Source organism: Patagioenas fasciata, chromosome 3, assembly GCF_037038585.1.
Source record: "Patagioenas fasciata isolate bPatFas1 chromosome 3, bPatFas1.hap1, whole genome shotgun sequence".
NCBI classification, from domain to species: domain Eukaryota; kingdom Metazoa; phylum Chordata; class Aves; order Columbiformes; family Columbidae; genus Patagioenas; species Patagioenas fasciata.
The window spans coordinates 84490608-84634786 of NC_092522.1; the positions used below are offsets into that span (position 1 = coordinate 84490608).

The 144179-nt window shown below is 37.8% G+C and overlaps 1 protein-coding gene across 5 annotated transcripts; it reads right to left on the reverse strand.

Annotated features, from left to right (window-relative positions):
• Nucleotides 1-9344: 9344 nt before the first annotated feature.
• Nucleotides 9345-118122, reverse strand: FUT9 (fucosyltransferase 9). 5 transcript variants are annotated; one of them, XM_071806744.1, is made up of 3 exons: nucleotides 117965-118122; nucleotides 91749-91875; nucleotides 9345-13642 (listed from the first exon to the last, which is right to left on the reverse strand). In XM_071806744.1, the coding sequence occupies exons 2-3, from the start codon at nucleotides 91753-91755 to the stop codon at nucleotides 12555-12557; spliced, it is 1095 nt and encodes a 364-aa protein (XP_071662845.1). In that variant the 5' UTR covers nucleotides 91756-91875; nucleotides 117965-118122; the 3' UTR covers nucleotides 9345-12554. The 5 variants fall into 5 exon arrangements, with proteins under 5 accessions (XP_071662845.1, XP_071662844.1, XP_071662846.1 ...); XM_071806743.1 differs by lacking the exon at nucleotides 117965-118122 and adding an exon at nucleotides 116749-116862; XM_071806745.1 differs by lacking the exon at nucleotides 91749-91875.
• Between the last annotated feature and the right edge of the window lie 26057 nt (nucleotides 118123-144179).

Below are 144179 nucleotides of genomic sequence, written 5' to 3' on the forward strand. Positions count from 1 at the left end.
GCCAGGCAGTGCTATCCAGCTCTGAGGAATGCCTGGAGATGCATCTGCACTTATTATTGCTGAGCAGCTTGTCTGAGGCACTGAAGAGCTCTGTGGGTCCGTATGGTGCTCTGTACCAGCCAGAAGCCAGGATACTGGGTACAGACCCAGGGGCTGTGCTGAGACAGAGCTGATGAAGCCTGCTGGACATGAGCTGAGTCTGTGCAAGCAGATATTGCTGTAGTAAAGTATACAGTATGTCTAGCCGCATATTTTTCTTTTTCTATTTATTTGTTTGTTTGTTTGTTTATAGTTTTTCACAACCACATGGCAGCCCAGAGCTATATTGGAATAAAAGGTTTCAAGGGTAAAGCCGCCACTCTGGAGGTAATTGACACATCCGGTTGATTGCATTATAATATATTTGGTTGACAAGCAGAGCTAATTAAAAAGCACCCGATTGCCCATGTACCTTATTACTTTTCATTTCAGTACACTTAGCCGTAAATTGAATCTAATTTGGTGACAATGAAGGGGCAGTGGTGTAAAGGTGTAGGGCTTGCTAGTTCAAGGTTAGAAAGGTTTGAATCATTCTAGCTGGAACTAGATTTTTTTTTTTTAATGTCAAAATGGTGACAGAGAATGTAAAAGTACAGAATCCATGTAGAAGGAGAGGGCATGATATGGCTGAGGAGACAAAGTGGACATAAGGTGAGGCAATGTCAATAAATGTCAGAAACTGTAATGGTGCTAATAACAAGACTGAGCAGCTTAAAAACCAAAGTGAACTTCATAACTTGAGAGTATGTCTCTGAAAGACAGCAATCAGCTATTAGATGATAACTCTTCTTGCAAGATAACATGATTATGGCATAGGAGCAAGTCTGTGACTATATAGAAATTATTTTGAAACCTTTTGCAACAACACTTCCATTTTGATTAACCACATCCCACTGAGTATGTGTTCTTCACACATGACAGAATTCAGATGACAGAAGCCAAGAGGAGACTGAAAATGTGGTTGATGACATTTTCCTCATTCAAGAATCCTGTCATTGAAAAATAGCTTTCTTTGAGAAAAAGAAACATCTCATAAAAATTGTTTAAATTAGTATGAAATTTCTCAAATTAATCTTAATGTTATTTTAGCTTTACTGAAATATTATTTTTTATTAAAGATTTAATAAAATTTAATAAAATTTAATAAAAATTTAAGAGCGATTTTGATCTTTCGTACAAGTATCAATTAGAACATCACAAACAAGCAATTATGACTGAAAAAAATGAAACCTGATAATTCTTCACCTTTAAAGACCAGAAGCTTTGTTTTCTTTCATTTTTTCTGATTCGTTGTACATCAAAATCAGTTGTAATAAGAATTGTCACTGAATTGCTAGGTAATACGTTATTTTTTAATGCGATCTTATACAGGATTAAAGAGAAGACATCCTGAGTAGGTGAACTGCGTTCCTCACAGAGTCCATTTGCTTTTCAAAACCTGTGACTCCTTTACATGTAGTGGGGACTTAGAAATTCATTGCAGCTCTGTACAACTACATGTAGACATCCGTGCTGAGATTTTAAGCTACAGACAGGTCTTCTGCCTAAAGGTTTGTTATCCTATCCAAAGACTTTATTGGAATTAAAATATATGTCGAGGCAATATGTTTCTTGGAAGAAAGCTCCTGCTTTAGTGTGAGAATTGACACAGGGCATTTAGTGGTGTGATGAGCCAGGCTGCAACCAGCTAATGGACCCAGAAGTAGCAAGACTGTTTGTCTGTCTTACATTCTCTATTAGCCTTGCTGAGAGGTGCTAGCCTGCTCTTGGACTCACACCGGCTGCATGTTTGCTTTGATGAACTGTTTTGTGCTGAAGGACCAGCCTGTGTAAAGCTCATGTGGGGCTTATTGCTTGTTTTGCTGTGTGAGGAAGTTATGCCCACAACAGCCTTATAATTCACAGATGTGATTTCAACCTCTGTAAGGGCCTCCTGTTGCTGGCGGTGTTAGGAACATGCACACCTTTTATGTGTGACCCTTTTATTTTTAGGCTTCACGTTAGTGCTGTGCTTTCAGAAGCAGATCATTAGGTCGGCTGGTTCTGACATTCAGGGGCAGAGACCTGGCTTTCCAAACACACAGGGCTTTGTGTCCAGTAGGCTGGCAAATCCAGGAAGAGTTTGTAAGTGAAAGGAACAATGAATGGATCATTTCAGAATAAAAAGAAAAGTTCTGTTTCAAACACAGAAAGTTTTATGTTCTGTCCTAGATTGGCTTTTTGATGTTGTATTTTAATGCAAGAAGGAGAAATGAGAGGGGAAGAATGAGTGAAATGTGGCAGGATCTTCTTTCCCATGTACTATTAAAAAATTGGTCTGTCTCTGTACTTGTCAAGGATGAGTTCAAGATGATGATAAGTTTGGCCTGAGTAAATGGCATGAATTAAATACACTTTTAAAGAATGTATCCAAATTAGAAAAGCAGTATTAGTTCAGGAGGAAACCAAATTTACCTGTCTGATAGAAAGGAAAAGGATTAGTGGCTGGAGCATCTTTCTTACGAGGAGAAACTGAGAGAGCTGGGTCTGTTCAACTTGGAGAAGAGAAGGCTGAGAGGGGATCTCATAAACACTTATAAATATCTGAAGGGTGGGTGTCAAGAAGATGGGGCCAGACTCCTTTCAGTGGTGCCTGATGATGGGATGAAGGGCAACAGGCAGAGACTGAAGCACAGGAGGTTCCATCTAAACATGAGGAAAAACTTCTTTACTTTGAGGGTGCCAGAGCGCTGGAACAGGCTGCTCAGAGAGGTTGTGGAGTCTCCTTCTCTGGAGACATTCAAGACCCACCTGGACATGTTCCTGTGTGATCTGCTTTGGGTCAACCTGCTCTAGCAGGTGAGTTGGACTAGATGATCTCCAGAGGTCCCTTCCAACCCCAACCATTATGTGATTCTGTGATTTTTGAAGACCCCAACTTTGTGATCACTGGGACCAAATGCTCTGTACTACTGGGAGTACTGCATTATTTATTACATTTATTTCAGTGGCAGCTATTTAATTTTATTGAATTTGTATTTAAAAATAAAACTGACGCCATTGTGTTAAACATTTGCTATTTTTGATACAGTTAGGCTCTGCAAATATAGGTTATTTGTACAGTAGATAAAGCAATGAAATATGAACATATAAATTACTATTCTACTCCTCTAAGAACTTTTAAAGATTTTTTTGGTAAGATTACATACATCTAAATAAAGCCCATTTTCCAATATAAAATATCTTGTAATTCAAAAAAATCAGATCATTGCTTAAAGCGTGCTTCATAATTGCATTGTTGAAAGCACAGCAAAGTAACCTCAGTTGTGGAATCATACTGATTCAGCTGTGTTGCTTGCTGTATGCACCAAAAGCACGCAACAATCTGTATTAATTGAGTTTGACCCTGAACACTTACAAGAATTTAATGCGTAACAGCTTGAAAATAAGTACAAATCTGTTTGTGAGATCTCAGCCAGAAGTCATGGGAGTGACTAGCAACAATCTGTAGATCAGAGTCTTGATGAGAACTACTGCAAGAAGAAAAAGAATGACATTTGACCTATGAAATAATGATAAAAGACTACAGTACACTTAGAATGTTCTCTTTTTATTTTAAATATACCTATTACAATAATTTGTTAGGCTTATATAGAGCACTATTATTTACATAATTCAGTGTTTATCCTTTGGGGAGAATTCCAGTGCTCGATAAATAAGAGTCAGTGAGCTGCTTGTTAACCGTCTTATAATCAGAGTTCTGAAATATTAATTTTCCCATAAATGATGAAAGTCCTTGAAATAGTTAAGTTACCTGTAGTTTCACACAGTAGGTATCTTCTGACTGCAGTCAAATTGTGTTGAAAACTCTGAATATAGCTATAGGTAATCAGAAAAAAGTTTAACCACATCAAATTAAAAAAATACTGAAAAACATAAGTGATTGAACCTCTACATTTTTCAGATGCATCTCTGGGTGATGATATTGTTCAAAGGGAACAAAGAAACAGCTTAGTAGAATCCCTGTTATAAAATGTCTAGTTCATGGGGAAAAATATACAATCACTAATAAATAAAAACCAGCTTTTTACAAGATCTCCTTTTAACATGGCATCTTAAAATGTGCCTGCAGGTAAGAGTGATTTTCATTATTTTTATGAAAATTCACATTTGCATGGTTACTATTTCTTACACACGAATTTATGCATTATATATATACTATATAAAACATAAAAGATAAGGACTATCATTAGCTCTCTGAGAGCATGAAACAAGGGTTCGTATCAGATCCCACTCAATGCTATGTCTGTAAGCTCAAGTACACAAGAAAGGGACTTTGGTCCTGATCTTGCTCTAAGAGTCTTTTCACGTGACCCACCAAAGAAAGTGAGTTTGAATCAGGACAGGCAGTTTAGGGTTTTTTTTTCCTAGTTTTCATCACTGTATTTCAGAGGTCAAGTCCATGGCACATTACGTGAGTGGCTGAATATTGATGTCACTCAGCTATGCCACCCACTTTCCTTTCCCCAACATACAGAAAGACAGAAGGGAAATTCAGCTCATAACTACAGGCATTTATCCTTGCAAATGTAAGATTAACATCATTATCATGGAACAGAAACTATCATTTATTGACTGTCTGCTTGTTCAACAAAATGTCTTTGATTCAGTAGCATTACAGTTTGGCAAAGAATAATTTCTGAATTATCTTTGTTACAGTTTTGAATCTCTGGCACATTTAAGATACCCACCCACCTACTCAAATAATATTTTAAATCAAAATTAATGTTTGATATAAAATAACAGTTGTGTTGTAAATGTGGAAAAATAGTCTACAAAAAATAAGTATAAAAGTGATCTCAGATTATGAATATGTTTCATATAAACAAGTCCAGGTGACTAATCTGTGTGTTAGAAATGGCCCTTGGAAGGCTGTGTCACAAGAGTACATCACATTTTTTCACAGTTTACAATAACACAGATTCACAATGTGATGACACCTTATGTAAGAAAAATAGTATTTTACAAAATATACATTTGGCATCTATTTTTAGATTTCTTTTTCTGTTTCTTTTTCAGTTCCTTTTTTCTTTTTCCTTTTTTCTTTTCTTACAAAATAGTGCAAAATTACAGTGCGTTAATAGAAGATTTTGCAAATCCTAATAAAAAGTCAGCATATTTAACTGTTTTTTTCATTCACTGGAAACAGTTTGGCACATTAGGATTTTGTGCAGGTGGAAAAGCTTTTCACTGCCTTCTCTTCAGTATATCCACTGAATCTTTAGAACACTACATTGCACCAAGGGAGTTTACTTTCCAAACTTTCAAATCTCATCTCTTAGAACATGTGTGCTACAAAATAAAGTGCAGTTTTTATGGTTAATTTGTTTGCCAAACAGTGTTGGTTTACCTTATCTCTTTCAAATTTTGCTGTTATGCATATCCCTGTATCTGGATCCAAACAGGCTGTACCAAGTCAGGGGTATAAGGTTTCATCAAAGCCTGTTTTCCACTGGACTAATTCATATAAGAATAACAAACAATTGCTTTTGCTGCCAACTTGCAATTATTAAATAATTTTCCTACTAATTATTTACTTAAAAATATTAATGAAGAGTTCCCCCATGCATGAATACTTCATTTGTACAGACTGGCATCATACTTCAAAAAAATGCAACGTCTTCTGCGTAATCATAAACAGGCATGGTACAGGTTGCCAAAAATGCACAGAAGGTGTCAGGTGAGTCTCAGTTCAGTTCTTGCCTCCTTGGCTGAAAGCAGGAGTGAGAACCCTGACTGTGGTCACCAAGTCATCTACTAGAAGTTGCCAAACAGCGATCTGGACCAGCCTACTCATAATTCAGGCTATTAACCTGGAGGTGAAAGGCTTTCTGCCACGAGTAAATCTCTTAACTGTTCACTACACAGAGACTGTTGGTTTCAGTTAATTGCGTAGAGAATATGGTGACATAAAAGATTCCCAAGTAATTACCTTTCCAGTAGAGTAATGAAGTGACTTTTTCCCATATGAAGACTGCAGGGTGATGTCTCTAGGCCTAATTATTTCTCATAAGTTTATGATTTTATCATCTGTATCGCTCTGTGGCATTTGTGCCATGAATTAAAATTACTACTGCATGGTTTATTTAATAAATTTCTTGGCATTTCTTTACCTTTTATGAATATATCTAATGAGTACAAATTTTACACTGATCCTCTGAAGGTAGAATTGCCTATAGCACTAGAACTAGTTCTTCAAATATTAGAAGGTAAACATCCATGAATAAGAAGGTTGGTTTTTACCCCAGCCATTCCACTCTAGGTTCATTCCTGTACTACTTGTCTGGGAATTTCCCAAATCACCTGCTCACTCTGATGGAAGATTTGGCTGAGTAAGGAGTGAAAGATGAACCTGAAATAACTATTTGTATGAATCATATTGATTGATTTCTAACATTTAAAAATCACTTGTATTAAAACCAAACAAAACAGAACTCTCTGCCAATATTAATGAAAAAAAACCACCAACTAGTAGATAAACAAATATTTCCTCTGGACTCTCTTTGGAATAATGTACTAGTTTTGACCAAGGAAACACAAGTATTTGATTAGCTTTCACCATCAGGTTTAACTAGGTCAGAAGCCTCCTTGTCGGCCTGCACAGACTCATCTCTTGTTCCCACTTTGCACACACAGTTGTTTGCTCACAGACTCTCATCTAGATTAAACCAAATATTTTCATTCAAGAGGAAAACCAGGGACAGCTGAGACTGACCCTCCCTAGGATGCACTCAGTCCAGATTAAAAGGATGCACACACGGACCAGGTTTTATGCTTTATTTCTAAGACAGCCCTCAAAATCTCAACAAGCCTCAGCTCCTCTCCCCTCCTTACACCACATACAAGTTCACTCCCCTTGCACAGCACAGGCAGGCTGTGTGGTGGGTGCCAAGCTGAATGGGGGCATGAGGCAATGGTGGCACATACAGTACACTGGAGCAGAAGAGCAGAGCCGAGGTGTGATGGATGGACACTATGCCAGAATTAGTGCAAACAGTTTTCAGTGTGGAGCAGCCAGTCCACTCACAGGATGGACACGTGGTGCAAAAGAGGCCACACAAATTGACCTCTGTTTGATTATAGACTGTGCTCACTAGTATGATTCCCAAAGGCAGTAAAAACGTACTGTTTGAAGCTCCAATGCATTAAAGCATTTAAGATGCTCTTAAATTTAAGCACGTGCTTGAATCTCGTGGTCATATGCATGTGCTTAAGGTCTTTCTTGAATCAAGTCCAGGAAGTATTGTTGCCAGAGGACGTGAAGATTTGTTTCAAAATCAATGAAGAAAAAATAAGAATAAAGATTTTTGAAGTCAGATAAGAAATATGATTATCTTACTGACAGACTTCACTCCTCCCCCTGAATGTTATTTTTTTATCTAATAAAAGAGATTATAGAAGGTCAGTGAGAGTCCCATACTTGAATAATCAGCAACAGTTATTGGTTATTTAACTAAAGCTTGCTTGATTACAGATGTTAGAAAATTACTTGTTATGTTTATTTTTTCTTTTTTCTAAAGCCCAGTTTGAGAAACAAACTGGAAACAGTAAGAATCTGTTTACTGTGTTTGGTAGTGCCAGTTTCCTGTATCTTGCTCAGCCTGCATGAACTCTACAAATCCCCACATTCATCCTCTCTCAGTCCAACTTTCATTTGATTTGATCTGTTTCTTAAAAGACACATACGTTGCTGGCTGTGTCTCACACATTCTGTGGGCCTTACTCAAGCTACTTGTTCATTGAGAGTACAGACACCTCAGATGGCAAGAGGTATTCAAAGAAAGAGGCAACCAGGATTTGCTAAGGAATGGAGGTCTCACACTGAGCAAGAGCTGCTGTGGTCATTGAGTGTCTGTGAAATAAAAGGACAACTCTGCTTTAAAAGGATCTACTGCCAGTGTTATCTGATGTCTCTTTGCATTCAGTGGGGTAGCAGTACATCTGCAGTTAGTATTTTATCTGTTTGGGGTCTTTTTTCCACACTGAGAAAAGCAGCAATGTTGGTAGCTCAGTGCATGACAGAGAGGCTAAAAGCATCAAAAAGAAGCCATTGTAAAATTAAGAATAATGATTACTCTTTGTCTTCAGTGACTGACAATTTAACTTGTGACAATTGCATGTGCAAGGTTATTGTGGAGTGGCAAATAAAATAAACTGAACGCCTGAAATAAAATTGTTGAGAAAATAGTAAGATGTGGTGTGAAAGATGTGAAGATTTGGAAGTGTGGACTGGATGATTGGGTAGTGAGGTGGACTGTGAACTGGCTGAAGGAAAGAAGCCGGAGAGTTGTAGTCAATGAGGCAGAGTCTAGTTGGAGGCCTGTGTCTAGTGGAGTCCCTCAAGGGTCAAAACTGGGGCCAGTATTATTCAATATATTCATCAATGACTTGGATGAGGGAATAGAGTGCACTGTCAGCAAGTTTGCTGATGACACCAAGCTGAGAGGAGTGGCTGACACGCCAGAAGGCTGTGCTGCCATCCAGTGAGACGTGGACAGGCTGGAGAGTTGGGCAGGGAAAAATTTAATGAAATATAACAAGGGAAAGCGTAGAGTCTTGCATCTGGGTAGGAACAACCCCAGGTTCAAGTATAAGTTGGGGAATGACCTGTTAGAGAGCAGTGTAGGGGAAAGGGACCTGGGGGTCCTGGTGGACAGCAGGATGACCATGAGCCAGCACTGTGCCCTTGTGGCCAGGAAGGCCAATGGCATCCTGGGCTGTATTAGAAGGGGGGTGGTCAGTAGGTCGAGAGAGGTTCTCCTTCCCCTCTACTCTGCCCTGGTGAGTCCACACCTGGAATATTGTGTCCAGTTCTGGGCCCCTCAGTTCAAGGACAGGGAACTGCTGGAGAGAGTCCAGTGCAGGGCAACAAAGATGATTAAGGGAGTGGAGCATCTCTCTTATGAGGAAAGGCTGAGGGAGCTGGGTCTCTTTAGCTTGGAGAAGACTGAGGGGTGACCTCTTTAATGTTTATAAATATGTAACGGGTGAGTGTTATGAGAATGGAGCCAGACTCTTCTTGGTGACAACCAGTGGTAGGACAAGGGGTAATGGGTACAAACTGGAACACAGGAGGTTCCACTTAAATATGAGAAGAAACTTCTTCTCAGTGAGGGTGACAGAGCACTGAACAGGCTGCCCAGGGGGGTTGTGGAGTCTCCTTCTCTGAAGACATTCAAAACCCACCTGGATACCTTCCTGTGTAACCTCATCTAAGTGTTCCTGCTCTGACAGGGGGATTGGACTAGGTGATCTTTCGAGGTCCCTTCTAATCCCTAAGATTCTGTGATTTCTCATCTTTCTAGTACAACTATATTCTTTTGCATGAGGTACCAAGACACTAATCATACCTTGTTCTCTATTTTAACTAATTCTGTGTAATTTGTACTTCCATAATTAAGACAAAGACGAGGAGTTATCCATTCTCCTTCACAGTGATTTGCTATTTGAGTCCATTTATGCATCCTGTTCATGTAGGGTAACTCACTGACATCACAATGCTTTATGTTATACGTAGACTGGAATCAATCTTCTGTGAGTTAGATGTGTAGGTCTGGGTACACTGCCTTTATGCATGCCTGGAGTCCAGATGTTTTACATCCATTGCTTTACATCATTTACCACATTAGCTGAACATGCCTGAAGATGCTTCATCTTCTGTCTGCAAAGCTCTTTACATCCAGAACTGCTTAAGGCTTGATACCTACAGACAACCTTGAAATTTTCACGAAATGGTTGGCTCACTTATGTTCCAGCCCATACTCTTCAAGAAGTGAGGCATTAGGGGGTCATGTCTTTTGTATAGGATTTGGTCATGATTCTTGGTCATTTCAATTTGGATTAGATTTATCTTCTTTTTTTTTTTTTTTTGAATATTTGAAACACTTTTAGCAACATATCCTGAATGCAAAGTGTATAAGCCTTGTGTGGAGTTTCTGTGAAGAGAACAATTCTCTTTCCAGTTCCATCAGAAGACCTTCACATTTCTTAAAATTCAGCACAAGATTAGCCATGCTGGCTGGATTCAGTGTTCACAGAGGTATTACATTACTCACAGCCTTAAAATTTAGCATATATCTGAAAACATTCCTGTGTATACACAGACTGATATTTGTAGTAACAGGTCATATATCTTATTATTGTGCTTACTTGTTATTAATATAAGAATTTACAGGCTGTCTTTATGCCAAGAAACCAGTCTGATTTGACATAAGACCTTGTAAAACACAGCACAATTCTCACTATCTGAAATGAGGAATGACAACTGTGCACATTCACCAAAGGGTGAATGTACTTCTACTGAGATCAATGCAAAGAACTTCCAAATTCCAGCATCAAGGGAATCAGATTATCCAGCCAAAGTAGTGACATATTCAGTGACTGAGAATTTCACAGCCTTCCTGAAAACAAAAGGCATGATGTCCTATAGGACAGACTGTAGGCAATAGCCACTTGCCTTCAAAATGATAGAAATACTGCTCACATTATATCAATGTCAGTGCTTTGCTTTTAGAAGACTGCATTTCATTATATTGCATGAATTTGCAAGGTAAGCTCATCTTGTTTCATACTGTAATGCTGGTGAATTTAGGAGGTTCACAGTATATTGCAAACTAGCCTTTAAATACAGCAATAAATAATATAAATAAATATCTGGATAAGAAAACAGCTTTTGAAGTCATAAGGAGAGCATGAACTTTCTGTTTTAGAAATATAACTTCATTACTTTTACAGTCTTCTGTATTTCTGTTCCAGCCTGGGGTAAAAAAAAATAAATCTGACAAATCACCGTATCTTTTGCTAAATGTTTAACCCTTATTCTCTTACTTCAGCAACATTGTTGTCTGAAATTTTAATCTTAAGTACTTGATCAACACTTTTGCTTGATCAGAGTCTTATATATCACATAAGCTGAAGTATTTCCAGTTAAGATTTTTTTTTTTTTTCAGTAGAGGGTGTGATTTGTAAGGTTTGACCTGAAAAAACAGGCTAATTGACTTTCATTGGATACCAAAATATCCATACATTTATGTCATTAAACCAACTTTGTACATACAAATATACATAGCAATCAGGTATTTAAGTTTTAGCTGAAAGAAAAAAGTAATAAAATCAAATGACACATGTTAAAAGCAGGCTTTTTAAACAATCATGACAATCATCACATTTATGTATTTGTTATCAGAGCAAATTTAATACTTAGGAACCTATTTATATACTCAAATTTTGATAGCAACTGGTACTCTTCAGAGTGCATTTGTTTATGCCTGTCACATAAAATATTTTAAAAAAACCCAACTCATCAGCTAATTGAGTTGAATGGTTGAATATGTCAGCCTGATAACTTGTTTACTGAATTTCAGCATATTTCTTTCACAAAATAAACTTTTTTTTTTTTTCCCCAAAATTCATGAGCCATAACAGCAAGTTGTTCTGCTACAATCCAAGTTCAACAGATCTCTACAGAATTGGTGATAAATTCACAATTATTGAAGAAATTATATGAGAGAAATTGCTAAAATTTTGCAACAAGCTATTTCTAAAAATTCATTATTCCCAGCTGAATTCAGTGCATGAGGCTGATGTAATCAAATGCCTATGTTAAAAGCTGTTTATCTCTGTATAACACCACTTACAACCCTGGTTCAAGTAAACCATACTTGGGACACAACGAGTCTTAAGGATATGCTGCTTTTAAATACTCTCAAAGATCGGACAAGCCTGGGCTTTGGTCTGTGAGGTTGTTCATCTTCTCTCTGTCTGATTGTTTACTCTTCAGTGGGTAAGAACAGAAATATTCCTAAAGTAACTTGACGGAGCTGTTTGTTAGGAAACATCCTTTTAGAAACAAAGACTCTACTATTGTAATACCTTTTAAAAATTATATTTCTAGATTCATCACCCTTAAAAAGGGGTGCAATTGGTCACATTGGAATAATGGTGAGTACTGAACTTTACTGTGTTCTTAAAATGTAAGATGAACCACAGAAAACTTTGATGCTTTTTGAAATATTCCACACATTTCAGTCTGGAACAGCAAATTATGTTCTTAAAATTCTCTCTGGCATTTAAAAGTTGTGTCCTCATTTTCCAAATAGGTTAAAAGTAAATGTAATGTTAAAAATAAAAAAAAAAAGAACTGTTAAAATGGCTACCTTAAGTGTAAGACTGGGACATATTTCACAGAAAAAGTGGAAAATCTTGTTTAAAAATTATAGTAAACAATCAAATATTCTTCAGTGCACGTAATTAGTATGTACAGTATAATTTAAAACTGAGTATTGATGACTGCTGATGATCTCTTAAAATCTCTTATAAAATATAAATAGGATAGCCAAGAGAGGATAACTGATAAAACCATGACAAAAGGTTCTCTTTTCCTTTTTTTTTTTCCCCCTCTTTTCCTTTCCTCTCCACTTGGACTGAAGTTTCTTCTGGCTTCTTCAAAAAAGTGCACACACGTGCACACATATATATTAATTCCAAAACCATTTTTCTAAATTTCCAATAGACTTGTATTCCTGGTGTCTTTTCACATGATCACAAGCAAGACATGCGTGTGATTCCCAGAACCTAGGAAGATGCACTGAGAAATCCTTCTTCCAGTTGAAATAACTAAGGTACATCTTGTTGTTTTTGTCAAGCATCAGAAGATATTCTGCCAGCTCTCTTGGGGAAAGAAAATCTTCCACATGTATGAAAGAGTCTGCTGGAATGTAATTCTCATAGTTTTCTCTGGAAGGGCCCAATACAACTGGTACTGATCCGGCCAGAAGAGCATTGTAAAGTTTCTCAGTAATGTAATCTTTGTGGATTGAATTTTCAAAAGAAAGGTAGAATTTGCAAGTGGAGATAGTTGGAATCAAATTTTTATCATTGACGTAGTCTCCAAAGGCTTGTCCATAGGTATGGATTTCAATGTATTTGCTAAGCTCATTGTAATACTTGACTCGAGCGTGCTCAGGGTTCCAGTTACTTACAACCCAACAGACCAAGTTTTCCTTACTTGGCACTTCAAATGTAAAGGAACCTGTACCGACCATCATGAAGCCATAAGGCACCTGAATGTCTGAATCACGCCGATAAGTCAGGGTCAGGTTAAAGAGGTGTTCAATGCCACTCTTTTGTGGAGTATGGGTTGGAGACTCCAAATTCATCCAAATCCACTTCTGGAATGGTGGCCTGGCTTGCTGAGGTAAATTGGTCAGATCCCAGCTAATGTCCCTGTGATGGATGAGAACAGCATGGGATCTGTTATATAGTGAGCGGTCAATAGTCAGATGGCACCCGTGGATATTGAACATCGTTTGGCAGGATGTTAGATCGAATGTCTGACCAAATGGCCAAACCCAGATCAAAATAGTAGTCTCATTAAGATTATCAGTTTTAGAAGAGAAGAAGCTCTTCATTTTCAAAACTGAGCTGGCTGATTCTATAGGACCAGAGATCCAGCTATTTGTTGGTTTGATATAAATTAATATAAATGCCATGAAACAACCAAGGACAATGAAGATAATAAAAAATGGCCGGAAAATTCCTTTAGATGTCGATGTCATAATTTGTTCTGAGAAAAAAGAGAGGAAGAGAAAGAGAGAAAATAACATCAGGTATTAAATTACATATATATGTCCTATTAAAAAAATCAGACATCAGGCATCAAAATTGATAGAACTTCAATATCACTGAGCTGTAACCTCAGAAATTTCCTTTGAGTGGAGAGGGTGTGAGTTCTTGCGTACTATTCATTACAAAGTGACAATATTTCTCCTCTACACATTAAAAGCTAATTGACATAAATTAAAAGGAGGATTTTAATGCATCTCATATTAGATATAAGTCAGTATATATCTTGGGAAGTCTTTTTGCTTAGAACCTATGCCAAGAGTTTAAGAGAGACACAAGACATACAAAATTACCCTTTGATTCTGTCTTTGTGCCTGTGTGAGGGATAACATGCTGCAGATTGAGTGCATTCACATTTGTGTGTATAGAGGTATGGAGGATATAGGATTAGAAGAATGAAAAATGAAGGGACCGGAACTTTAATTACGTAATCAATGGGACTGTTAGAAAAATAATTCATGCCTGATGGCTACATGGGGATGAACATTCATACCTTCTCCAGAGGACTCCTAAAATAGTTAGGGAAGGAAAACAGTAATTGAGGTTCTCAGCTCCTTTGTTTCCATATGCAACCTCACACAGTTCCCACATGAAGAAAAATGAGTAAAAATATGTCTTTAAATATTTCATTATGCTTTTATGCCACAGCATTGTGTTAGAAATTAGGAAAGGTAGAGATATGTTTCATCTTTGTGAGATGCCATTTTTTTCCATGGGGAAAAAAGGTTGAGGAACTTGTATAGCTTCCTTTGTCCTCTGGTTATCTCTTCCTGAAAGAAGTGATAACTCTCTTTCCAGAGCTTCTCTTCCACATGGTTCTTGTGAAACTTAGCAAAGTTAGGGATTGCTTATCACTAACCTTTGCTCCTGAATGTAGTCCTAGAACTCAGAGGTGTTCTAAACATAAAAACTGTTAACCATGTTAACTGTTGACATATGACATACTCTGAACTATGACATACAAGGGAACAGGAGTGGAAGTTAGTCACCAAACCCAAATGTTATTAATATACTAGCCTACTGTAGAAAGGCAATTCTGTAGTGCATTTCAATGACTACAAAATTTGTCTGGCTTTCTTTTTCTGCATATTTTTAAATTATTTGAGTTTTTGTTACCTTTACTAGCTAGCTCCACAAACATGTTTTATAAAAATCACGCCCCTAAATACGTACTTCAAAATATAATAAATAAATAGAATCAGAATCATAGAAAGCAGAAAGCATTTCGGGCCTTTTAAGCGAGTTTCATATCTCATCTCCTCTAACCTGTGAAATAAGTAGTCAAATTCAGAATCCTAGAATCTGATTTAGGGGTCCATTAATGCAACATAACATTGCTGCTTTGTGAGTGTAAAAACTGATGCATGAGTGTAGCACTACAGTTACAACAAAAACGTTTTCACATTCATTTCTGAAGAAAGGAAAAAGGAGAGAACATCATGCTTAGATTTACTCCAACATTATCTATCTTGAGGAAAAATGAATTTGCCATAATGTCTCCCCTGTTTTGGGAAGGCAGATGGTCTTAATTCTGGTTTTAGTTATTGCAGTTGGTTCACCTTATCTGGGTGTCAGACACCCACCCAGCTGTTCTCTCACTCCCCATCCTCAGCAGGACAGGGAGAGAAAATAAGATGAAAATCTCATGGGTTGAGGTAAGGATAGGGAGATCACTCACCAATTACTATCACAGGCAAGCCAGATTCACCTTGGGGAAAATTAATGCAATTTAATGCCAATTAAATATATGAGGGTAGTGAGGAACAAATACGAAAGTTAAAATAGTACCTCCTTCCCCTAACTACTTCCCAGGCTCAACTTTCTCCTTCATTCTCAACTCTCCCTGCTCCTGAGTGGTGCAGAGGAATGGGGAATGTAGGTTTGCAGTCAGTCCACAACAATTCCTCTCAGATGCTCCTTCCTTCTTACACTTTTCCCCTGCTTCAGCATGAGTCCTTTCCATGGGATACACATCCTTCAGGAAAAAACCTCTGCTCTCCATGGGCTGCAGTTCCTTCAGGGCATAGCCTTCTGCTCTGGCATGGGGTCCTCCCCGAGCTGCATTGGGGGTGTCTGCTCCACTGTGGTCCTCCATGAGCTGCAGGGTTCTCTGTCCCAGTGCCTAGAGCACCTCCTCCCATCCTCCATTTCTGACCTTGGTGCTCACAAGGTTGTTTTTCACACTCTTTTCTTTTCTTTGTTTTTTTCCTCATTCCTCACTACCTGTGTGTTTCTTAAATACACTTTCCCAGAGGAGCCACCATCTTGGCTGCTGGGCTCAGCCAATGCCTTTGGTGGATCATTTGGGGCCAGCTGGCCTTTGCAGCCCTGGCCTTTCTTCACAGAGATCACCTTGCAGAGCCCCTCTGCCAACACCTGGGCAAGGAGACCAAACATAGTTATGTAAAATATAGCAGTATGTTGAGTCTGACTCTTTTGTTTCAGCCCCTTTCATTTGAACATAGTTTAGCAGGTCCTCTCTGCTTTCAGCAAAATGAACCTGAACAGAGAAAAGGGGAGGAACTGCTGTGTTAATGGCTTTTCCACTCATCCTCATCAGTTTAAATTCCTCTGAAAGAAATGTGTAGTTTTACAGCGACATCATATTGGCCTTTTTTAGCCTATGTTGATTTTTGCTAGAAAATATATCTAGAGGGGAGGTTATAACCCATGAGAGCAGAAGGCTGCTTCCCTGCCTTACCACAGTGAAAGTCTGAGGAAGAAGGGAGTTAGGTTGAGCAGCTCTAGGAGATGAAGCTCAAGGAAAATCAAGAGGCTGAGCCGATCTTCGTGTAACACTGTTCTTCATTTCTGTACTATTGAAACCAACGCACAGAACAGGTATAGCTTTTCACTGAATGGATAGAGTGAGCTGAGTTTGAACAATAGGCTGGAAAAGGTATCTATGCACAGAGACTGTTCATTTTCTAGGGGTTGAAATGGATGAGAAATCAGAAAAGGACCTTAACATTGTGCCTTGTAACTTAGTCACCCTCCATTTAAAGGCCAAGTGATGCAAGCTTCTCTGATAAGGATTATTTACACTAAGCTCTTCTGCTAACTAATAAAAAAGCTGCATCATCACATGGCAATTCTTGCTACATAGGAAATGACCAGATATTGCGTATTCTGTTCTCTGTTTGAAATTCCAGTGTGTCTATAATGTTGCATTTGTGTAGGAAGCTTTTGAATTGTAGTGCCAATGTGAGGATAAACGCTTGTGGTTTGTGCTGCTCAGAGTACCAATATTAACATCTGACATCACTAAACAGATGAATTTACTTATTTGATCCCTTCATGAACTGTTTCTTTGCATTGTTTTGCTGCGCTGTGAACTCATGTGCTCTCTTCTGATCTGAGATCATGTTTCTTAGATTTTGCCTTCCCCAAAACACTAGCCTGCAGTCAAGACAGTGTTTTTTAGTTTTCCATCCTTTGGATTCAGAGAACTGTCTATTTGCGATGCAAACTCATACATCCATTAGATATACAGGCATCACTGACATGCATCACTTTGAAGCCACTGCTAATGGGATGGTGGAAAAGGGTTGTGAAAGTAAGACCCATTAAAACCTGAAATGAGAGGCTTGCAAGGAAACAGGAGATTTGAGCAGACTCCTAAAAATACCACTTACATATACCCTAAGGAGCGGGACAGGATTTTGTCAGAGAATTCTATTTCTCTGTTCCATTTTGTGTTAACTCCAGTAATAATTATTAAGACATGCACTGGGAATAGCAGTACTTTTTCAGGATGTAGTGCTAGCCTCAGATGCAATAGCTTCTGTGCTTCATAAAGCAAATTGAGGAACCTGGGGAATAGACCAGCAAACTCTGCCTTCATGGCTTTTGGGACCAAGCACTGTTAGTCAGACAACAGAGGAGTGAAGACGTGTGGTGAACACCTGTTGACAAATACTATTTTCTTGAAAAGTAGCTTGTCCATAATGCTAGGAAATATAGGCTGCAGTTTCTTGTTTGTCCACTAGAATTCATAGAATATTTTTTTCATAACATTCTCCAAAATGTCTTTTCCATATTTATTTATTTCCTTCTTCCCTTTTGTACCTGAGATAATCATTGATCTCCTGCTGTGATTCTCACTACAAAGGTGAGCTAAGGAGACATTTGCTACAAGACATCTTGCCAAGTAACCTTAGTTCACTCTTCCTCTTTCATGGTTTTCCTTCTACCGCAGAATAACAAATTTTCTTTTTGCAGATCTCCTCCCCCATCAGTCTCTGGCATGCCAGACTCTGAAAAGAAAACTTTGTCAAAGAAATGTGTTTACTGAGACTTTAGCCAACTGCAAGAATTCAGTACTTTTGATAGTTTTATTATAAAGTACGTTTCAGAGTGTTGTAGCATAACAAGTGTTTTCTAGGTGCTTTTTTTTTTTCCAAGTTGAAAGTATAGTATTTCACCAGTACAAGACTATTTTTCTCAGTACAAAATTTAGCAAGGCTCCTTTTAAAGTGCAAAATTTGGCATCCCATCAGCAAGCAACTCCATTTAGTACCAATGCAAACAGGGAGGTAGTAACAGGGTACCAGCAATGTTAACCCAAAGAACACTAGGCAAGGCTTGCAAAAATATACCTATTTTGTGAATGCAACGTGTTCCTTATGAAATAAAATGGAATTTTATGAAAACTGTTTTGTCATGGCTTCATTGCATCAATCTTTTCAGAAGGGATAGACTTTTTTTTCCTTTTTCTGGTTATGCAACACTGCAGGAGGGAGAAAATGTAACCTTTTTGGTCAATAATATCAATGCTTGTTTCCCTGGTATATTTTTATACTAGTTTCTCTGGTCTATCATCAAGGCTTTGCCAGTAGCCCAAAATATATCACTGCTTGCAGAGGTAAAACTTTCATTACTTTTTCTAAAGGAAAAAGACAGTATTTTAAAATTAAGATGGAGCAAAGATTTTTTTAAGACATAGACACTGAATAATGAATGAAAAAAATCACCTTTTCTGATCTTGTAATTCTTTAGTGTTTGGGGCTAACTCTTATCATCAGTTGGTCTCAGGATAACTCAAGAAGAAATACTTAGGACCTCAAAATAGTCTCTGAAGTTCACTTCTGGGGTCAGAGTGGGAATTTCTGGCACAGAGGATTTATCAAGATTGAGGAGCAGAAGGATGGGGAGGCAATCAGAGGTTTGCCCATTTAAAAGCAGACAGCTAGCTAGGTGGATACTCTGGGACTGTTAAAAGGACAGTGGAATGCAGTAGGAACTGATGGAGATCACAGGCAAACAATTGTTATTGTTAGAAAGAAGGCTCATTTGAAATTGCTCTCCCTGTCCTCTGGCATGTTTCACCAGCCTCAGCCGAGAAATATCTGCATTTATGCTAAGAGCTGTGTTTTTTCAGACCACACTTGTAATTAGCTGGAGCTTTTTCACCTGCAGTATTCAAAGAAAACTGACTGCCTCAGGGTAGTGTGAGTGTGACTTCTTATCTCCAAGTCACTGCTGTGTGGACTTGTCTCAAACTGCTTTTGCTTTAGCTCCCTGAGACTGAAGAATGCTTCTTTTTATTGGAATTAACTCTCACCTCTCCCAATTATTCCTCCTCTGGCCGCAATCGGAATGGTGGATTTTTTCCCCATGCTATCTAAATGTGGGCTTGCTTCCATGCCTTTTCTCGCCTGTCCCACAGATTCCTGAAAGCAGCCCAGTATGAAAAGGCTCAACAGAGCTGCACACAGTTAAAGACTGGAAGTTGAATGAGCTGCTAATCTCAGACTGCATATTTTTACTCTATTGTTTGCAACATTCTTTTTCTTCCCCTCTCCACCTTCTTTGTTTTCAGGTTATTTGCTCAGTTCCGCAGATTTCAGTCTTGTGTTTTGCACTTTGAGAACAGTGTAGAATAATTTTATTCGACAGTGGTGATTTTTATGTTGAACAGTTTTAGAAAAATGATCGAAGAGCACTCCGGGGATGGGTAGCCATTAAGATACATTGCTTAGGGATGCTGCCGAACCTATCACCAGAGACTGTTAAGAACAGGTTAGACAAGCATCCGTCAGCAATGAGGGATTAGATTCTGCTGCCAGGTCCTGGGGCTGGGCTAGATGGCCTCACTTGATTCTTTCCAGTCTTGTGCTCAGTGATAATATTTAGCACAAGTTCTTGTAAAATGTACCTAATAAAAGCACAAGCTGCAGTGTAAAACTGGAAAGAATTGCTGAAAAAAATGAGTAAAAAAGTAAAAAAGTCTGTCTGGAAAATTATCTTGCAAACTATGAAACAGTCATACTATACACAGTGAAAATATGAAGGAAACTGAAAAATCACGTGGACAACAACAACAACAGAAGTCCCTATTTTCCAAGGCAAAACATAAATCTTCCTGTCAATTGCTAGCTGGGGTACTGCTGCTTTTTTGAGACTCTCTGAATCTTGTTCCCTCAGGCCTTGCTGAGGAAAACCCTATTCTCAGCTCCCTTCTCCCAATTGCTGTGCAACACACAGCATGCTGCTATGGCTCAGCAACCCCCAGCCTTCCCCTGTGATTGTCATCTATCCTCTCCTTCTCCCCAGGGCAGTCACATACTGTCACTCTCCAGCTGCTTAGGCAACAGCTCAGTGGTTCCTTTCTGCAATCCAAAGGCATTAGCCAGAGACGTGGAGACTCTCAGAATAAAAGAGGGAAATGGCTACAGCATCATTTCGTACTGAAGAGACCCTATCTCCACCCCCACTGACACACATGCAAAAAAATTAAGTTAAATTACCCAAAAATCCTGTCCACATGGAGCTTTTGCAGACAATCTGGCATTAGTGTCAGGACACCCCACTTCACACTGCAGCTGTATCACTTTCTAATTATGAGTTTTTAGGTTTGTCTCAGAAGGAACATGAATACACACAATTCCTTCCCTGGCACAACTGGAAAATGCACGCATGCAAAGCTATCAGAAACCTCAGTGACACTGCCAGCCTTGGTAACATGCAGAGACAGGACCTTTTTTACCTTAACTTCCACGAAGACTTGTCCACATCACAGCTAGTTTATGAGTGATAGCATTCTGTGAAAGGGCTGGTGGCTTTCCACACTGTGCTGGCTACGGAAAAAGGGGCTCTTCAGTACCATAACTTAGTGGCAAACTATCTACCTTGTCAGGAAAGTGCTTTTTATCTTCCTGAAGATAAAGCTCATTCTAGCCATGCAGCACTAGCCAATCAACACTTCTTTCAAAAGCCCTGAATAGGCTCTGCAGCAAATGAAGCTGATCAAAGAAAAGCTGCTCCAGAAGCAATTAGTTTATTTCTCCCTTTTTTGCCATGTGGTTTTGGGACAGCAAACTGCTGTTCTCTCTGATTCTGCCAGGACTGCAGAAAGGGCTTTTCAGTAGCTTTGCGGCTGGCTTGTGAAACTGCAGCCGACCAGCTGAAATATGAAGAATATACCTGTGCAAGCTCTATGTTTGTGATGGCCGCCAGCCCACCTGAAAGCCCTAATTAACTCACAGTAGCTGTGAAAAAGGTGTGAGCTAAGCCAAGCAGAGATGGAGCATGAAGTGGCAGAAGAAGAATCATGGGCTTACTGTCCATGTGTGTTCGACTCCACGTTCCAGAATCACAGTTACTTTTGGTTTTTTTGCCTATGATATAGCTCCCTAGTACAGTGGTAAAAGACCTCTCCTTGGAAAGCAGACAAATCAGAATCAGGAAAGAGCAGACGACACCTACCTATAATAGTGAATAGCTGCTATATGGGACAATACTTCTGTGTCAAAGCAAGACTTTCGGAGCTCTAAGCACCAGCTGTTTGTGTAGATATGGTTAGAGATTGTGTGCAGCAGTTACTCTGCTGAATCTTGCTGCATAGGCAAGCTCCAAAATTTTAACTGGGATTTGATGCTGCTTTTTTTGCAGATACAACTGCATAGATCTAGGGGATTCTGCCAGTGGCAGCATAACTCCTGATACAGCTCTGTAGCCAAGAAAGAAAGCCTGAGAGGCCTCTAAAAATACCATAAAATCCTCATAATCTGATCTCTACTTAACATTTCAATTCTCTGCCTGCCTAGCACCTTTTCCTTAAGAAACGTAATGCCTCTGGGTTTGAGATCTCTACTGATGTAGCTGTTTTTTTAGGATACAGGTCTATGTTCTTTCTTCAATTTGCAAAGTCGTAACTGCTATGGATAGTAGTTGCCAGAGAGACAAAAACTGCCCTAGAGAGAAAAGGGAGCAACTGAAGTGCTTAAATCTGGTGCAATCTGCTCTGTTGCTGAAAGGGAGAATGCTATTTAGGAATGCAGAAGAAAGGTGATGATTTATAGGACTATTTTTTTTTTTAGTATGTACATATTCTTTGCAAATAAGACCATTGGTTTTTTCCCGAACAGGGTAGAAGGATGGACTTTTGTTTTAAAAATTCAGCCAACTAAATTGGATTTCTTGACTATTCTGAATAAAGAAGTGACTAAGTATTGGTCAACAGGACCCATGATGGCCAGGAGTCCTCATCTAGGTTCTGCGGGTTGTTGTTTAGATGACTGAGCAGAGCTCCTCACTGCTCTAGCTTTCATAAAAGAGCACCAGTGACTCATGACTCAAAGCTTCAGGTTAGAGTCTGTATATAGAGAATAAAAATCCTTCGTATGATAAGATACTGAGTTCCAAAAATGATGTTTGCTTATTTTCCATCTGGGAAAAGTACAATTGAAGTAAATGATGTAATGTAGAATACTTGTGAGTGTAAGGATATGAGCACTAAATTAATGGACAATTGGAAAAATGGAAGCATTGCACACCCATTGCACACCAAGACTAATATTTTTCAAGGTGGCTTGTCTTGGTAGTGCTAAGCATTTTAAAGGAAGAGGCTGGTAGGTGTAAAGTAGATGGTGATTATGAAACAGGACTCTTACATGAAATGCTTTGTATTGCTGGAACAAACAAATTAGCTGAGTTTGGACACTGAAAAAAGGAATAGGAGACTTTTAAGAGTCAAATCCAAGTGGCTTCTTATTCATGTACAGAAAGAGCAAAACTGCTACAAAGTAAATTCAGAATCATTTGTAACAATACTATAAGAAGGTTAAACATATGCACACACACAGAGACAAAATTCTAATCCCCTAAAAGCTGAAACACTAAACAACAAAAATTGAAAGCAAATTTTAAATAGAATATATATTTTAGATAGTATATATTGTAAAACCAGCAAAAATAACAATCCCTAAACCTCTCAAACTTCACACTCCTCCTAGAAAACAAAATCACAGTTGAGAGAAACCAGTGCTTAATTTCTTGGAGTGTCTCTTTGTGTGCATAACAAAAGGAAGAGCAGAGAGCTGGAACTACTAGGATAACAAGCCTAGAAATACAAAGCTTAATAAAAAGTCACTGAAAAGACTTTCTGTAGAAAAGAAAAAAGAAATCCTTCAGTCAAGAAATAGCAGATACATAGGAGGAATGGGTTGAAGGAACAATAGCCTGAAAAAAATCCTCCGGTAGTTACAAACACCTACATGTTCTAAGACGATGTTTTCTTGTTACTACTTACTGTCTGAGTTAACATATGCACCAATGCCTCTGAGAGCAACTCTCAAGGTTAGATTACAGGAGTGAAGAATATTCTGCACAAACTGTTGACAGTATATTGTACAAAACAGATCAGTAGTTAGTGCAGAGATCATACCTCATTTGAAAAGACTCAAGCTACTCGCTATTTCTTAGCTTATTGTTTTCCTTTTATGCTTGTTAAAAGAGAAGTTAAATATTTGGAGTGTAAGTTAAAGCAGTTGATTCTATTGTTCAATTACTGGATTTTACTGTCATACATTATTCTACTCTTAATAGAGCAAAAATTTCATAACGAATTAATAAAATTTTTACCACTAGAGTAACAAGTTAATGTAAAATTATTTACTATATCTTGGAAATACAATTTGCCAAACAGTCTTTTTCCCATCTTAAGGTTTGCAGCCCATAGTCTTTCTCTGCTACAACCCTACTGTGTTAAAAATAAGTATTTAAACAGGGGAAAGAGTTTTAATTTGTTCCCACTACACAAAGAAGACTTTTTATAGCCATCTTACTCAGAAAGTAGCTTTCTAAAGAAAGTCAGCAGAGATAGCTAGGAGGAAATACAAGGAGAAAGAGGGAGAGCAAGGGAGATAAATCGGAAAAGAGTGAAAAAAAGAGCTAGATATGAGGTCAGCAGCACTCTGTTCAATTCTGTATTTCTGTTTTAAGGACATCAGTGTGAAGAAAAAGGATGGCAGACAACTGCCTTTGCAAACAGTCTATAAATCCCTGCAGTTAACACAGCTTAGCAAAGGTGGGTAGGACTAATTTGATCACTAGGATCACAAGAGGGACTAAAATCCCTGGGTGAGTAGGCTACCCCAAGTCCTAAAGAGCCCCAAACCAGAAACAGGTGCTGCTAGTAGGGCTCAGAGAAAATGCTGGTGTCTGACTCCAAAACTGCAGCCCTGAAAAACCTCTGCTCTTTTGTCTCTTAATGCTGGTCATGCTGAAACTCTCTCTGTCCCTCGGCCTTTCAGGCTCCTGCAGCCTGGTGCCAGTGCGTCCCCACTGCCAGCGCACCCCCAGAAGGAGCTCGTTCTTCACAGGGAAGGGCCATTCAAAGCCGATAAACTAGCTATTGTCCCGATGCTGGGAATGCAGATGTGCCTACGAGAGCGAACTTCATCTTAAATGCGGTGGTAACAGCTGCTTTTTTTTGGTCTTCTTTTAAGGAAACAGGCATGGGATTAATTCCTTTTAAGCAACTATGGAAGCTATGACCTCAGATAGAAATCCTACTTCAGCTTGAAGTCATTCAGACCTAGATATTTTACTTTTCTTAAAGATTTCCTAGCTCCTAGGTGACAACGGCTGTCGATTTTAAAATGCTTGAAGAGCTTTAGGATTAGAGGCGAACAATCCTTTCTTCCTTATTGATGCCCTAGTTGCTAATTAAGACACTACAGTTTTCTCTTCCTGTCTCTTGCCAATTGACTCCCTAATGATTTTTGCCCGGAGGCACGTATGCAGCAATAAAGGGTGGAGTCAACTTCCTTCCCTGTGCAGTTTACAGCCTTGTAAAGGGAAGGTGGCAGAGGTGGTTTGAATCTCCTTTGTTGGAAAGATCACAAAAAATGATCTCTGTTCTGGGTGAATCTTCCTCTGTTTGTGTTTCAAAAGGTGTCTTTCCCTAATTTCTTCATAAAGAAGAATGCCGCTTCCCTCATCTCAAGGGAGGTTTCCCAGATCTGAATACCATGAATGACCCACTCCTTCAGAGTGCTGGGCGTACCTTAGTGAGGGATGCAGGAAGACACATCCCAGTTCTTTTCTGGGCAACCTCTTCCAAAGCTTTTGCTCTGTATCTTCATCCTTAGGTGCCTAATTAATTTCCTGCACCCTAACAAGGCTTTTGGGCTAACACCCAGCCATGCTGATGCTTGAAGCACAAACAGTTTTTTGAGTGCAGCCTTTGGTTTGCATGATCAGGTGCAGCAAGATATCACAGAAATCAAAGATGAAAATACCACAAAGTCTCCCTCCCAGCCAAATTAAATGGGATTTCTAGTAGAATATATATATAAAATAAGTTCTCTTAAAGGGAGAGAAATCAAAAGCAATAATAATAATAATAATATTAGGAATTATTGGTCCTACTGACCAGCATCTTGGTCTGATGGAGGAGAACACATTTTTGCAAGGGCAATTAGAGCCTGCTGGTAGCTAAGAAGTCTCATAGATGTGGCAGAGAACAAAGTGGTAGGAGGACTTCCCAGCTGCTCTATAAGTTTAACTTTAGTTGAGTTGAACTTAATTTGTCTTAATTTAAGTGTTAATCATTTTCTATCTCATTTTTGACACCTATAGCATGAGATTAATGACATTTTCTCTCCTTTAATGAAATACTGTAAGATCTACAGATTAAAACTACCATACCAGCAAAATAAAATGCTGCTTTAGTAATAACAATACTTCCACTCCTGAAATACCTTGCTTTAAAGAATTGTTTAGACTTTTACAAGCGTTAATTCAGTTTTAATCAGAGTAACCAGAAAATTATTACTAAAACTGCTTTATAGAGAGTGAAGAAGGGGTGGAAGTGGAGTTTCAGAATGATAAAGTGATTTCCACAAAATCACAAAGATTTTACCAGGTATTTGATGATGATGATTTCAATTTACATCTGTCTGTGGCATATTTTTCTTCAAACAAATGGCACCAGAAACTAGTCATATCACATTTATTCAGATCAGATATCTCTGGCATGTATCTTTGTTTCAAATCTCTGAAAACACATCCTAATCCTCTTGATTATAGTAAGTTAGTAAAAAGAAATGGAAGATTTAATCAGATTTAAGTCAATGACCCCTTGATCTGTACAATAAGAAAAACCACAACCCTTTTTCTGAACTATAGTCAAACTCTGTCAGCAAAGCTGGGTTTGCTGAAAGACAAGAAGTATCGGAGACGAAATCTTGCTCACAAAACCACTGGAAAACCTCCTATTAATTTTAGTATTGTTAGGGTTTTGTTCTTCCAGTTGATTGCAGTAACATGTAAGAAGTGAGAAACACAGCTCAAAAGCTGTTGCTTTGTGATTAAACTTAACTTAGAAATGAAAAACCTAAGGCAAGTCCAGAGACAGAAGGATGTGTAAATCAGAGTTCAGGGAATCCAAATGATGGAACGAGTTACAAATAATGGACACTCTCCCATATAAACACATATATACAGACACACACAATCTGTAACCATAGGAAAGATGTAATCAGCTATTGAAAGTGTGCCTCAGTTTTCACACCTGAAAGATTTTATAAATAGGAGTATAAATTTACATATACACACACACGTATAAATACACAGCATTTATGTGGTATTTGTTACATGATTTATTTCTTAGATTCTTTGAAATGTGTCTTGTCAGTTCTGCTTCATGTTTCTTTGTCTTCATACCCTTACACACATCTCTATGTAAGTATATGCACATGCATACCTATGCTTATGAATATATAGGAAACTAACGTCCAATCTGGTGGAAGTGGACAGAGGCAGTGGTCCTAATGAGATGTGCTGCTGCTTCTCAATCTGACAGCCAGCGGGTGCAGAAGGCAATGGAGTAACTACCACTGCCATGGCCGTGAACAGGAGGGAGAGAAACAGAGTACTGAATTCACTGAGGCACTGAACCAGGGAGGGCTGGATGGGAAGATGGGGCAGAAAGTGGAGACAGGGATTATTATAAGAGAAATAAAAGCTTTTTCTATCTTAGATACCTTAACCCTTTTATCAGAGGCAACATGAAAGAAAGCATTGCTCTCAAACAGTTCCTTCAGCTAGATGCACAGCAGCAGGCTGAATCCTGCAATCCTGAAGATTATTTCCAGCATGAGAGGCATGAGAACTCTGTGTGCATATCTGGAGATGGGAAATCTGCCTTTAGACTTTCGGGAAAACTCTGGCAAGGAAGAAAAGGCAATCACTCAGACTAGGATGCTGTCATGGGGTAGTGAGATGGATTTACTTAAGAATCTTTCCTAATAAGTAAACAAGCATGTTTATTGACATAGTTGATATGAATAGAAAGCTTTAAAGATAAAGGATTCTTAAAATCCAATTTAGTTTTCATTCATGTTCTGTCTCTTCTTGCATTTTCAGTGTCAGCAATGATTATCAGCTTCCTTTTTATGACCAGTTTCTTTCAAGTTTTCTGTGCTTTTAGGTTTTGAGTAATGAATATGACATATATATGATAATTGTTTTCAACTAGCTATTTCTAGTGGATTAATTTTAACTGCTAATACAAAAGCTTAAGATTGTTGTGTGTGTGTTAAAAAAAAATTCTAAGGACATTTTAGAGTGTCTTTCAAAGTTTTGTTTTTTTTTTTTCACATATCTTCTGTTAATTTTCTAAATTATTCTGATCAGGTTCCTATATCATGCCCATGACCTTAACATCTGGTTTAGTTATTTATTGTTCTGAAATTATGCTCTATAGTGCCAAAAGGGAAGATTAAAATATAAGTAGAATATGAGGGAATTTTTTCTATTTAAACTATACTGTGCACATAAGGTGGTTGTTTTGCTTTGTTCTGCAAAACAGAGAGAATGAGAGGAAAATGACCTGGGTGCACACGTTCAATTGCTTAGAGTAGCTGCCTGGCTGGGAAAATGTGTCTTCAGCAGAACTCAGCTTCTGTGTAGGATCAGTGTAGGATCTTACTGATTGGCTCCTAATGTAGGACCTCCAGCCATAGAGAGGGTTTCTTTTGCAGAGCTTTATTCATTCTGTAGCCTGATTTATTGCTAGAGAAAGTTTGGCCAAGTCAGAACAAGGAAGGCATTGTACAGATATATATGAAGATGGGAGGAGATTTTGTAACTCAGTCTTTAGTATTTATTATGGAATAATTGGCAGGTGGTGGCTAATGTGTGCTTACATAATAGATAAAGACACCATATGTATTATAATATACATCTTAACTGAATGTGTTTTACTTCCTTTAAACACGTAGTACAAAAAAAAAATCTTGTTTCAAATTGTTAGAAGCTAGAAATATTTATTAGAAACTAGAGGTTGAAAACCTAGCTGTGAGTCATTTCTACCTTATGTCAATCTATTCAAGCATGTATTTGAAGCGAATTCATTGTTTTATTTCTTGAGTGGTGCAGGAATGGAAAAAAAAAACCCTGTAGTTGCTGGTGGCAGCTGGCAGTGGGGAAGAGAACATACATAGCCTGTTGTAAAGTAGGTGGCCCTTTATAAAGTGTAAGAACCATTTCAGGCTGCTGTATGAGCTCTGGCTGTTTTGGAAACCCTGTTGCTGGATGCAGGTAGGGTTCATGCTGCAGGACTCCAGGGTGGTCCAGCCCTCACCTCAGTTTGGAGCTGAATATCCTCATGAAGCCCTAGAGCAGTTTTGAAACGAAGCCCCTGATTACTTCTTGGAAAGGAACATAGTTTGTACACACCTAAAACTCTTGAAGGACTGAACCAACAGACAGTGGTGGTTCCCCTTCAGGGAATCCACTTCAGAATTGCAATATGGATCCAAATTAGATCACTAATGCAGGCAATAGCCTCAGCAATAAAGTCACAAGAATAATTAACCATGCTTGAGGCTCCTTTCAATCTCAGCAGTAAAATATGCCAAGACCTGGTATGCTTGCCAAAGGAACAGAAATAACCCAACGTATTAGTTGTATGCCGAATGGTATATTAGCATAGTTATTGTACCTGCAAGTTTTTCTGTGTTTGTTTGTAGTTCGTAGTAAGCTCCCAATTACACCTGTTATTAGCAATTGATACAACAGATGACAAGAAAGACTATGTTTAAAGATCAGAGGAGGAGTACCCTTGGATTTTTACTTTGGGTTTTTAGAGAAGTAACTACATGCAGAATACTTTTTCTGTATTCCAAATAAAGTAATATTAACTGGAAAAAATAGTTTTTCAGATACTTACAAAATACTTAGAAAATTCCTGAAAGTTTAAAGAAAGTCTTCCTGCTTTAAGCTGCTTGTTTGAATGCCAAGCAAGCATTTATTCAATGTCCATGGTGTAAGCATTTAAACAGAAAACAGATTGCTTAAAGGAACTTCTGTGCAATTGACAGATATTGGAATTTGACTGCACTTCTGTGTTATTTAAGATGATAACAAATGAAATGTGTGCATCCAGAAAAGCCATTTTTGGATGGATGATCTTTACTTGCTGATGAAAGTAAAATGAAGTAAATTACATTTCAGCCTCTTTGAAACTGCTGTATAATGCTGAACTGAACTGTAAGTATTTCACTGGGAGATTTCTAATAGGTTCTCAAAGAAATTTACTTTTTTTTTTTTTCCTATTTTTTCCCTAAATAAAGAATAAAATCTGATAATCTCCCAGGAGGCTTCTGGAAAGATACTTTAAATTGTCATTTTGTGCAAGGAAGCAAGACAGAGTTTTGCAGAGTTGATGTGTTGATAGTATGATTACTATAGCTAGATTTATTTTTCCATTGGTATTTTACATCACTGTTGGATTTAACTGCCACATACGAGGTAAATTGCATAAAAGGGATAGTGTTCAGGCAAATGTGGCACAGAATTTAGCTTTGGAATGCCTTGATTTACAAAACCTAAGAACAATAGAAATGTTTCCACTGCTATCATTGTTTGAAATGTAGAGGAAAGATTTTTTCTTTCTTTTACAAATTCCTACAGTGTATAAGCTGCTGTTCCTTGCTAGTGGAGGACAAACTCAGGTTTACAGGACAATAACTGTAAACTATGGTGGAAATTACTTTCCTGTTTCTGGTGGACAAAGTAAATTAAATGCCCTTTGTTTCCTATTCTCTCTCCATACATTGGTTCTCAAATGATTTTGGATTCTGATGCACTGGGTATAAAACTATATTTTGATCTATGGAAGTTCAAGGAGGATAGATCAGAAATTTGCTTTTGGGGTGTGTGTGTGCTTTTTGTTTGATTATTTTGTTTTGCGTGTTTGTTTTTTTTTTTTTTCCCCATTATAAGTTTGTTAAAACAAAAACTTATTTCAATAATGTTGTGTTTGTTAATATTTTTTTGTCAGATTTTGAACAAATTTTCAAGCAAGCCCATAGCCGCTTTAAAATGAGCAAACCTCATTAGGGAGGGAATGATTTGAAAGATTTCAGTTTTGTCCTGATAAAAACCAGAACTTTTTCAACATCACAAAAATTTGCAGATGACAAAAAAAAAATCATTCCAGCTATCAATTTATGATACCCTTAATGGCTGTAAGATTTTTCATCCTGTGTGAAGCCTGGAGGACAGGTACACACTGTCGCATGCTGTCAGGATGGGATATGGCAACAGCATCACAACTTTCTCCGGAGCTGAACAACTGAATTGCTTTCTAAAGAAAAGCAAAGGTTGAAGAAATACATCTCACCTCGATACAAACATAGCCTGAGCAATTAGTGGTTTCCATCAGGAGACAACCCAGCAACAGTCGCTCTAGCAGCAAGCACCCAGAGGAGTACCATGCTACCCAGTGTCCCCTAAACTCTTGGGTAAGGATACCTTGAAGAATCTGCCTGAAAGAGATTGTGCCTGTAATATGCACATGTCAGATACTTTATGAAAATGTCAGTCTCCTCACTGATTCTATACTAGTCAATCTCTACTAACAGCATGACCGTGGTGAGAGCTTCATAGTCTCAGCCTCAGACATCATGATTCCTACTGAGAACCACCTCAACTCACTCTTTTAACTGCCCCCTCTTCTTTGTTTTATTTTTTTTTTGTTTTTCCCTCTGCTTCTACTGCTTGCTTTTCTTCACCCTCTGACCCTGTTTCAGTCTTTACTTTGTTCCCTTTTTGGGGCAATGTCACACCTTTTCCATTTCTCAGAATTAGCAACAATTAGGGGACTCTGGCAGGTCTAGAAACATCCTAACAGCTTATTGAACTGACCAACTACTTATTGAACCGACCAAATAATACTGTCATTGTTGCTTTTCCTGTTCTTTGTCCTCATTTAGAGTGCTATTTTCTATGTATTAGCCTATTTTAAGGCAGATCAGCAGAAATTTGAATGTTCTCTATAGGGCCCAGCATGTTAATCCAACAACAATTATTAAATAAATGGAAATTGCTGAATAAAAGCCCATGAGAAGACTGGGAGAAAAGCACCTGGAAGCAGTGTATTTTTTCTTCTGGTACTCCACTCCTCTGAGAGAGGGGAAAGATTATCATTGCTCAGACAACTAAAGCTAGATAAGGAACTGGAAGCCTTAGGACTTCAAATGTGTTCAGGAAAGACAGGACCTCCATACTTAGAATAAAGGTTCCAGAATAGAGGCAGTTTCTTGATAGTGATATTTGTTTGTTAAGACATTTTATACTACATACGTGTTCTACTGTGTTATATAAAATGGGTTTGGACTTGAAGAACCATGGCTTTACCATGGCTTTACCATTTCATTATGCAGAATTAATTTCCATGTCTGTAAGTGTATACTTGACTAAGGGTCCTACAGTTACCTTTATGGAGACATGATGCAGCATGTATTGCATACCTGACATTTCCCAATGTCTTCTTTCTTAATCTTACATGCATTTGATAGTTGACTCACTCTGCTCATTATTCACCACTAGAGTTATTCCTCTTTCCCCCAGCAGCAGACACTCCTAATTAAAAATACCTGCAGGATCCAGATCACTGATGCTTTCAGGTGAAATTTTCATCTCTTTAATGACCATGAATTAAACCGGTGTTTCGCACATATTTTCTAGACCCAGGATTGCAGGCTACATGTAGATTACTATGTAAATGCCTCATTTGAGATAAGAGGCATTATGTTCTTCCAACTGTGTTCAGTTCTGTCTGCTTCCAGTTCCAGTCCCCTACCTGTCCTGCTCCTCATCTCTCTAGAAGACTTGATGCAGGTGACAGCACTGCTACAAAATGATGCTGCACTGAACCACCAAGTCACTTTTTTTCATGCTCCTCAATATGCCCATTCTAGAACTCTGCTCTGGCCTGATATCCATCCATCACACATAGTGCTCTGATGTTCAGTGGGGCTCCATGTGTGACCTCACTTTTAACATGTTTATGCCTTACTTATTGAGAATCACTGTTCTTGAAGTTTCATTAATGTTCGCCATAGTATAAATATGACTACTAAGCTATCAACATGTCTATTCTCCAAACCAGTCATGCTATTATGCCATAAAAGCAGCATAATAAACAAAGCCACAGAATGATATAGAGAATACCTAATACCAAACTGTATACAGCACACTAATGTCATTCCTCTTGCAGCTGCTGAGGAGAAAAATCACTTAGATAAAGCAAGAGAGGTTTCGTAAAGAAATGATACAGTGAAGGCCATTCTTACCTCTCTGTTTTTGTTTTGTTTTGTTTTTGTTTTTTTGTTTTAGTGGAAAAGCCTTCTAAGCAGAATAATTCAAAATAGAGTGTTGAGGACGGGTAACAGAAGGACTTTCTTCTAAGGGCAAAAGGATATGGGAACATATCTCACAAATGTGGGCTTTCCTAGTCCTCAGTCATTAGCACTTTGCCTTTTGCTTTGCAGCTTTGAAAGCTGCTATTACTCCCTGGATAATCAGACTCCCTTCCTCTGTGATAACACTGGCAGGTGTTTGCTACTGAGCATCGTAACTCTGAAGGTATATTTCCATTGTAAATGCAGAGTATGAAACCCAGTATTTGAATGTCATTCCCACATCTTGACTAACATTCTGTCACTGTCATTTTAGCATCCTAATTACATCAACATTGTCCTTTGTGACTCATACTGCAGATTTCCAATAAAAGTGTCTCTGATGAGGGAAGTAGCATTATGGCAATCAAGCAGCTGAACAACATCTCTAAATAATCTCAGCTTGTTCAACATCCCAACTGCATTGTAGAACATAGATCTGAACAGCTAACATGGCAAGAAAGTGCACATCATTGTGAACTGCTCTGCCTTAGACAGTTGCTAAGGAGCAATTAAATATGGATGAGAATTGCCAGACTTCAGTGCACCTCACACCTGAAAGCCTGTAACATTGAATGGTGGTGAGACAGCAAAACAATATAGTGCATGCCTGTTAGTGTCTTCCCTGTATGCTTGCATGCGTGAGTATGAACTCACACACAAAAGAATTCCCACACAATAGACTCATTAGAAATGTTTTCACCTTTTTTTTTTTTGTTTGTTTAATTCAAGTGTTCTGGAAGCCTGAACCCAGGAAACCTTAGGTTCCTGGGGACTACAGCATTGTGAATGCACAGAGCTTCCATTCTCCAAAGGAATCAGAGCTGCAGAGCAAAGCTGGAAAGAGTAACCTGGTGTACCCCAAAAACTAAGATGAAAAAATATAGTACTCATTATAAGAAACCCTATTGTGGGACTGTGGGAAAGTAACTCCCAAGTTGCACTGTTTAGTACTTCAAATACAGTTTACAGAACTCACTTCTCTCTATTTTTTTTTTTTTCCTTTTGATACCACATGGATTTGAACCATGACTGCAGACTACATTGTGTCTGGAGAAAAATTACGCTGAATACACTTGGCTGCAAAGCTTCATTAGGAAATGGTTTAGCAATTGAGTAGGCCCAGACTAGAAAAATGTTTGAGTGATATTCTCTGTGTTTTGGAACTCAAGAGAGATGTGGAATGTATACAGCCTGAACTGCTCTAGCTCTTTTGCCGTCACAGGATGACTGGTATAATTTAAAGAAATATGCCATTGATTAGATGCTCCCATGCTGTTTTACTGCATGTTAGAGCTATGCTAGTTAGTGGATGCTACAAGGAATTTTCTGCACAGGTTTTTTTTTTTTTTTTCAATTATTTTTTACTAATTGTTTGTTTTTCTCCTAAACTGATATATGAATATCAGTAATAGAGAGTTCAATTGTGTTTTGTGTACTCCAGGACTGTGACACTGGTAAAACAAAGACTCCTGCTTAGGCTTGTCTCTTCCTTGAGGATGGTATGCCACTGCTGTCTGCACAGGATTGCCAATTGGTGAAGAAATACCCGTGGTTTCCCTCAATTCTAAAATCACTGTTGCTACTGCTAAAACATGAAGAAAGATGCAGACCAGGTTTATTTTGTGTTAGTGCAAAAATACATAGAATTCTGCTGGGGAAAGATATGCTGAAATGAAAAAAGTGTTTCAGAGGTACTTATGCTATAAATATATCTTTTCTTATTTTGTTCAAAAAAGTCGTCAGGATGCTTACAAAGCTTTCAGATCTGGGATATGTTCTTGGACAAGAACCTCATGTTCAACCATCAGAACTGTTGACACAGGACTTTGATCTGCAGCACGTCTTCCCAAACACACATATACTTCCCATTCCCATTCTAGTCTCTTCCACAGATTTTTCTCTGATCCTCAATCTTAATACTTAATCAAAGTATCAGTTTTTAAAGTTGCTTCCAAAGGATTGCTGACTGTTACACCATAGTTTTGGGAATGCTTGTATCTCTAAGGCATAGTCAGGCAGAGCTATTGCCTGTAAGCAAGCCACTTTTTCAGAATAATTGAGGAAAGCATATTGACTGGGCTGGTATTAAATGTTACTATGAATGAAATAGTTATCTTGTATAAATAAAATTTCCCTCTAGACCAACAAGGAGCAGTTTATCTCACTGTAAACTCATTGACACATTTAAAATATCATTTAATCCCTTTACATACACAAGCACACTTTAGACTACCATAAAATAGAAGCTATGATGGTAATTTTGACAGAGACTGGAAACCTATTAGGAGAATACTCAAGAGTTTCAGTGTAGATGACATTGTGCCTGGTTTGCTTGAGTGGTGATAGTAACACTGGCAAATCACGTCTTATGCCTGATTCAGCTGCCTCAATCATAAAATGGAATTAAAGAGACTTATCTTCTTTGTACAGTATTCTGAAACTACGTACTGAAATTATCATGCAATGAAGACCGGTTTGCTTGTACTGACTGAAATCTCTGTTAAGTGAGTAACTGGAATCTGCAATGGCTTTGGCCTTGCAAATCAGCACAGGTGAGATCCAGCAGACTGGAAAAATAAAAAGATTAAATGTGATATATCAAATTATTTCCTAATATCGGTGTCATGTCAACTGCATGAAGTAGGTTTTACTGACTGCAGAAGAAACTCTAATTTGCACCACTGATAGGTCCAAATCATCACACTACAGCCTCAGCATGTTTGCCCTTCAAATAACCCCAAAGTAAGCCATTTTAGTTCAGATAACATGTGAGCACAAGCTGTAATCTATCTAAGCTAACATACTCAACCTTTCAGCATGTGTTTGGAAGGGCTGGCTGTGCCGATGCCCTTGAACGCAGCCCAGAGCAAAGCTGGTTCTCACTTCTTGAGTATGGCCAAAGCAGTTATATAGCATAGACCTTACACATTGTGGCAGTCCTTATAAGCTGTAGTTTGTTGCCACTTCTACTAACTTGTACGAAAGTTAAGAACTTTGCTCACAGAAGGCACATACAGATGAAATAACACTACATAGTTCTTGTACATAGAGGTTTTGCCATGTGTAAGATTGCCATGTACTTTCTTTGATGGAGACCAAGCTTTTTAGGTTGATAAAAACCAGCCTCTATTCTGGTATCATCTGAATAACTGGAAGAATCACAGAATCACAGAATCACACAGAATCACAGAATTGGCTAGGTTGGAAAAGACCTCAGAGATCATCGAGTCCAACCCTTGGTCCAACTTCAGCCCATTTACTAGATCATGGCACTAAGAGCCATGTCCAATCTCAGTTTAAAAACCTCCAGGGACGGTGAGTCCACCACCTCCCTAGGCAGGCCATTCCAATGCCTGATCACTCTTTCCGTAAAGAACTTCTTCCTAATATCCAGCCTAAACTTCCCCTGGCAGAGTTTAAGCCCATGTCCCCTTGTCCTATTGCTAACTGCCTGGGAGAAGAGACCAGTTCCCACCTGACTATAACTTCCCTTCAGGTAGTTATAGAGAGCGATGAGGTCACCTCTAAGCCTCCTCCTCTCCAGGCTGAACAACCCCAGCTCCCTCAGCCTCTCACCATAGGTCATGTGCTCAAGTCCCTTCACCAGTCTTGTTGCTCTTCTCTGGACCCGCTCCAGCACCTCAATATCCCTCCTGAACTGAGGGGCCCAGAACTGAACACAATACTCCAGGTGTGGCCTCACCAATGCAGAGTACAGGGGAAGGATCACCTCCCTTGTCCTGCTGACCACACTATTTTTGATACAGGCCAGGATACCATTGGCCTTCTTGGCCACCTGGGCACACTGCTGGCTCATGTTGAGCTTGCTGTCAATCAGTACCCCCAGGTCCCTTTCTGTCTGGCTGCTCTCCAGCCACTCTGTGCCCAGCCTGTAGCGCTGAAGGGGGTTGTTGTGGCCAAAGTGCAGGACCCGGCACTTGGCCTTGTTGAACTTCATCCCATTGGAATCAGCCCATTTTTCCAGTCTATCCAGATCTCTTTGCAGAGCCCTCCTGCCTTCCAGCAGGTCAACACTGCCGCCCAACTTGGTGTCATCAGCAAATTTGCTGATGGTGGTCTCAATCCCCTCATCTAAATCATCAATAAAGATGTTAAACAGGACTGGACCCAACACTGACCCCTGGGGGACACCACTAGTGACTGGCCGCCAGCTGGATGCAGCCCCATTTACCAGCACTCTCTGGGCCCGGCCCTCCAGCCAGTTCTTAACCCAGCAGAGAGTGCACTTGTCCAAGCCATGGGCTATCAGCTTTTGAAGGAGTATATTATGGGAGACAGTGTCAAAGGCTTTGCTGAAGTCTAGATAGATCACATCTACAGCTTTCCCCTCATCCACTAGGTGGGTCACCTGATCATAAAAGGAAATCAGGTTGGTCAGACAGGACCTGCCCCTCCTAAACCCATGCTGGCTGGGTCTGATCCCTGGTCCATCCTGGAGGTGCTGTGTGATTGCATTCAGGATGATCTGCTCCATCACCCTGCCAGGCACCGAGGTCAGGCTGACAGGCCTGTAGTTGCCAGGGTCAGCTTTGCAGCCCTTTTTGTGGATTGGGGTAACATTTGCCAGTTTCCAATCATTTGGGACCTCCCCAGTGAGCCAAGACTGTTGGAAGATGATGGAGAGCGGCTTGGCGAGCTCTTCTGCTAGCTCCCTCATCACCCTAGGATGGATCCCGTCTGGTCCCATAGACTTATGAGGATCCAGATGGCTCAGTAAGCCACCAACTATTTCCTCTTGGAATACAAGGGGACTATTTGGCTTCCTATTCCTGTCAACCATCTCCAGAGGCCAGTTATCCTGAGGGCCATCTGTTTGACTGGTAAATATTGAGGCAAAGTAGGTATTAAGTACCTCAGCTTTCTCCTCATCTTTGTTAACTATATTTCCCTCAAAGTCCAGTAGAGAATGGAGGTTTTCCTTGCCCCTCCTTTTGTTATTAACATATTTAAAGAAGGACTTTTTATTATCCCTAACAGAATTGGCCAAATTAACTTCAAACTGCACTTTTGTTTCCCTGATTTTTTTCCTGCACGATCTAGCTATTTTCCTAAATTCTTCATAGGTAGCCAGCCCTTTTTTCCACAGTCTGTAAACTCTCTTTTTATTTCTGATTTCCTTCAAAATCTCCCTGTTTAGCCAAGCCGGTTGTCTTCCCTGTCGGCTAGCCTTTCGGCGCACTGGTATAGCCTGATCCTGTGCCCTCAAAACCTCCCGCTTGAAGTATGTCCAACCCTCCTGGGCCCCCTTGTTTTTAAGCATTGTTTCCCAGGGTATGCTCTGAACTAGACTTCTGAATAGGCAAAAATCTGCCCTCCGGAAGTCCAGTGTAGAGGTTTTATTGGTGGCTCTCCTTGCATCTCTAACTATTGAAAATTCTATTATTTCGTGGTCGCTATGCCCCAGGCGGTCGCCAACCACTACATCTCCCACCAGCCCTTCTTTGTTTGTAAACAGTAGGTCTAGCAAGGCCTTACCCCGGGTAGGCTCATTTACCAGCTGATGAAGGAAATTGTCCTCTATACACTCTAGGAAATTCCTAGACTGCCTCTTCTGTGCAGTATTGAGCTCCCAGCAGATATCTGGCAGGTTAAAGTCCCCCACAAGAACAAGGGCTGTCGATTTTGAGACATCTGCCAGCTGCTTGTAGAATAATTCATCTCCTTCATCATCCTGGTCGGGTGGTCTATAACAGACACCCACAAGGACATCAGCCTTGTCGGACTTGCCCCTGATTCTGGTCCACAGGCACTCAACCTTGTCACTACTGACCTCAAGTTTAACAGAGTCAAGAGACTCTCTAACATATAAAGCCACCCCTCCACCTCTCCTGCCCTGCCTGTCTTTTCTGAAGAGCCTGTAGCCACCCATAGCAGCACTCCAGTCATACGAGTCATCCCACCACGTTTCTGTGATGGCAACTATGTCATAGCTTTCCTGCTGCACGATGGCTTCCAGCTCCTCTTGTTTGTTGCCCATACTGCGTGCATTAGTGTACATGCACTTCAAGTGGGCTGCTGATTTCACTCTTAATTCAGGCTTTTTGTCCTTAGGCTGATCTTTGGAGAGCCCAGTTTCAATCCCTTCCCCCTTCAAACCTAGTTTAAAGCCCTCTTGATCAGTGCTGCCAACTTATGGGCTATAGTCCTCTTGCTCTTCCCAGAGGGATGAAGCCCATCTGATTTCATGAGACTAGGTACCATGGAGTTTGCCCCATGGTCAAAAAAACCAAAATTTTTATGGTGGCACCAATCCTTTAGCCATCTGTTAATGAGATGGGCTTTTCTGTTTCTCTCTTTATTTGCCTCCTCATCCATTCCGGATAGCACAGGAACTGAGGCAAATATCACCTGTGCTCCTGTCCCATGAACTGACTGACCCAGTGCTTTAAAGTCTTTTTTAATTGCCCTGATACTTCTTCTGTTAATGTCCTCACTGCCAGCTTGGACTACTAACAGGGGATAATAATCTGTGGGCTGAATTAGCTCCGGCAGTCTTCTATTGATATCCCTCACCCTGGCCCCAGGAAGGCAGCAGACCTCCCTGTGGGATGGGTCTGGGCGACATATAGGGCCCTCTGTTCCCCTCAGAAGGGAGTCGCCGACTACAACCACCCTTCTTTGTTTTTTCCTTATAGTTGCGGTTGTAATTCTTTTTGTAAATGAGGTCTGTCTAGGAGGCTCTCCAGGCAGATCTTCTTGGCTGTTCTCTGATGGACTTTCTGGGTCCAGGGCCTCGTATCTATTTGTTAAGGGCACCAAGGGTGGTGATGGTGTTCGAGAGAGTGCTCTTTTGCCTCTCCGATCAGGGACCCATCTTGAGATGATAGAAAGAAAGGATGGATGGACCTGATAGATACAGAGAAAGATGAAAGTCGGTAAATACACTCCAAGCTGGTATGAAGTACAGCTATTATTTTTACATTTTGTCTCCCTTTGTATATCGTATGTTTAGAGACTTTGTGAAAAGATAATCCATATGCTATAAAAACGCGAGTGTTAAGTAAGGATACATTCATCACAGGAAAATGACCCCATTTTTCATTCCATTTCCTGAAACAGAGGAGTAGGTAGTATCAGCAGTCTCTGTTCATTTGTCCCTTACTTTCGGATATATTTCAAGTGCTTTTTAGCTGGTGTGGATCTAAAAAGAAAGAAACTAACAAAAAAAAAAAAGGAGATTGTGGCAGTTGTGCATTAGTATAAAAAAATATGTATTTATGGAACTCTGTCCCATGTTAACTCCTTACTGCACATTACTGGTGTATTATGCCATTGTGGCATGTTGTTATTAAGATACAATTAAAAATAAATATTTTGGAAAGTATTACAAAGTTTCAGCTTGTGAGGGACTCTACTATCCCCCAGGTAAAACTTACTCTCCCTTCTTTCCTTAGTTCTCTTATCTCAGGTACTTCGGATTATTTCCCCAGATCAAGATTTCCAATTCAGAGCTATTTTATATTGACATACAAATTACAGCTGTATTGTATTTTTGAAAATGTCCATTGCAAATCTGTAAGAACATCCTCTTTGTAAACTAATACTATTGTTTCCTGAACTTAGTCATAATGACAATAAGGATGAGTGAAACCTCCTATTTCCATCTTCTTCCAGAATCCCTTCTATGTTGGAGCTGAAAAAGAAGAGCTAAGAAAAAAAAATTACGTTGTGACAACCAGAAGATTAAATATTAAGGGTCAGCAAGTGTTTGCATTCCTCTCTGCAGAGACTTATACATAAAATTAGCTTTTTAAAGCTTCTTACATAGTATTTTATAACTGTATTTTGCACAGTACTTCATAACTGGTTTACACAGAGTATAAGCAAATCACTGAATTTTAGAATAGATTACATAAATATAATGAATTTTAATGGAACTCCTCTACACAGAAGCAAATTGTTAACTCTTACAATTTGCATCTCATAATGATGGCCACATTAAAATGCCTCATTTAGTGGTTTTGAAAACAGGTATTATCTAAGATATGGTTATACATCTTAGAATTCTCATAGAATCCTTCCTTTAAAATGGAAATACTGAATTTAACTTGCAGAATATGTTGCACAATTCTGCCAAGTCCCAAGTTGAAACAGTAAGCTCAGTGAAATACATTAATTTCCTGTTTGCAGAAGTGCTAAGGGCACACTTTCCAAAAGCACCTATCATCTATATGCTTCAGAAATCCATCACCATTTTCAACACTAACCTAGGCACTTTAATTGGGCCTTCGGTCTCCTAAAAGTTACGTGTTTCTTCTCATATTAAAGGAGATAGATGTGTCAGTAAATAATACAGCTTGTCACAAGAGAAATGCCTGGGAGGGACAGTAGATACTTATTTCTTATTTCCCCTTGGGATGTAGAGTCATTAATCCTCTTTAGGAGTCAAGTGGATAAAGAAAGGTCCTTTCTGGGTTTCAGATGGGGGGTGTAAGGAGCAGCTGTCTATAACACCGTTCTGGAAAACAGGAGAATCAAACCCCAATCCCTTCTGTATTTGATCTGGTTTCCTGTCTTCTAGGAAAGGGACCTAACATCTAAGCTGTAAGGAGGCATTCAGAAATGAAGGTCTTTGTGCATCCCAGAGCGAAATTTAAATGCTTAACTACCGTAGCAGAACGTGAACCTGATCAAAACTATGGTTGTAGAGACCAACATTCCCTGTCTGTGATGCATCCCAACATAGCAACTTCACGTGAGATCCCCACAGAAAGTACAAATCCCTGCTTTGAAACTTCCAACAAAATATATTTTAACCACATCTTGCAACATCAGCTGTGAGTACTTTCAGCTACATGTCAAATAGATATCCTTCCCCTCTCTCCATGCCGATGCATGTGAAGCTCAGGTGTGCTCCAAATGTGACAATGGGGTCTGAGTATGCAGGTACCTCAGGGAGAACCCATTTTGATTTGAGGGTCCTATCAAGGTAATGGGATACCCCTGGGCTCTCGACCGGTCAGTCATGCTAGAAAGCTGTGTGGTTTCCTCAGAGCTCAGATGACAGTGGACCTTTATACTGAAGACTTCACTGACAAAAACTTGGGTGCAAAGGTCTCCAGACGTGGGAAGTGTATGTGGCAGCTGAGAGGGTGTAGTGTCTCACACGTGCCTAAATATTTGCATTTTTGAACAGGAAGTTGATACCTAAGTCCCTGTGTTGTTTTAGGTTTAGAATCATTCATCTTCAATGAGACTTTGACTCTTTAGGTTCTATAGGAAAAAATTCCAGAAGTGCCTATAAGTCAAATGTTTTCCTTTTATGTCAGAGCCTAAAAATTCAACTAATGTGCCAAGGGATTTTTTTGAAGTTTCTGGATATTGTTCAGTGATTAACATTCATACCTTCAAGTTCTAGCCACTTCATACCTTGTACTTGCTTTCAAAAATGAAATTTTAGAAATTGTTGTATAAGGTGCTTTTAAAAACCACCATCTCATTTCTCTAGAAAAATGCAGAGTTTTTGTTGGTTCAAACAGTGCCTTAATTTTCATAACAACAGGTTTGCTCAAAATGTCATGGAACAGAAATAAAGGAGGAGAATATAAATGCTAGTCTTTTAGGGCTTTCATATGTTTGAAAACAGAATCCAATTAAACCCCCACATTTGCTAATCTTTGTCTTGATAAAGTTGCTGTGGGTGTTATCAGCTGTTTATACCCTGAAAACACGGAGAAACAGCATGATTATTTTCAGATTCATGTTTAGATTTTTGCCATCATAATCGCATGAGAAAACGGCTTGAATGTATTCAATATTAAAACCATCAAATAGTTTTTAAAAGAGGGAAAGTAATTAACTTCACTTCTTAATGATGCTTCTAATTTAGACTATGCATTAGAAGTATCATGAGTGAGAGAGATGTTGCAGAAAAAGACTGTTCTGTGGCTAAAGAACCAAACTGGGAATCAGCAGTTTGATTCCATTTTCACATCTTCAGCAGACTTACTGTGTGACCTTAAACAAAGTATTTAATTATTCTGCTGTGTGGTTTATCTATAAAACAGAAATAATGACAGTCAGCCTGCTGAGAGGTTGTGGGGATTAATTATTTAATATTTATATCTTCAGATGGAATTGCAGAATATGATGAATGATTAAAATTATTTTGCTATTACCAAGCTCTGAGATTATAGCCTGGCTATTTTATTGTACAAAAATCTTCCCTTTTTATGGTGCTGTATCTGGCAACTACTCTGTCTGAAATGTGTTGAAGAACAAAAGTAAAAAGTCCTTCTCTTGGCTCTTAAATCTAATTAACGCCCAAATTACTCTCAGAAGGAGCAGAGAACAATAATGTGCAAGTCTACCTTCCCTGCTCACAGTTACCGGTTTCATAGAAGGACAAGTAAAGGGTGTCTTTCTGTATTCAACACCATCTAATTTTTTTTTTAAAACAAACAAAACAAAAAACAAAGCAACATAGAGGACATTGAGTGCAGGCTTAGCATGCAGGTTCTGGAGACTTCAAAAAAATAGAATACTTTCTGCTTCTGGTCAGACCTGGAACATATGCTCACAGGCAACAAACAAGATTTGTCCTGAAGGTGATGGACTTCTGAAGCACAGATCTGCACCACACAGCTGCTGAATCTGGCTACCTCAGATAGCATATTGGGAAAACCTCTCAAGCAGTAGTTAAAAGAAAAAGGCTGCACATATGCCCCAGACGAGTGCCAAATGCACTCTAATTAATGTTGTTAAATTGTTCATAGAAATTACAGAGTAATATTCATGATGTACAAGTACTGCCCTTTTGAATCAACAAGCAGTTACCAACAAAAGTCTTTAAAAATTTCTTACATAGTTCTCCTCAATATACAGATATAAGTGGTCTTTTTAATTCAAACACTTTCTTGGCTCTATTGGATGTACTTTGTGAATTATTGCCTTGAATTGGGGTGTGCTGACAAAGGTCTTCAACTTTTAAAAATATCTGATGCAGCTGATCGAGCTGAACTTCCTACCTGATTTATTTAGCAACATAAACCCAAAGAAGGTGACGTGTAGCCTTTCTGGTATTAAAAGGAATGACGTGTTGAGATGATTGCTATCCCCATGACCATATCTTAAGACAAGTCCTATGTACCAATGTCTGCCCCTGATCACAGCAGGGCAAACAGAAAAGCCCAGGTTAGCTCACAGCTCAGCGTGGTCTCTCCCTACTTATGTGCAAGGAAAAGTGATTTTTAACTGTAAAGCTGAGGCACAGTTTGGAGAACAAAGAGCTCAGGCAACTACTTTGGACAAAAAAAAGAGAAAACAAGACTTCATTCTTTCCTAGCAAGGCACTCAACAGATTTAGAATAGACAAGTGAGAAATGCAATGGTTTTACCTATGCTACTCTGATGTCTGAGGATGATGCCACTGAAAGGGTAGTATATCAACCTCGTAGCTTAATGTGAATTTTTTACAAAAGCATTTGATTCATGTCTTCATGAACAAAGAGCTCCCATGTGAAAGGAAGATTAATTACATGTGCCTTGGGAGACACTCCACTGTGGTGCTTAATCCAGGGGTAAGAGTCATGAATTAGCCTATGGTATTGCAATGACGCTATAAGCAAAGATTACACTATGTGAAAGAAGCAGTCTGTAACAGTTCTTGACTCTTGAATAAACCATCTAAATGATTTTTCTTATTTCCTCACTTTCTGTGGACTCCGTTTCTGAGTATGGCAGTGTAAGCACAGATAATTTTAAATAACCTATATAAATGCTATATGGGAACCACCTTCCACCTGTAGCTTGAATCTCTCCTGATACTTTATATATCTGTATCACCTTTGCATTTGGAAACTGTTTCTGAGTAACCCCAGATCCTACCCTGCTGTAAACCAGCACTCACAGCCCCAGCTGCCTGGGGAAGCTTGTTTGCTTGGTCTTGGTGAGCAAATGAAAGTCCTGCTAGTTCAACAACACGAAAAAGAGTAAATCCAGGAATTGCTCTGAAGCAGCTCTGTTCTCACATATGGCTGTTACTCAAAGACAGAATCGTACTGTAGGCAGACAGAAAAAATTGCACACAATTTCACTACATTTTCCTTATATAGAACAGAAATAAATGTTTTGAGGGCAGTTACCCCCCCCCCCCGAGCTTTATTCCAACTCATAACAGCAAGAAAAGCCTTATCTGCCAGCCTAAAATAAAAACAAACTCCCCCCAGAAATTATCTTAAATGACAGAAGTTTTCTGATAAGGCTGTTGGTCCCAGTCAATAACCATACAAAACCTTACTATGGTTTGACAGGACTTGTGAAAGGCAGAGAAACCTAAGGATCAAAAACTCTAAGGTAAATCTGCCCACTCTTCACTTCTTGAGAACAAGATCCCAGATGTGGTGATCTCCAGTGTGAAAAAGTTATCCTAGGGATAAGGTCTTTTTGTCAAGTAAAGAGAAAAAGGAATCTGCACATTCATGCAGGAAAGTCCAATATCATTATAAAAAGCATTTTCTTTAGCATGGAGAAAAGTCTAATGTTATCACAGAAAATACGTAACAAAAAAATACAACCAGTGGATTAGGACAATTTGATAACTACAGTTAATCTCTGCTCTGTGGAATTTGCATGTATGTATTGTCATGAGCAGTAAGCATGAAATGCAATGACATCAGAAACATTCTGTACATCATCTATAGACTAAGTTGAACTGTATAACCTGAACTGGTGCAGGGCAGTGTATATACACCTCTTGTCTGTATATGTCTTCTCTACCTTCTTTCATTAATTAAACATTTGTCAGTGTAAACATCCTTAAATTCACAAAAAAATAGCATAGGGAAGAAAGTAGTAGAATTTCATATTATTGAATGACAGCTATGGACATCACAGCCACTGGCCATGACAAATCAATATGACAGATCTGAATCAGATAATACAGAAAGTCCAAATGTGCTGAGTAAACTAAGAATGTAAAGAAAAAAACCCCACTATTTCTGACTTACAGGTCAAAAAATTGGGAATGCCCTCAGGAGGACAAGATGCAGATACTTCAGACCAGTATGATTATATTTTAACACATGCCAATTACATTTACAGCCCTGGTTACACATTTGCAATCTACCAGTTTAATCTAAGTAAGTAAGTGTCAGATGTGATTTGAAGCAACAGAAGGAAGCAATGCAATTAGAATACCAAAAAGACACAATGTTTAGCCCTTTTTTGCATGCCATTCTGTTGAACTTTCCCATGTGTTCATCACACCTCTCTGGTCCAAACTCCAGGGAAAACAATCAAACATGAAAAACATGAGGAGGTCTTATTTTGTAGACTCCTAGTCTTTTTTTCCCCTTTCCTAGCCATTTTGAACCCATTAAATATTTCAGTTGTAGTTTAGGTCCTTTCAAACTTAATCAGAAGAGTTTATAATTTTGTAAAGGTGAAATGTGAAAAAAGTTGATTTTTATATACTTCATAGACACAAAAATTTTTCGTTTAGTTCAATGTCATTGACTGTCTCAGTTAATGCCTCAGTGTTGCTCTTGATTAGCCTCCAGTTTTCTCTGGATTAGGCCAAAATTCTCCTTCAACACTGAGGTCAAAGCTTTTTGGATATTCCAAGCTTGCTGCTGTGTAGGGCAAGGATTTAAACTGAGTATTGTAGTTTGTGTTAAAACTGTCTATTTGGTCTGTTGAAGATGCAACTAAGTCTGTGCCAAATACACAGCAGGTTCTGGAGCACAGCTCCAGGAGATAATGATCATGCTGCATACCTTACCTTCAAGCAGCTGAAGAACTCTTGGATTAGAGTATTTATTAGATATGCACTTATAAGGCCAAAATTGTACTGCAGGAAAACATACTAACTTAAAATGGAATTAACAGTTACTTGGTACAGTGAGATTTCACAGTGTGGAACTCTCCTGGAGACTCTGAGCAGTTTGTTACATAAAATATTGAAAATAGATCACAGTGCAAAACCTTTCAACTCTCTATGCTTACAGATGGCATTTCTTTTCCACCCTCTCTCCTCCAACAGACTTTTCTCTCAGTGTCTCTGTTTACCCCCTCAGGGAAATCAAAAGTGAATGTGTGTCTTTGTTCTCTTTTGCTCAATCTCATATCACATCAGTTCTCATTCACCTGCGTTCTCACAAACTCTCAGTCTGATCTTGTCTAGAAATCCTACTCATTAACTCAGTTGAAACAACAGTTTACAAAGTGATCACTAGTATAATGTACATAGAACAGCCTCAAGGTCAGGTTGCCTAACATGCATTTGTTCAGGTGTTTTTGACTTCTTGCAAATGTGAGCTTGGGGACTAGGTTAGCAAGCTCAGTGCTGTCAGAGATCATAAATAGAATAATTAAAAGTAGGTTTCTTCAGCTGCATCTGTCAAACTGTTTTCAGACAGAGCTTTAAAAGACTTTGTGTTGCTGTTTTAAAGATTTCAAAAATAGATTAGAAATGTAGAGAAAAGCCAAAAAGTTAGAGGGTGTTACATTACCTGATAAATAACAGAATACATCTAAATAGTGGCTATACTACAAAACATGTGGAGAAGAGTAAAGTTAAGACTGCAAATGGAAGTTGTCACTTCCTGGTGGCTGCACCATTATTCTAATCTATGCATCACCAGAAAAACTGTCCACTTTCTTTTTTTTTTTTTTTTTTTTTTCCCAGATAAAACACACAGAGCATTTAGTACATCTAGAAGTCTTAAATTCCTAGTTTTCTTTATGGTATACAGTGTATTTTATTATCAATATTATTAGTGCAGTGGAATTTGCCTTACACTTTTAAAAGTGATGGCTTTCTTCTTAATAGATGATGGATAGAGCCTCCTCCATAACTGAGTTAATTTGTGTCATGAGAGTGGCTCAAACATCTTTAATATTTTGGAATAAACACTTGAGCACAGAACCCTCTCCTTTACAAAGGTGTATGGGTTTGGCTAACTAAGGTACCACTAAGTTATATTTCATATAGAAATAAAGTAGATTTCCAGAGGACCTCATCAGAACAGAAACTTAATTTTAATATGAATATTTCCATACAGGTGGAGAGTTTGCCACAAGGAGTATTTTGCCTGGACCAAGATACAGTAAATAATTTCAACAGAAGATAAGAAAGATGAGACAAAGAAAGCAGAAGTACAATTATGAGTTTAAGTATGCATGTCCAAATTGCTTTGGAAAGCTTCAAATAGATTTATATCAGCCATCCTGTTTGCTGGTGAATTCATGTCAGAGTATTCTCTTTTATTCTGTATACTTTTTTTTTTTTTACTTTTGTTGAGTAGTTTTTTTATTTTTCTACTTTTTTTTTTCTACTTTTTTTTTTTTTTCTTTACAGTGAGTCCTTAGGTGCTAGCAGGAAGAGAATAGGTTCAATTTATTAATCAAATTTAGGAATCTATTGTAGCTAACAAGTGGCTATAGATGGCATTATCACAGCACAAAGGAAATGGAAAAGGAGGAACTGAAAAATTTATTTAGTAAGATAAGAGACCACTGTTTTTTATAAGGTTTGGATTGTTCAAGCACTCTACAAGGACTGCCTCGTTTCACCCAGAGGGTGGTGGAGCACTGGAACAGGCTCCCCAGGGAGGTGTCACAGCCCCAAGTCTGACAGTGTTCAAGAAGAGACTGGACAACGTCCTCAGACACATGGTGTGAACTGTGGGGTTGTCATATGCAGGGACAGGAGCTGGACTTGATAATCCCTGTGGGTCCCTTCCAACTCAGGACATTCTATGGTTCTATGGTTCTATGAATCCAGTTTAATGGTTAGAAGGGACGGGCCAGGCCATCTGGGTGAGAGTATCCCTAAGGCCACACACTGTGTCAATGTTTTCATTACTGGTCCTCAGTTTATTCCCTTTCTTTCCAGTGTACTTTACAACTGTTCTGTTTAGCAAATATTTCCTAGCATGTTCCTAAACCTCCCCAGACTGATTTCTATTTGCTCAGTGCTTTCTGAATCCTCTGAATCATCCAAATTCTTTAAATCTAATTGCATTATTTATTAGCTTAGTACTTTTTGAGTAGACAACTAACTTTACACGTAGTGAAGTGTGGATACTGTCGCAGAAGCCAGCATCATCTTCTCTTTTCCCTTCTGCAGTGTGACCACCACAGTGAAGGTGCTCTCACCTTGACCCTTTTAATGAAGGAAATTTCTCTACAGGATAAGTCCTCTTTGAGCACAGGTGAGGAGGGACCTTCATAGAAAGTATTTATACTGAACAAATAGAAGTTCAAAGGCACATATTGCCAATCCCAGGGATGCTGTTTGTATGAATTATGTCTCAATAATTGCATTGCTCCAGAGTTAAATAATTTCCTTTCCCATTTTTCCGTCAGTTTTGTCCATCAAATCACAGGTACATTATCTAAATGCAAAATAGCCCTAAAATTACTCTAGCATACTACAATCCTTTCCCAAACTGAAAGTTTCCATTCCAGATTGCATTTCACAAATCAGCTTTCCATCCTGCAACTGCTCACTTCACTTTACACACTAATCTCTGAGGTGAAATAATGTAAAACAGATTTTGAAATAAATCCTGCACAGGAGTTAAGTATGATTTTTCTCTGCTCAGAACTCATCTTCTATGCATTTCTGTGGGCAGCAGAGTGTCCACTTTTTTTTTTAATACTTATTCTTCACTAGTTGGTTGATTGTAATCCAACTCTCAGGACTGGAGAATGGGAAAATATAATGCAATGCCTAAAACTTACACACTTGGAGCCAGCTGTAAGGTTTGCACTGAAAAGTCCACTGTGCTACTGAGCAGTGGAGCACCTGGAGTGTGGTTAGCCATATAAAGTCAGGTGTCCGTGACACCTTGAATAAATTAGACATCTGGAAGCCCACAGCAGGGATTTGTACCTGTCAGCAGGTGAAACACTTTGATGTTAAAATAAGTCCAGAGGAAGGTGAAGCTACAGCAGCCATTGCTGTTACAAGTAAGCATCTTAAGGTTGTATGTAGTCATGTCTCTCAAACTAGAATGTTGACCTTGAAGCTCAGCTCCTGAAGTTGGTTACCAAGCTGGATGTTGCTTCCTATCGTGGGAAGTACAAATGACTGTTTGAGCACAATATTCAGTTGCAGTAAGTAGGCTCAGAAGAGTGTCCAAACCAACAAGCAGTGTCATTGTGGAAAGATGTTGGTGAAACAACTTTTTTCTTTCCCTATTGGAATTTGTCAGCCAAGAATATGAAAGAACAAAGCCTTAAAGGCTTGTGTCTTGCATACCTTGGGAGCACAGAGCTTTGTTGATAACATTCACCTGAGAGTGTGCTGGAAGTCTCCAGCCTATGTGCTTAATTGTAGTTACTCAGCAAATATATTGTTTGACTTGGAGATAATTGAAAAGATAAGAAGTAAATTCTCCTTGTTTTGAGGATGTATAAAGCCAGCATAGTTATGTTGCCTTAAAACATTCATTTTCAAAACAGAAGAAACCTTCTGTGAAGCTTGGATACTACCCTGGATTTAGACTTGGATTTTTTTCTTTCCCCATTTGAAACTTCTGAATGTTCCCACTTAAACTCAGCAGAACTACACATGAACTTAGCAATGAGCACATGCAAAGTATGTGGATGGCTGAAGATACAAAGTTAGATATATGATGGTGCCTAGGTGCTCAGTAATGGAGATGGAGTTTTCAAGAACACCTATCCAGATAGTATAGCATTGTCTCCCTTACCTTCTAACTCATATATACAGCTGACATGGCTACTTTGGGTCCAAATGGCAAGTTCCTTAGCTGCTTCTGGTCTACTGCGAAAGCCATTCTCTTCAGAAATGATCTTTGCAAATCTTGTATACCTTTTCTCCAGCTTCATCCAAGAAAACCTATTTGTTTTTGATCTTGACACTATGTAAGTCCTTGTGATGGGAATCAAGCTGCATGATACTTTCTAGAATGGGACTAGTCTCTTAAGACCTGAAAGCCCTTCTACAATAAAGTGCTCATTGTTGATCATTTCTTTGTTGGCTCATCTAGGCACAAAAGTGCCAATGAGCATTTCTGTAAATTGAAAAACTGAACAAGACTTACAAGTGTTTTATTACAAAAAGTTACACTATACTACATAATTGTCTTTATGAAGAACTAAAATGCTTCACAACTGTAAACATTTTATCTCCTTTTGCTTCCTATAAATTCAGCTGGCATATACAATTAAATTGTTAAGAATTATTACTAGAGTGGATGACTAGTCCTTTTATGAAACAAATCTGCTGCTTCAACTGCAGGTAGTTTCTTTTTCAGCATCCTTAAGCTGACTGGCAGCCAATCCACATTGTTTATCAGAAAAGCTGAGAGTGCCATTTCCACCACAAATTCTTATCTGTTACTTTTAAAAGATCAAATAACTTCCTTAAGCTTTCTATCTATCTGAAATGACATTCACCGTATCTAAGATTTATTTTTTTTATTTGCTATCTACAGGTTATCTTCATTTGACTCTTTTTTCCTGCCAGTTTTTTGGTATTTTTTCCATTGTCCCAATTTATTCTGATCCAGGTGGTGTGGTTTTTTTTTTTTTTTTTTTAAATTTTCCTTGTTGTTGTGGTGTTGTTGTTGTTTATTTGTTTTTGTTGTTGTTGTTTTTTTTCCTCCTAGGACTGATCTTTTTGCTATTTCACTTAGTATTTATTGAATTTTTTCTTATGTTCCTTCATAGGCTTTTATTTAACTAGTTAAGATATAAATCTACTTAGCTCACAAAGCTGGTTTTACAATACATTCTTAATTGACTTGCTTCAAAAAAAAAAGTAGATTTTATTAGAGCTTGCAATCTAAGACAAAAACTTTGTATAAATGAATAACTAGAATCAATCTACTTTTCTCTACAATTTAAAACACTACAAAGATGTTGGTATTCCTTAATGTACTAAGTTTCTAAAAGAACTATAACAATCATTTACATTAATGCATGTTGGTAATTCTGCTGAGCTGCTACTCACATGTGTAAACACATATAAAAGCATTTCACAGGAATAATTTTATGACAATAATTATATTTCTGTAGATATTTAGAGAGTATTGTTGTAGAACAACCTGTATTCAAGTTTCATATTTTTGTTGGCAAAAGGCAAAACTAAGATATATACACATCTTTCTTCACACCTGCATATGAGTACTAAAATTTTTGACACCTTCATCTAAACAAAATGAGCATCAGCTTAGATAGCTGTCATGTGGACATTCTCATTTTAGCTTGTCTATATGATATATAAAAAAAATTATATGTGGTTTCCATCTGGAAGTTTTGATTGATCATGAAGAATTCATGATCAACTCCCAAATCAAGGCTTATAAGAATGTTGGCCCCAGCATATGTGTTTGTATCCTGTATCCTTTGCAGATACTGCAAATATGATAGATGGCAGAACAGGTTTAATAAAAATCAACAAAATATTTGTTTAAATAAGAATTGCAGGATCAGGTTATTTACTCACAGGCTGGCAACTACCCAAGGCTACAGGACCTTAGAGAGACAGAATACTCTACACAAACAGTGAAGACAGGTTGAGATTTATGGAAAATACTATTTTGGAATTTGAGAACTGTTGTCTCGGGGATATATAGCAATATTCTATTTCTGCTATATTTCTGCAGTGCTACACACTACTAGCCTGGCCTGTGTTGGCCTTAGAATTTTCATCTGTATGCATTAGGGCAAACTATATACCTCACAGTTATTCTCTGCTCGCTGTTTCCTGTTATTATTCCTTAAAAAAGGAACACGTGACACACATGAGTTGGCAGTATTAGAACTAGCACAAGATAAGTGACTCTTTGCTGCATTTCTCTCTCATCCACCTAAGAAGAATAAGTGGTGTAGCATAGATTTTATATGCAGAAGGCATTTCTTGCAGACAATTGTAAAATGCTTAAATCCACTTGTATGAAACTTTTATTTGAAGTGAAATGGTCTTGATGTTGCAAATGCGCAGTTTCAACCAGCTCATGTCTGTGCTTTTGTTAGTGTGTTCTTCACATAGAAGGGATTTATGCCACCAGAAGAATGATATCACTAGTGCAGTCTTTAACGTTTATCCAAACAAAATAGTTGTGTTGCAAAAAGGATATTTTTCTGTGTATGTGGACAGGAATTAGTGTATTCCACCATTATGAAAACTGTCAAAGAATCTTATCCCTATTTGACACCATTACACTACCAAAGAAGACATTATTGACCTATAGAAGAATTCAAATACATGAATGGAGTGGGCAAGGGGGATTATCCATAATTAAAAAACTGAAAAACAAAACCCCAAGACCAACAATTTTCTTAATCTTTTGGGGAAATAAATACATTGGTATTTCATTACAATCTGGCAGTGGAGGATGGGAAAGGGAGTATTGAGGAAGAATAAATAAATATATAAACCACTTAATGTTTAAGTGTGTGGTGTTTTGTTTTTGTTTAGTTTTTTTTTTTTTTAAATTTTCACTTAACTTAAAGATACAAAATTACAAAGCCGTCACGAGAAGTAAGAGTAAAGAGTTCTATGATTCAGCTTTGCTATTCCACCAACAAGCAGCACTTCTCTCTATCTGCCCATGCTTTCAGAAAGGGAATGCTTAGTTTTAAATAAAAGAAAGAAATAATTAAAAAAAATCTTGTTAGTTCATAGTCCATGTCTTGATAGATTTAAACTCATCAGTATTCATTATACATTGTCAAGCTGCAAATTAATAACCTAAAGTGTTCAGCAGTTGCATGAAATGCTGATTTGGACCTCTTTGTAGTCAGACCACTGAAGTCTCATTATCTTCATAAACCAAGACTATCACTAAACACTTCTGCCAGAAGTTAAGAAAACAAAGTCAAAAACCAAAACCATCCCCAAAGTCTAATTTCACTAGCACCAACGTGTATTTTCCCACAGACCTGAGTGAGAAAATTACTTGGCTTAGTTACTAAACCCTTCCTATCTGCTACCTTTAAGCTACTGAGAACTGATCAGATGGAAGCAAACAACTACAGAGACTAGGTATGGTCAGAGTCAATACTATGGCAACCATTGCCTCGTTTTTGCCCAAGTTCTTTACAAAAAAATGACTCAAACCTGCAGAAGTAAATGGTTTACCTGACTTAAATTAGTTTCACATGAATTTCAGTGGAATGACAGTTAATGGTTCAAAAGAAAATAAAGCCATATTGTGGTGAACAATTCTTGTGTGGAAGTACATCATGAAGGGTGATGGTCTCTTAAATACCATATTATTTTTTTTCCTTCAAACCTGGTATTTTTTTGTCTTTAACAAATAGCATAAGCTGAGAACTACATGGAGTTCAGATCAGCATTTGATTTCCATTGCATTCTACAAAATCTGTTAAACAGTGACACTGTGGCCTTTCCTGTGAAATTTTGATTATAGGCACATTTAGGCTGCAGTACTAGAAAGATGTATGCACCTGCTTGCTATTTTGCATTGCAAAGAGCCCCATTGATTTTAGTGAGTTACGCTAAGCCTTTGAGCATGCCTTAGCAGGATCAAAGCTGCGCTGCTTCAGATTTCAAACAATAATACCATGACATCCCTAGGTCAAACTTCTCTTCTGTTTCAACAGTCAGTTTCTGTAGTTGTTTTTGTTAAGTACTGTGTTCTTTATCCTGCCTTGCATAATTAAAGTTACAGTTCAAACTCAGACTTATTTAGCAATTTATTAAAATAAAACTGAAGCTAGCTATGCTGAGTTACTGGTTTTGACAGAATGAGTAAAACAGGTCAAAATTTTTGCAGGCAAAATAAACCCAAGCCAACAGGTCAGGTAGCAATAAAGAAAATCTGAGACTTATTTAAAGATACATGTATAAGAAATCTTAGAATGTAACTGGAAAGACAGAAACAAAATTGGTTTCCCCCAGATTAAGTGCCTACAAATTGCACAATGCAAAGATTACTCAGCTATTTCGACTTAGAGCACAACATAGTTATTTATCAAGGCCTGAAATAGCTTGATAACTGGATATAAAATAAATAATAGAGTAATGCACAGTTTCCTTGTTTCTCTCTAACAGATTCTGAAAGAGCAGGCAACCCAATGAGACTTCTATGTCTTATTTCTTAAATCATTTGCAGAAACCTTACCACATGCCTCGCTCACCTCAGAAAATTTTTCTTCCTTTTATTCATGCATTCATACTATACTGGTTTGTTGGGTGGAAAAGTCAATTACTTTAAAACTGACTTTCTGATTTGGGAGCTTTGGTTTGTAGATACAAGGTTGAGTAGTCAGACTTTATGTCAGGCAATCACAAATCAATTTGACCAGGCCTGTCTATGATGGAGGTTAAACCATAGCGTTCAGAAATGTTCAAGAAATCTCTAGTTTACAAAGCGGCTGTACTAATGTAAAGTGAATTACTCTTGCCTCTTTTGTATTCCAATCAGCCTTCAACTAGGTTTTTAGCTTGTACAATATCATGCACAAGAGAAACAGTCTATGTGCTCTTGGTCCCTGGTGTCAGAAGAGTGACCTGTAGAACCTGGGAGAAAAAACTGTAGGAAAAATCCGTTTCAGTCTGCACATGTTTGGGTATGTCACACTCACTCTCACGTTAAACAGGTTTTTCAGAGAAGTTAGTAGCTACGCTATTGAGTATATATGAATTGAAAGACCTAGCACAGAAAAATCCTGTTCAAATGAATGAAATATTACAAAGTGGCGGGGAACTGAGAAAGTAATCTTGTATCTGGGTACATCAAGAATTAGCTCTGCCTATCCTGAATAACATGGCCTTAAGATTTTGGAAACTATCTTCTAGGCCACTGTTTCACCTCTTTTTTGCCTTCAGAAACATTGTCAAAAATCCTGGGTGGTGGCACTGGTTGCTTTTGTTTTATCTAAGATTTCTTCTGAATTAAGAGAGTGAAGTACTTGGCATTCTTCCTCAGATCCTGGCCCCTGTCTCTTCGTTTTGGTAATCTACAGAGTCTTACAGATGGTGAATAATCTTAATAAGATAAGACAATAAATCACAATCAGAAAAAAATACTTCAGTCTGATACTGAATGAGAGTAGAGTGGTTTCCTGTGTCTGATGATCTGCCAGCTACACTCCATATACTGGAACTACCTGCTCGTCCACAATATACTCATGCTACTGTTGCCATGCTCTACCTTCCTAGCACTGAAATTCACAGCATTTTTGTTTCCCTAGCTGCTCCACTGACTAGCAATTAAATACAAGTAAACACAATTACTTACTTTATAATTTGTCTGTGTAACTAGGCTGTCTTATCATTTGTTTCAAACTGTGCATCATAATCTTTATTACCAAATACAATATGGTGGAAAATTTGTAGTGATGCAGAGAAATTTAGTCGTGCAACTACCACTGACATTAATAGAAGTCACACAGCTTGACCCTTTTTAAGCTTGCTGGAGTTTTAGTACTTAATTATTCTAAAAAATGTTTAGGTAACCAGGATGCTTCCAATCAACTTCCATTTTGAATATTTATCAGTATTTAGACAGCTTGATGCCACTCCTAAGTATTCATCCACTTCACATCTGTCAAGTGAAAATCAATTTCTCTTGTATCAGTTTTGTACTATTGGCCAGAAAGTCTTTAGCTTTCTTTCAGGATTTGTTAGCTTTTGAGCAGCTGATGCTTAATTTTCCTCATTCACTGAGCACTTTCCAGTTTTTGTGCTGAGTCAGAGGTCCTTTGGGAAAAAAGAGTATATGGTCATTAAGGATTTAATACACACATTCACACAAGGGTAGACTGAAGACTAACAAACAGCCTTGATTCTGTCATTTCTTAGCTCACAGTGTTTTGGCTTTCCAACCTAAGTAATATTTGTCAATGCATTTTTTGTGGGTGAAAACCAGATTTATGTGAGTGTATATTCGTAATATATGTGATTCAAATAAAAAAATGAATAGTCTGAACTAAATTTAAGTGTTGCACGACTTCCCAAAGAAGGTGATTACATTGTGTGTTGTGTAGACTAAGTAACTTTTTCGACTTTACTCTCAAAATGCATTGACTTAACATCATCATGTTACTTTATCTCTTTTTATGCCTCTGAGTAAACTTCTCTGCTCTTCATAGCATGTAATTATTTATGTTCCTCCCAGATATGTTTATCTATGGCTATCTATATATCCAACTAGCAGGTTAAAGAAGTGACTTGATTGATTTTCCAAGTTGGTCTACAGTAGATTAATATCTGGACTTTGGCAGTTTAAAGACAGGGCAAAAGCAGGTTTGGAGGGATGCTTATATGCTGTTATTCGGTTGTGTTAGTTTTTGGTAGATGAGAGCCTGATTGGTACAATTTGCTGCAATTTGAAGTGAGAAATATACTCCTAAAAATATCTATGGGAGCTAAATTCCAACAATCATACAATTTCCATTATTGGGTCTATCCTGCCTTGAGGGAACTGAGATATTTTCTGATAAGGAACCCTTGATCAGTTCTTATCACTCATCCCAGCAACTTGATGGATTTTATTAACTGAATGTGAGTTCATTAGCTGTGAGCATACACCAACAAGATGCGATTTTTTGACTGCTACCATTCTAAAATTACATTTGACTCTGCAATATTCGTATTAAAATAAAGTGGAAAAATAAAAGCACAAAGGCAATTGCACGTATAAACTGAAGCTACTGGGTCATAAAAAGACGTCTTTGCCATAATTTTAACACAGTGTGAAACAAGCAGCAGATATTGATCTCAGTGAACAAAGCTCCATCCTTTTCTTAGCATCTGGACTTGTAGATTTCTGAAGCAACAATGCCATAATAAAGACAAAGGTGCCTACCATCTGTTCTGTTTAATGAAGATTATTTATTGCCCTTGTAATCCTGGAAAGTTTCCAACAAATGTTCCAGCAAATTTGGGCATAGAAATAATCAGGTATGAGCCATATGACCATTATTGTGTCTGATGTGTTTTAAAACCTGAAGCAGCAGGGAAACACAAAGGAGAATATAAAAATAGAGCACCAAGCAGAAGAAAACGAATGTTGATAGAGATAAATGTTATTTGACTTTTTTTTTTTCCATTTTCACTGAAAATTAATAATTCTATGCATAGAAAAAAGTCAATGTTAAGGTTGTGATTTCAGACCCTTAGAAGGCAGAAAATATGCTGTTGGTGAAATCCTGATCAACTGCACAGAGGTCCCTGATGGCTTTAGGAGAAATTGTCTGACAGAAGCTTAGGGGATGGTGAGATTTGGAGTTTGTGACAAAGATTACAAGGTACCAACATCATGTGTGAAAAAGATGGCAGCAAACAGTTCTAAAAAAGGATATGGAGTGAATACACAGATGACACTTTAGGAATAAATAATTACAAAATTAGTAGGTTTGGAAGAAGAATTGACAACAGGTTGACACATAACATTTCTGTCTCATCTTGTGAGACACTGTGTAAATTTTGGCTTTACTGTATTCGCTTGAGTGTCCAAGGTTGTCCAGTCCTTACTATGAACTAATGAGTTGCTCTTACTGATATCTGTTCAAAGACACAGCAGGAATAATTTTAGACTTCCCAATGAAATGTCTTCTAGAAATTAAAAAAAAAAAATCATGTGCAAGTAGATGTAGAAAAACATTGTTCTGGTCAGTAGATTCAGATTAGAAGGAATGGTGTTTTGAATTAAATAGAGAACTAGCCTTTGTGATTTCTATTCAGAGCTTCGACAGTCTTCCTTTTTGATCATGCAGAAGACGAGCCTAGATAGTCTTCCAGAAGTTGAACATTTAATGATGAGTCCCTTGGAATCTTTTTCATTTGCTTCGCTCTGCACTGCAGCTCCCCCCGCCCTCCTTTTTTTTTTTTTTTTTTTGTTTTGTTTGTTTGTTTGCTTATGTTCAGTTTGTTTTCCTCAAAATTTTCATTGGAACTTTGTGAAAATACAAGAAATACATTTGAAAATACAGCCACCCCTCAAAACCTGAATACAAATAAGTCTCGGGTTTCTTTTTCAGTTTGTTTGAGTTTTGTGAGCTTCCATTAGATGTTTGATTAATGATTCTAGAATATGGAATAGAGCTAATGCAAGATCCAGGTTATAAGGGTCACGTGAAGTCAACACTGCTACCTCAGTTGTTCATCAGTATAACTTTACTTACCCTTGCAACATTTTCCTGAATCCCTATTAACATATTTAACCAGCCAACAAACAAAGGAAGTGTTTATTTTGAAAAGAAAGGAAAAGAACAAGGCTGCCGTTCCTGGCGAAGACAATAAAAGCTGCCAGAATTTTCAGGCTTACCAGAGAACTAAGAAAATGTGCTCCAGTTCAGTTTTTTTTTTATCTGTTTTTGTTTTTGCAGTTAAAGACTCTTTTCATGTTAAGATATTAATAAATAAACTAAACTAAAATAATATATAACAAAGGGCTGCTTTTGAAGATGCATCATAAGAAAGAAGGAAAAAAAGAGACAGTACCTCTCTGTACAACTCAGGGGAGGACACAGTCCTGGACATGAAGGTTTAGAAGATATTGATGAAAGCAGAGTGAGACCATGAAATGGAAGCAAATGATAAAAAGCCCTGGAAGAACTGATTTATTAGAGAGATTAAAAAGGTAAAACAAACAAACAGCGGTGATGAAGGATAAAATAGAGCAATAGAAGTCGGCATGCTTTATAGCTATGCAGGGAAATGTTACTGGAATAATATGGGGGTTTTGGGGACTGGTAAACCTGTGAATTCATTCCAAGATGAGCTGGTAGGAGAGTTCAGTAGGTTGACTAACATTAGAAAAACAATGGGAGAAAAAAAATTGGATATAGGTGACAGAGACAACAGGACTAGATTTTTAATTTCAAATTTGGTAGCTTGTTAATGTTTAACTGGAGCTGGGAGAAAGAACTTGTGATGCTGGCTGCTGTAATGGTTGGTCTCAGCCTCCATCACTTGGCTTTTTTCAGTGATCACCACTTTCACTCTGGGCAAGGAAATCATAAGGACCATGTATGCCTATGGTGTTAAATTGCTTGTGAGGCAGGAAAGATACAAAACCTTCATTCAGTCTAAATTCAGTGCATGGGGCTGTGGAAAGAATTGAACCTTGCTCACTGTAATTGGTGCCTGGCTGAATTAATCTACTGTAATCAGACACTGAATGAGGACAGATAAATGACCTCTCACTCTAGTGACCACAGAGGTACTGTCATCCACCTAGAAAAGAAATCTTTAGTTGACCTGAAATGAAATTCTGGAGAGCTTTTCTGCTTTGTGAGTTGATGGAAAGATCTTGATAGTGGGTTGCAGAAGGGCACTCCTGAATTTATCATATGAATTGCAGAGTTTGGTGGGTACACCTGAAGGGGAAAGAAGCTAGGAGGAAGGTGTTCACTTTTTTTCCCTTTCGGAGGAGATGAAACTCCCTGGATCTGAGTGAGGGAGAAACACAGCATGCATATGAATGGACCTGCCTGCCAATGACAATGTGGCTCCAGGATTTCTGGCACTGACAAATCCATGAGTGGGATTTAGTGTATCAGGAAAGAGAGAAAAAGTATTATTTGAAGATTCAAACAAACTTGACACTGCTTTCAACAAAGATGGTTCAGATCCCGTATTTTTCTGAAGGAGTCCTATTCAGAGGGAAAGCAAACCTTAAAGCTGCAATAATTCAGCAGTAAAGGTTATATGAGGGCACCAAAAGTTGGCATTGCAATACAAATTCATGTTAGTGTGGACTCAGAATGGCTTAACCTTCATGAGCTCTGTGGTTCTGACTTAGATTGACTTGTGAATGACCGTTACTCACTGGCACCAGTTACACCAGCCATAAGGCTGCTGCACAGCAGCTCCTTCTCCAGGAGTCTCTTGTCCCTGTAAAGCCATAAAGCCATATCTGTGCCCCAGACTATAACCTAAACAAAGTCCTTTCAGTGCTGAACATTTTCACATTTAGCACACAGAATCTATATGACCTGGGTATCAGAAAAGCCAGACACTTGACCACATTTCATATGAGAAGATACTCCCTGTCATCTCTTCAACTGGCAAAACTTTCAAAGATGTCTGTCACTAAATGACTAAGTTGTTTCTTGGTGAGGGGTGTTTTGGTAAGATTATTTTTTTCCTTGGGGAAAAATTAAGTGCTTTCGAGGAGGGCTGCAATATAGAGGGACCTAAACAGGCTGAAGGAATGAGCCGCTGGGAAGGTGTTTAAATTCAACAACAAATGCCAGGTCTTGTACCTGGGAAGAAGACTCCTGGCAATGATATAGACTGAGGACTGTTTGGCTGGGTAAGAGCTCTGCAGAAAAGAACCTGAGGGTCTTGGCACACAGCAAGCTGAATGTGGGCCATCCGTGGGCTGTATGCGAGAATAACCAGTAGATCAAGGGAAATTATTATCTCCCTCTATTCAGCACTCAGGTAACACCTAGATTCTGTGGCAAGGTTTGGTTTGTCTGGTACAAGACATGCTGATAAAGCAGAGACAGTTCAGTGAAAGACCACCAAGATGCTAAGGGGGCTGGAGAACTTGCTTAGAACAGCTGAGCAACTGGTTCTTTTTGAACCTGGAGAAGAGGTGGCCACTTAGCGGACACCCAGACCTACAAGCAGTTCAATCAGACAACTAACCGTGATCCTCTCTAGTGGTACGTGGTGAGAGAACAAGAGACAATGGACATAAAATGAAAAGAGAGGTCCAAACTAGACATAAAGAGAAACTTTTTCATCCTGACGACAGCCCAGCAATGGAGCAGGCTGCTCAGAGATGTTGTACAGTTTCTATCCTTGGAGGTTTTCAGGACTCAGCTAGACACAACCCTCAGCCAACTGGCCTGGCCTCAGATCTGAGACTGCTTTGGGCAGGAGATTGCACTAGAAATGTCACGAGGTCCATTCCTACCTGAATTACCCTAGGGTTCTTACTCACTAAATATTAAGGAAGTATACAAAAGACAGGAAACATTAGCTGAGAACATTTATAGTAAAACCAGAAAATAGTCTGTAGGCTGACTCCTGTAGTCTTCAGTCAGGTGAAATTGCCAGTTCAGTTGGGCCACCCTGCACAATATAGACTATTGGAATCTACTGAAGGATTTAAATGAGAGTACTACATTGAACTGAAATCAGAGAGGACTGAGTGATTTTACTAGAGCACTAGACTTAATAACCAAATCTGTTGAAATGTGTCACAGATTTCTTAAATAATTTCATCAGGACTTCAGTTCCACCTTATTTAAAAAAAGGGAAAAAAGGGTAAATTAATTTCTTCTCACAGTTGCGTGAACTTAAGTGCTTGCTTTTCCACATTTTTGTTTATGTCAAGAGGAGTACAGTCTTTGATATTCCGTAAGAGTTGCAGCTAAAATATAATGGTTAAATGTACAATCAAGTGAAAATGAGCTGCTCATGGAACTGATATCACTCTTCTCTGGTTTACCTGCATGATTTATAAAATCTCTAAAGAACAAAACAAAAAAGTCTTAGCAGAAATTAAGAAACAAAAAGTACACTCTTTAATGGTTTGCACCCCAGAACAAGATTCATCCCATTAATTCTATGTATTATTTAATCAAGTAATACAGAACTCTTGTTATGCTATCAAGCTATTTTAAAAAGCAAGTTAATCATGCTCAGGTGACTGACAATACAGCAGCACTTTCCCCAGGTTTCATTTTGAACATAATTTATTTAATCCAATAAGTATAGCAATGCTTAGGCAAGGTAGTCTTTTCTAGTTTAAGATAAAGATGTGGTGTGGAAGAAACTGTACATATTTCAGAAGCTATAAAATTTAACTTTTTTGCATGATTTGCCATCCACAACATTATTGTAAGTAGAAGGATGTGAATTTTATCCTGTAAATATGTTTGTCAAGGTTGACGATTTAATACCTAGGCTTCGCCAAGATAAAAATGATTTTTTTTTTCCTGGTTATCTTCTGCACTGCCAAAGATACTATATTTCAAATGAAAAGCACTCATTACATACCTGGAAAATCTACAATTAAAGTCTGTACACACTATTTATATTAACATGCATCATTATTATAACAAAGGTACAATAAAAGCGAATTTGTTATGAACGGGATAGACTCAGTGTAAGATTGCATGCAGATTTTCAATACTAAATATGTTTTAAATTTTTTGTGTATTCACTTTCCTTTTACCTTTCAAAGCTTCCTTTATTATGTATGTTTTGTCTTCTCATTTTGCCTTCTGGAAGTTATGCAAGTTATCTCTATACTTGAACCATACACTTATTTTGTGCTTACTCTCTAACTTCCTCCATCTTTTCCCTTTTTTGGTACAGATTCATCTCCCTTATTTTCCAGTCCATGGCTGGACTTCTGTTACTCTTATGAGTGAATTTCACAGAACTTGTAATATCTCATGAGCAATAATAGCAGGGGGAGAAACATCCAACCTACTGAAAAGAGGAATGGAGAAGAATTCACTATGGGAGGGTGGCTGAGCTGAGAACACAGAGACAGTCCTCACTGTCCCTTAGATATCAGCAGTGTAAGACTGATAGATGGAACAGCTGTGATGAAGTATCAGCAGAGAGGGGCTGTTGTGATGGCCTTGTTCAAGACAAACAGGAGGAAGGCAAAGTCATATAACAACATAAAAGTTACAGTATACATATATATATGCAATATCATTGCTGTTATATTTCCTTTCTTTTGTGTTTCTAGTTTCAGAGCTAGAATGTTCCTTTCTGTGTATTTTGATATCAGAATTGATCTCTTTTTAAACACTGTGTTTCGGTTATCAGCTACATGCTTTCACCACATGCTGCATAATTAAGAGACTATTGTGACTACCCTAAAATAATGAGTAATGTGCAAATTAAATTGTCTGTGGAAGATGTTAAATATGCCTAATTATGGAATTCATCCCCTTGGAATAGGAAAACATAGTGGTAAACAAGTCAGAGCACTGCTTAGCTTTCATTCTAAGAACAAGACTGTAATCACATACAAGTTATAAAGAAAAACCATCTCAAATTACTTATTACAGCTGTATTCTGTAGTCATATTAGAAACATGGTTCTGAAATTACATTCAGATACAAGTGTATATGCTTTTTATCAGAGAAGATATGATATTTCAGTCTTCTGAAACAGTTATACTATGAAATCACCTGCATTGCAAAATGGCAATAGTATCACTTTTCTTAAACTGAAATTAATTCCGTATCACATTAAAAGTGGTGATGTCTTTTTTTTTTTTTTTTTAAATGGGTTGTTTCCAAACTATATACCTCAGAATTTTTAAAAAATCTATCAAGAAATTAAGGATAACATTAATCATCATCACAAGTAATGAGGATAACTTGACTGCAAAATATAAACATTTACTAAAATTTATTCAGGATGGGAAGAACAGATTTTTACTGGGAGTGAAAAGAAAAAGATACTTTTTATGAGCACTTGAGATACTTATATGTCATACACGAGTTATTATAGAAATACTGCGTGCTTTCTGATGAAAATACTAAAATAAAACGCTTTAAAGGAAAACAGGTTATTTTGGTCTACATAAGTCACTGTGAGTGATGTCCGTCTCAAACTAATGGTTTGTAATACAGTAACATGTTGTGATTTTAAAACATGGAGTGTCTTCTTCCAAGTTTGATGTTAAGGCACAATTGCCAATTTAATAGAATAGGTGGTCATACCCTACTGCCATTGACTTAACATAAACCCCTAGATCTGAAGAGTTATATTAGCCAGACTTCCCAAGAGATTTTGGGACCTTGCTTCAACAAAATTAGAATAAGGTGGCAAGCGTGTACCCGAAAGAAAGAAATATTGCTCATCACAGGTACACTATGTAGGCCATATGGTACAGAAATTCCACAAAAGGAATGTAATTTCATTTAAAAAATGAATTAAATGAGTGTGTGGGATAAAATACAATGAACAGAAAGCTTTTTAAGCACTAAATGCTCAGAATAATGAGGAAGTTATGGCTCAGAATGGAGAAACGTGTCTCCATGGAGACATTTGCAAACAACTGCCCTGCACAGTAGACCTTGATCAAATATGCTGTTTGGGTCTTGTTTTTAAGATCCCTGATAGACAACTTTTCTCATTCATTAATTCTATGAACATCTTTATAGAGGAGGATGAGACATGAATGTGTGCCATGATACTCAAATTATTTCAGACTCTCAACAGCTTCTTATCTTTTAGTGCTTGTGCATGGGATTTCGATATTCTGCCAAGAGTTACTGCTTATGTCATGGTCTAAAATACCTAAATTTCCCTTTTTTTCCATGTGTTTCTTCCCTCATAGTCACTAGGGATAACAGACTTTTGACAATGCAGAACATGAAGGGACAGGTCCTGTCTTGCTAAGAGAGATTCTTCAAGAGTCCATCCCACTGCTAGTCCACGCTAACAAAAAGCAGGCAAAGAAGAAAAGGCACGTTTGTTGTGTGGCTCAACACACACTTTACTAAAAGTAAAACTGCCTCATAAAATTGTATTCCTGACAAATTTTGGAGTATGTGTAGGTACAGACATTTTAATCAGAATTTGGAGATTCCACAAGGGAAGCACCTCCATGAGATGAAGCTGTGCTTCAAAAGTGCTTTTACACTTTGAGTTGGATCCTTGGAATCAGATGCTAGCATTCTCTCTGTGTTCCCTAAAGTGCCATGATAGGTGTCTTCATTTGTAAGATCACACGCCATTTCCCAGGTAAAATGCTATTATAACTCCAACTCTGTAGATATGATCTTGTAATTACATAATTTATTTTTCCTAATTACCTTTTTTTTTTTTTTTTTTTTTTCAGTTTTAGGCTAGTGCAGTGTTTCATAATTCTAAATGTATCTGATATTGGACCACATTTTTTGCCATTTGTATTGATCATGCTTTTACGTGATCTTTCCTTTGTTCTGATTCATGAGTTTTAGCAATTGTCACTGTGTACATTTATTGCACCATTAGCAGAATATGTTTCTCTTTTGCAAATAAATCCCTATCTGACCTGTAATCTATTAATATACAATTTCTTTTTTTTTTTTTTTTTTTTTTGTGCCTAGCTCAAAGCCCGGGTATAATCATTTCATGTTTCTTTCCTGTCTTATCTCTAAACTGAAACCAGTAGATACTACTTTTTCCAGATACTGAATATGTCTTCAAAATATTATTATACTATTTAACAAATGGAAAGCATTTAAAAATATATACTTAGCATTATACTTGTAATTAGATTATTACAAATATAGAGAAAGTGCACTTTTTTCTCTTTGCAAGTTTGTGTTTCCAGTTGCAAAAAAACAAATTAATATTGTGGTTTAACAATGCTCCATAAGCACCAAATATTTATACTTAAATACAAGAATCCTTACCCAAACAAAACAGGCCAAATTAGTCTGCATGTGGCATAATGAATTTGAGAATAAAGAGTGAGGATAGAAAGACAGAACAGTAGGAGTTGAGGAGTTCCCTTCATACCAGGATCAGACCCTTGTCACAACTTGGTTAACGTTTGGCAGGATAGATCCAAGACAGCACTATTTATTATGCTATCTAGGTAAATGACTAAAACATAAGTAGATCAATGATTGATGAGATTCTCCTGGACATCACAGAAGAACAGACTATTCAGAAGTAAGTTAAAGGAAAGTGTAGAGGATGGGTCACACTTTCTAGAATGATGTATATGCAGGAGGAAGGAAATGGTCATGGGAGAAATGGGGACAAGAAGCTGAGGATGAGGTACCTATGTTGAAGAAGTTGAGGTATCTGCAGAGTGTGCAGACAGAATTACCACTAAATTCTGCACCTGAAGGGTTGGCTAGTAAGATGAAGGAAGTGTACACTTATGTAAAATCCTAATGGTGGTAAAACTTGGGAATGGCAAAGAATTACAACTGAAGGAGTAAAAAAAAAAATACAGACAGTAACAAATCCTTGTAGATTATTAATCTGTATGAAAAAAACAGAAACAAATAAACAGTGCAAAGACACAACATGATTTTATTTTCAGGTTTTAGCAGGAAAGTGATATCAAGGATAATAGCTTCTGGAGAAAATACAGTTGCGATTTATTTCTAAGTGCATTGCTCTCATAATTAAAATGTCCTCCCATATAGATACTGTGTTAACAGGTCTATATGGTGTCTTGGAGCTGTGTTTCACTTACAGACTGATTATAGATTTTTTTCCCAGGTTGTTTATTTGGCATAGAATAAAATACAGTCCTCTAAGAACATGCACGAGTGGCTGCCTATAGGATAAAGAGGAAATAGTGCCTGAGATAATGTTTATGTTACTCAAATGCAAAGTGTTACAAGAATACGAAAATCTTGTAATACAATAATTCTTCCATGCATTAGTAGTTTCAGCTCATTTTTGGTGCAAAACTGTGCAGTCTTTACAATTGTAATATTTAATTTAAAATAATGTAATTTAATTTTCTATGTTAATTTACCAGAGAAAAGAAACCTAAAAAGCATCCAATGAAGGGACTTTGTCCAGGGCTAGGCTACTTCCTGAAATTAAAAAAAAAAAATAAAATAAAACAATAAAAGATAAAAAAAAAAAGATAGGAACATTGTCCTGTGTTACTTCAGGCCAACAGCCTCAACCTGCGAATGCAAACAGGCATCTCCATACCCATCTGGATTCTGCAAATGCCTTTGCTTTGCTGCTAATGGGGGTGAAGTTGATTGGCTGTTCACTGAATCCCAGGTGCAGAGCCAACTCCTGCCCCAGCCCTTCTGAGCTGTGAATGTGGAGGCGTGAAGGCTAAGTCTAAATTGTGCACCTGTCTAAAAACTTTGGTTCCAGCAAGTAAGATTTATTAGTTTAAACAACATTGTTAAAGAATTTAAGAACACATTCACACTTGTTCAAAAGCTTCTATTTCCTCTAACTCTGGTTCTGGGCCATAACATGTCACTGGGACTCAGCAATTTACTGAGTGCTTAATTATTGAGTGCAAATTTTCTCAAGTGCCTTAGCTAATGAGTTTAGCAAAAACAATCAAAAGAATAACCAGAAAGAAGCTCAACACACGCTTAGTTTTATGAAATTAATGTCAGTGCCTCAGCTCATTTGCATGTGGGTAACACCTGCTTATATTGTTTTTTCAATTCCAACTGGAAAAGGTATGTTTCCTTTTCTGCCTTTGAACTTTTTATTTTTGTTGATACATGCTTTTGATCTGATGCTGCATTTTAACTCCAAGTTGTTGTGTTGTGTTTTGTGTTTTTGTTTGGTTTTTTTTTTTTTCTGATGGCTTCAATTAACTCAGTTGACATTGAATAAAGGGCTGATCTTTCATCTTCAGTTCTTGTCTATACTCTTTATTTGATCCACATCTATATTCTTGACTTTTCTGAGCTATACAGTCATAACAGTAAGTTTGCAAAAATAACCTTTATAACTCTAAAGCACGTTCAGATAAAACAGGAATTACAGGATTCCTAGACTCTGTACTGCAACCTGTTTCTTCTTTTTGTAACTTATACTATAGTTCTTGGATAAGGATTTTAGAAACTCCCATTGGTTTTCTAAATATGTGTTTTCTTCAGGTCATTTCTCCATATCTTACAGCTACAGACTTATTTAAGTCTCAAAACATGAAGCCTCAGGACTTTTCATAATGTTTGCAAGTGGGAATGGTAATAATTGTGGCAGGTCTTGTTTTTTATTCCCTTTTTAATTGAATGACAATAATGCAAACAAACATGGAGTCACAGAATCATTTAGGTTGGAAAAGACTCTTAAGATTACTGAATGCAAACACAGTCATTGTTCTTACTATCTAACATCACATGTAATCACTCACAACTCTGCTAAGTTGGTGCGAAAATGTACAAATCAGAACCATGTTCTGGAATTAATTTTCACTGGTAAACCTGTGCATTGATAAAGGTGCGGGGGGAAAGAAGGCAGAAAATCAGACCTTCCGAGTTTAGACAGGGTTTAATTTTGGATCATAACTGAATTCCTTTATTATATATTCCAAACATGTTAACTGCATAAGGACCGGTAAGCTAAATGCCTACTAAATTCTGTTTCTGGGATAAAATTTCAGAAACTGATTCAGTTTTGCTTAAAATATAAAATGTATGTTTCTAACTTGATAGAAATAAGATTCCTTTATAATGTGGATTATTGGAAATTATTTTAGACTCATTGCCAAATAGACTTACTTAACTATTCAAAAAGCCTTGCTATTTTCATTCTGCATTGGGAGAAATGGTCTTGAACAGTGAAAGGGGTGGGGAGAGAGGGAAACACATCAGTTGGACATGCTGAAGGGTAACCAACAGAGAAAAAACCCACTCACCCTTTAAAATTAAATCTCACTGTGTGTGCTTTGCTCTATTCTCTATTCAGGGCTGTTCTTTTTGCTGTTCTTGAAGTTCTCTTCTAGTTTAGAGACAATGGTTTTTAGGGTAACTGATCTGAATTAATTTACACCATATTTCATAACATTTATTTTGACAAATAAGGTTTTTATTTAAGTAATCCATATATATAGATAATTACCAATCACAACTTTGTCCTGGAATATTAATAATAAATTTCAAATAAACTGGCTGCCTGAGAAATAAACATAATTTAAACTCTAAATAAACATAATATAATATAAGCTCTATTTCCATAAAACTTTGAGATCAATACTTCAGAGGCTGTGGAACACTCTATTTGCATAAATATGATGTGAATTAAGTTACTGCCATGACTGATCTGTTAAAATGCATTATCTATTATTGCATCTCAGTCTCACTGAAATCTTTGTCCTGTTCTGATATATAACTTGAATTCTCCTCATTTTGCCCCGATTACTAACTAACACAGCCTACAGAATTGCTCTCAGGAGAGTCTAAGGCAAAACTTCATTTGCTTCAGTAATACAGGGTAAATTCTAGCAGCAGTCTTAACATGATAAATTTGTTTAAGAACACGAATTTCTAACTGATCTCTTTTATGCTTAAGATAGATTATCTGCAGATGTGTGTACTGATAAAAGACATGCATGTGAAACCAAGGTGTGTGTACTAGTTACTGTATTATTTGAACATGAATAAGGGATTGGAGTTTAAATGTGAGATACTAGGATGCGTCCATAGTTCTCTGTTTCTGGATATTTTCTGAAGGCTTGAGCACTGTGTAAATATAAATTCCATGATCTCTGGATTGGGAAGTATCACAGCTAAAGCTGATGAAGATCTGAAAGTTGATGAGGTTCCATTTCTATGCTAGCTATGCTGTGCTATGTTATGTTATGCAACATTACTCCTGGCAAACCACATCTATTTACCAGGACTCCTAAATACACTACTTTTACCTACAAAAAGACTTTAAAAGCACAAAGAATTCAGCTTGGCCAGAAGGAGGAATAATATGGAGAATGAAGAAAGAACTGCTCCCAGGTGATAGTACTATTTACTTGGCAAAGATGATTCATAGATAAAAAACATGTACAAGTAGAATCAACCACAAGGGTTTTTTTAAAGTGTCATGAAAATTTAGGGAAGGAATGAAAAGAATCTCCTGAAGTGGAAGAGAGTCTTAAGAACCAACATTATGATCAATGTTGACTGGTAACCTAATGAATTTAAGTTCAGTTCTAGGCATCTAGACTGGAACTAGATGTAGACTGTAGATCTTGCAGATCCATTGTAGATCTTCTCTAGATCCACATCTGAACTGTAAAGTGACTTTACTACAAAGGGTAACTTGATTTAATTTATCATAGTTTTTGTGATGTCCAAACAATTTTTAACAAGATTTGCCATGAGTAGTAGAGTCAAGTAAGCCCTGTAAGGCAAGAGGAAAGAACTACTAGATAAAAGAGATGAAAGGATTAGAACAAGAACTGCTGGAGGAGATATGAAATACTGGGTACTCTGAACAAAAGAGATATTAGAAGAGACTGCATGTGTTACTTTAGTTTTGGGTGCTGTGTATTGCTAATGCTGGTAGATAAGCATCCTTAGATGTTAATTCAGCAAAGGGCATATGTAGAAGAATGAGCTCTTAATTTAATACAGCAGATTAATGGAAGTAGCTGATGGACTGGAATAGCATTTTCCATATTTCTTACATTAGAATCACATTTGGCAGGGCACATGTAAGTATATACATATGGCTTCACCAAACCAGGTCTTGAATTAGGATATGGCAGTGCTGCAACAGATTTGAAAGCCAGCTTGTTACTGTTGGGTGTGTATAAATGCCCAGTCATAAAATAGAATTGGTGAAGTGTTTGTTTTTTATTTCCTTTTTCAAAATGATAAGCTGTGGCTGATCAATAATACTTAGAAATAAGTATGCAGTGCATGATGAAAAAACAGATACATAGTGTAAAATACATTTTTGCTCACTGTGCACAATAAAACTGGACTAAATATGGACAGGGAGAAGGAAGAACCTATAATTCAAATGTTTTGCTATTTGAACAAAACAAGAAGGTCTTTGGAGCAGACTGGGATTCAGTATTTTTCTGTAAGAAAATAGTGAGTTGTCAAAACCACAACTGTTTGGGGAAACAACACATTCAATGAAATGTGGTTGGTTTTTTTGCATGGCCAGGTTCTTCCCGTCTAAATGATCTTTAATCCAGGATGGCAGGAGTAAGGTTAGATATTGAAGACCCAATTCAAGTATCTCATTCAAGTAAGATAGCTGATGTATAGAACAAAAATCAATCCAGAGTCTGAGGATGGCTTATGCCCACATGGCTATGCACAAACCTGTTTCTCCTGCAATGGCACAGATTTATCGATACAGTCAGCTGAACTGATTCTGTGTGTTTTGCTAGACCCTGAACTGTGTTTTGGCATTTCTTAGCAACAGAGAAAATCAAGACCAGGAACATTCTAAAAACTGAATTGTGCAAGATGATGGTAGTGCCTTGCTTATTTAATCAATGTGATGTAGACTTAGTGTACTGCATTCTAGTCTTCTTTTCATTTGCAGATTATTATAAGTTCAGCAAAATGTAAATATTTCCTCTTAACAGAAAAGGGCATGAGAAGGTCAACCTAAGACACTTTAGTGCAGTTATTCCTGAATCTCTGAGTACATGTGCATTGACAACAAACACTAGGAAGCAGGAGAGAAGAAGAATGGTGTCAGCTCTGCGAAAGGCAGCCTAGTTTTCAACAGCTGTTACAAAGAAATCTGTGGCAAGTCATCAAACATCTGTGACTCATGCCTCTCCTTTATTTAGTGATCTTAGTATGATGCTTTCAATAGCAGAGAATATCCCCAGGTGTTTTTACTCTTCTGTTTCACAGCACTAGTTACTCAGGAACCTGGCTAAACTGATTCCTCCACTCTGATGCCTCCTGTTCTGGAGCTTGCTTGTTGGAGGTGGGAACCTCTACATGATGCAGAAGTGAGCTGCAGATATAGTCTCCCTTGTGTTGGTTGAAATAGCAGTATGACACAAATGGCTACCCTACAGCTATATGATGTATAAGTACGCATAGGTTGTTTTCTCCTTTGAGTACCAGTGTCTTCATAACCAAACACTCATGACTGAAAGTACTATAGTATGGTTTAAGCTGACACTACTGCTTGTGCATGTAGTGAGACAATGTGTCTAATTAGTCTTTTAAGTACTACTTCTAGCTGCATGACCACATTTGAGGCTGATTTTTAAAAATGGATGTCATAACATATTCAAATTATTGACTACACCTATTCTGACTGCACAATTTTTAAGTATTTCTTTTCTACTAAGTAATCTCATCTAGGATGATGTCTTCTTAGATAACTTTTCCTTCCAAGATGAATTTATTATGATCCTTTTCACAGATTTACCAGATTTCACAAGGTCCAGGCTTTAAATTCCTTTCTTGATAGCAACAGCTATGAATATATCTTTTTCCAAATAATTATTAAAGATGGTAAGTAAAGTTAAAATTAACAACAAAATTAAATGAAGGCAAAACAATTCTGCCCAACGTTTCATGGATTTCTATGGATTCTTTTGGTGTGAGACCAGGCAGGATGAGCTACAACTTATTTTGGCAGTTTAATGGCATGCCACTCTATGTAGATAGCAACGGCATAGATACATACAATACACTCATCTTGTACTATAGCAAAGCATACTGTTAAGAATCATTTAATCTACACATCACTGATACAGTGCCACAGAATAAGCCTGTAGCATTTTACCTGCACTTCTATAAATCATGTCTGTATTGTCAGTTCTTTTAAGACTGAAGGGATTTTGGCGTGATTGCTATAGCTGTTCATCATGATAACAATGTAATTTAAAGTAAGAATGTAATTTAAAGTAATTCCCATGCATGTAAAAGACCCTTTTATACAGCTGCTTGAGAATTATTTTTGTGAAGAACAAAATATGAAACTATATCAACTCAGGGGGTTAGCCCATGTACTTAATTTTTGGAACAGAGTTTTTGAAAGAGATTGGGCCAGGAACAGTCTTCCCCATCCAGCAACATATTGTCACAGAGAGATACGAGATATTCCTTCCATCCTCCTGCCTCCTTTCTCCTCAGATCCTGGAATTATATATATATATCTCTATGTAATTATATAGAGATATAAATTATCCATCTTCCACCAGCATCTTGTCACAGTGCTCTGCACTCAATAGGAGTGAAACAAAATGAAGGTTCCTCACAAGTAGCACCCAGAACTTATTCATATTTTTAAAACATGCACTTTTCTTAAACCCCATGTAATGCATACTTCTGATGAGAAAAATAGGTTTGGAGTAAATGTCTCAAAGGGCGTTCAATCACTTCTCACTACACAGTCTACTGTACATAGAATAGCTAAAGAAGACAAGAGAATTTATTAATATTCAAGTGACCTTTCAGACGGACTGCAGGGAAATTCTGAAGGCTAATTTACAGCTAAATTAATTAAGGTAGCACATAACATACAAGGTCAGACTGGTCTTTACAAAGTTTTTCTATCTGAACAAGACACTAATTCTTAATTTTATTCTTAAAAAAGAAATAGTTCTCTGTGTCCCAAGACATGTAAAAGATTTAGGAAAACAAAGAATAATGAATCTTAAAAGCACTTAAAAGCCCAACCTAAAGAAAAAAAATCATTTATTTGTTGGAGAAGCTACTGGTATCATGTAGAGTGCAAAGCAGATCATACTGAATTCATAACTGTGAAAGGTTCTAAGTGCTGTCATTCAATCATAATTTTTTTCTATTTTTTTCAGACATCTTTTCCTTAAATCATAAATAAATGCAAATATATTAATGATGCATTAGACTAAAGGCTGGGGCAGGGTGAGAAAAAATGAGAAAGTTTCAAAGGGAAAGGAACAGATCAGAAAACTGGTTAAAAACAGCAATGATCACAGACTACAGGAAGGAAAATCACCTGTTGTTTACATATATTAAAATACCACTCCTATTTGTGTCTATTTTCATGAAACGAAATGGCATCTTAAGTGAACCAATTACATTCTATGCAGGAGAGTGAAAATTATAAAATACTGAATTTGAATCTGAAAGAAGAAAGCACAGGGTGGGTAGGTATGATCGCTTTTGCCATATAAGTATTGGAAGCCTCCATAGGCTCGTATTGACAGAATAGGTTTAACAGATCATAGGGTGTCTCCTTCTCTTTTTCAACCAAAAGTGATCATTACTTTTTTCCACTACTGTATTCCTTTAACAGTCATTGATCACTTCATAGATTTTAAGGCCAGAGGAGAACAGTGCAGTCATTTGGTCTGATCTGTGATGTGACACAGGCGGTAAGATCTCGCCCACTAACACATACATGAAGCCCAATAATTTGTGGCTGAATCCAGTACACATTTTAGAAAGACACCAATATTGATTTTAAAATGTTGTATGATGGACAGAAAATCTACTATTTTCCTTCACAAATTGATACAGTGATTACTTTCTCTCACTGATAGAAATGTGTCTCATATTTCCAGTTTGAAAACTATAAACCGTAGGCAGTGTTTTTTGTTGTAGTTATAAACAACATGACATCCATTACCCTTCTCTTAATGCATACTCCTATTTTAGTATTACATTATAGGTCAATCTCTTCTCTTTCCCCCAACAGACAGATTACTTCCTCAAATATTTCCTTATGATGAAGGTTTTAAACCCTATGATACGTTCTGTGGGTTTTCAGCCTACTCCTTGGATCTGTGAACTAGAGATCTTTGATGTACAGAGACAATATAATCTTTTGAGTTCTGTTTGCTACTTAGCTGTGTATACAGAACTGACTTAACCCAGTATCTGTTCTAATGATCTTATGAAGATGTTTGTCTTAATAGGGAAACAGCACCTGCAGACTGACAAATGGGATAAAATTCACAGATGACTGAGTATGAAGAAAACAAATTATATTAAAGTTATATGGTCAAAAGAGGTTTCCTTACCAGTCTGAACTACCCAACAGGCTGCAGAAAAAGAGTTTCCCAGGAAGGAAAAGTTAAATACCAAAATAAGTAATGTTTTCTGGACTGTAATACCTACATTGCATTAGCACTGGCAATATCATTCTGATTGCAATTTATCTTTGTCTATATGTAATATTGTTATAAATCCAAATATACCTTTTTCTATTTACTACACACTTTAAAATATATTTTTTTTTAATCCTAAAAATTAAATCTCCTCAGATAAATGCATGAGTGAATTTTCTATATACTCTCTATATAATTTTCTTATACTCTCCTCAAATATATTGCAGAGGTCCTATTTCACAAGGGCAAACAAATTCTCTATTCTAGATATGGAAATTAATTTCTGGATTTTGAACAGTCTTTTTCTGAGTAAAACTTTCTCCTTTTAGAACAATTCACTTTCCAGTTTAAACCGCTGTTATGAAGTACCTCAAAACCAAATGAGACATGCTGGATTTTCCAAAGTGCTCTAATGACATAACCTAGTTTCCACAAAAAGCAATGGGAGTTTCATGAGTTGTTTCAACAGAAGATAAAATGGCAAACTTGAAAAATATTCTAACCGTAACTAACTGACTTTTGTGTCTATGCTAACTCTGCCAAGTTGAGTGTATTGAAGAGCCAACCTAGAACTGGCAGGCTATCTGGTGCTGCAATCGCCATCCAGTCTGTCAGAGTCCCTTCTCTTTTGAAAGCAATGCCACAGTTTTTTATAACTTGAAACCTCTTTATTTCGTTTGCTATAAGAGCTAATAAACAGTGTTTGAACACTCGGTGAAGAAAACAGTCATGTGTCTACAAAAGACACTGTGAATAAAAATTCCTAGAACTATGAAACACCAATTTTAGGATTTGTTTAATCTTATTTTAGCAATATAAAAACCTTTAATCCAAGCAGTAATCCATCTAAACGTTTAGAGTTGATGGGGGAAAATGATAAATCATACCTGACTGAATTTCTATAGTAAAGTGAATAGATCTTTGGACAAGAGGAGAGCAGTGGATGTCATTAGCATGGGTTTCAGCAAGGCTTTTGACTGTCTCTCACAGTGTTATTGTACCTAAGTTAAGACATTGTGGTCTGGTTGGGTAGAAAACTGTATGAATAAAAGATGGTTGGAGGGTTAGACTCAGAGGCTGGCATTTAGTATGTCGTACTCTATTTGAAGGCCAGTAACAAGTGAGCATCACAGGGGTCTAAATGTGGACATGTCCTCTAATGTTTTTATCTGTGACCTGGAGGAGGTGATAGGATGCACTCTCACTGGGTTTGCAGATGACACTGAACTGAGAGCACAAGTCAGTTCACTTGAGAGCAGGGCTGCCAGGCTACCGTCCAGAGGGACTTCGGCCAAAAGAATGGGCTAGCAGGAACCTTTAAAATTCGATCAAAATGTTAAGTCCTGCACCTCAGAAAGAAGAACACGTTATGATGAAACAGACTGGAGACTGACTGACTGGGGAGTAGCTTTGTGGAAAAGGACCTGGGGATCCTGGAAGACAGCAAGTTGAGTGTAAGACAGTAGTGTGCCCTGGCAGCAAAGGCCAACAGCATTGGAGGATCTATTAACAGGTCCTCAGCCAGGAGATCAAGGGAAGTGATTACCTTCCTTTACTGTTAATAAATATTTCATAGACAAAAACTAGATAGAGCCTCCATTTTTCTTTCTTTCTTTTTTTTTTTTTTCTTCCTTTTCCTTCCCTCATCCCCCACCCCGACCTCCCAGTCCAGGAAAGGCACCTGGAGACAGCTCAGCAGAGGCCACCAAGATGCTCAGGAAGTTGGAACACTTGCCTTGTGAGCAGTGGTTAAGGGAGTTCAGCTGGAGAAGAGGCAGCGTTGGGGTGACCAAACAACAGCCCACTAGTACCTATAGGGAGGTTGCTGAGAAGGTGGAACTAGTCTCTTCACAGTGATGAACAGTGGAAGGACAAGAGACAACAGACATACACTGAAGCAAGATACGTTCGTACTAGATATAAAGAAAAGTGTTTTCTGCTGAGGACAACCAGACAGTGGAATGGGTTGCTTGGAGAGGTTGTGCTATCTCCATCCTTGGAGGTTTTCCAGACCGAGCTAGATAACAACCTGAGAAACAGTAGGCTGGACTGGAGATGTTCTGAGACCCTTCCATCCTGAATTATCCTATGATTTTAACTCTTTGTAAGAGCTAATGACCTTCACAAGGTGCCTAAACTGCTATGGAAGAAGTCTTGCTTGGTTTAAGATGCCTGATTTTTAAGGTGCAGATGTTTAATGGGAATGTCATCCTATGAGGGAACATAAACACACTTAACAAACAGATTGACTGATAATACTAATCATAGAAAAGAACTCTTAAATGACAAGATGCTTCTCCAATCTCACACTTACAACAGTGTCAAAAAGTATTTTCCCTTGGAGAAGCCATTTTCTGTAAATTCCTATCATAGGCATTTATTTATCTTCCTTGTTTACCCACATATTCACATGTACACTAAAAATGCAGCAGCGGTATCAGCATTTCCCCCTAGTTTCTGAACTGTATTTATGCCTGGTTTACTTACCTCAGGGAGCAGAAGGTTACTATAACTCCCTGTATATGGATGGGGACATAAAACACAAAAGGACTTTGCTTTCCTGGTTTCTAGGCTACTGCTACAGACACTAGACTATCTTTCATCTTTATCAGATGGTCTTCCTTAAAAATTATCATCCTACATAACAGTCTAATCAGATGAAAAAGTCAAGGACCGAGGTGCTGCTGGTCATATCCCATAACTTATATGCCAGCTTCCAAAACAGTACTCGGCTTCAGGTCCAATGCTCTTACAGACATCTCTGACTAGTATTTGGTTTTTAGTCTCTTACAACTCTAAGCTATTAATTTACTAATAGAAGAGCAGTCAAATTACAAATGCTGTGTCCTTTGTTGTCAAAAAGACAGATATCTAAAGTGACAGCAAAGTCAAGAATAGTTTCAATGAATATAGATAAATTTATTGTCTGGAGTACAGATGTGAGACGATAAGATGAACACAACAAGGGGAACTGATAGTCTGAAGGGGAACCTGATAGACAAGGATAAATTATGCATTTTTAGTTCTTAGATAAGTATTTTGCTATCTCTATTAAAGTGTAGGATAAATAGATAGAAGATGGAAATAACCTTGAAGATCTCTGTGAAGGCACTAGCAGAAAGTGGCAGGAGCAGACACGCAGCCTGTCTGCTCTTCTTTACACCCCAAAATGTGTAGGGGGACCCGGAGAGCTGGAGATGTCTATGAACAATATGAACATTTTGAAGAAAAAAAATGGACTTTTTATTCATAGGAACAGAAAAAAGTTATGTATGTCTTAAGCCTCTTGGCTCCATTTCCCTTCAGCAATTAGGAAATTAGTAAATTTAATTCGTAAATAATCAGTGAACCTTTCATTTACATGATTCTAGTATACATACATTAACAAATTAACACAACTTTGAAGAGTTCTGTCCTTTCTTGTTTTTAACCTCCCAGTCATGCCATCTGGTCCTGTGTGATGGCTGTTTAAATCGTTCATTTCCTTTTTAAGCTGACCTTGGGATGACTTCTTCACATTCCACATAACTGATTAAATTTAATGTACTTGCCAGAAATCTAATTTTGAAATAAATTTGCACATGTAACGTTTTTGCTATTTGCTTTGCGTGTATAATTATACTCGCACCACTGTGCAGGCACCTTCAGTATATTCAAAATGGGTGTAAAGATCTGCCTGTAAATGTATTCACAAAGGTAATTTTGGTGTCGTCTTTCAAATGTACAGGTAATGATGAAACAAGAGCAAACACACATTCTTTAAAATGAAGCCTGCAGTAATACATATATTCCAACAGATTAATGTCTCAAGTAGTGTAATGTGTGAAACTCCATCTCGGTCATCTATTCTATGTCGGAAATTTATTGAATCTTTGCCATATGTTGAGGTAATCCCAATTCAGTAGGCCTGTCAAATTACTGAATAAAACTCAAATGGCGTGTGGACATTTTGTCTCAATAATTTGATTTGGTATTGTCATTTATGCTCAGAAGTTATTACAAATTAATTAAAAGACCATCTGAAACCCCTCAGGTAATTTTCAAACACAAGGAGAACCTCCCTTGTAGTGATACTGCTGTCCCTGTCAGTCTGTGAAGATATTTTAATCAGACACATTAATTTTACTCTACTAAAATGAAAGGGGGAAATATATGACTACGGTCTGTACCTACTGTCAGTAATGCATAAATGTACTGGCATAAGTAGGATGCACATGGTGTAAGTCAATGGCTCAAGCCCAGTATATTATTTCACCTGAAGTACAGCAGCCTATAACAAAGTAAAAACACATTCTGTGTAGGCCATCATGTGTAAGAAAGCCAAGATGCAGAATGATTTATTTGATACCTTTGGCAATTAATAAACATATGTGCTATGATAGCTCATGGAACTGGTTGGCAACAGTACCCTCTAAAATTGCATTTTAACTGAGTGAGATGCTCAAGGATTTCAGGAAACCCACTGATGACAAAAGATGTCTATCTGAGAGATGCTTCTTTCTCCACATCTCTCTCCCAGTCTGAATCCATGAGGTTCTTGACATGTAACATAGTTCATGAGCTGTCTTACGGCTGGTTACACTGGAAAATTATTCTCCTTCTTCTCAAGTTTTCTCTGTTTTTGTGCATGTGAGACAACTGTCACTTCTTCAGGCAATTTTCCACCCAGATTCTAAAGAATATCTTCTGCTTAGTGAAGATACTGTTATGGAACTGGTCTTTACTATCGCCCTGCTCATGCTGACTTCTCTGTATTAATAATTAGACATTGGAACAGGTACTTGAACCTTATTTTAATTTTATTATATCAGTACAGAGGCAAGGCTCTAAACTATTAGCAGTGGCATTTTTAAGAGGATATTGTCTTCCTATGCGTATTGACCTATTGCTGGCTGTTACTGCCAACAAAAGTGAAATTGCATTGTCTTCTCAATTGCCACAGTTCATAACCTATGACATTAACATAAAAGCCATCCAGTTCAGTTTAGGATTATACGCTCAGCCAAAGCATGTCACGACCAAGGGGATAATATACATTTACTTCTGCTACTAAGACAGAAAATATCTGGAGCAAATAAATAAGGATGGTAATTTCTTAAAATATGTCACCAGACATCAGGAGATCTCACTAACCACAGTCATCTGAATTTTTCCTTCTGAAACTATTCAATTTTCTGCAGGTTTGGCCAAAATAATTATTTTTTTAGGAGTGGTTCTTATAAAGCTCTGAGGCTGAATTCCATGTTCAGTCAAAACTGAAAATACTGTACTGTATACTGGACATGCAAAGTCAGGTCAAGTCACTTTGGCTTTTATTAGCCTTTAACCACCTGTTTTTAAAAGTAGTAGTGTCATTATTAAACACAGGACTACAGCCATTGTCTTGTAATCTGAGCACTTAAAATTCAAGTTAAGAGGAAACATGAAGTAAAATAAAATAAATATCACATATCTAATAAATCAAGTATAACATATCTACAAATTAAAACAACTACAGATACATTTATGTAAAAAAATAACGTTAAATTCCACATAATATCTTGTTTTGGATCTCAAAGCAAACATAAACCAGATCAGACAAAAGGAATACCCAACTATGAAGAATGCTGTTGACATTGCCTGTCTCAACATTCACTAACAATCTTTTCAGGCAAGTTCTATAACCAAATTTAAGACCACAGGAGTGTTTGCACTTAAAGGTTTCGACAGGTTGAACAAAGCTGTAACCTGCGGAATATAAAGTGGTCTCATCTTTACTAAAGACAAGGAGAGGCCCTACAACCTGCAACCAATCCACCATAAATGGAAGACAATATAGAAATAAAACTCTGCTAACAACAACATATCACATACAAGAGTGCTTTAAATTTGGTTCTGGACTGTAAGAATCTCAAGCTTCTATTTAACTCTAATTTTGTTTGCATCAAACAAAGAGGAGATTGATACTTCTAAAACAACAGCTAGAATCACAACAACAAAGTGTGAACACTTCTGTGATCATGAAAAAGACCATTTCTATATATCTCTGGCAACCTTACAGCAAAATTAGCTGAGTAGGTCCAAATTGCACTGATAGTAAAGTTTCACACCCTGGAGAGACAAAGGAAAGAAGAGAAAGGAGGGAGATGGAAGGAGAATGAATGTGTTAGAGACAGGGAAGCTTTTAATAGCGCTGTTCCCTGAGCTCAAATTTGTTCTTTCTTTTTGCTCATAAGGGATTTAAAAGTATGGCCTCACTTGGAGAAGAATCATCCTAGTTTTTCAAGGAAATTTTACAATTTTAGTATCATTTGCTCAATTCAATAGATATATAGGGCACCGTGTAAAACAAATTGATGTCAGATTCTATCTTGACTATATATAGAACTGCAGATGAAAATACAGAGAAGAATTAGGCATAGCACAGCATATCTAAGCCCACACTAAATGTCTTCCACATAGTGGAAGCTTCAGTGGGGCTGAAGACATTCATATGAGCCTATCATTAATTTACCAGTGCAAAGTCATATAGTCCCAGCCAGTCAGTAGTCTGCATATTATATTAACCCTCTCATTAGCAGACTAGTGGTTTACAAGAAAACACAGATTTCTGTCTGGCTAAATGACGATGCACAACATGTAAAGCTTAACTAATCATAGATGGTACCACTTTTTCTGCATTCTAGTAGCATTGGAAGCAGCATCAAAGCAAGCACCATTCTAGGGCCCACAAGCTATTTAGAGGAATACCAACCTACTGACATATTTTAATTGGAAGAAATGAAACTGCTCAAACTGCCCAGTTGGGAATTCAGTTAATTATAGCTTGTGGAAGCCAAACGGGTGAGAACACTTTTCGTTATAAAAAATCAAATATTTTTTCACTGTTTACTCACAAGACATGGCATTGGAAGAAGCTAATACTTTTGGACTGAGTCATTTCAAGTAGAGTTTATTCTTTCAAGCACCAGCGATACTCCCTTTATCAGCAAGAGAAATTAATTTTTAAGAGATAGCTGAACAGCCTCAATTTCTCAAAGGAACCGATAGCATAATAAGATGCTAGTAGAGTACTGTTCCTGTTAAAGGAAAGTTACTTTTAAAGGTTAACAGCATATCATTTACAATAAATTTCTTTCCTTGGCTGTAGCAAAATGTGTTGAACTCTCCCAGTGCTCAGACTAAAAAGCATGCTGATTCATGGGTTTTTTTTTACCACGTCTTGAAATTCCTTCAACACTCTCCTGTCCTAGAACTTCTGCTCTAATGTGACATCCTGGGAAATCCACATTAGTGAATCATATTAGAAATAGCAGTACAATCTGGGTTTATAGTCTTAAGTAAGCAAGTATTGGGTCATTTTAAAAATACATTCTGCTGCTCTGCCACTTTTGTTCAATTTAAAATGAGACATAAAAAAGAAAAAAAGGAAAAATGTATGCCTTTTCATTCTTAAAATGTACTTTCTGGCAGTGAAAGAATCTAACTGAAAAATAATTTCTTTTAATCTTGGGGCCAATTTAAGTGTCTGCACTTAAATTTAGTGAGTAGGTTAATATCCCTCCAGTTGGATCTCAATTACATACACTCTAGTTCTTGCATTTAGATCATTGTTCTCCTTAACAAATCAATAAATAATTCATCTTCCTAGGGAATAAACTATTAAACCAAAATCCAGTGGAATTCAGGGAGACACAGTTGAACTTTTTGACTAATATTGGAAGTCTTTCAACAATTATTGTGCAAAGCTACTGCAAAATCATGCAATTAATGAGAGCACCTTACAGTTACACTGACATCACTTACTCATTTTGCCAGTGCAAGCCATCCTCTTATAATCTATTTTTTCCCTCAACTCTTCATTTTGGTTAACAAAAATGAAATGGTATTGCTCAATTTTCCTCAACTTGAGTGAATGCTCTCTTACTTTGCACCAGCTAATTATTATTTATTCATGACACATCCACATCCCAAAGTGGGCTAGGTGCCAAATATAGTCCTTGTGTGTTGTGAGAGCATTGGTGGACCTGACTGTCCCTGTTCAGCCCCTTCAGGGCTACTCTCACCCTGTCTACAATCCAGGACGCCATTTTAGCACTCCCCAGAGAAGCTGCAGGGTCTCCAGACCTGTTCCTGCACAGTTGTTTGGATTTCCTGGCTTGTCCTTGACCCTGAATTGTCACCGTGTTTTTGACTGATGTTCATCAGCCTGTCAGGAGGGCCTGTTGTCACCACCACCCTGCGTGGCTTGGCTGGTTTGGGTGCTGTTGGGTTATACCCTATTAGTGTGGGTACTGTCCTCCACACCATGGCTGCCCTTATCCCCCAGGATCCTGGCCATGAGGAAACTGCTGGCCCACACAGTGCCCTGACAGTGAGCTCAGACATTCTTGAGTCTTAAGCTGGACACCAAGGAGATTTGCCCCTATGGTGGTCCCATGGCTCCTGTTGTCCTCAAAACTCCAATTCTGTAGCCAGAGCTGCTCTTGTACCACACTGTCCCCAACCCTTCCACGCTGATTGAGTGAGGGTACGGGGGTTTCCCAGTCAGACATGGCTAATACTTCCACTTTACCCATGAGACAACAGGTATCACCCTCCAGCATTTTGCACTCCTGGCTCTCAGGAAAGTTCCTAAACTGAGTCATCTCCTGTATGGACCAAATGGCTGCCTGTGACTGAGCCACAAATCCTTACAATGGAAGAAGACTCGGAAGAGATGGGCGTGGATGATGTGCTCAAAATGTTCAGAGAAGAAGATAGAGCATGACAACAGTTACGGTAAAGGAAGATGAAGTTGAGGAGAGGAGTTGAACTAGCTGTTCTCAAAAGGTCCCTTCCAATCTAAACAATTCAGTGGTTCTGTACAAGAGGCAATTCAAAGATGTGCTACAAAGCAAACAAAACTAATAAAAACAGAACTGGTAAATCAGAAAGAGAAGTTGAAGGCTCTTTACCTTGGCCTACAGTTTTCTACAAAACCTTGCTCTCAGAATTTTCACCTTTGATATAAAAAAATGTATGCAGAAAATGTGATATAACACTAACTAAAAGGTGTAAACCTAAGTCTAAAATTTGTGACTCACTTCATGCATGACAAGCTAGAGGCATAACATTTTACCTCTCCAAAGCCTGAATTACTATTCTTTAAAGAGAAACATTAATTCTGTGGTGCTTGAGGTGACTTGATTAAATCCTGGAACCACTGAAGGCTATGGAAGGTTTGCTACTGACTGGCAGAGTTTCACCTAATTAACTCTCTAGTAAGAGTCATTACACACATATATTGAAATTCTTATAGTGCACCTGTAAATATTTAAATTAATTGATTCCTCCCATTCCCCTCCATTTTTAAGTTGCCTTACTAGCACGTGCATCTTCCCTTGTGGAGAGTACACTTGCTGATCTACTCTGTCTTTTCCATAACGTCAGGAAAGCTCTGGCCTAGTCTGTACAAGCTCCTCTGTCACAACTATAGCACCACCATACTGAGCCATTTACTGAATGTAACACAACCTATAGAACTCAGCACCAACATGAAGCATTATTCAGCTGCATGATACATCTGGATTCTTCCTTGTACCATGGCAACAACTCTGACAAGACTCCTCAACCACTCAACAAAGTCAAATAAGCAGAATAAAATGGAGATTGGAGACCCCACATAAAATTCTACAATTATGATTTATGACACAGATGGGACCCTAAACTGTGCAGTTAAAAACTTAGGTCTGTATCCCCAGCACAATGCAGATCATGCAGGAATGCTTAGAGGAGCATGGTTGTTTGCATTCTACGGACTTGTTTGCACAGCCTTTGTGTCCAGTTCTGGGAACAGCTCATGGTCTCTACATGTCCCTACACTATATGATACTGAACAACTTCCAGTGACTATAGTGGAACCCACATCAGAAGTTTAATTCTATTAAAGGTGACACCACATGAGCAAATGTTAGGACAAGTAGAAAATTGGGACAGATTGGATTCACTCTTGGCGAGAAGTGACGTGCTTCACATTTCACCACTGACTGGACTAAAGAAGGAATTGTGACAGAGCTGATTTTCCTGTAACACAGTTTGAAAATCCCATGCCAAAGAGTAAGGAGTGATGAGAAACAGAGAAATACTCCATGCAAGCAAAATAAACAAGCAAAAAAATGAATTAAAAAACCCCATACAAAATCAAAACATTTAGAAAAACCACCTTATTACAGATCATTGTTACTGCAAACCTGCTGTTTTCAGAAAATGTAATCCTGACAGAAGAGCACAGTTATAGACCACAGTGTCTATTTGTAACCACTGGTGAATTTTTGGTATTGTAGTTTTGACTACTATGTTGCCGAGACCATCAATCTGTCTTGGTGTGACATAAGAACTCAGGATAGCAACAGGTTTATTTACTCTAATTCATATGGCTGAAGAAACATGCTACAATTTTCAGTACTAATCTGAAAGAGTCATGCCCACCATACCTATTGTACTAATTAACATGAGGTACAAAACACTTGTGAAATGAGCTGGCGGTCATTACTTATGAGGTCAAAAGGGTAGTCCCCAAGCCAACTGAATAGAGTAGAGGTCTTATTTAAAGCTTGTATCGAGAGATTAGAGGTCTTATCTAAAGGTTGTATCAAAAGAATAATTAAATACCATGAGAAAGCAGTGCTAATAAGCTATGGACTCCAAGTGATTGACTGTAGATAGGAACTTTCAGACAGGTGGAAGCTTCACCTGTGTAGCAGTAATATTTCCAGGAACTTGCTGCTGAGTATAGAAGTAAATTCTGACTCACTTCATCTTTCAGTGAGTGCTCTCCATTCCTAGGCGGATTGTATGTGTGCTGTAGTTGTTAACTGCCTCAGTCCCTACAGAAATGGAAATAAAACTGAGATGGTACTAAAAGGTTGCTAGGAAACAGCCAGATGATGATGATGATGACAGTATCCTAGCCTCTTCAGGATATTTCTCTACTGTTTGTTAACAAAGATTGTCTTTGATGATTTACCAATTACAGGTGCTGCAAAGAAATTCCATTAAAAAAAAAGAGAAATGCTTTTTGTACCTGCTCTTAGTAAGACAAATGCAAAATTGTCTTTCTGACAAGATTTTGCTGTTTTCCTCAACTGTAGATGGAACTACTTTTAAAATTCCTTCTAACTCAGGCTGATTGAGAATGCAGTAGGTCGTTTGACAAGTTATATAGTACATTTATTATACTTTATATTTCTTTTTATAGCATACTCGCAATGAATATTTGAGTGTCTTCCAGTAGTGCATTAAGCAATGTGACTAATGCTTGTTACGTGTTTATTCCTTCATTCCTCTCCCCAGGGGAAGATGTGTCTACTGTGCAATGTTTTGTTTTACAGCATATAATACTTGTCTGACTGTTTGTCTAAATGTTTATGTTACAGAAGGAAAGGTTAAGAAAATCCAATTTGCACTTGGAAAGGAAGGTAGAACTCAAACTTAAGCTGGTCCTTGCCTCCTGGAGAAGTCGATTTCTCAGCCTCAGACTGGCCCCAGCAAAAGCACTGTTTTCTCTTTAATAAGATTTACTGTCCTTGTAAAGGTTTCCCTTTGCCAGTAGAACAAAATCGTCAATCACTGTTTTCATTCTGGGCCTTCAGTTTAGACACCCTGGGCCCTGGCCACAAAAAGGCTCAGAAAAACAGTGCAACTTGGCATTCTGTTCAGTAGCTGATGAGACTGGAAATAACACTCCGTAAACTATGGCAGCTGTTTGTCAGCTGGAAGAGTTCAAAACTCATCACAGCTCACCATTTTCCTACCATGAAGACTGTTCTTTTTGCCACACAGCATTGCTTGGACATGCAAAGGCACTGTAACCAGGAGCGTTTTTTAACAAAACAGGGGTTCTGATGGCATATGCTTTGTCAGTAATGTTCATTTGTGCAGGAAGCTTCTGAATATGAAGGATGTAAGTACTGGTAGCATGTAGACTCCCATGGAAAAATTGAATTCCTGGAGAAAATACTACCTGCGAAGGAAAATAATGGATTTGTGATCCTGTTTGTTTTGATGCAATGTTAGAGTGGCAAATCTTTGAAAGACAGTTATACCTTCCATAAATGATATTTTTTGCTAATTTTTCAAGAAAATGTAGAATTATTTAATAATTGAGTGCTGAATATAATATACCATAAACCATCGGATTCTGATTTTAAATTTTGCTCTACTAACTTTGTAGTCAATTTCAGGCAATATTGTAAAAAGAAATAAAATGTACAATATCTAATGATTTCAGTTTTATCTTTATTTTACATGTACTCTATAAATAATATAATTTTGTCATAAAGTTATTACTTCATGCTTTATGGTATTTCTATACTTCAGTTGTATTACTGTCATTACTGTATATTTTATATTTCAGAGAATACATTTCTGAGAGCAATTACAATGTCTTTCCCAGTAACAGGCAGTATCATAAAGGCTCCTGAAGGTATGACATAACTTCTGGAGATTAGCTATGCAGCAGTCAAGACCATGTGCCCAGCCTAGAACATCTGGAATGGCCATGAGACTCAGGATTTGCATATTGATGAACTAGAATATAAAGGGTTTAAGGAGATGTTAGAAAAGTAAGGAAAAAAAAGGCTACCTTCTTGTAGCAATGAGTGGATCAGTGTTTCTTTGTTAATGCATGTCACTCCTATTTATCTTCCTTTTCATATGGCAAAAAGCTTCACAAGTTTTTTTTTCTTTGCAATTTGCAATAGTCTCTAAAATGTAAAAGAGAGTGATGGATCAAGCCTATTTTTACAAGTATTTTCCCGGGGAAAAAAGTGATGACTGCTCTAAGCAACTAACATTTTTTTTTTTCTTCTCTGTATTCCATTTATATTTTAATGGATATCAATTACAGTTTGTCAAAACTGGATCTGAAATACCTGCTCTTTTGAAAGAATACAAAAATAAAACTTTTGACTACTGTATTACAGAAAAAATGCATTCTCTTTTTGTGTTTTGTGTTTAAAAACACAATATCAATGGGATATATGTAGGCAGATTAAGATTCTTTTTTGCATTCTCTTACACCATAAAATAGAATTTGATGTTAGAAAACATATCTCTCTAAGAATGCAGTTTTTCTGATCTCACCAGTTAAAGTAAATCAATCAAGTATGAGTAATCTAACCCTTATTCCATTGGTGACAGTGAGTGGTCTATCATTTACTACAGTGGGGCACATGGGTCCCATAGTTTAAATAATGTTGCTGTGGGCTGTAGGATTGAACAGAAGTGTTGAAAACGGTTTACTGCATTACAGTCTTTGCTGCAGGAAACAAATTGCAAAGATGGGTATTTAGGAAAAGAGAAATAGGAGAAACAGTCAAAATTACTCTGTACATTTGAAAAAGAAATCTACTCAAAACCTGGGAATCTACTGCTGGTCTTTTCCTTATCTGACTATCTTCTCCACTGACATTAAACAGAATCACAGAATGTTAGAGTTTGGAAGGGACCTTGAAAGATCGTCTAGTCCAATCCCCCTGTCAGAGCAGGAATACCTAGATGAGGTTACACAGGAAGGCATCCAGGCGGGTTTGGAATGTCTCCAGAGAAGGAGACTCCACAACCTCCCTGGGCAGCCTGTTCCAGTGCTCTATCACCCTCAGTGTGAAGAATTTTCTTCTCATTTTTAAGTGGAACCTCCTGTGTTCCAGTTTGTACCCATTGCCCCTTGTCCTATCATTGTTTGTCACTGAGAAGAACCTGACTCCATCCTCATGACACTCACCCTTTACATGTTTATAAACATTAATGAAATGAGGTCACCCCTCAGTCTCCTCCAAGCTGAAGAGACCCAGTTCCCTCAGCCTTTCCTCATAAGGGAGATTAACTGAATTTTTAGCTGGGTGAAAGAAAAAAAATTTTCTTTCAGTTTTCTTCTACTTCTTCACTGATTCATATCAGTCATAGCAACATGAGTGTCAGAGGAAAAAAAAACTATCTGTACCAGCGTCTGTTTTACAACATGCACCTTCAAAAGCTACCTTGTAATAGCAGCTTTTGTAACATCTATATAACATCTGACACCACTTTTCTAGGGACTAGAAGAACTGCAACTGAAGATCACCCGAACCTCCTGTGTTTATTTGTCTACAATCTTTGGGTTTGATCCTTTGCAGGGGAAACATGCCATCATATTTATCTCAGTTTGGAAAACAATTAATGATTTTTATTTCCTTTTTACATCAGGTAATATTTTTAACTCAGGAAAAAAACCAAACCTCTCCCTGGTGAAAAGTTACACATACATACAATTTGAAATCTAGTAAAGGTTTTGATCTCTCCCATTTCAGTAAAACTTATTCAGTCAGAAAAGGATGTCAAAGGCTTGCTATGATGATCTGAAGAGAGTAGATTGTTCTTTAGAAAAAGTTAAGAGACTTAGCAAAGATCTGAGTGAGAGAACTTGTGGTTAATTCCTGTAAATATATCAGAGTAAAAATGGGAAACAAAATAAATACTTGAACTGAAGGATGATAGACATATTGATAGTTTAGTTAATGAATTCCACTACGTACATGTTGCATCCTGAATTTGAACAGGAAAAATTTTACTTTTCTGTTACCTGAGGTTCCAAGCTTCTTCTCAGTTCAACTGGAGATTAGGCCTGAGTCATAATGTCATGCTGTGAAAAAGTCTTACAAGGACTCACCCAAATACTATTAATTTTACCATATTTTATGTTTTGTTTTAAAGTTTATTAATAAAAAAAAATAGCATTGTTATTCCTGCATATGTATCTTGTTATTTTCTCCTACACATTCCTCGATATTAAAATGGGATTGTGCGGATATATGTTATTCACTTTCAAATTAAAACATATGCATCAATCAAGTACTATGAAGGTATTTTTAAATCAAATGGGAACCATATAGAACAGTACAGCCATTATATGCTACAAACAACAAACTCCTGTGAATCCTTGCAGAGTGCAAACTCCTAGAATGACGTTGACTGTGAAAAGCAGTAAAATGAAACAACAGGCATTTTGTTATTTTTCCAAGTTATCCAGTTTTCACACATTATAATGGCAATGCAACTATTTGAGCATATGATTACATTCATGTTTGCATCCAGTGACAATTGATATTATTGAGATGCTAGTGGGACATTTATTTATCGACTGATAATGTCTCAATTTAAAACCTGCACATAAACTAAAAGGAACATTTACTGTTAAGAGTTATAATGATGGAGACTTAATCTGTAACTGCTGCTACCTGTAAAAAAATAGCAATAAAAAGCGGTCAGCAGCACTGTCACAGTACATGTTGACTGCATCCTAATTTAGTCTTTGCTATGCAAATCTCCTACAGTGTGTATGGGCTTCAATTTCAATAAAAAAGGTGTGAACACAATTTTAGATTGCTGGCTAACAGCCAGTCATCTCTGTTTTGGGTTCAGCTTCATCAAAGCATTGCTGTTCTTCGCATGTGCTTCAAAGCGCTACAGAAAATGATTTACACCTGCAGCCCAGAAATGGAGACAGACCTGTGGTCACTGCCTCAGAAATTACATTAGCATTATTAACTCTTGTGAAGATGCGACCAGCCACCAGTGAACTAGGATTCATCTTCATTTATACTGTGGGATTTACCTGGGAAAATTGGAAACCATTACAACAGATGGAAGTCAGTAGTGAATATGACCACTATCTGAGGGATTAGAAGAAACAAAAAAGGGCATGGAAGCTACATGATGTGAAGTGGAGAGAGGAAGAACTGACAGATAAGAGGAGAGAGAACAATTAATTAATTAATTATTGGAAAAAAATGGGATGGAAGGAGAAGGCAGATTCCAAGAAGTTAGGACTAAGTAGTGTTAGATTAAAAATGAGATATAGTTGGAAGAAGTTGTTGATGAGTTCAGCTAGGACTAATGAAATACACTTAATTGATGTAAATAGAATCCTGAAAGTTGAAATTAGAATATATGAACCAGTTAAATTTGCTCTGTGTTGGGGATGTGGGAAAATTATGGGAGGAAGTAGACTTGGACTTTTATTCTGAAGAAGAAAATCAATCTGTTCTATGTGAGTGTTCTGCAAAACCATTTTATGCAGAAGACAGCCCAGACAAAGTTTGACCTGTGGAGCTCAAGCCTAAGTTTGAAACAACATGAAAGAAAACAGTGTGAACTATGTACAAACTATTGTACCATAATGTTCTGTTTTTTTATTATTATTATTTGTGGAAAAAGGCAGATGGATAAAATGTTTCATTTCTAACAGCCATCGTTGGGTGTAGGGCCTTGTAAATGCTATGTAAAGTCAAATGTGTCAAAGGATCCCTGCCTCGAGCATTGAAAGTTGGGAAGCAAAGCAAGTATTGAGCTTCTAAACATCACCATTAAGCAGGAAATACATATGCAACTAGATCGCCTAAATTTATGTACCAATTACAAGCAGTGTTTGCATGCTTAGCTGGCTTTTCTCAAAGACTTACCCACCTCTTTTTATGCTCCCAATTATACAGACAATTTCTATTATTAGGCAAGCACTACAGATGTATCTGTCAGAAAACTCATCTTGCAAAACTTAGAAGGAGAAAAAGATTGTTAGGAAGTGGTAGGCTTTTTACTTTCAGTCTCAAGCAATAGGTTCTGCAGGTTTTGAAGAGTACCTATCCTCTCCTGTGTCACATACCTGCCATGGAATTTGGGTTCTTCTAAAAAGGAAATCTTACTCCATTGAAATCTGTGGGAGCTAAATCACTTGCTCCCTGTCTCTCCATCAGCAAAGCAGGACCTTCAGCATTCTGCTAGAGAAGTCACTGAAAAACAAGTAATAAAGGTACCATTTTTTATATCACCTTTGTTGATTTTTTTGATATAATGAAACTGAACTACCGTTCATAAACTTAAAAATATATGCTAATCACCAAAGTTTGGCAATATAGTACAAAGATATTTATGAATGGGAATATATCTCACAATATTTTGAGTAAGTTGTGTTTGCTTCCATTTCCAGTGAATTTGGGATGACTTCCGTTAGGTATGGAAAAGGAAAAATTCATAGCATTTTGGAGAGGATGGCAGTTTGTCAAAGAAAACAGTTTATTTTACTTTTATTAGATTAACTTTGCAATTACATTGGTTTATTTGAAGAGCTTCTCTTCACAGAACGATGATGTACAACAGTGTTTCCATCTGTTCAGAGAATCAGAGCAACTGTAATTTGGGTCAAAGATGCCATATTCAACTCATACTGTACTTAGTAACAGGGATAATGTATGGCAATGCTACTTCAAGGGGCTAAAGCAAAAAGACACTACATGTTAACCTGAGAAACAGAAACAACATATTATGAACACTGGAAAAGCAATAATAGAAGCTAAGAAGTGGAAATCAAGGCTGGTGCCATTTGAAATGTCCAGAAGGTTAAAGAAGCAGGAAAAGTTAAATTTTGCAGCAGCATAGTCAGCATTTTGATCAGATCTAGTGAATCAATCACAATCAACCACTCTGTGTCTCTGGGGAATGATCATATTCAACAGAACTTAAAAAGATTTTTTCCAAATACAAAAGATATTTATAAAAGTGAGAATTTCATTGATATTCCCCAGCTTGTTCAACTGATTTGTGGGTGTTTCTTACTTCGTTCTTTGGAAAAGAGCAAAGTGGGACTGCTCTGGGGGACTGTGTTTGTTTCCTGGCCGCTTCCAGTGAAAACAACATATTTATTTGGAAGCAGTAGATAAGGCAGGTATCAGCTGTCTAGACCATTTTCCCTGTTTATTCTCTTCCTGATGCTAGTTTGGCTTATTCACTTCTTCACTGCCAACAACTTTTCAATCACTTTTTCCATATCATACATTCTTCTGTGCTATAATGATTCCTATCGTATCATGAACTTTGCAGTGAAAATACATTACAAACCAAGGAAAGGAGAAAGCAGCCAAAGGAAGCAGCCTAGACAATAACATAACAAATCAAGATAAAGCCAGCTGTTCTTTGACCTCCTCATCTAGAAAGCCATGGAGGTATAAGACGTGAGAAGGCTTAGTGGGGAACGGTGAGGTTGGTGTTGTATCTATATGTGCCTTTTGTTACTTCCCAAATCCTTACACTTATTTCCTGCTAAATAACTCTTCAACAATCCTCTCTATTCTGCTGTAAAAAGCCTGACCACCAGCAGAGAAATCTCTGCTGCCCTGGTGATGTAGACATAAGTTCCCATTTTGTGGCCTATGACCCCTTGAAATGTGTTTTGACCTTGTCCTTGTCCAGTCCAAGCATCATGCAGGATTTTGACCTTTGGAAGCACACCGCTCTGCCAGGCCTGCTCATGAAAAGGGAAAAAATAGTGTCTTAAAATGGGATAAATATCACCAGTCACTTGACAGCCACTTTTACCTACCCTAACCACAAACCTTCATTCCCAGGAGACACACTTCACATTAATCATCCTACATTATGCAGCCATTGGTTATGAAGATGATGAAAGTTGGGGCTTTTGCAAGGCTGTTATTGACAAGTTTCACTGTGCCTCAATGATGAATAGCTCTTATTTTTTGCCTCCCACACCTCTTTCTAGGCACAAAAAACCAATAGTTAACCTTCAGGGTATGTTATAAATTCAGCTATGATTCTCTCTTAATTAGACACTTCAAGTATTTATAGGAATGCCCCTTTTTATTGGATTTGAATATCCTTAAGCGTGATTATGTAGCCATTATTGAATTTGAGTTCTCTGCAAACTACCTATAATTCAGTTTCTCTCCTTTCTGTGCTTACATAAAGTACTATTAGTGGCTTCTTTAGGTAAAGAGAAAAATGTGTAAAATGTATCATTAGCTGGGATATTAAAAAAATGAAATGTTTCAATAAAGTAGCTGGTTTTGATTGTGCCTGCTTTTCCCACACATTTTTCAACCTATTTTCAGCCTTTCTCATAGGCACAAGGGAATCTGCACTGTAATAGCTTCTTCCCTATCCTCAAAGGAAATAAAACTGATAACACTCCTTTTTCTATTAAGCAAGTAGTGAAGTCATGGTGCTGACAAGATGTTAATTTTTTTAAAGTTTTCTCATTTCCTTTTTCTAATGCTACTTCGCTGTAGATAATTGGCCTTGTGTACATGTGTTTGTAGTTTTAAATCCAGATGGTAATTTTGTTGTCGCTGTTTTCCCAGTTTAAAATATTTGTAAATTCATCCATTAATACTTCAAACATTACTTCATATATTTTTCATATGGAATTATTATACACTTAGGTTTCATTCATTTAAAAAGGTTATGCTGCATTAATTCTTCAAAGTAATATAAAATCATTCAATTATGTCTTTAAACATAGCTCTTTCTTGTTTTGGAAGAAAGCCAGTTTCCCACCCCTTGCTCTCTCTCTCACTGTCCCTGTCCGCTAATTCCAGTGGTCATGAAAAGAGTTTTTCTTTCATGAATGTTTCAACATTGAGTGCTCCTCTCTTGTTAAAAAAGTCAAGCATTCCCTTCTAAAAATTAAATTGGCATTTTTATTACACTGCTGATTCCGCTGAGTGAGAAGACCTCAGACAAAGGGAGCTTGTATAAGGGAACCATTCACAGGAGGCGCTTCGTTTCTTGGGAATGGGAAAAGCTTTACCTAGTGACAACTAAGGGCAGCAAAACAGAACAAAACTGAATGCAGTAACAGCGCTTCAGATTTCCCAACCTGAAAGCAAGAGCGATCAGTTACAGGCTTTAGCACTGACCATTTAAAGGCAGGCGATAATGAAGCTGAATATCAAACAATTAAAGAGGGTGGGTCAGGCTAGATGATATGATATTTTCTCTTCTTAGCTTTTAATGCTACGATCATTTAAAAAGGCACAGAAAGAAAGATCAAAAATGTCATAACTGCAGAAGAGACATTAAAAAGATTGTCCCCTGCTAGTACGAACAACAACAAGATTCAAATTGGGCTGATAAAAATTATGTGTCTTTCCTAATAAGTTAAGACTTCAAAACTACTATTTTATCTCATTCAGTATCCAAACACAGCCCCCGCCTTGAGCTAATTTGGCTGCTCATTTAGGATTAAGAGGAAACAATCCTCCACCTGTTATATTTGGCTTTGAATAGAGCTAGTGGAAATTATTTTGATTATTCATTAATTTGTTTGGCCAGCCTTAGCCCTATAGAGTTGGATGCTGTTGCAAGGAGCTGAAACATAAAATCTCAAGCACGAACCCTTTGTGTGGAGATTTCTTCCCACATCCCTTTCTTCAGTCAGTGTAACATTTTCCTAGTACTCCTGACCAGGACACAATAATTACAACTCTTGGTATCAGCTCCCTCCTGTCTGACAATGATAATCCTTAAATTGAAGCACAAACAGATTCTAACAGATCCCCTAGATTCCCTAGAGAGAAGACTGTCTCTTCCTCTTCCTTAACTTTATCTATGTAATTTCAGTCCCATTCACTTTTAATGTCATCAAGATGAAACACAGAAACAAAAATTGCAGTTTTTCATGTAATATAATACTTCAGCAACAATTTAACACAGAATCTGAAAGACTGGTTATTTCCCTTAATGGAAAAAGTGATGCCTCTGACTGCTTTCAGAAATTTACCAAGTTAATTTTGGATTTATTATGTACGATTTCTTTAAATATATTTGAGTAGACAAGACTTATTAGATTTTCTGAAAAAGAGTAATATGCTGAGTTGTGTGATGGGATTCCTGAACTTGGAAGTTCTTTCTAGCCCCATGACTAGACTTCACACACTGCAGATCCCCACAGAGGTTTGGTGTGGAATTTTCAATTCATCAAACTCTGTACATGTAAAGAAAACAGCCTTCACTTTAACCTATCGTTGGTCCATATGTATAGACATGGAAGATGTACATCTAACCAGAAACTGTGTCTGGTCTCATACCCTGACAGCACCCACTTCCTTTTTTTTTTTTCCTAAAGAAGAATAACCTACTTTTAGCGTAAAACATATTTAGTTTTTCCCAATGGAAAAACAAATAAGCAATGTATTTACAGTGAGGTAACTAGTATCCATTCATTGTTTGATATTTGAAAAAAATGTTGTCTCATGCATAACTTGGGAGAGCAAATGAGACTATCCTGTAGGTTATGATCCCCTTCTCAAAAGCAGGAAGGGTGAAGGGAAAGTAAAGTTCCCTCTTAGAATGAGGCAGCCTGGGTGAATCTGCCATAAAATACGGGGATGTGAGCACTTTTGCTGCCAGTCACATTTGTTTTCTTTCTTTTTTTTTCAAACAAAGCCCAGCTCAGTCTTTTTGAGTACTTAATGTGTGACCACCATCAGAAGGAAGTTTTTTACTGGAATTTGGGGGACATTTGCACTTCTATACTACAGAAACTGAGCTATATAAGCTAGGCATGTGGCACCTATCTCTTAATAAATCGTTTCACACTTAGAATTTATGCTACCAGATCGATTTTTTTATAGATCTGTTTTCCTTTCTTACTAATTTTAAAGGCAATTTCTACTTCTTGAACTGGAAATACATTTAGAAATTATTTTGATAATTTGGATGTTGTGTTTTCAGCAATTTATCTGCAGTGGCTGTTGCAGTCTTCAATATTTCTCATTTCTTCTCTCTCTTTGCTAAGCATAAAACTGTTTTATTTCATTTTTTATGTCTTTAATTGTTTTCTTTAAGACCATTTTCTGAATGAACATTTTTACTCTGTTACATGTTGCCATTATTTTTAACCAGTAGAAAAAATCTTTTTATCCCTACATCTCAGCACAGCATTGAAAGATCATTAAATAATCCACTTTGAATTATAAGTTCACTGTAATTTCTTATTGATAAAAATCTTTAATCATAAAGAGATAAATCCTCTTGGATATAAAATTGCCATTCACTGAGTTTCTCTCAGTCTTCTTAAAAAGCAGACAAACCAAACCAAACCTTCATTAGGCCAGGGAAATGCCACCTCCCTGAGAAAACAGCAAAGCAGGTATGTTCATAATCATCCAACTGCAATAAAATTTAGGAATCCAAGTTAAACTATAAAAGCTCTAAAAACCCAAAAGAGTCACATCATAAACTTGACTGTATTTACTACAAATTCTATTCCTTGCAAAAACACCTGAGCAAAAGCCCCTCAAAACCTATTAATGCACAGATGAGGAGTAAGACAACTTCTGTTCTTTTAATCATTGAAGCTGTGTTTGCTTTTCTTCTCCATCAGTCAGTGAAATTTAAGGTCTTGGAAAACAACCTATGTGAACAGCAGCAGGAGCTATCACCACTCAAAAGGAACTCTGTAAGAAACTGTTGCGGATTGCTGTTTGGTTTTTTTCAATAATACTATCTGTATAAATGAACAAGTTGGAAAGTTAGAGCTAAAAAATGCGTTCTTAATCATTACTGCAATAATTTCACCCAGAAAATAAATGGCAAACATTCAGTCTCACAGCAAGAGCTTTTTATTCTACTTCTAAAAAAAGATGCTGAACTGAGTTTAATTACTTTCTTAAATATATAAAAATGACTGTTGCTTAAAGAGATAGTAAGAATCAAAGTCAGAATAAATTTGAAGTGCTGATAAAAAATAGATTATGCTGACCATACCCAAGCAATTTTCTAAAATTAGCATTAAAGGTCTAATTATATATGTACAAAAATTCACATTACTTAAAGTAAATATATGCATATTCAGCGTAACTGAGTTTCATTTAGCACTCACTACACATCTATAAGAAGAAAAACTCATTTTTCTTATTCAATGATCACATCTTGACACAGTCATAAAAATAATCTAAATTTTCAAGGCCTGAAATGTATAGCTTTTACTAAGACTTGGCAAGTTCTGGAGAATGGAATGATAATTATATTATGCTGTAATACAGAGGAAGCAAATAGTCTGTAATACACAGAGGTTGAATGACATTGAATGCAACAGTGAAGTTCCCTTAAACCGTATAACCAAGATGACAAATGTCAATTGCGGAATATATTGGCTAGGAATTTGGGGATGTGGTTTCTTTCAGTTTGGGGAAGAAATGCATTTCCTTAATTAGAAAATAGTTTAGAAAGCAATTTTATTCAACTGGTGTGAACAACAGATCATCAAGATTCCTTGGAGGACAGATGTTACTGGGGCCTTTCCACTCCCTTTGAAAACAGGTATATATACAGAGACTGATTCTGTGATCCCTGTGAAGAAGCAGACCTGTTATTCCAGACCTTCCAAGCCTATTTTGGGAGCCTGGTATGGTGCTAGTGAAGGACTGTGAGGTTAAAACTTCGCCCGTCATCTCTGTGCCGAGTTCCACATGACAGCCTCCAGCTGATGGGTGTCTGCAGAGCAGCCCCAAAGGACACCTGGAGGAGCTGTGTTGGCTCCTGCTGGTCACTGTGACCCACCAGTACCAGCAGTACCCACCAGTACCAGCAGTACCCAGCAGTACCAGCTTCAAAGCAGCAAGGAGTAACAAATGTTCAGGACAGCAAAGATCGGTTCTTTCTCTGGATGCTCCAACACATCTGTGATGCTCCAACCTTCCACATAGCATTTGAGCTACACAGAGCAATGGGAATGATGCTGTGAAGGTATTTCCTAGAGGTCCAACACTTATTCTATGTGTTTGCAAGGCTCCCTGAACAGAAGACTACTAAACTGAAATAACTGGAAGAATATGAGGCAAAACATGCTTCCTTTGATGACAGGGTGTTTCAAAAAGAGGGACCGAATTTGAAACATTTGGAATGAATTTAACTACCATCTCAATGTTGTCTGTATAACAGGTGGAGGGAACATAGAGCATTAGGGTTACTAAAAGTTTATTAAAACTTGATGACTCATTAAACTGTAATTTTTTGTGTAGTTGTAACATGCTGCAAATCCTGAAATATACTGCTTTGAAATTGGGTCCTTCCTTTTGAAACACCCTGTGTTTGCCAAGGTCAGGAGCAAAATTATGTTAACTGCAAATCACAACTAGCATATAAGAAGATAGAATATTTCAAATGCATATTGAAACTGAATATTCCCTCAGTTACTCTGAAGTCTGGTCTCCAGCATTTATATTCTGAATCTCAGGCAGTGGCATTCTTATGAACTGGCTCACAAAAAGATGTTTAGTTAATGCTCAAGATTCTTCGAGGACTTCCCCAGTCTCGTAGAAGAAGGGTGATATCTATCTAAAAATCTATATTTAATTGCATAAAGTCTGTTGATGATCCTTCAGTAGATATAATAGGAAAAGAGCACAGTGATTGTTGAGTCATGTAGAGGATACCCTGATAGGCTAGAAACTAGCTAGGTATCACATTAAATGAATACTTTCTACTTCAAAAATCCATTTACCAAAAAAAAAAAGAGGAAAAAAAAGAGCCTGTGAATCTGAATAAAACAGAAAAATATCAAAGACATTGTGACCTGAAATCTGGCAAACTGGATAAATTTTTTAAAAAGTTTTCCTGAAAATATTAGAAATAAAGAAATTCCTGTATTTCCTATTTCCATGAAATCACTGATTTAATAAGTCTTTAGAATATCATGGTCTAGAGAGTAGAATGGGAATAAAGTTCAAAATGAAAATGATTACTCTTTGTGGGTATTACTACCAGGAAAAATGTGTAAATGTCACTAATTTCTAAAAATATCAAGTAGTTAATATATTTAATGTGTTACAGTACAGCACTGGTAATAAATGAAGAATATACTGATGTTCATGGAGTCACAAGTCTCTAAAACAGTAAAAAAACCCCATAAAGCTAAAATTCAGATACAATCCATTGTGACTGGTGATAAAATAAATTAGTAAACACGAAGCATAAGTGACAGAAATACTACTACCCCTTTTTTCTTAGGCAAAACTCAAACAAGAACCTCTCCTGTGAAAGTGGGAAATCATCAGATACACAAAATATTGAACAATACCGTCTCTGTCCATATGGAGGGCTCAGAATGAATGTTGGCAGTACACTGCCAAGGACTTGAGCATTTTCCAAGTGAAAGCGATAGTCAGAGGAACAATTTCCAGCAAGTGGCATGTGCTCATGTATAGACCTTTAGCTCTTCATAATACTTATTTAGCTCTTCATAGTACTGATTTGTACCGGTCAAACTCGATGACCTTATGGGTCTCTTCCAACTGAAATGATTCTATGATTCCAAGATTTAGGTCTCAGAAGTGCAGCAGAAAATTGTGCACCTCTAGTATTCTGCCCCACCACTCTCACAATTTTTGTTAACAGTTTAGCACCCAGTGATTCAGACCCCTTTCTCCTATTATTTTCTTAAATTATAATTTAAACCTGCATCCACTCATGCTGATCAAAACTTTCAGCAACTTCTGCAAAACCAAAATAGAAAACACAGATGAAAATACTTGACCATCTGGGATCATACAGTAGAATAAGTACAATGAATGAAGCGGTAATCTACAAAGAGCGAGACCTAATGAGCAAGTAAAATATTCAGAAAATCAAAGGCCTAATGTAGAGCATTATGTTTGTCAGAAAAAGCAGCTGCTCTGGGAAAGCTGCAGCTCATGGCATCAAATCATAATGAGTCAGCATCACCCATTCCCCACACCCTATCACGTAAAAGAAAGACACACAGACTAACCAAAGGTTCAAGTGTAAGGCTTAGCTTTAAGTATTAAGAAAGAAGATGAGCAGTCAAGGAGAGTACTACTTTGTAAAAGATTGTAATTACAACATTAGAGGTTTCCATGTTGATTACTCACCCTGATTTATATTCTTACCAGTGAGCAGTCACACCAATGTCAATAGTATTACCTGCCCAAGCATATGATAATCAAAGCATGGCAGTGTACTGTGTATGTTCCTAGGTTTCTCTTTTTTTTCTGTCTAATGTTATTTCAGATTTTCATGCAATGCTCTAATTTTCTTGGTTGGAACATTAACAGAAAAAATTCACAGCACATATCATAAATAATGAAATTAAGTATCAAGACCTCTTTCATGTGCCCATAAGGTATAGGGAAATTAAACAGTGAATGTGTAAGAGTATGGTGGATGCAAATGCATTGCTGCTATAAAACCAATATTAGTTCAATTTTTTGTGTGTGCCTTGTTACATTTAACCCAAAAGTCCAGAAGAGCGCTTGTGTATATATGAAAGGAATAGAAGTCAACTTTTTATTCCAAGAAAACAGAGCTGGGTCTCAAACCTGCTGTCTCCATGCTCTTCTCTTGGAGCACAGACAAGTTAGGGAATTAGATAAAGTTCAAATGTTCATGCTGTTGTGACAGTTCACAGGAAGGGGCACTCGTGATTCTCTCTCAGCAGATCAACTCCCAACTCATCTCTGCTGAGAATAACGGTGATAAAGTTATTGAGACCTACATTTCATTGGTTTATGATTTCCTTACGTATGGGTATTCAATTCACGAAGGACATTTTGGTGAGACAACTTACAGCAATCCTTGTGAAAAAACAGAAAAATAAATCAAAATGGGGAACAGTCTCCACCCCAGCATAAAAGACATTTCCTTTGGTGAAGACACATTTGATTCCACCAGTCAAAATACTTCCCCTTAAATAAAACAGTATGTAGCAGTAATATTACAGGGTCTAATTTAAATGACATCCATTTAGCTGGCAAAATGATAATCACTGCACAGAAAGTCAGACTTGCTGTAAAGGCTTTCAGAGAAGATTGCAGTTTTATCCTCCATAGCCTTGCAGTTCTAAAAAGAAGTATTGATATGTCATGAACAGCTTCAGAAAATGTTCTTTGGAAGAGTGCTGCAAGCATTTATTGCCAAATTTGGATTGTGTATCCTTTCATTTTAGCAGTAATTAATGGTATGCACTCTTCTGTTAGCATTCAGCTTTTTTCATTCAGATAAATTAATGAAAGGACTTTTCTGTAATTAAATTAAGTTGCATTACTACTACTCCTCTAGAAATGAGTATCAAGATGTTCTCACTCTGTCCCTGATTGACATATTCCTTAATATAGATGTATATACACATGGAAATGACAGGACAAAATGAATTATTGTACTGCTTCTCAGGAAAGCATATATTCTGTATCAAAAAATGGCTTGTACAAGATGTCTGAATTTTTGTGATGATTCGTTCAAAACCAAGTAAGAAATTTGAAGAAAGTGGTAAACTGGAAGAAACTTGCTAAACATATAGACTGTTCTACTGTCTATTTGCTATAAACAAATTGACAAAAAATCAGGTATTGTGCCAGTGAATTCAGCTGGTTTCAGCAGCATTTTTTAACTCGGTGTGCAGTGTGGCATGAACACAGCTATGCTGCTCCTAGTCCCACAATGGAGTCTGTGCTGCCAGCTCAAATATCTCTGTATCATATTCCTCCGCTTTCCCAACTGCAGGGGTAACACAGCAAGCCCCGCTGGCTCCTTTCCTCTTCTCTACGCATTGCTTAAGTCAAACACAGGTGATGATATTGGAAACTGAGAATCCTCTATAAAAATAATTTATAGTCTTAAATGATGCGGTCATATTTTTTAAAAAAGTTAGACATAGTCTCCACGATACTTGTTGAAACTCCTTTATAGCCTCTCTCCTATATAGAGGGACAAGTACTTTCACAGTGTCATCCATTGTTTTCTAAGGCAGATGTCCAGAAAGCATAATGACTTGCTCTCTGGAGATGACTTTCTCACAACTACAGAGGGAGCCTTGAAGATTAGCTTAGTTTTTGGTGGCTGAACTTACATGAGAGAAAAATCACCTATGAGTGCGTTTTGAACCACCCCAGGCTCACAACTTTGGGCTGATTACAGTATTACAAGTAGGATCATGACTCTGAGTGCTAATATATAGCTGAAGAAGATTGGGAAAATACAGAAGATGAGAGGCAAAAGTGCAGATTATTAGTGACAAAGAAAAGAGAAAAAATACAGAGATAAAAATACATTGCCATATCTGTACTTAAACCTAAAATTTCAAGTGGCTTCACACTGAAGTGTAGGTTGTCTTTTAAATTAGTTCACAGTCAAGGGCACATCTCTAGCTTCACTGACTGCCTTTAAAGAAAATTCAGCTATTTCAAAAAGCAAATATCTGAAGTTCACTTTCCCACGTGTATTAATGTGCAACCGACCAGTAGCTGCAGGTTTGGCTCTAACAGGAAACAATGGCAAATTTATGGCACATCTGGCATGACTATGTTTCAGAAAGAAAATCTAGCCTTTCCAGAACTCAGAAATAGACATAAACCTAAAAACATTTCGTGAAATCAAGATATTGTGGAATAAATATGTCCTAGTCACCTGACTGCAAATCTGGGAAGAATCCAAATCAAAACTGGTCCATCAAAAAATTGCAGGCTAGTCATCCAAGAGGAATTACACCTGCAACTGTGAAATGACATATTATAATTAGAAAAATAATATTTTCCAATTTGTTACGACTTAGATAAATTTTTTGCATGAAAACACTTTTCTTTGGATTGGAGGAGGTAATAAAATGTTAATAGGTAAAAACAGACTACCGCCTACCTACCAACAGCAGATTTGTAGCCACTGACAAAATAATTATCTGGGAAATTCTAATGCTCTTTTCAAGGTAGTCCTGCTTCAGAAAGGTTTCAGCCAAAACAAGGAGCAATAAATTTCAATGGTTAGTTCTCTTCCATTATCCATACCAGAGAAAACTTAACACAAACATTAGGGCTTTCAATGAAATAATATCTTTGATTTGATAATGGCTCAAGGAGCATCAGGAAGTATGAATGCTTAATTTGCCTTGAATAAGGACGTCAGCAAGGCTTTTTTAGTGCTACAGTAAACCCGTGTAAGGGTTTGCTTTGTAAAATAAGGTGTAAAAACTAGATTAGATTGAGTTATCATGTTAGCATATAGTTGCTTTCAAGGACACAAGAGCAAACAATAAAAGTCTCTGCCATGAAGACTTAAAAATCTTCAATATGAAGAGCAACAAAGGACTGGTGAAATAAAGATCTTTTAGAGCAAACAGTCTGTCAGAAATTAGTATCTATGGAAAAGTTACAGATATCTACTTTTGTCCAAAGCATAGTTCCCTAAACTAACACATTATTCTGCCTTGGACATTAACTTATTTTATACCATTGCCACAGACTAGAATACCTTCTAACAACAAACAGAAACAAAGTGGTGAAGTAGTATGAGAGAATTAAATTATTGCTCACTGCACTATATCTGTTATGTGAAAGGAGAGATATCTTCAGTTTCTTGAACTGACTACTACGTACTTTTTATAAAATGTTTGATTTGCTGAAAGTTTCTGTTATTATACCTCTGTGTATTTCTAATGACTCCTGAGTGTTGTTTTTTAACACCCTAAAATGGAGCATAAAGATAAAGCCTATTAGGTGATTTACTTGCCACTTTGGACAACACTAAATGCAGCATTCAGACACCGCTAACATTTTCCATCCCTCATGCAACTGCAGCCCCATATGTCCAAGCTGGTGGTGCTCACACGTCAGGTCCCTCAAGCCCTGACCCTGCCAAGGTTCTCAGAGTGCAAACTCTCTTGCAAGAGGCAGCAGTCTCATCCTGCAGAGAGAACTGGTACATTTTCTGATAACATGCTTGCCACAGCAGACAACTCATGCACGGGGAGCAGTGGGCGAGGGGAAGGCAGGAAACAAGACTTTCTGAAATGGGAGTAAATGAAGCTGTCTCTTGGGAGACAGACAGCCCCAACTTCATCTGATCTATAGAGAGTATTAGATTTGAGGGTGTCTACCTCCCAGAAGGTTCCTATTAACCAGAAGGTACTTGTTATCTGGCAAGACAACTTTTTCATTTTCCCCTCTTGGAACTGTTCAGTTTGCTTTTAAATATTTATTCAGCCAAATAGCTAGCAATTAACTCCACAGACCAACGATAGTCCACTCTTCTGTGAAGAAAGGGGGTCAGGTTTAAGTTCCTCCTCCATTAGCTATTTAATCAATTATCCAAACTGGCAAAGTTTCAAGAGGAGAAAGTCATTCACTTCATCCCAAAATAACCATTTAGTCAGAAGGCAGGGCATATTTCTGACCTGAAAGTCCCTGTGAGTGCATTTTTTTCTCCAACTCAGAAGTATGGATATGTTTTAAAAAGGTCATCCACCTAAATGGTAAGTGCTCTAATTACTGGATATTTGGGCATCAATTAGCAGCGTGTTCTAATTATTTTGGAGAAGAGGCAGGTCTAGCTTATATGCTTACTTTCTGTGCTGAAAGTAGATGCCTTTAAGGTGTAGGTTGTAGGTATATTACTGTCCTGTCGTATTTCATTGAAACTACCCCTCCTTCTGCTTGCTCATTTCTCTGAATCCCTCTCCTACTCATCTTTCTCCTATACTTTTCATGGGAATCTTAACTCAGGGTAGAGAACAGTTTTTTAGAAATGAAGTACCTGTCAGCTAGACATTGCAATGCTTGATGTTGCATACAAAAAGGCAGAGAAAGTAATTACTTCAGTTTTGGTGTCTTGTCCCCATGTTAGATGAAGCATCCACATTTAAGTGTTTATAAGCTGGACACCATCCCCCAGAAAGGTACCCAGACCGAGTAGCAGGCGACCTGCGCACAGAGCAGAGAGCAACAGAAAGTCACAACACTGAACGGGCAGTTTGATACAGAGGGGAATGCTAATCACAAAGCCTGTTTTAAATTTCACTCAGCCAGAAGCTAAACACCCTGCTTAGTATTTGAAGGATATGCATCTACCCATCCAGACTTCAGATCATGTTACCAAAGTAGACTTTTTTAAAAATTATTTTTAGAAATTGGATGGAAGAGAAAAAGAGATGGAATAAAGTTAAAGTTTAGAAAAAAAAAAACAAAAAGAGATGTGCTGGTGGGCCCTAATAATACTGTGATTAGATTTGCTGTCCATAAACATATTTGCAGATTGGGTTCAGTTTTGCTGATTCCCTGCTCTGGCTGTGGAACTGCAACCTGCTACTACTCCCTGAGTCTGCTCTGAGACAAAACATTGGCCACACTTATAGGAACCGTGCCACTACCTGATCAGACTGGGGGAATTAAATATTTATTGGCCCACACAGAAGAGGTGGATGCCTCTTTAGCCCAGTGCCTGATAGAGCTGCCCAAGGAATGGGTACCTTGGTCCATGAGCTGTCATGATGAAAGGTTTACACAGCTCTTGAGCTTGTTCAGTCTTTAGAAGACTTACAGATCTTCTGGGGAAATACACAAATAAAAATTTTAAGGCTAAAAATTGAGTTAGGAATGGGCAACTCTGGGGCAATGGGTGTTCTGGTTTGCTCTTCAGAGCCCAGGAGACTGCACTGCCATGTGACTGGAAGAAGTAGTGTTGATTTGCAGTGAATTCCTATTACCATATACTGGCTTGGTTTGCAAAGCAGTTTTGGTGTGCATTGCTTAGATTTCCTCTCAAGCAAAGCAAATTGGAAGCTCTGCTTACAGTCTGTACCAAATGTACTATAATCTGCAGTGGGGACAAAAGGATCTGAACTAATTAGCCCTTTGAACAGCCTCAAACTACATGCAGGGTAATAACATTTGGTCCAAGAGACCAAACTAAACCTAGTCCATGGTAAACCACATTGATCACATACCTTAAATATAAGGACCTCAGCACCAGCTGCTTTGATCTACCAGTCTACTCCTATTGTGCTGAATTACTTGCTAATACAGACAAATACATCCAAGTCACATTTCTGCTGCCTAAAACCCTTAACATACTTAGCTGTAAGTCTCTGTGTGGGTTTTGACCTCAATCATCACAGAAAATTGTTAGTGAAAACTTCAATTTCCCCCTTTTTTCTGGGGCAAATAAAGTAACTTTTCAATAATCAAGTAAGAAGTGATAATTTGGAAAATGATGCGAAGGAAAATATCGAAATTAAGAACTGAAATAAAACAAATCCAAGGAATAAAAGAAACAAAGGCAGGAAGAAAGTGTCACAGAAGTTAAGGAAAGCTTTGTAGAAAGCTTAAAAATAAATCTACCAGCTTAGTTTACTATCTAAACTGATAAGTGACTATTCTCTCAAGTCTATACCAGCCTTTTTTCCACTGCTGCTGGAATAGCCTGTGATTATCATATATTACCTTCCCTTTGTGGCATCAAAAGTGTTCTCCATACTTTGGAGAAAACCTGTACTAAAACAATTTTGTGCTGTAGGAGGAGGCACGGCTAGAGCTGGAGACTGAGAACCTGATGCCTCAGCTTCCATAGCTGGCTGTGCATCTCTGACCTTCAGAGAGACATAATTCTGGAGTAATTTTTCCTACTTACCTGAAAACTACAGATAATCCATAACCATTACACAGCATTAAGCACTTAGAAAAATGGGGCACAAACATCAAAATGGCTTAGTCTATAACAACCCAGTGAAAGGAACAAATATTATCTGCATAGTAATGCGAGCAAAAAGAATCGTAAATTGGGCTAATCCAACAAAGTTCAGGAAAAGAGATAAATTCATAAATACACCACAGGAAATTGCTCTATTAGGGAAAACAAAGAGCTGACTTTCAGGTAGGAGGATTTTAACCATGTAGGGTACCTGAGGAACTCAATTGCTATTGTGAACCAGGAGGAATAGGAGTGTGTATATATATATATGTATGTTCCCATATAAGTGCACATATATATATACACTTAAAAATTATATGGTTATGACACAGTGATTTTGTTCAGCAGATTAAACTATTGCCTTTATATACCTTAACACAGAAAGTTGCAAGTTTTCACAATAACATCCAATGGGATATCATATTATTTCCTGTAGATCTAGAGCTGCATGAATTATATTTTTTTCAGAGAAGAATGGAGGACAATTTGATGTTTTTACATCAAAACGCCCCATGGAATTGTGCAAATTTCAAGAAAAAAATGCTTTGAAGAAGTGAAAAAGCTATATTTTCCAAGTTTCTATTCTGAAATAGCTTTCTACTGCATTTTTTTTTCATCATACAAAACTGAAACTTAGCTTCTTAACCTGTAGAAACATTTGACTAATTTTTTGTTCTTTTCAGAACAGAAAACTGGTGAAACTGTAAGATCACCCATAAACAAAATTATATTTTCATATGGCTGAGTGTTTCAATGCTAACTACACAGCAGAGTCGTAACATTTTTTTCCCAGTGTATGTTAGGTGTTAAGGAAAACAGAATTTGTTCCTTAGTGACCAATACTTTGCATAATATGGCCACAAAATTATTGGAGAAAGTGAATTGTCTCCACAGCTAGTGGAGATTGAGAGGAATGCGGTGATTTGAAAGCTAGTTAAATGTAGGCCTATTTGAAAGTGTCAAGATGATGTGGGATGAAGCAACCTATTTTAATAACAGGTAGTCTCCCAGTTTCAAGTTGTACTTCTAAGACTGGCATTTGCCTTCGCATTTTGTAACCACATCTTATAAATGTGAAAAAATGGTAACTGCTGGTATCTTCTTTGGTTATTCACTGTTCTGGTTCACAGGTTTTGGTCAGCTATTTCCTTAGCTACTTTACTTTTACCGAATTGACTAATTCATACTGTACTTTATATGTACTCACACATACCAACCATTTTCGTATTTATTTCATTGATTGCATTACATTAAATTACACCCAGGGTTCTGCTGGGTATTATCAACTGGGTAAAAATTCCCAGCCCCAAGTTTCATAGCAATGCTGCTGTGTTTCACTCCAACACGCACTCAGTTTGGAATTCCTTGGCACAAACTATTCGTACTACTTGTCATGAAAAACTTAATTTCTCATTTGGAAAGAACTAAAAACCAGATATAATTATTATTGTTAATGGTTTTGTTCATTATGATTGCTCTAACAATACCAATGCTCTCAGCTGCTTGCACTTGCCCTGGGATAGCTATACAAAGAAGACTCTTCATCTCAGTGAGGCCTTAAGGAAACACACTGTATCTAGCTATGTGATTTCTAACTACCAAAATATTTCAAATGTTATTTTGAAATCTTCTTATTGTTTTTTTTTTCCTTAAATATTCTTTATTTAGAATCTTAACTATTATCAGCTTTCTGCAAGCAGGCATATGGTCCGGTGCTGGAGGCCCAGCAGGTGTGGAGGGAAGCAGGTGCAGGAAGGCAGGTACAGAGCATATGGGTACAGTGAGGTCAGGTAACAGGGAATTTTGGCTGTGTTCCCCAGGGAAGCTTTGCTGGGGAGGCAGCTGGTCTTTCCTCTGCTCCCTCTGTGCTCTGCACTGCAAGGGTGGCCAGGAAGCAGCTACAGTGGAGACATGGAGAGTATCTGGGAAATGAAGTTTGATTCCTTCCTTTGCAACACTGGTATCAGTGCTAATATTTAATGTAGGACATCAGTCATCTCTTAGCATAGGTGGTTGAGGTGATTGTTGTGTGGGGCAAGCATTCTCACTTAAAACTCTCCTCATGGTTGCAAGTTCTAGAATTACCAAATTTGTTATGCTCCGAAATGGCATTTGTTGGATATTATTGCATTTTCCTTCTCCATTCATCTAAACTGTGTTGCTTAAAAATTTATTTTAAGTCTACTAGTTGCAAGAAACTAATTAGCATTTGTGTCAGAGCAAGCTTACTTCATTATACTTAAACATTGGCCTTTAAACTATGGGTATTTAGAACCGCTGAATAACAATCTTAAGCAGTCAGTTTGTGAAAATCTTGTATTGCCAGCTTAAATAAATTGTAAAATTGGTATAGCTTACGTTGATAGCCTTTGTTGTTTAGCTGATAAATTTTATCCCAAACATAACAATACAAGCAATAATAATAGCTTGATTGTTTTCTAAGTGTAGTTGGATGGTCTCCCATTCAATTTAAATGGAATATTCAGCGTAGTGACCATAAAATATATCCCATTTCAAATTCTTAACTTCAAAAGTTCTTGGTTTTCAGTGTTTCAAATTAAATTAGGGATCTTCTACTACTGATCAAAACTAATGCCACTTTTAATTTCAAAGCAGGAATTATTTCTATTGGAAAACATTTTTTATGGAGAAATCCAAATCAAGTTCTACCATCAGTTCTATCCACTGCTTTGCCAAAGTTTAGTGAAGACTCTGTTCTGATAAAGTCAGAGTACTTGTCACATGATTAACTTGATTTACATAGTCATCCAGTTTATTGGAATACACACATTCCTAAAGCTCTGCATCTACCCAAACCATTTCAGGATTGATTCCTTCATTCAGCATAACTTTAGTTATAAGGGAGGTCTTTCTTCTTCTATAGTTTAAGTCACTGAAGAAACTTCCCTAAAATCCTATTCTGTTGGAATATGCAGTTCCACTAAAAACACAATGTTCCACAAAACCGAACTAATTTTGCCGAAGTCTTGATTTGAAAGAAAAACACCAAAAAAATAAATATTCAAATTGTTTCTGATATGTCAAGATGTGTTTTAAAATATTGTACATTTCAATCTCTACAAAACAATTTGGGGAAAAACTTTTTTTTTTTTAAGGACTTCTAAATTTTTGTTTTTCATTTCAAAAGGGAATATTTGTAATTTCAAAAGCCTCTGAAATGTCACCCTGATAAATAGAGAAAACTGGTTTTGTTGCTTTATGGGCCTGCTTTACCCGATGGTGTCTAGCATGGTCTACTTGCCACCTGCATCCATCCGTCCTTGGTTAGTAATCTGCTCTGTGTATTGCTCTTGGTACCTGACTTCCTAAGATGTAGTTATTCATCTGAAGAAAGACAGTGAATATACAGGGAGTTAATGCTGCTTAATTATTCAGAAGTAATTTAAAAATATTTTGAACTCCTACCCAGTGTCTCCATCTGGGGTGAAAACAATGGGTGAAAAGAAGCTTCAGAAGGAACTGTGGGGAAAAGTAAAGACAAAAATGTAAACAAGATGCTTAGTGAAGTGTGAGCAGTTTTCTACCAGAGTACTTTAAATCTTCAACTTGAATTGTATTGAATTGAAATCAATGAGAAAGACATAATGTACTAAATGACTCTAATTGTGGTTTTTGACTCTATGTGCTTTTTGTTTGTTTTCTTAAAGATTATTTGAGCTACACTTTCTCTTAACCAGTAAAGCACACTAATCAAGAGTCAAATGTGAACATTATACAACATTTGATACTATTTTTTTTACTAATCACAAAGAAGTCTGCCTCTGTCATTTGTTCAGATTTTTAATTTGTGTATTTTAATATGAAAAATGATTATTAATATTTTAAGATCAGCTAGATGCTTTAGGACATAAATTGATACACAATTGAACTCCAGAAAATATTCAATGGGATTACTTTATTAGGTAAAAGAAAAATAAATAAAGGTGCTAGATTAATACATTTTTTTAAAAGTAAGTTCTGTATTTAGAAACCCCACACTCATTTCCTAAATGAAAAAAAAATCAGTTTGAAAGAAGTATATGTTTTAAGTTACCATGTCCTTCAAAGTTGAGACTTTATAAATCTCTTCTCTCTCACTTCCATTCTAACACTGAAATGGGAAAACAGGCTTTCCTGCAGTTTCAGTTCTAACACATTTTCTCAGTTCAAAACTGCTGTAGTTCTTGTCCTGGATAAACTAGAAGGAAGAAGACAGCTGCAGAAAAGAGACCTTTGAACAGCTGGATTAACACTTTAATATTCACTTTCATTGCTCAAGTGGCAGCTTCCCTTAGTTTAGCACCTTTACTTACATGGTAGGTTTAGATTGTAGCATAAACCCACTACAATAGGTTTGAGTTGATTTTTTTTTTTTCCCCGAAAAGAGTAATAGGCTTAATTTATACAAAATAAGTCATTATACATAAAAATCCATTATAAATAAAAGAATTTTATTTACTATTTTGTTTTCTGACATTTTCTGCGGTTTAGTAGCAGACAGGGCGGAAAAATCAAAACCCCAAACATTATTATTAGTATGATAGTGCATGGTTAAATCGTTGTCTACCATCAGATCAAAAATGTAGCATTATGTGGTAATGAAATATGAACAAGTAGGTGGCTGTTTGCCCATGGATTATATACGTATTTCAGCACCAAATTTCTGACAATGTGATTAATGGTCTCACTGCCACCAAAAAAGTGTGAAATCTTTGTTTGGAGCAGAAGAAAAAATATTTGTGTGTTATTAATTCATATGCTCTGCTCCAGTTTGTGAAATACAAACACGTATTTCCAGTAAGATATCCTTGAAGGACTAAATGTCTCAGGGGGCTGGTAATCACATTTCTGGAGCCTTTCACCTCTAGTTAACTGATTCAAACACAGCCAACGTGCAGTAGTGATAGAAAATCATTGCGATTTGAAAGCTGGTTTGTGGCCTGTCTGAAATGAACTGGCCATTTCACCACATTTCTTAGAGAATCTTGGAAATGCATTCGGCACTTTGGAAAGCACCGGGGCTGAGAACACTGAGCTCAGCGCAGGGTCCGGCCTGGTCCCCATGGAGCCACAACCAGGGCTGGTTTCTTTGAGGATGGCAGAGGGTGAGGCTAACAAATAAAGTCTCATATCAAGCAAATTCCCTTAGTACATTGACCTCTTGGAGCAAAGAGGTCCTTAGCCAACTGGAGGGTCTTGGCGGGACAACATTTTGTCCATGTTGAGTACCCAGCCATGCCAGGCTGAAATGGCAGGTCAGTGTTGGGGTCTCCCCATTGCACTGCTGCTTTCTGTGCTTCACAAATGCTGGGTATAAACAGAGCTTCGTTTTCCATTGCCGCCAATCTGGTGCTTCCGTTAGCATTAAATGTACTTAAGAGGAAAAAAAGCCGAGAGACACCACAGAAGTGACGGTGGTTTTTGAGGGTGAAAGCACATCAGTGTCTTTTTTTTACACAGAGCTACGTACCTAGTTAGGAACAGTTAATAAACTGTCCTGTGTCAAGATTGTACCTACTATATTCTAGAAAACCTGTCTGACAATACTTTTTCTCGTTAGCTGCAAATTATCTCTGTTCTGTGTTTCCAAGTGAAGACTTTAAATTGTCTTCTTTACGATTTCATTTCTTCTACATTAGGGACTTCTCTTCGCAAGAGGTATATCTCTTTTTAAGAAAATACACACATCATTTTCTTCTGAACATTTAATATTTTGTATTAGGAGCTTCCTCAGAGGAAAGAAAGAAAAGTCTGTCTTCATTAACCACTAAATATCAAGTGGGGAAATTAAAACATTCGGATGTCATGTCAGCTATATACATTGTCTTCTATGATGTCACATTTGATTTTCTTTTTTATGGCTTTGACAGCATCATATTAAAAATTTGATTGCACCATGACAGTACAGGCTTTGAATTATTCAGTTTATGAGTGCATTCTTACAGGAACACTATTTTGTATTTCTTGCCATTTTTGAAAAACTGACATTTAAAAAAATGTAAAAGGAAAGGGAAAATGATTGCTAATAACTAATTAATAACTCAAGCTTGGCAACAGTAACTTCATTTTAGTGGAATATCATACAAATTAAAACTAGATTAAGTATAACAAGCAAGGTATTTCAGAAGTCACTTGGAAAATAATTCTCAGGATGACATTTTGGCCCCAGTGACATCAATGGAGAGACTCCAATTCAGTTTTGGTGGAGCCAGGACTTCCTCCTAATCAAAGAAAACCTATACATTTCCAATCTGGTTTTAGTAACTATGTGTCACAATTCTTGTGCCACTTAACTTTACCCATCCCTTAGCATATGCTCCAGCTATTAATGCTCACTGAAGTCATTGGGGCTTTTTACATTTAACTCCCATAAGAGAGTCAGACCCTTAGAGCTGGGACCTCTTGGGTAATTTTTGCATTAGTCTTTAAGGGTTTTTACTGTGTATTTTCCTATGATGACTGTGTTCTGCCAACTTTCTTTCTTGTTACATTTTACCTCTGTTTAATGTTAAGTAAGTGCAGTCTGTTGGTTGTATCAAATAACTTCAGCTGTAACCCTTTTCAGAGTGACCAAATTTGTCTTTTCTTCATTATGATTTTAGGTTATTTTTAAATCACTAAGGATATTTTTAAATCACTAAAGTTGGAAACATCTGCTCTCCAGCTTGATTAAATTCATCTAGTCCTTTCATATCAGAACCATAAAACAAATAATGCCATTTTAAGAAACATGCTATTCCCATATCTACTATCAGATACAAAAATACCATTCAAAGTCAAACCCTTTTTCCAGTAAACACTACAATTATTTAACTAGTAGGTCCCAATAAAACTGCCCATAGCTATACATACATTATTCTTTCTCACAAGAATTATTTCAGCTGAGCTGTCTGGGCAGGTAAGAACTACAGGCTTAAATACTGCTCAGAAAGGTTGTGTGAAATATTCCATGAAAGACATGAAATTTAAAATAAATAAATAAATAAATAAATAAATAAATAAATAAATAAATAAATTCATGAATCCTTCCATGGCAATGGGGCAAAATACAAATTATCTTTTCGTGTCCTAATTCCTCAAAAAGGGTTAGCAGAAATGTTTTTGATTCTGCTCACAGCAATGCCTGGGGAGAATCTCGTACTGATTTAGCTGGGATCAGAATCATGACCACAGTCATACAGGAAATGTGCTTGTATTCCCTCAGAAATAGCTGAGGTTTATTCAAGAGTTTAGCTTGTCATTAAAAAGATATATTTTGCTGTTCTTCATCTCTCTTCTAACATCTCACTATTCCAATTCAAAGACAAGAACACCTGTTTTCATTACAAGCAATGAAAATTAGTTATAGATCACTTACACTACGTTATTTTAGTTTACCTATTTAACCTGAATCTTGTCTGTTTCAACATATGAATCATCCTGAGACAGCAATTTCTCATTCTTAAATGAACAGTTACACACTCGTGTTGCTTTCCTACTGATAAGCAAAATTTAGTTCAAAATGTACAGTGGGACACAAGATAGCACAATTCAATAATATTTCATCCTGCAATATCAATATCAGTCTACAAATATTATGCTGGAAATAAAAATGTGTGAGCTTCCAGGACAAAATGCTTCTGTCCTTATCATTTACTGCTCAAATGCCAGTTGAAGACAACAAATGGCACCTATACAAGTACAGAGTAAAAACTACAAAATAACATACCCCTCTACGAATTCCAGTTGGTTTTAACATCCATCCTTATCAAAGGCTTCATGGTTTAAACACCTTTTCCAAAAAACACTATTGACTGAACCGAAATAAAAAGAAGAACATTTATTTTATAATCATTTGTGGTTTGACTGAAACCAGGCTGACCACTACAGGTGACAAAGGAACTTATTTTCATAATAACCTTTAAATCTTATTGTCTCAAACTGCCACCAGCTGTGGCAGTTAGGGTGTGATGAAACATTTCTGATGCATCTCATGCAGATTCCTCTCTGTATTGCAAGAATTAAACTAATTATCCCATAAATTGTACAGAAAATCTAAATCTACAGATTTACAAGCTTTTCCTTCCCACAAACGTTTTGAATTACCTGTATGTAGAATTGCTTGAATCCCTTTACCCTCACCCTGTGTAATGCAGGACTAAGAAGTCCTCTGTGAGAAAGAATACTAGGAAAAAATATAAGTGAAACACATAAGAAAAAACAACGCAAAACCTCCAACAGAATTTAACAAAAAGCAAGAATTCTGGAAAAAAGAGGAGATGTTTTCCCCCAAGCTCCTTCAGTTTTAAGTGTTATCACAGCACCAGCTTCTGGAGAACGGAGTGAAGATTTAGTATGAATCTTAGATCTGTACTTGTTGGCTATTTGGCAAAGAGGCAAGAGGCTGATTTTTTTTTTTTTCTTTTTTTTTTTAAAGGCAGTTTCCAGGTCTTTAACACTACTCTGAGCCAGAGACGCTAAATAAAAGAAGGGGAAAGCGCTGCTGCCATAACAACCCTTCGACGGGGAACTATTGGGATACAGATAGTGACTACACTACCTACAACCAACCGTGTGCATCATGACACATAAAAACCAGAAAATGCTCTTCAGCCACAGCATCCCATCATGTGCACTCTCGGCTTTGGGGACCGAAGGCAAAACAAGCAGAGACGTCTCCCCACCATCACCCCGAGCTTTATTTAATTGACTATGGTTGGGGGGGGGGCTGTCAGGAAAGTCTATTTAAAAGCTGAGTCCTGCCCGAAGCCGCCCCCCGTCCCCTCCGGCCGCCCCACGGGACGGGCCGAGCTCCGCTGCACCCGGTGAGCGCGGAGGCCCAGGGGAGGGGGACGGGGACGGGGACGGGGACGGGGACCGGGACCGGGACCGGGACCCTCCCCCGCTACCCTTCCGGGGGGCGACGCCTGGGAAGCCGCCAACTCCGCTGAGCTGGATCCGCTCCACCTTCAAATGGTCCCTTGTAAAAGTTAAAGTGCTGCCCCCTCCCCCGAGCCACCCCGGGGAGGGGAGAGTCTGCGGGGCTCAAGTGGCTCCTGGCGCCGGTTGGGGAGCGGGGCTGTCGGGGTGTCTGTTTGTGGGTGTGAAAGACCCCCATGGGAATGGGCAGCGGTGCCCGGGAGGGGCAGCAGGGAGAGACCCCCTTCCCCGCGGAATCCCGGGGACATCCCTGCCGCCCCGCGGACATTCCGCCCCGCTGGGGGGAAGGCGCAAGCACAGGCTGGGACCCTCCGTTCCCCCGGGGGCGGGCAGGAGGGCGGTGTCTCCCCCCGCAACCCCCTGTCTTCTCCAGTGCTCATCCCCGGGGCCGCTCCGGGATGGGAAGCGGGTGGGAAAGGGAGAGGAGGATGAACGGCAGGTGCTTTTTGGGGTGGGGGGGGGAGGGCCTGGCGACTCACCCGTCCGAGGCGGAGGCTGCGGGTAGCGCGGCGTCGGCGCTGCCCCCGGGGCGCGGGGGACGGCGGGGCAGGAGCAGCAGCGGTTGCAGGAGCAGGGGGGAGCGGCGGGGCCCGGGCTGCTCCTGGGCGCGCTCTCGCTGCCCATCCCCAGCGCTGCCGCCGCCGCCGCCGGAGGAGGATGCGAGGGAGAGTCAGCTCCGGGCGCGGGCACGCGCGGTGGTGGAGGGGAGGGCGGGGAGCGGAGCGGGGGCGCGCAGCGGAGGGGGAGCAGCTTAGGAGCGCGGGCGCTCGCTCTTGCAGCCCTCTGTCCGTCGGCCCTTCAACCATTCGTTCCTCGGTCCTCATTTTTTCGCTCTTCCATCCCTTCTCCCTCCATTCTCTTCCCTGCATCCCGAGTCCTCCCATCTCTCCATCATTCACCCCTCCATCTTTCCATCCCTCCATCCTTCATCCGTCCATCCCTCCGTCCCTCAGCTGCCCCGGCCGCGGAGCCGCGGTGACCCCCTCAGTTCCCCCCACCCCATCCTCCGCCGCAGGGTGACCCCAGAGCCCTCCGCGGCCGCGGCGGGGTCGCAGGCAGCGCTGGTGGGCGCGGACACGCTGCTGCCCCGCCGGCGCGTCCCCGCAGCGCCCCTCGCCTCCCACCTCCGGGAAGGGCGACCTGCTCCTCTGAAGGGCTGGAGGTCCCCAGCCCCGCTTTCTCGCTCCCCACGTAACCCTGAGGGGAAAAGAGCTGGTAGCGCTTGACTGTCCTGTTCTTCCCTTTTCTTTCTTTTTTCCCACCCGGCAGGAGGGAACAAAACCGTGCTGCGGTTGGGAAAAAAGGCGGTAAACAAGAGGAAAACATATAGAGTACGATAATCATTGACTGTACAGAAACATACCATACACCAGAGTAGCTCTTAAAAGCAGCCTTTCAAGCCTGCTTCTGAAATCTAAAGGATTTTCCAGATGTTTATTTAGGATCAGAGTAATTATTTTAACATTAAAATGAAAGAAACAATAGCTCAAAGTGCATTGTGTAAACAGGAGACCTGTAAAATCAAATATGCCAAATAAACAAGTACACCAAAAGCTGACTCTCAACTCTTTACCCTTGATCTGAACTCTCCCTGCATTATGTAATTTTGATGAACTGCTGCAAATACATTTGGGTAAAAGATATAGCAGTGATGAGAACACAAGGCTATTTATTGACGTACATTAATAGTCTTACCTGCCAAGTAGTTGTTTCAGAGGTTCATCTGTGCATTTCTCATCAGTCCCCCGAGTAAACAATTTACTAGATTCTGAGTGCAGACATACGATTCCCTGGTGTCAGTGGCTCCGTCCTAGATGTTTCTGAGTGGCGTGTGGATTATTAACTTACTATGCTCTTCTGCTCTGCCTTGTATCAAGAGCCGTGCAGGTATCAAGAGCTCCCACTTGTGAAGCCAGGGAAGAGAGAGATTGGGTAGATTTCCACGTAGCTCTGTATTTCAAACTGCTGATTTGCTGTAAGGGCTACAGTCACTTAGAGAATTGGTCTGGTCTTCTAACAGGTTTATTCCTAAGGAGAGGCCTGACTCCAAGTTCCCTAAAGACAAAATGAATATTTTTGCAACCATGGTGGGAATTGGTTCAAACCGCTGTGAGCTCACTGTTAGCATGAAGGTATTTCTGAGTGTCACTGTTCTTCAAAAGCAGTAAGAACTTCCTGGGAAAAAGAAAAATTACCAAGATATGCATCTTTTTCACAAAATTGTTGAGACAAGGTCAGGGACCTGCTTCTGTTTCCCTGTAGCTATTGGCAAAAATATGTACTAGAAGGCAGGTTACAGTCCCTGGCTAGAGGATGTCCTCTCATCTCTGTAGACTCAACCAAGCCATACAACAATCAAATACAGTAGGTACGGGAAGGGAAAAGGGGGAAATTGTAAAATTGTTAGGTCAAATTTTGCACATCTGTAAAGGCAGTAAGGCCAGGACTTATTGAAGTTTCATTTTGAGCCATTGCTGCTTGCAAGGAAATTCTCCACAAATTAATCTTTCAGTGTTTTTCTCTTCTCTTGTCTCTGTCCTGAGATTAGATGTAAGCAGCCCTTTAACTTGCAGATTTCTGCCTTTTCCCCTGTATCTGCTTTCCCGCCTGCTCCCATCCTTCTTCTGCCTTGTCCTGCAAGGGCTCTGGGCTGTAAAGAGAGATGGAAGTCACAGGGAAGGGAATGGAAACTGGGCAGCGGGAAAGATTTGGGCTCTGAATAGACCATGCCATCTTTGAACAAGAACTTATCTGGTGTGAGTGGCACAGAAATTATATTATATTTTTTAATATAGTAAATACACAGTTTTTGTACACTCAATGCAGTTTTAAAACATGTTGTTCCTTTCTTGCTCTGTAGGTGCTGATGAATGTCTCCAGCAGGGACAACTGAGCCCAGTGTAACAGTAGCCTGGTAGGCAGGAGGATTCCTGAGAAATGGGAGACTAAGGGTAAACATTTTTTTTTCTCTGAGATCCAGAATAGCAAATGAACTGCTGAGGTCCTGTCCTCAGATGAATGACTTCAGCTCTCTCCTGGCTTTGACTACAAATTTAGTCTGCATCAAAGCAAGCACATATTTGCTCGCAGAAATGTTTTTCTTCACCACAATTATTTTATTGAAAATTTGTCAGTTCTTCAGGTTATCACAGGGCTCACTTCAGATTCTTGCATGCCATTTATGTATATATACAAGCATTAATGTTTATGCACAAAGATTTATTAAGATTTTCTGGTTTTAAATTATTTCACCATGGTGTTTATGAAGAATACAAACATTGACCCTTGCATTTCAGCGTCATTGCAGTGAACTGGTTTATTCTCAGATATAAGGTTGCTTTTCTTCTATAAAACTTTTGTGTGAGAGCAGTAAAGTTTGTTTTTTTTTTTTCTTGTTTTTTTTTTTTCCTTCTCACAGGAGAGAAAATGTAAGCCTTTTGCGATTACACCATTGCTACATAAATTGCCTTTGCAAAAGCTGGCTGCTGAGTTTGCTACCTTAGACATATATGCATGCTGTTTTCTGAAGGTTCCAGGACATTTTCTGAAAACACAGTTTGACAAAAAGTTTCGTTCACATAATGGAAAACATGTGGATATTAATAGAAGTTTTAAAAGCAAAAGATATGGAGATAGAGACTGATTTTTTATTTTTTTTTTAAACAGGTTATTGTAAAGGTCAAAAGAAACAGAACAAAATTACAAAAATAAAACAAAAAGAAGCAATCCCCTCTCCAAACAGCTGTCCAATCCCTAACATAGATAGTTATCAAAATCATGCAAAAAAAAAAAAAAAAAGATCAGGTTTCATTTTTTACCTAACATGGTGTCAACATTTAGGTCAGGCATGCTTTTAAACTAAGAATATTGAAGCACTTACTAAAAACTCATATGCAGTACTGAAGTGTGTGCTGTTCCACTGATGTTGTTTCCATAAAGTTAGTGCCACCAGTGTTTGCAGGGGCAGGGCTTCTCTTTACATCCACATTTGTTTTAGAGGACCCAGAACCTGTGCTTATGGGAGTCTCATATGCTTTTTCCTGTTTGCAATTGATTGTTGGCTTGAGGGTTAGCTGCATCATTTAAAAATCTATCATCGTTTGGCTTACTGTTCTTGCCATTCATTAGTTATGTCTTGCCTTAAACTTGGCCCTGATTCTACAGCTGGATTGACTAATGCCAGTACCTGGTGCTGTGCAATCAACCTTAATGACCTTGAACAGTGCAGCGGCCCATTGTGGTTTGAAATGTTGTGGGGTGGGGAGTAGGATCCTGGAGCTGGACAGGAACTGTGTTGTATAATGAGACCCAACCCAGGTTGAGTTTTGTATAGGATTAAGATAGAAAATAACATAAAATACTATTACTATTTGAATCTGAGAAAGAACTATATATTCTCAGTTTTTACTTTCTGTGGCAGTTTGAACACATTTAACTCTGATATCTGAGTGGTTTAAGTCTTCATTTATAGCACGTGTTAGAGAAAATTAAATAAATCACTTATTAAAATATCTTCTATATGGAAATTCAGTTTGTAAGCTTTATTATAGCTTTCATTTATTCAAAGAATGTTTTGTTTGCTCAATGTGTTTTATCAAGAAAAAAAGACTGATATTAAGTAATCTATAGTGAACTTGGGTGGTTTTGGGTTTCTGTGTGTGTGTGTGTGCATTGTGCCATTTTTATTGAGTAGAGCTCTTTGCTAAAAAGCAGTTTCACATTATACAAGACAATCGGATTTAAATTTTAAAATTAAGTGCCTTTGCACTTTGGTTTGTAGGCCTAATCCTGAAAAAGTGGTTTGTTTTAATAGGCCAGGAAGCAGCAAGGACTTAACCTGTGAATCCAAGCTGGTTTAGGGTACCACTATCTGTAAGATGTGCTTTGCTGCATCCAAGCCTCAGTCTCCACTGAACTCAAAGGATGGCTGTGAAATGTACATCTTCTCTACTTGAGACTTTCTGTCATTAATCTATTAACAAATTTGATTGTCTTCTTATACTAAACACAAAGAACTTTACAGGTAAGCTTATATCAGCTGGCAAAAAAAAAAATGGAAACAAAATGTGAGAGAAGAAATTAAATAGCATTACCTCTTTTCCATTAGAGGAACAATTTAGGAGAGGGAAGATAAAATTAGAAACCAAACATGTAGGTGCTGGCATAACTTTCTTTCTATTTTAATAAAATGTAGAAGAGACAAATAATTGAACTAGGGGAACTTCAATATACTTACAGATTCTCATAATATGCAGTAAATCTTTACAGTTCTACTCTCTGAGGAGATTCTTGAGTAAATAATAATGACTCTGGCCTCTTGGATAAATGAAGATGGATGTACTGAGAAAAATCTAATTATGGATTTCTCTTGCCTTGAATCCTATCTTGTGTGCTAGAATTATATCGTTGATACTTCACATATATTCTAGCAGTGGTGTACTAAAATGAAGCTTAATGCAGAAAAAAAGGGGCATAAACACATCAACAGATTGTTTCTTTACTAACTCAATATTAAACCTGGTGATTTTTGAAACAAAGAATGTACGAATTTCTTCTAACGTTAGCTAGTGCTACCAAGTCAATACAGCTACACTGCGAACTCTGGTTTGTTCTGTGTGACATCAGCAGAATTGTTCACTAAGGGCAGCATCTTCACTAGCAATGAATTAAAGTGATCCCTACAGTACTGTACCATAGCATCAACTCTTTCCTAAAAAGGATGCAGCTTATCTTGTGAAAGCTGTGTGTTATGTGCTTTATCTGATTTCCTCTGAGTCGAACAAGCTGAAGAGCTAAATGAGTTAAACAGCTAAAAGTTCTGGGGTTTTGTGTTTCTTTTTAAATGCAAGTGGGCTTGTAACAGGAACTTCTGGAAGATATTTTCATATCAGTGGCTCACAAAACTATGCCAGCAGAAGTCTACAATGCAGGTATGGCTTAATTTCAGATTAATATATACAGCAGAATATTGGAAATGTTATCGAATGCATTACTGGAAGAAAATATCTGAGGTCTCAACTTGTCTGACAGTTTTCACTGCTAACACTGAGTGGAATAGAAATACATCCTTTTCATGTTAGAGCCCAGTCTGGTTGGGCAGAGCCTACCGTTAGAGAAATGAATATGTTTTCCATTTGAAACATGGTTCTGTATATGTGACATTGAAATAATGAAGACAAGCAAAGCATTAAATGACATAATGGCCCTTTTCACAGTGTACCTTCAGGGACATATTAAGCTTTAAAAGTTTTTTCACCCATGTGACAGTTAATCCTCTGTTCTGAGTGTTTTTCTTCAGTATCCATTACAACTGTTAATGATTAATTATAGATCTGTCTCTCTCTCTTTTTTTTTTTTTTTTTTTTTAGCTGCTCTCTAACTTTCCTGACTTCATTCTTTTGTCTGGAAGGACCATAAGCTCTTTGGAGTCACAAACCATGTTTTTGTTCTCACATTTTACAGTACGTAGGACAAGAGAGAGTCATGATCCACCAGTATGGTTCCAAATAACAGCTAGTAATAATGATCATGTATCAGCTCCAAATCCTCTATTCACATAGGCTGGACAACTGAGAGGTGTGAAAAGACACAAACTCCTTTGATGTTAGAAAAATATGCAATGGAGTGGGAAGCAACCATGAAAAGTTTGTTTGTGCAGGCAAGCCAAAGTTAGCAGCCTACAGAGGGATTTAAGAAGCTGCCTTCCAGCTGACAGCAGGAGATGTGGTGAAAAAAGCCACTTGGTGCTTTGGAAATTTCCACCTCAAGCATGTATGCAGATTTTCAGTCCAGTTAATGATAATTTCAAGTTCAAATATTTTTTTTTTTTTCAAATTTACAGAGCAAGTAGGAAAATACTTCAAATTGTTAATGCCGATTGAAGTTAAATATATAAAATCATTAATATATTTTTTGAATCACTATAAAAAACAATAGTAATAAAACATGTGCGTCTAACAGACTGAAACTTCTAAGAAAATAGATTTGGAAAAGTTTCAACTTTTTAGTGAGGCCATAAGATCAAAGAACAATTCAGACAGTGACTATAATTTTTGCTACAAAGTTCCACTTCAGTAAAATCCCTGTAGTAGTTAGCCTATTTTGAGTACAAACTGCAGAATTCCATTGGTGTATTCAGAACATGATCACACTGGATGTCAATATTCACAAAGTATAGTTTAATTCACTCTTCTGAGGAAACACTTTCCAGAAACACAGTAGCTGTTACTAAATCCAAACCCAGAAGATCAATCAGAATATTTAAATCAAAAAGTCCTACTTTGAGTAATTGTTGTTGTGCCTGTGTTGGTCTAGGAGCACAAGAGGCAAGGGCTGTGGAGAGAAGAAATCTCTCTTGCAAAACTAGCTGATGGATTTGGAAAGGAAGCAATACACCCTTCCCACCTCCAGTATATTACCTCCCCTTTATTTAAAGAATATTGAATACTTAAATGCTGTGTCTGATGAATCTGAGTCATGTGACTGCAACAGGACTATTTGCAGCATGAATAACAAGTGGTAAGATTAGGTCCTGTCATGTTCTTTCTAAATACCTAACTGAAAAAGCTATTACAGATCGGAGTCTAGATGCCACTGCCTGAATGTATATGAACTCTAAATCCCCCTCTGGAATTTTATTCAGGAGAAAATCAATGGATATGTGAATTTTTGAAACGCAAGGGTTTCAAAGCAGCTATCACAAGAAATTTCTCTTCCCCTTTTTCAATGGATACCATCTCAATTATGATCATTCTTAATTGGCTAAAATGTCCCAGATGGAGTATCCAATATCAAGTGGCTTGTTCTTCGTGAAAGAATCCTGAAGCTGCACTGAATTGTAGGGACATACAAATTAGGATGTAAATTCACAGTTGATAAAAAGGGATACAACCCCTTCAAAACTAATGGCATACATGTATTTATATATTTATGTATGTTTAACACTGGGGAAAAACAAACAAAACAACAACAAAAACACAAAACAAAACCAACCAACCAACGAACCAACCAACCAAACAAAAAACCCAAAAACCCACAAACAAACAAACAAAAACCCCAAACAGTTACAAAATCGATTCTTATCATGTATATTACCCTTGATGAGGAATAGAGTCTCTGGAACATGTAAAACCTTAACTTATATCGAAATAATGACACTGAAAGTAAGTGCAAGCAAATGACATCAAAAGCAAAACCCAGAAATGCCATTGCATATGCCTGAATGTAAAAAGTTTTCACACTGTAATTGTAGTTTACTCTTTCCTTCTCCTTTGATCTGCTTATTATTTAATTAACAGTGTAGAAGGCCAAGGCAGTGTTTTAATGTATATTCATCCAGCAGCAGTGCAGATATATGATGTTATAAAAATGATACATAATAATTACCTGCCATTATTAATTAATTACGAAAATACGTACTACATGCCCCAAAGATAGCTGATGTATGTTTAGTTCAGTGGCTCTGTGCTCTACAAGTATGGTGTTTGTCCATCTTTGGTTCACCGTGAAAAGCAGCCAAATATAGATCCATTCACTTTAAGTCCAGAGAAGATGACACCGATTTAGTCTGGATGCCTGCATATCACAGGACAGGCAATGTGAGCCAGTAATTCCTCTGCAGATGGGAACTATTCTTTCAGTTTGCTATCTAGCACCAAAATGTATTGTTTGCATCTCATCCTTTAGAAAGTTATTCAACGTGGAATTAAAGACTTTGTTAGGATAAATTTGCCACTTTCCTTGCTAAGCTGCATCAATGGTTAACTACCCTCCTTGCTGAAGTCTGTTTCTTCTTTCTAATTTGTACCTTTCTGTCTCCAGCTTATCCAGCTATCGGTATCTTGTTATGCTGTTGTCTGTCAGATTACAAATATCTGTCTGTGTTACAAATATCAGAAGTTGTCTTCTCTAGGTCCCTATGAACCATGATCAAGCTACCTTTTGAACTTCTGTTAGATACACTAAATAGATTGTGAATCAGACGATGAGTCTCGTGAGGTGCTGAAGTCTCTTTGGCTCAGATAATGGTCTGGCATTTGGGAGAATTTCTTAAGACTGTCTGCATATTAAAAAAAAATATATTTCAATTATAATCACACATTATTAAAAAAATAAATAAAAGAGAGAAAGAAAAGCACAGACCCCGTTCTTCAAGTTCTCTTCATGTGCCTGATTCTCCTGACTAGCTATAGCTCAAGCTGTATTTTGTCCACATTTTCCAAATACTGCACTGTGGGGTAAATCTACATAAAATCAGATGCTAAGATGTTTCAGCAACATTCTCACCCTTGTTTCTGAATGCTACAAACCCTTTAGTTCGATGTATCTTCCTGACAGTCCTGTGACACAAGATAGTATTGTTATTTTTTTAAACAGAAGGAACTGAGGCACAGAGTGACTTACATAAACCCTGTCAGAAACATCAATTCTTTTTGGTTGCCAATTTTCAGATGCTTGGAGACAGATTTTTGAGAACCTTAAAATGGCAGGTAAGCAAATTAGTCCAAGGAGATCACTATCCTAAGGAGATGTTAACCTCTCCTCATGGGTGTTAGGCACTCGACTTCTCAGGTCCTTTTGAAAGTTTCTGTAGGCATGATTTTTGCAATTTTTGGTGCCCAAAGGTGTTTAAAATATGGCCCTTGGAAGCCTTATTTTCAGAATACTTAAAATTGCTATAGGACTTTGTATATCCAGAACACAGTTTAAGTACATTTCACTTGCAGTTGTGAGCACTCAGCACTTTTGTAAATCAGTCCCCATACGTCTTGGGTTGAATATTTACAACATTTCTTTCTTCTTACTTATCTTTCACTCATTAACTTCTTTATTTCTCCACTAACTATACACTGTTCTTTCCCCCTTCATTTTAATAGTTCGGTTACTCCAATACTTAGCATCTCAAGTCCTTCTGCAAGGAGGAAAGTGATGTTGATGGTTTCTTCCTCCTCAATCAAGTGTAAATTTGAGGCTATTTTTTTTTTTTAACAAAGCCTACACCTTGCTCTTTCTTCATTGACCTGCAGTTTCAAATTACTTCTGAATTTATTCCATATGGTGTGTATTACATGTGTCAGACACTAATTTCCTTGTTCTCTTGGTGACTCCTAAAATCAGTTTCACCCAGCACCAGAAGCTGCATTACTTTTATGCTCAGTAGTTGGTTGTGTACAGCCCCTCAGGGCAGGTTGTGTACAGCCCTGAAGCCTCTGGGCTTGCGCCCATGCCTCTGTGGCCTCCGCTAACGTCTTGCACTTGACTTGCACTTCACCATGTTGTTATTCTGGAGACACAGACAGTTTCTTCTACACAGATTAACTATCAGAATAGCTACCTGTAACCAGTGTGTTTTACTTACAGGAAATAGCAATAGCAATAGATGTTGCAACACAAAATCATACAAAGCTAAGCAAGCCTAAAAGAAATTAGATAATGCCCACTTGGTCATTAGGTAATTGCAGTTTCAACTAAGCAAGCTGAAACATACTTTGGGACTGACAAGGCAAGACCAGACAAAGAGAGGCTGAACAAGTCCATCCTGAGGCCTTACAGTTATTAAAGAATCTGTACAGTGTCACTACCCATAGTGATACTGCATTTACTTGGCTACAGGGACAAACCAGTTACCTCATTTGAGATTCTAAAATTAGATGAGTTGAGTCTAGGCTTAGGAGACCAAGCAACAACCAGGCTCCTACCAGAGGTGAGAAGCAAAAAAGTGTGTTCCTCAGCCTGCCAAACTAATCATAGTAAAGCTACTGCTTCAGAGCTCTTTGGATTGTATCAGACATCAAGTTCAATATGGTTTGAAATCCTAAAGGAATAATGAGCTTTCCAACATTTTCATTTTTAGTGTTGAATAATTTCCTATGAATTTCCAAGAGTTACATCCTTACTGTAGAAGTTGCAAGGTGGCATCGATATCTCACCAACCAGATAGATTTTTTTTTTAAGTCTTATTCTGAATTCACTTTCCAAAGGAATGACTCGACTGATTGGTTAGTGGTGGCCAAAGGTCTGCTATAAATTAAAAGATAAATGCATGTTTGACCATGAGGCTGATAGGAGGAAGGTCTTTGCTAGGCAACTTGCAGTGAAGAGCATAAGCCGTGTCAGTGCATTTGGGTGGTTCCCTGTTTGGCATGGTGCAGGCAGACTCTGGCTCTGCATTTGTGTGTGGACAACAGTGATAGTTTATAATAGTGATAGTGACCTCTGTCAACACTGTGGAATTTTAGAAGAGGGAAACTAAAAATGTGCTCTGAGGTGCTGCCTCTACCTTGCAGGCTGTGATTTGGTGGATCTGCAGCATCAATGTTTCCAAGTGTAGTCTTGTCCAGGCTGTATGTGGAGTGGAGTAGTTTTCTTTTTTGATGTTCACCTCCAACATGCTGAGGGTACTCCAGTTCCAGAAAATGTCTACATTTGAGAGATAAGACCATGAGGATGCTGATGGAACATTCTGATAAAGCGATTTTGCTGCAGCCAGAGAAAGACACCTGAGAACATGATCTAGGTCTTTGGAGTTTCAGCCGAACCATTAAGCAAGAGAATAAAACCAGACTGTGTAGAATTAGATTCTAGACCCAGGCTCACATCAGCACCTCCTTTTAAAGTCACTGGCAGTTACCTGTCTATATCCACAGTCAGAAAGTGGTCTTTAATAGTAATTAAATGACTCTTGTTTATTGCCATCAGTTGATTATTGTGGTGAATTGATGAAACCTGCAGGAAACCACTCAGCAGGCACCACAAAGCACTCTGTGAAATGTCTATGTATTTCAAATCTTGCAAGCCCCTGAGGATCACACAATCCCTAGCAAACCATTGAGCTGGGATCAAACACTTTCCATTTGATGGCATTGACTGTAAACCATCTTATGTCGTAACAGCATACAACTCGTGTAATGTGTGCTGCTCTTGAGTAATGAACAGATATTGCAGAAGTCACACAGGAATGTTTGAAATTACTTAGTTCTTATGCTTTCCCTATGGATAGCTGAAGGCCATCTTTAAAGACACACAACTGCAAAATAATATTTTGGTATATATAGTAGTGATAAACTTGATTTAAAGTAATCAGTGTTTATTAAGATATTATTTTCTTTAAAGTCCCTAGGAATGGATTGCAAAACCAAGTACGGAAGACTTGGGAATTTGAGGCAACCACTCAATGTGCTTCTCTGAGATTTGTTCATAGGAGGGGCAGAAAGCACATCTTTAGAATTTCTTGGGGGTTTTTGGGGATCAAAATGGACATTTTCTTCTCTTCACTTAACATATTTTAAACAAAAATATTCATACAATATTCGTATCAAAAATGAAGACTTAATGAAAATAGCCTAGGTTCCTAGCCGATGATAGTGAAAGAATGCTTTCTGGCACATTTAAAAAATGAAAACTGGTATTTTTGTCAAAGAAAGAAGGCTGTTATCTACATTCATCTAACATTATCTGTTCTTTGTGAGCTCTCCTCTGGATCTTCTGCTCATTGTGCTGTTTTCTGTTACCAATCAAATCCCTTTATTAAACAGAAGACCGTCATTTTACCACAGAACAATGATGCACTAAATGAAGATTCGTTTTACTAAAAACTGCATTGCTCCACACTGAAACAATTTAGCTCTGCTCTACTCTGCTTAACAGCCAAACCATGAGGCATTTCTGATATATTATCAGGCTTACATTTTTTCAAGCTTGTCTGAAGTTTGATGCTTTCAGGACCTAACAATCCTTTCTCCTTAGCAATTTCTACTAGCTGTTGGATGTCTCTCAATTCAGGATATAGCCATGCAGACTTTTTATTTGGTTTGAAATTATCATAAGTATACTCCAAAACAGCTTTTGAGCTGCCGTTACCAATTATGACATATCAAAAGCCAAGGATGGTGATGGGGGAGGGTGTCATTTTTGCTGATCGGGGAGACTAGGGATGATTTTGAGACTCAAACATTTGTAATTTAGTTCCTAAACCACTCCATGGAGGAGATAATAACAGATAAATGGCCCTGTACCTAATGCCAATTATTTTTCCTTCTATATTGGATTATTCATGCTGAACTGAAACTAGAGGGACGGAGGAGTCACTGGATATAAGTTGCCTTCTATCCTACCACAAACCGTTGATGAAGGAGGTTGCACAGGGGTACAATAAGATATTTGAGAATTGAACCTTAAGCTTTGGTAACAGAGAGGTCAGTAGTTTCTTGAATGTAATTAGATTTTGTTAGGCTATCTTGCAGCTTTTGATACTCCATTTATTCTCAGCTTGTTGGGAAGGAGTCAGATGACTTTGGCAAATTTCTCTAGCAGTTTTATTTTTGATGCTTTGGAGATGTAACCTCACATCACATTGGTTCAGCAGACCAAATTCTCCTCTGAAACAGACTCAGAACTGTGTCTTTCTGATGACCTATCCACTGCAGCTTCTGAGAGACCCTGAAGGGATAATATAATATGCGCTTCACTATCAGTTCAGATTCATCTACTATGTGTATTACATACATAGATTTGCAATATGTTTTTGATCCATCTTATGATCAGTCTTCAATTATCTTAGTGTTTTCTTTACTTATTTCTTTCAGTATAAATGATTCTGTGATTCTGTGTGTGATTCTGTGAAACAGCAGCAGAAGGAAGCTTCTTTTTGTAAGGTAGGTACCATCTACTAAGGTTAAGGTTTTGTCCTTTATTTTTTATAGGATATAAATTGAGCTTCAAGATCCCACTTAGCTTTAATACTTGGTTATTGGAAAGTGTAAAATTAGTCATAAAGGATTGTCTAATAGCCCATTGTGTGGGTCAATATTTTAAAGCGTGTTTTAGACGTTGAGTTGCCTCTCCAAAGCATGTCTAAGACAATGAAAGATTTCTATTAGTTGCAGTGGTTTTGGAATATGTCCAAAGAAATATTGACTGGAATCACTAGGAAAACCCTTTCAGCCTCCAGAATTGACCTACTTAAAAACCTCAGTGATGTATAGAAGAATAAAGGAAATAAACAAAGAAATACATCTTTGACTGACAGTGGACTCATACAGCTTCTTGTTGCAACTCACAATTTTGTTATTCAGAAAACCACTGTACTTACTGTTTTTTCACCTTCCAATGGGCAACAATGTGGAATCTTGGTTTTCTTTGTCTTTTTTTTTTTTCTTTCTTTTTATTTAGAAAAAGGTTTATTCAAGATTGAAGTGTTTAAATCAAGACTGGATGTCTTCTTAAGAGCTACATTTTTGCTGAGATACAAGCTAAAGAACTGAGTAATGCTAGCTTGCACTGTAGGGAAGAATATTTCTGTTCGTTGCAGGGACTATTAGATGAAATTGTTTGGCCTGCACTAGGCAGTAGGTCAGACTAGATGAGCTTAGTGGTCCCTAGTGGCCCTAACGTACAAGTCTGTAGCTTGCTTCTAGTTGCCACTTAAGTCCTTATCACCATTACTTTGAGTAATATATAATTCTCAGAATTAGTTCTGTCAGTCTGGAATTACCGCATGAAATACTGTTTTAAAGAGGGTTTTTATTCCCACTTAATGATAATCTCAGAGGTCTGGACTCACACTGGGAATTTTGGCTCAGTGCTGCAGTGAGCCAAACTACCTCTTCACTTCTGCTTAGCAGCATCCCCAGCCACACTTTAGGTAAGCACATTTTCCACAAAATGGTTAGAGAAATACTGTAATGACTGGTAAGGTACCCCAGAACAGAATTCACAGAATAGCATATAGAACTGCTAAAGCAATTGGGAGGAGTTGGTAGAGTGAAGAACTTGGCTCAAAACCACCTTATTTCTGAGACAGAGACACCTAAATCCAAGCTGGGTAAACACACCTTTGTGCACTCATTGACTCTTCCCTGGGTTTAGGTACTGATCAGATCATTTAATTACCTTTTTGTAAAGGCTTAAAACACTCCTAGAATAGATGGAAATTTCACTTCCTCGTTTGCTATCCTATCTTTGCTATCAAGTTGTAGAGTATGGTATGACACACTAATATTAGTCTCTGGTGATTATGTCATACTTATTTACGTAAATACTTCATATATTTATTCCAAGCCAATGTTCCAGTTTACAGTCTAGTAACACATGTGTACTGTCTTTGGCCAAAGGTCAGTGTATAGTGAATGTGTTGACTCTCAAATGGTCAGGGATATCTCCCCCTGTAGGTTTATACCATGTGGTTAGAGCATACACCCTAGATCGAAACCTCACAGATAGGGAAGATTAAAGGTACTTGTGTGTCTCACTGCATTTTAGGCACAAAACAGGCACAGAACAGTTCATTGTGTCCAAGCATTAAGTAATTAGGAGCCACAGGGATTTTACTGACAGAAAGAAGAATCTTTAAGTGACTTGCATGAGGCAATTTTGAAATTAAGTGCCTGAAGAGGCAGCTGTTTGACCAAAAGACCTTTTCCCAATTCTCTAATTGTTTTTTTCCCCCAGAAAGTCTCTTTTAAGCCCAGAATTTAAAACCTGAGATAAATGCTGTATGTGTACCATCTCTGTTCTGATGAGGGGCCAGAGTACTGCAGGTACAGAGAGGCATTGCAGAAACAGTTCCCAGACACATCTTTCCATAGAGCAGAAGTAAGAGAAAAGGCTCTGGAATTACATGCAGAGAAGTGATTCATGGGTCTCATTACTGGAGATATTCAGTGGCCAGTTTGAAACATTGGCTGGCAGAACAAAAGGCATCCTGCTGCCACTGCAACCAGCCATGACTTTTGGGAATGTTTAGGGATGCTAGTAGTGCGCCGAGTCCCTCTCACTTGAGAAAAAATTTCATTCTCACTGCTAATACATGCAGATTTTAAAAGTCGGGTAGTTTGTCTGTGACCTCTGATTCCTTGAGAAAACACACATGGGAAACTAGGCTCTGGCCCACCAAGCTGAATTTGGTGGCTTATTCTCATGTCACTGGCATCAACCCTGGGAACTATACTGCAGAATTCAATATGATAGAATAATAAAAAGTGTGAACTTGAAAACTTTTCTGTTTCTATTCCCTGGCAGAAAATGGAAATCTATATGCTAGACTGACATGGAAAAATTACAACTGAAAAAAAAAAAAGTTACAGTTAAGAACTTGCTCTTTTTTGTTTGTTTGTTTTTTTTTTTGTCAGAAGCATGAGAAACACTGACCATACTCTCAGTCAGTGTGTACTGATGCTACTATGTTGCTATGACTGGCAGCAGTGAAAATAAGTTGACTTTTAGCAACAGATACTCTTACCTGTCACGCTTCCTTTTAATTGGAATTCTGACCATGGCAAATACAAATGACATGTTTACTATAAAATGGGTGCATGCGTATACCTATGTGTGTGTATCTGATGAGGAGAAAAGTGAAAATCTTTTAAGGACCAATTATTTCTAAACTAAACAGAATATGCTTCGAGCTCTTTCTCTGGCACAGAAATCCATCAAACAATAACAGGGCATCTGTTGAATAGATATGCACATGCAATGTGAGCAGGCTTAATTTTTATTTGTTGCTCATAAAAGATGTTGCCACATTTTTATATATTCAATTTTGTATAAACATTTAAGTGAATAAATGAATAAAGTACAGTTACAAGGAATAAATGCCAATAAAGATTGTGATTAAATGCAAAGCTACACAGCAGGAATTTCAATAGATTGAAACTGTACTCACATCTACTCAAAAGGATGTTAACAGTATGCTTCAGACTCCCTGCCATTGATTTGAAGCAACAGAAATGCTTGTTGCCCAAATCCTTCCCAAAGAAACTAACTTTAGAGACTGAATTTCTTCTTGAGGGAAATTCAGGTATTGGTTATTATTGCTAACATGGAGTTCTGCTGCATGGTTTATTTGAATGCTTTATTCATTATCAGTCTTTTAACAGCTTGCAGAGAAAAAGATTTGAAACATTAATAAAGAACATTTATAGAAGGAATAGAAGTCTGGCTTGACTAATATGTTGGGCATTACACTGATTCTGATTACAGACTTACTGAGTGCAAGAATAGACACTGATCCTAATCCTAAATTTATGAGAGAAATAACTACCTATATTTATGTTGAAATACCATGTTCTTTAGGAAAATGTAGCATGATTTTCTTGATACAAAATATGTAACAATCTAAATGTTTTTGCCATGTTATCATTCAATTCTTCCAAAAGTGTTTGCCCCCTCCCCGAATTATTCTATATACATTTTACTGCTCCAGAATTCTTTGATGTGTTACTTATCAGTTGATTTCAGAGTTTAATATAGAACAGAACATTCACAATTGAATCATACCTGGCTGCTGTCTCCAGCAAGCACCCTAATTCTCCCAACCCAGGGAAAGAAACAGGCTGGACCATACTAGAGCAAGAGATAAGTCCTCTGAGCTCCTGCAGAAAAAGATCCACTGGATGTCTTTGTTGTGTCACTAAACTCCTAAATCTTCTGTCCTATTTGGCAATTACATGGTACTTTGACTTTAAGATGCTGGTCCTCAGTCATTTTAATCAGCTGCTGCCAGATGCTGAAAGAGAAAATTCTGATTAAGTGTTGGCAAATACTGACTGAAATGCTTACATACTAAAAAGTGTAGCTCAGATAGTCAGTCTATGAGCCTATCTCCTCTGCAGAGGAAACTGGGTGAGTGGCACCCACTTGGTTTAGTTGTCCACAGGTTTAAACATTTCCTCAGCAAATTCTTTCCACATTCTTATCACTGCTGCTTCTGCTTACATGCCTCAATGGCCAAATCCAATGTTTTTTTGTGTTAAATGTCCTACAAACCCTTTCCCATCATTTGGGTCAACTACAAGACAACTCATCTGTTCTTTGCAAGAATTATGGAATATTTCTCAAGAAGTAATGTCAGCTGATTGATTTTTTCCATGTCCTCAGCTCATGGTAAGTGTGCTTCTGTCAGAGCATACCTCAGGAGCCTCCCCATCACAGCCTTTCTAGCTAGTCAGAGTTTCAGTTAGCACAGGTTTAAATCACTTCTAAAGCAGATTAAAGGTTATTATTTGTTGATAGGAAATGTAGTAGTGCTGACTGGCAAAAGCCCCAGTTAATCCTTTGGTAAAGGAATCACTAAGCATCGGCAGGACGGTAAATGCCACGGTGCATTTGCTAAATGGCACATTTATCTTACTGGAAAAGTGCAGCTGAGAGAAGAGAGGGAAAAAAAGAAAAAAAAAAAAGTCATTAAAGTAGTTCTACCTCACATCTGTGACCTTAAAAAGAACTTCCAGTTAATTCATAACTTAAATGTGCAAAGTGAAAAAGATGGTGTCCCTTCTGCAAAAAAAGGCTACAATTTGAAGAACTGTTCTTGCTACCAAGAGACTCACAGTATTCCTCTTTCTTTTTTTTCAGCCAGCAAATTATAGGAAACTTTATAAGCACAAATATAACTGTTTTCCTTAAAACCTTTGACGTATTAATGTTCTTATAGTTATAGGTTTGTAGGACTTGCAGTAGTACAACACATACCTCCTCTCATTATGAAAGCATAAAAAGTTTAGTGTTGTGGCATAATTATGAAAATTAACATCTTTAAAGCCTTAGCTGAGCATAAGGACAAAACTTCTTGATGTTAATGGAATAAATGTTAAACTTTAGATTCATCTTTGTGTCATTTTGATTTCTTAAGGAGGATCTTCCCATATCTCTTTGTTGCACAAGGTTCTTTGGAATAAAAATCTGTGTACATCTGATGCAAAACAGCAGAAGACTCCCCGAAGAAGAAACTAATGAGTGAGGACCAGAGGAAAGAGAAGTACAAGCCCAAATCTTGACACTTGTGCCTAACAGATTTCTCAAGGGAGCTCCTCATTAGCTTACCCACGACTGCCTGTCTCCGGAGAAACTTACTCTGCATGGTCATAAGAAGTGATAATGTGAGCAGGATCTGTATGTAGGATGAAAAAGGACCCAGACAAATGCAGAACTAACTGAAAGAACAACCTGTGTATAGGAATTCCTTCCTGAAATCTCTGTTTAAAGTTGTTTCATTTAATTTTAATGTTTTGAAATAAAACTCTGGAGACACTGTTGAGTCAAGAGTGAAGCTGAAAGGAAAAGGTTCCACTAGTCCTGGAGCAGAGATTCCTGTGAAATCTTCTAAATGCAGTTCAGATATATCTCAGTGCTATTGAAAGCCACAAGAAAAAGAAATTTAAAAAAAAGTGCACATGATGATCTGCCCTAGTCCTTTTTATTAAAATGCAAGGATTATTGATCGTCACATTTGAATTTCACGTGAGCAGTATAACAATAATGTAAAGTGAAAACAACACAGAACTGAGGTTTTGCAAGGCCTCATAAGTGAAAGTGGAAAATGTGGTACTCAAGAAAAAATCTCTTCAGGAAGGCAGTGAGAGACTCAGTACAGAAAAAAAAGTGAGAAATACTAGTAGACCAGGACAATATGTGTAAAACTGTTGCAGGGCAAAAAGAGAGTTGTTCTACAAACAGGGAAAAATTTAAGCAACATCAGGGTAGTGGAAACTGTGAAAAGAAATTGCCTTTATCCTTCCAGAATGAGCTATGAGAGGAGATGAGAGGAAAGCTGTATTTTATATCTAGGCTATTCACAGAGGAGATATCACCCTGCCTGTTTCCTCTATGTGTTTATTCCAAATTTGAGTATTAATTGTTTTTAATAGGAGTAAAAGCCCAGAAGACCAATTTGCCACAGCTCAATTAGTTTATTGATCAGAGCTATGAAACCACAGAGAATCAAAACCGTAATATATGTGTTACCAACCTCTGCTGGGGTATTACAGTGGATTGGGTGAGCCAAAGCATGTTTTTCTTGTGTTGAGTAATATTCATATCTTTCTTGTTATGAGGCAGATTTGCAGAATTAAAAATAACATCCTTTTGATGCCTATCAAAAATGAGAGTATTGTCTGCAAACGTTGTACACAATTTAAAGATACAGTGATATTTTATAATTTGTACTTTTTTTTTGTCATTTTGACAAAGCTCTGCTACAAATTTTTGTGCTAGAGCTTGGTAATCATCAGAATGTATTTGACAATTTCCCAACAACAGCAGAAATCAATATTTAACAGTCAATATTTAAAAACTGCTTAGCTTACAAAAGATGCTGTTTTGTAGTTGTAAAGGTGCAGGTTTGGCATTGGTACATTTCTTGCAATTGTTGCATTTTTCTGTTTTAGTAATGGATCATTTTCCCCTTCAGCATTATTGACAAATTTATACACCTGCTAATGATTAAACTTTCTCCCTGGAGGGCCAGGACTCCTTGTAGTTGCTAAAATATCATCAAACTTTAAACATTTGTGTTCATGTTATAGGTGCACTGGCTTGTATGCTTCTTTATTTAAGGTAGTTTCAGCTGAAATAATTTGGATTTTTTCAGAGGATATAACTAATATTATTTTGCACATTTTAAAAGTACTTTTTAAAGTAGCTCATTAGGTTAGGTCTCTGTGCTATGGAGCAAAGACTTGGCATTTGGCTAGGTGATTTCTGAGGTAATAAGAGTATGTGGCTTCTTGCTGATTTTATGAAAAATTCTCCAAATTGGAATGTTATAAGCTTTTGAAATATTGTGAACTTAATTGTAGAATTGTTTCTGTCCTCTGAAGATGCTCTTGCTTCATTCTGCTCCTTAATTGCTCCCCGCCCCTGCAACCCTGCATAGTCCAGCCTGGGGACTTAGACTTTTAGGAGGATGTTCCTGTTTCAGAGAATATTCCTGCGTCTGTTGTCTCTCCTGCCTTTTCAGCAGCACTGTGGTTCCAGTCTCCGTAACTGAGTTCCCATGTTACAGTGAGTTCTGAGTAATGAGGAAGAAATGTAGAAAACAGGTTCAACTGGCTGGACACAAAGACGTTGGGAAAATATAGGAGATATTAATAGAAAGGGAAAGAAGGAGATTACAAAAGAAGCAGGAAAGAAAGAGACAGAAGAAACAGTGGAGGGCAATAAGGATAAGCTGAAGAGGAGTTGAGAATAGCTCAAAACCATTTTTCTTGAAAGGCTGAGCTGTTCTTTGATCACACCACTGGATATTCCTTTACCATGTGACAAATAGCTGCCATAGTGCCAACTGCATGTTTCTGTCCCTCCTTCTGCAGCTACTGCCTAATCTTTTAGTGTTAGAGTGTACCATTCTGCATTTCTGAATCCCTGCTTTGTCCTATGAAGATGAGGCTCATGAGGCAGAGTCCTTCAGGAAAACCCCTTGAATGATGTGCACACAGACTTCCACAGGAAAATTTATTTCTGTCATTGCTTAGCTTTTGATAAACTTTGATTTTCAATGTTAATATTTTTTAGCAATGTATTTTGTTCAGAATATATGTATATCTGTGCAATTATCTGCATTCTCTTTGAAGATAGGCTTAGCCATTTTTTTTCCAAACAGCTGGATGTTAGAGTTTTCTGTCAACTAAACTAATACTGTGTGCTTTTTATTTTTTACATCAAAAAATTACCTTGAAAAATATGTTTTTCACTGATTATTTTTGTGATTGAAATATTATTTTCCAATATGCCTAGTTACTTTCCACAGCATTCAGCTCTAATAAACAGAGTCTCACAAATTTGTAATTTTGCTTCTGGGTTGCTTTCAGCTTCTTGTGTGAATGCCCAAGCAGCAGCCCTGTTCTATCAGTTAAATAAACATTTTCAGGTGATCTGACACTGAAGAGGAATAATTGTGTTTAATTTCAGCTTATGAAAGACTATTGTACAAACTGGAATATAATCAAATCACAATTAGAAAAGGAACTGGCTAAATTTCTTCCATTAAAAAGGCAATAAAGAGGCATCACATGGAAACTCATTATTAATGAACTAATGCATACAGTACAGAACAGTAATTTGCAAATTGCTTTTAAAATTTAGACAATTTAATTTGTGGGACAGATGTGCAGGTCACTTTTTAAAACAAATACTTTTAAATTTAAACAAACACAAAGGAAACAAATAAGGTTTCTTTGCAACAGATCATGTCAGCTAACTGGATTTTTCATTATCCAGTATAATTTCAATGATGCAGTAGACAAATGAAGAAGGTAGAGTTATTTAGAAAACATTACAATATTAAGTACTCATCTCTTCTGTATTATTAAAGAGAAGGTTATTACTTGCAGTGACATAGTAACAGGCAAGGAAGAAAGAATGGTAGAATATTGGGAACGCTAGAGACAGAGGATGTCATTCAATTATTTGTCTAAAGCCTCTGGGATTGTCTTTTCCCTATTTTGTTGTTGATGTCTGGTCCCTCCAGCTGTTCCTTTACAACTTTGCCTCACTGTAGCACTTTTAGATGTTTTTCTGCATGCCTCTCCTAGGGATCAGGAGTCTCAGAACAATCATAATCCCTGGCATAATGCAGGAGTTTCAGAATGAGGACAGAATCATTGCATACAAATCAGGATAGGTGGTAAACCTGTACAGGATCCATCTATCATGCTGTGCTTCTGCAGATCTGCACCATATATCTCACACTAACCATGTTAAAGAGGCTTTGTCAGCAGTCATGTTAAAAAGATTTTGCCTGTGATTTTTAAAATATAAAGGGTGTCTATTAGTCCGAATCACAAAGCTTTTCCAAGAAAAGTAGATTAAATGGGCTAACTAGGGAAAAACCCCTCAAATTCTCAGCAGCTTTAGGCAGCAAAACATGATGTATGACTTCTGAAGCAGTGATGACACAGACAGGTTTCTATGATATTGCATGATTTCCTTCCCCAGTATTTATGAGAGAAAAGGCTTCTTCATTTTAGCCAGACGGTATGGGGTGGCAGCATTTTGTGATATTAGAAATGTTTCTGTTGGCTCGTATTTTGTTCATTCCCTGAGATCTTGGATAGGGACCTTCTAGAAAGAGAGGGTCATCTAGTATAAACATCTACTAATCTTTGTGAAGATTGTAGAAAGACGCTGAAGTGAATTAGAGTACCTTAGCTTTACTGCCACCTACTGGGAAGCAGTCTTTTTTATTGCTTTGGTTTTGTTGGCTGATAATGTGAAATTGTTCCAAGTATTTCATGGAGTTCTATTCTGTTCGTGCTCACACAGTTTTTCCTGATTGGACCGAAAACTTACTGGCCTTCACATTTTTTTTTTTTTCAGATGTATTCTTTATGCTTGATAAAGTACACTATATAATCTTCAAATATAAATGCCATATTTGTCCATTATTTTGAATTTTTCTTTCTCACTGATTCACTCAGTCTAGCAGTTTTATTTTTAGACATGTTTGTAAGCATTTTTCTTGCTTTGTTTGATAGATGTCATTCTTATAAAATTTTTAAATGAACCACGATAATCCATCATTAATATTTTCCTTGCTTAGATTGTGTGGAAAATCTAATGCGTCATTTCCTTTTCATGTTTCAGTTGATTTTCTGTTCTCTCCTAAATTTATTCATTTATTTTCTCTACTTTTTTTATTTTATTTTTTTTTTTTCCCATGCAGGTCATAATTCTTATAATTTCCCTATATGAAGCAGGCTTTTGGCACCTTTGGAAAGCAAAGCATTGAATTAGACATGAGAGGGACATATGTCTTTCCTAATATTCCCTGAATGCTACAATATAATTAACTACTATAATATATCACACTGTAAGGAGAAATAATTTTTGTGTAAATGTCATCCTGTGAAAGTGCTAACCTGCATTACAATGGAAAAATATAGACTGTATTGTCAAAGGACAAAGGGGAAGTTGATGAATGGCACCAGGGTACACCAGGACCCTGGGAAAAACTGCAGTGGTTCATTGTACTGTTCAAAGAGTCCGAATTCACATGCAAGCATGGCCTAGGAGTATTTTCCAAAATTACTGTCCCATACTTCCAGTCCTACCCATTGCATCCCAACTGTAATGGAAAGCTCTGCCAGTATGACACAGTGGAGTCCTGAGCAATGGGCAATCAATCACAAACGAGCTGCCTCAGAGACTGGACCTGCACGGCTGTGTTAGATCTGCTGAGCCCCGAAAGAACACATCCGGGCCCAGCTGTTTGTCTTTTGGTGGCTGCTTTACCCCAAAAACATGGTTTAAGGGAGAGCATAATCAGAAAGAGTGAAACAGAACAAAAAAGGAACGATTTTCCAGCGGAATACATGCCCCAGTGAGTGCTGCAGCGCTCTGACAGCAGACATCTGCTGAGGATCTGCCATCAGCTCATGATTACTGTGTTTTTCATCCTCAGTGACAGTGAGATTCCTTGTATCTTTAAATGGAAGCAATTAAATCTCAGGTGTGATCGGTACAAACATCTTATAAGCATGCCATCGTCATACCACCCTGCTGTTTTCTTGCTTATTTTGGTACATCATTCTTCCCAAGGAAAGACTGTTCATTTTACTGTTGATCACATCTGAAGTCAGATATTCAAGGTGGACTGTCTATGCTCACAGAGGTTTTTATTTTTTTTTCTTATTAATGGGCTTCTGTACCATAGCAAGATTCATGACGTATCTGAACATCAGAAGGGAGTGTTACTGTCATTTGGTTAAGTTACTGTATTTATTCCTATTATTCAGGGAAATCTGCACGTAATCTCACACCATTTTTCAAGTAAATCCTTTGATACCATGTCCATCAAGCACTGACCCTCAGACTTGCAAATAAACATTACTTAACCAGAGGAAATAATGGTGTTTTTACATTTGGAATACTAAATGAAATATTTATAATGTTTATGGGTTCATACATGAGAATATTTTAAACTGCATAAGGCATTTCAGAATTTTACGTGGTACTACCACAGTAAACTTAGGAACAACAAAAAGTTGTATTTTGGTGTTTTAATTAATTACCAGTGACACTGTATGCTGAATGTTAGTGATGATCTTTGCTGAATACTAGTTACTCTTCCCCATCCGTTTGCCATTTGCCATAAAACTGGTCTACTTCAGCAGTACAAACCTTAGTGGGCTACCAAAGATTTGGTCCATGCCTGAACTGTGACACTCAGCAGGTTTTGCATTAATCTCTTGGATATGCTTGGTTTTCATCTCAGGCTGCAGTGTTTGTACTTTTAATATGTGCTTGGAAACATTAGCTAGGTTTGCGACAGAGTGGGAAACCGTGGCTTCAGACTGGTTTCCTTTTTTAACTTGTAAGTCCTTTTTTGTTTTGGAAAGCAGAACTGGCAATTACAAGTGCATATTTTCACAGATTGGGGCTCAGACATGCTGTTTCCATCTTTTTTCTTTACTTTATCTTCATTTTTGCTAAACCGGAGAACCTTAAAAATACGAAAGTTAAAAAAAAGGAAATAGACATTTGAAAAAAAGAAGGCAATTTTCTCCTTTTGACTTGGTGACTAGAAACACTTGGTATCACCAGCAAGAAAAACAGGGCATATTACAGCTTGTGTAATGGTGGACACTTCACAGATGAAGTGCATGATCTGAAGCCGTTTGAGCGGCTTCTTCCAACAGCTTTCTACCTGTAACCAAGTCATCCAGGTAACTGCACTGGCTTGCATAGCATCACATCTCTTGCCCTGATGTACACATCCAGAGGAACTTGGGTGGGGCCAGTGACAGGATTTCTGCTCCCCACTCCCTTTCTCCTTAAAAAGCTGTGCCTCCTTTCCAGCAGCATAACTAATTAGGAGGAATATCTGCCTTCCAGCTCTTGCAATTTGCAGCCTATGATTTCAGTGTGAACAGCAATTGCCAGGAACGTGGAATAATGAAGTAGCCTGCACATTTCAGCAGCAGACACACACCCTGTGCAGCTAAGCCCGTGTGTTTCCAGGAGCTGGGCCACACAGAGCCCCGATATGACTCAGAGACCTAATTAAAACACTGCTACCAGCAGCACTTCAAAATATAGTTGCTCTGACTTAAACCGCTTACTGCCAAAAGGAATTGATTATAGTTTTACTAATGAGAGAGGGCCAGGCCAGATCATTTTCTGACCATCCTTAAAAATAAGTGTGGGAGAAACCCAGTGCTGTGTTGAGCTGACACAGTGATGGGGGCAAAAAGCAGCTCCTATGTCCATTCTTTGGGGTGATCCCTGGCACTTGATTATATTTCCAAGAAAAGGAGGAACTCCAATTTAAGATGATCAAGCAGGTTGATTTTTTTTCCCTGTCTCCAAAATTGCTTCCATTTTGTGGTGTTTAACAGTTAGACTAATTCTACTTAAGACTGATCTTTTATAAATAAATTGGTGTTTAACAGAGCTGAAAAATGTTTTCAAACTCACTGAGCACACTAAAGGCCCTGCTTTGAGTGGCAACTGTAGAATAGACAATTGTCTTTGATAATAATAATTACTCCAGTTCAATTCTACCAGCCTATCAGGCTATTTGAGGAATTTTTGAATGCCTCTATCTGCTATTTGGTCAAGACATTATTTGACTGAGGTTATGAACTCTTTCATCCATTACGACTGCTCTTCTGCATTGCCTGACCAAAAGAACAACAGCCACTAGAAAGCTTGCCTAGAGGCAGAGGAAGCAGCTGATCAGCACCTCTCTATTTGACTCCTTGGTTGATCCAAAGTATTTTTAAGTGTTCAGGTTGGTAAGTTTTCAGGAAAGTTCACACTGCCAAACCTCATTGAAAATATTTAACATTTCATTGCATATTCATGAAACACTAAATATATTTTAGGTCCTGATGCTTCATTAACAAAACAAGAAAACAGGCTGCATAATTCACCCAATATTTAAAATAAACCCATCAAGATATTTTAAATAGGTTGGTTTTTTCCTTACTCATTATTTTAAAAATAATCTGTTCTCATGTTTGCATATAATTGTAAATTTTTGTCTGTTTTGCATATTTTTAACTTGTTTTGAATTTCTGAGTGATTTTTCTTTTTTCTTTTCTTTCTTTCTTTTTTTTTTTTTTTTTTTCTGGCAAGAAACAACTTAAAAATCATCAGTTAAAAATGTATTGAAAATTTTGAGCATAGATGCCCTCATTGTCAATATCAAACTTCATGTTTTTTTACCAGAATTGATAGTCATCTGAAAATCTGATTTTCCTTTATATTCCTGGAAAAGCAGGGTTTCAATTGAAAAAAAAAAAAAAAAAAAAAAGTCAAACTAACCTTTTTCCCCTTCTCAGTTAAAGTTCCAGGAGCTCAAGTCATTTGGCTCTTTTGCCTGTTAAGACAGGAACTACCATCCTTCTTCTCTGTGGATAACAGGGCCCTCTTTCTGTAACCCTCGCTCATGCTGAAATTAATGAGCTACCTGTTTAAGCATGATCAACCATGTTGGCTCTCACCAAGGAGACTGAAAACCTTTGTTTCAGGATGATTTAACTCTAGTTATTTATGTATTCCTCTCATCTTGGCTGTACCAAGGCAGTATAGGTATATTGGTGTACAAGGTATGAAGTCTTCGGTGCTAATCACACAGAAAATAATGGAGATTATTTTCTGTATTAATAAGGCTTTTGTGAGCAGTTCATAGTTGTTGTGCAGGCTACATGGTATTTATTTGATGCTAGATCTCTGTATATATCTTCAAGAATCTGGTGCCAAATTCTTCTTATGTTTCCAATGTACCATCACAGAGTATTAGCATAAAACCATGGTCAATAGTGTGCTTCTTCAACACTTTGCACCATGGACAAAACTTTTCTATGTGAAGGACAAAACTTAGTGGTTGGTCTGAGACTTTAGATTTAACTGCTCAGGAACTACTAACAAGCATTGATGTTATCACCTTTTCATCCAAAAGGATAAATTAAAATAGCAATTATAAAAACATTCAGTGACATGCATCATAGAACAAGGGGTGAAACAAAAAGGAAAGTGCCACTGAAGCCTGAGATTTCTCTGGACATGCTTCTCCTCCTGGGAAAAGACTCAGAGAAAGAACAAACAACACATGACAGATGTATAATACACTGAAGTGTATTAGTAATCACAAGATGACTCTGAGTCACTGGTGCGATGTGGTCATGAGAAA

Coding starts and splice junctions, on each gene's coding strand:
- FUT9 (XM_071806741.1), bottom strand. CDS start 116,893: ATGGGCAGCGAGAGCGCGCCCAGGAGCAGCCCGGGCCCCGCCGCTCCC. Junction 13,643..116,748: donor GCAGCCTCCGCCTCGGACGG/GTGAGTCGCCAG, acceptor CTTTTTTCTCAG/AACAAATTATGACATCGACA.